The sequence below is a fragment of the Cyrtonyx montezumae genome, unplaced genomic scaffold (genome assembly GCF_038088225.1).
Source record: "Cyrtonyx montezumae isolate F1298 unplaced genomic scaffold, pur_monq_1.0 scaffold_17, whole genome shotgun sequence".
In the NCBI taxonomy this organism is placed as follows: domain Eukaryota; kingdom Metazoa; phylum Chordata; class Aves; order Galliformes; family Odontophoridae; genus Cyrtonyx; species Cyrtonyx montezumae.
Window position 1 is genome coordinate 35,099,791 of NW_027071903.1, and position 120,627 is coordinate 35,220,417.

The 120,627-nt window shown below is 52.3% G+C and overlaps 4 protein-coding genes and 1 long non-coding RNA gene across 9 annotated transcripts; 4 read left to right on the top strand and 1 right to left on the bottom strand.

The window, feature by feature from the left end:
- Window positions 1-7,977: 7,977 nt before the first annotated feature.
- Window positions 7,978-33,125, top strand: CORO2B (coronin 2B). 3 transcript variants are annotated; one of them, XM_065734114.1, is made up of 12 exons: window positions 7,978-8,072; window positions 21,664-21,864; window positions 28,958-29,074; window positions 29,919-30,068; window positions 30,269-30,433; window positions 30,553-30,669; window positions 30,919-31,023; window positions 31,148-31,244; window positions 31,613-31,725; window positions 32,204-32,294; window positions 32,398-32,537; window positions 32,954-33,125. In XM_065734114.1, the coding sequence occupies exons 1-12, from the start codon at window positions 8,058-8,060 to the stop codon at window positions 33,083-33,085; spliced, it is 1,443 nt and encodes a 480-aa protein (XP_065590186.1). In that variant the 5' UTR covers window positions 7,978-8,057; the 3' UTR covers window positions 33,086-33,125. The 3 variants fall into 3 exon arrangements, with proteins under 3 accessions (XP_065590186.1, XP_065590187.1, XP_065590185.1); XM_065734115.1 differs by lacking the exon at window positions 7,978-8,072 and adding an exon at window positions 13,612-13,663; XM_065734113.1 differs by lacking the exon at window positions 7,978-8,072 and adding an exon at window positions 16,026-16,092.
- A 4,594-nt stretch (window positions 33,126-37,719) lies between these two features.
- Window positions 37,720-57,427, bottom strand: ANP32A (acidic nuclear phosphoprotein 32 family member A). Of its 2 annotated transcripts, none has more exons than XM_065734117.1 (8): window positions 57,219-57,427; window positions 44,075-44,224; window positions 43,811-43,933; window positions 42,230-42,428; window positions 41,925-42,011; window positions 40,295-40,392; window positions 39,343-39,403; window positions 37,720-39,152 (listed from the first exon to the last, which is right to left on the bottom strand). In XM_065734117.1, exons 1-8 carry the CDS (start codon window positions 57,270-57,272, stop codon window positions 39,091-39,093), a joined length of 834 nt encoding a protein of 277 aa, XP_065590189.1. In that variant the 5' UTR covers window positions 57,273-57,427; the 3' UTR covers window positions 37,720-39,090. The 2 variants fall into 2 exon arrangements, with proteins under 2 accessions (XP_065590189.1, XP_065590188.1); XM_065734116.1 differs by having other exon boundaries at window positions 41,925-42,023; window positions 57,219-57,423.
- Window positions 57,428-57,612: 185 nt separating this feature from the next.
- LOC136047095 (uncharacterized) lies at window positions 57,613-59,760 on the top strand. The gene is made up of 4 exons (XR_010622053.1): window positions 57,613-57,787; window positions 58,378-58,489; window positions 59,074-59,181; window positions 59,496-59,760. It is a non-coding gene; the product is annotated as an uncharacterized LOC136047095 (long non-coding RNA).
- Window positions 59,761-74,167: 14,407 nt separating this feature from the next.
- On the top strand, window positions 74,168-80,512 carry NOX5 (NADPH oxidase 5). Its single transcript, XM_065734359.1, has 17 exons — window positions 74,168-74,239; window positions 75,087-75,251; window positions 75,460-75,610; window positions 75,934-76,144; window positions 76,549-76,783; window positions 76,882-77,035; window positions 77,391-77,563; window positions 77,669-77,851; window positions 78,127-78,259; window positions 78,516-78,643; window positions 78,851-79,006; window positions 79,257-79,285; window positions 79,378-79,518; window positions 79,740-79,800; window positions 79,930-80,029; window positions 80,125-80,291; window positions 80,362-80,512. Exons 1-17 carry the CDS (start codon window positions 74,168-74,170, stop codon window positions 80,491-80,493), a joined length of 2,391 nt encoding a protein of 796 aa, XP_065590431.1. The 3' UTR covers window positions 80,494-80,512.
- Window positions 80,513-85,358: 4,846 nt separating this feature from the next.
- GLCE (glucuronic acid epimerase) lies at window positions 85,359-115,160 on the top strand. 2 transcript variants are annotated; one of them, XM_065734110.1, is made up of 4 exons: window positions 85,359-85,402; window positions 107,593-108,152; window positions 110,694-110,939; window positions 113,218-115,160. In XM_065734110.1, the coding sequence occupies exons 2-4, from the start codon at window positions 107,606-107,608 to the stop codon at window positions 114,240-114,242; spliced, it is 1,818 nt and encodes a 605-aa protein (XP_065590182.1). In that variant the 5' UTR covers window positions 85,359-85,402; window positions 107,593-107,605; the 3' UTR covers window positions 114,243-115,160. The 2 variants fall into 2 exon arrangements, with proteins under 2 accessions (XP_065590182.1, XP_065590183.1); XM_065734111.1 differs by lacking the exon at window positions 85,359-85,402 and having other exon boundaries at window positions 107,905-107,962; window positions 108,037-108,152.
- The last annotated feature ends 5,467 nt before the right edge of the window (window positions 115,161-120,627 follow it).

The following is a 120,627-nucleotide window of genomic DNA, read 5'->3' on the forward strand; positions in this document are numbered from 1 at the left end:
CTGTCTGCAGCTTCCAAGCTGTGACACATACAGCTCCGTTCGTGAAAGATATTTATACCTAGTGCAGTCAAGGCGAGTTGCTCGGCCCCGAAGCAGGTTTTAAGGTCTTCCTCTCAGTAGAGAAGCACACTTATGTGCCATCTGTGGGCCACATTTGTAGCAGCCATGCGTGGAGCACATACAAAACCATGTTGGGATGGCTGGGAATGGCCACATGGGCCACAGATGGGTACACAGAGGCATCACCTTCTAATAGGAGAACTGCTCTGGCTTGCAGATCAGCAAAGAGCACTTCCACCCCCTGCAAGCACCCCCTGTGTTACAGTAGATTTCCTCCTTTCTCTGCCCCATGTGCAGCACAGCCACCTGCTGAACCCATTGCTTTTCCCCCATGCTCTGAGCAGAACTCATCCTGCTCTTGGCTCTAGTTCACTGTATTTAGCTCTTTAGGGCCCGGTGGGGTGGGGAAGCAAATGCTGTTTTGCAAGCTGCGGTGAGAGGAGCAGTGTTTTGCAGCTGTTCACCACCACTGGGAGAACACGTGCCCCATGCTCTGCAGCAGGTGGGCAGCTTGGGGGGCACACAGCCTTGCTTGCTGTCTAGGGAGGGGAAAAGCACCAGATGACGTCACGAAATCTCTAGACGTTGCACTCACAGTGTTTGAGAAGGGCAGTGGGGACTGCTCAACCCTTTAAAGTCATCTCTCCCCCAACACTGGAGGTCCACAGGACTCCAGGATGGAGACCATAGGAAGTTGGTGCACCCAGGTGCCAATAAATCACTGCCCATATGTGCCACAGCCCAGCCTGCACCTATCAGATGCTGCTGGTGCTGGATCACCCCAGCTCCATGCCATCTCTGGGCTCTCCACACTGAGCCCCTGCTATATCCATCACCACAGGATCTCTCAGGTGTAAAATTACCCCCATCAGCTTCTTTTTCCACAGCCCTATCATATAGGAATCTCACTTTATGCATCCAAGCCTTTATTTCTCTTAAGCACGATGGTTATCCATTTACAGAAGCAAAGCCTTCCCTTTCATCTCACGTTATAGCCCCCATTACACTGCCTACTCACACCTGAAAGCCATTTTGGGGAGCTCTCAATTACCCTGCTGCTGCTGCCATACCAGCCAGGCCTGCTAGAAGCATCAAACCAGAGTGAGGATCGTGGTTTTTCCTCTGCAGCACTTGGCAGCCCATCCCAGGCCCCGTCTCATCGGGGTGCAGTCAGGGAGGAATCTCTCACAGCATTTTTCCCGTTACACTCCCCCCTCCTTCAATAGCTCTTCCAAGCAGTAAATGGATCTGTCCCAACTATGAACACCTTTAGATCCAAGGCAGAGAGGAGCTTCCAAAGTCCCCTGAAGGGAAAATTTGGAGCAAAGCTGGAAGCCCCCCAAAAAGAAGCTCTTCTGCAGCAGTTCCAGACCTCTGAGGAGCTGCTCCTTACTCTGTCATTTCAGCAGCACTCCTCTTACACGTGCACATCTACACAAACAAGTTCGTTATTAAACCTCCCAAGTTTATTCACAGGAAAGTGAATAAGACTTAAAAAATGAGGATGCCAGCTCCCCTGCTGCCTGCAGGCAGCTCTCCCCAGCACGCAGAGGGGGGAGCAGCCACTGGGCCACAGCAGTGCTGCACCTCTTCCCATCTCAAAGGCCCTCTCCTGTCCTCCTCCACCCCCCCCAAGCTCAGACCAGCAGGGCCAGGAGATGCCCTACAACGGGAAAACCACCTCTACAGCACCCAAAGGCAGACCCCCCAAACAACAGACCCCAAGTACTCACCCCCAGGGCAGCACAGCTCCACACTCCCCGAAAGCACTCCCCTTAGACCAGCCCCGCCCTTTTTAAGCAATTAGCAGCCAATTAGCACCTTCCGCCTAACGAGCCCGTTTGCTGTTTCTCTCCCAGCTGGCACTCCCAGCATCGAGATGCTTCCTCTGCAGCCCCGGGGGCAGAAGGGGATGGAGCAGCCCAGGGGCCCTAAGGCAGAGGGGAGTGTGAAACACCCCACGGCGGTGGGCTCTGCACCTCCGCCCCAACAGGACCCCAGTGGGTTTTTCCAGACTGATGAACCCAGTGACCACGCACCTTTGGAGCTGCACGAAGTACGTTTACCACGCGTGGGGGCATTTCTGGCGCAGGAGAGGTGGTCCAGCAGCCCCCAAACCGCGTGCGGGGTACCAGCATCACCTACTGCTGCTGGGGGCTGCAGACCATGGCACCAAACCTTGCCTTTCTCGGGCAGGGGAAGCCTGAATCTCAACAGATCCTTCAGCAGCGATGCTCTGAACGTTGTTTTTATTTTTTTTTCCTGGGGTGAGTGAAGGGGCAGCTGTCGGCGCTAGGGGGCAAACGCGGCCTCGGATGCAGCGGGGATCCGTGCTCGGCGCCGGGATGCAGAGCTCAGCCCCTCCCCAAAGCGCTCACATCCCCCACGTTCAGCCCCCGGAGAACGCTCCAGTGCACCCCGGGCTCGGACCCTAAAGGTGCTGCAGTGCCAAGGGCTGGGACGTGAAAATTGCAAAGCGTGTGGGCTCAGCATCCAAAACGCGATGTTTTCCCCCTGCTCAGCCCCCTGGCAGAGCTCGGCACTGCTGCGTCCCCGGCTCCGAGCACCCCAGGGCAGGAGGGGCCCTCCCCATCTCCCTCCTCCTGCCCCACAGCGCAGGGATCGTAGCTGCAGCGCAAATGGGCCATGCGTTTTGAGTTTCCCTTTATAATGCATATTGGATGCAACTGCCCAACGCATTCACCGAACAACAGAGCTATGGAAAACCCTTCTTCCATTGCCCGGGCTGGCTTCCCGCAGGCAGGACTCGTGCCAGGACTCTCTGCTTAAGATGGAGTCCTGTTTCCACACCCCTTGCTGCAGGGTGAGCTCCCAGGTCCTGCCACTTTCCACTCTGCCACGGGTCCTCTGTCTGTCCAAACGCTGCACACGCCTTTCCCCAGCAGGAAAGAGCTCAGAGCAGCCTTAAATCCATGCTCTGTTCAAACCCAAATCACCGCCAGGCATTTGTCTGCCTCAGCTCAGCCAGGAGGATGCAGATGGATGAAGGGCAGAGAATGAGTTCGTGTGGGTCCTCAGTGGGGACTTTGAATCACATCCACCTCTCAGCATTGTGTGCTGCTCCCAGGGCCGTGTGTCCACCCTACAAGGCAGTATTGAGTCCTGGGAAGCTCTCGATTTGCACCCACAGACGGTGGGTCCCACATCACCCAAGGGTTGGGAGGCTGAGGCTGGAGCTCGGTGTGTGGCTTTAACCTCCCTCTGTTGCTTGCATGCCTTGAGTTTTCTGAATCAGAAGATTTTTTCCTACCAAAAATCTCTTCGTGTCCAAAACTTGGCAGCCCTCTCCTTCCAAAAGGCCAGGAAACCTTGTCCTTCGTCTGAGATCAGTGCTGAAAAGCAGAGGGATGTTCTGTGTGGCATGTGGGAGTGTGATGAGCTGCCAGGTCAACCCAAGGGGTGTGGGGGGGTGTGAAGCAGGTCCTAAGGTGAGGATCAGCATTCCTGGAGCAATCTGTCTCCTTGAGATGCTGCTGAAACTTCACTGCTGATGGGACAAGTTTTCTGGTTTTGCCTCTGTCTCCTTCTGCAAAGTGTTTGCAATTTATCATGTTATCACATTAGCAGCTATGGCAAGAGCTGGCTCTGGGCAGGAGCTGTGTCAGCACCAAGCCACAAGAAGCACTGGAGCTGGCTCCAGGGACTCCCTGTTCCCGAGCAGCACATTCCTTGCACCGAGGAGGTGAGGGCAGCATCTGGATTGAGCAAAGATCCCCCAAACTGCACAGCATCCCTCTGCCAAGGGTCATTGCCACCCACAGCAGTGGTTTCCCATGGCCTGGGATGGCACTGTTCAGCTGGAAGGAGCTCCCAGCTGGAGGAGCTGTGCTGTCTCCCATTGCCCTGTGCCCATTGGAGCCCCTTTCACCTGCAGTTGTGTACCACATTCAATTCAGACTCGGGGTGAGCAGACAAGCTCCAAGCTCCCCCCCTCACTGCCGTGGCAGAGCGGGACCGTATTCAGCCCTAATCCGAACCAGATGATGGTGGTGGAGCAGAGGAGCACTCCGTCAGTAATAGGGAGGTGTTTGTTCTTGCTAACAGTGCTCTTAAAAAGAAACATCTTTGCTTTCAGGCAGAAGGGCCTGGGATTTCCGTGTGTCCAGGCACCAGGGTCTCCCAACTATTGTTATTCCAGACGAACTTTCAGCAGCAGATAAAAGCCCGTCCTTGGACTTCGCCATAAATTATCTGGCCTGAAATCCAAACATTAACCTCCGTATAATTCACAGCTGCTGCAACTCTGGGGATAACGTGGGACAATTTGCCATGCCCGGGCTGTGCGTTGTACCCACGCTATATTAATTTCAATCTAATCTATCCAGTGCAAACGAAGCACTGGGTTTTGGCCTCCCCGGGCAAGCTGTCGTTCATTTCCAACAGCACAAGGAACCGCTCGGGGGATCTGTCCTTGCAGCTCCACCTGCACCTCCTTGCACCTCCACACATCCCCACACGCAGCCTGGTGCCGTGGGGCTGCATCCTTCCGTGGGTTTCATCGTTGGAAGGCTGTGCACAGCCCTGCTGTAACCTCAGCCCCAGCGCAGAGCCTGCCAAGCGCTGAGTAATGGCACGGCAGGGCCTCTCCAGATGTAATTGGGATGGGTTCTGTGCTATTTCTCTGCAGACCTTCCCCTGTGCAAGTGATGCATCGTGCTGGAGGAAGGTGCACGCCTGCAGCGTTGCAGCCACGCTCCTCCTGCAGCTCTGAGCCCCACAGTGCTGTAATTGCTCACATGCACTGAGACAGATCCTCCTTCCAACCGCTCAGCAGCAACGGCAGAGGAAGCCCACAGACACAGAGAGGGGTGGGGAAGCAGTGCAGCAGGGCTCTGTTGGACTCCAGAGGCAGCAGGAGGGGGGCACAGCGCCCAGCTGCTTCCCCAGGGGCTCCTGTTAAATTAGCCCAGCTCCTGAGCACTGGTTGCACGGGGTGACGTTGCTTTGCAATAGCTATGGCTGTGGGTTTGCCCCCCACAAAGGGGAACGCACTCAGGGTCCCCTGGTATCTGGCTGCGTGAGGACCCCCCTTCCCATCCCCACGCCATCTGCCTCGGGACTCCAGCACCTTGGTACACTCACACTGACTTTTTCCCAGCAAGGGATGTGCTGGAGGTTGGGCTGGTGCCTGCATCTCAGGGCTGGAATTGTGGGATTGTGCCTGCATCCTGCTTCACATCTCATTTGGGACCCTGACTGCTTCATGCTCAGTCTGCAGATAACAACACGGCCGATCCAAGGAGGCTTGCAGGTACTGCAGGCTACCACCCTGGTACTGTGCATCACCCCTGGGAACACCCTCCAGTGGGGACACCCTGTGGGTGCAGGATTTAGGCTCCCTCTCAGCAGCATTTTGCAGCAAAGGCCAGGTTTGTGCTGCGTGCTCCAGCCCAGCCCCACACAAGCACCCCAGCACACTCACACTGAGCTGTGCATGTAACCCTCCCCCCGTGGAGGACGTCTGCTGCTGGTTCCCTGCAGGGTGTCCAAGGGGTGTGACCCACACCGTGCCAGCAGGGATGGGCACCGAGCACCCCAGGAGTGCTGCAGTATGTGGTTCAGAACAAGTGCTGTAAAAAACAAAAAAGCAAGAAACATTAAAAAGGATGTAGCAACACCCCTGAAACCCATCACCAGCTCAGTTTCAACCCCAACTGCTGCTCTCTTCTAGTTTGTTCTAAAGCCTGGTGGCTTGGAGCTGCTGTTTTCCTGGCCACAGGGCAGTGCCCTCTGCACACCCATGGGTGCTGTCACTGCTGGGACTCCCACAGACCACGCACGGAGTCCTGCAGCACCACAGGACCCACAGGATCAGATCTGACTCCTTTTGCCCTCCCTTCCCCAGCTGTCCCAGTTTGCTGCACCACGCGGGCTATATCCATCAACTAATTGGTGCTAATTAATCCCAGCAGCTCCAGCTGAGCACTGCTCCATGTGGGAGCGGGGCTACGTACAAGCAGAAGGATTTCCCAATGCCCACCACAGACAGCGAGTTTTCCCCTTAGCATCTCTGCAGCTTTACAGGAACCCATTTGTTCCCCATCTGGACGATTTAGGCCTCCGTGCCCTCTGCCCCAACCCCTTCCCAAATGCTGTTTGGTTTTAAGCACCGTCCATCCACCCTGAGCCTCCCACTTAGGTCACCAATGGGGAAAAATGGGGTTTTTGTTGGGAGAGGTCATTGCTGGGTGGCTCGGGAATTAGGGGGCTTGTTCTGCTGGCTAATGTCATTAGCTCCACGTTAACTGCATTAACCTTTCTCACAGTTCCCAGCTCGCAGTTTATCTCTGCAAACGGAGTTGTTATTTGGAGGGATATCTCAGAACGGCTGTTTTTCACGACTTGATATTCGCTTGTTATCATACCCACTGATATTTCATGGGGAGGCTCAAGGCTGGAATAAAACTCAGTAATCTTTCATCAGACTCTTGGCTGTATAATCTCCTTACGAGAAGGAAATCCTTTGTTTATTGGCGGAGCGCTGTTCTTTAAGGGGAGTTGGAAACGCGTTTGTTTTTGCTCTCAACTATTTCTAATTCGGCAGCAGCAAAACAAGCAGGTGAGAGGCCTGAGCCAAGGGCTGGGGAATTCTGTTTGCAGACAAGGGTTAACACTGAGCTAAAACGCCGAGAAGCAGCTTAAATGCTGCTTTCCTAAATACTGCCTCTCACCTGCGTTGATGGGGAAGTGCAGCAATGGGACACCACGTGTGCAAGGGTGTGCAAGGCCTGGCAACGGAGGCTGCGGTGCTGTGGGGCTCAGCGTGGTCAGATCAGTTTGCTCCATGCTGGGAGCAGTTCATGAGATAAGCTGCGTTTCTCAGGTTTGTGACCTTGTAGCAGGCACTGTTCCCATCCAGGGCACCAGGCCCCGTGGGATTCAATGGGACACCTGCATCCTGAGTGACCCTGAGCATCCCAGTGCCACGCACATGGAAAAGGGGAACAAGAGCTCTGGGACGAAGCGTTGGTGCCTGACACTGACTTGTGCTCAACTGACTTGTGCTCAGGTTCCCTCTGCTTTGAGCTGCTCTGCTTTTAGGGGTTCCCCTGAGCCTTCAGCAGTGCAGTTTGGCAGCCAGGGAGATTTGGCTTTGCATCCAAAGCTTTGGATGCCACAGAACCCCATCAGCTGTCCCCAGCTCAGCCCCACGTGCAGCACCACAGCTTGGCTTTGCAGAGCCCGGCACTTACTGCTTCGGGGAGGGGAAAGCCGCCGCATCCCACCCCACGCCGCATCCCACCCCACGCACACCGCGGGGCTCCGCTTTGTGGCTGTGAGAGGTGTGGGGGGGACCCACGCATCAGAGCCCCCTCCCCCCCCCATCCCAGCACTGTGCGAGGGGTGGGCACGCAGAGAACGCAGCGCTGCCATTGACGCTGCCCACGCGTGGATTTCTGCACACGGAGGGGTGTGTGCGTGTGCGTGTGCGTGTGCGTGTATGTGTGTGTGTGTGCAGCAGGTGCCTGTAGCCAGCGCGGGGCGGTTGGGAGTGCAAAGCGTTAAAACCAAGCGTCACATCGGAACGGCCCCGTCCCCCCGCAGCCGTCGGGGTGTCCCCTCCGTGGGGTGTCCCCACTCGGGGTGCTCGGAGCCGCCCTCGGGGCCGCCGCCGGGCGGAGGAGGAGGAGGAGGAGGAGGAGGAGGAGGAGGAGGAGGAGGGGTTGGCCGGGCCGCCGCCCGCAGCCGCTGACGCCGAGTGCTCTGCGGGGAAAAACAGCCGCGCTTCGCTCAGGCAGGGAAAAAAAATAAAATAATAATAATTAAAAAAAAAAAAGAAAGCAGCCAACCCATCACCTTCCTGCTTTATTTTTTTTTCTCCTCCTCTTTTTTTTTTTTTTAATCTTTCCCCTTTTCTATTTTTTTTTTTTTCGTTATCCCCTCCTTCCCCCCCTCCCCCTCCCCTTCCCCCCCCTCGCCCCCCCCTTTCCCCTCCTCTCCCCGGACAGCTCGCTCACCCTTCCTCTCGGCTCTGCATGACTGTCACAAAGGTAAGGAGCCGCCTTTCCCGCAGCCGCCTCTCCCCGCGGATGCTCCCGCAGCTCCCCGCTCCCAGCTCGGCCCTGCGGGGCCGGGGAGCAGCGGGGCCCGGCCGTTCCCGGCCGCTCCGCTCGGCCCCTGGCGGCGGTGCTGCAGTTTTAACCCTTTGAGCCGCAGCCCGGAGGGAAGGCGGTGGCCGGGGGTGGCCGCGAGCATCCATCCCCCCCGACGCGGCCCCGTTAAGCCGCTTTGCTCGGCAGCTGCTGCCCGGATCTCTACAGGTGGCTGCGGGCTGACGGGGGGTAGAAAGGGGTTGGGGGGGGGGGGGTGTCAGGGAGGGGATGGAGGGGGATGCAGGGGGCTCGGTGATGGTAGAGGGAACCCATCCTGAGCAGAGCTTCCCGGTGCCCAGGGGAGTGATGCAGGGATTCGGTCCCCAAAGCTTCACCGTACCTGCAGCAGCAGCCCCAGGTGCTTCCCCACGCTGCTGCACGGGGGGAAGGGATTTCATTCCCATTATTTCCCCGTGTCCGTGGAGCGGCGGTCGCCACTCGGCCCACCCCATAGTGGGCTCAGGGGGCTGGGCTGGACGCTGCTGCGTGGGGGTCCGGGCAGCTCCCACTGCAGCGCTGTGATTTGTGTGCTGGGGAACGGGGCTGCGTCGCACGGCCGGGAGCAAAGGGGTCCGGGCTGAAGCCTCGGTGCCAGGGCGTGGGCTCCCAGCCCGGCACAGCACCACGGCCCTGGTTTTGGGGCTGGGCTCTGCTTCGGGCCCAGACAAAGCTTTGCCCATGGCCCATTGCCACGGAGAGCGGCGCGGTGCTAACGAACCTCGCGTGGAAGCAAACGGGGTGGGGGTCACCTCATGAGCCCCCATGTGGAACGTGTCTGGGGGAACAAACAGCAGCCGTGCCCTGCTTGCTGCCTGCCACTCCACGTGAGGGCCTCCTGTTGGGGGGGGACGTGGTGGGGGACGCTGGCACAAGTGTGATGGGGACATTGCTCATGGCCAAAGAGCCCAGAGCAGCTCCAGGCTGATGCTGCTGAAGAGAGTACAGGGGAGGAACCCCCCCACCCCACGTCTCCGTGCTTAACAAATAACTTGTGTTTCACTGCTTTGCTTTTGTTGGGTTGGCACCAGCATTTGTTGCTGGCCATTGCCATGCGCACCGCGCCGCTGCCGTCCCGAGCTCTCTGCCAGCTGGACAAAGCCAGCGGCACTTTGTGCTGAAGGAGAAGTGTGTTCCCAGCTCTTCTGGGTGCTGAGAGAGGGACTGAGGGGCTGACCAAAAAGGCTAAAAGAACTACGGACCCGCTGACCTGAGAGCTGTTGATTTGAGGAGTCACACACCCAGGCAGGATGATTAATTTGTAGTGCTTGTTAGCAGGTTTGTTTTTTTTTTTTTTTTAATGTATTCACTAATGGTTTTTTTTTTTTTTCCTTCTTCCTAAGTGCAAGCAGATTCATTCAGAGAAAAGGCCGGGCTGTGAGGAGAGCGTGCTCAGCAGTACAGGGATGTGCTGGTGGTTTTCAGGGAGCAGAGGGGTATGCTGGGAAGATCCACGGTGCACGCACGATGTGTGCTTCCACCGAAGCACCCTAAAGCTCCAGCACACCCCGTGGGTGCTGCTTTCCTGCAGAATGGACAGTCCTGATGCAGGCAGAGAGCCGTGGAGCTGCTGGGACATCAGTGCTGGGGGCTTTCAGCAGGTCAGGGCTCACACCCAGCACTGCAGTGACCTGAAGCCGTGGCTCATCTCAGGGCGTGTGGATGGAGAGAAAGCAAAAGACATCAGCACCCGTGGGAGAGGGGATGCTTGGTGGTGTGATCCGGGCTGCTTGCGGGGAGCTGCCGTCAAGGTGATGTGGGGGATGGCCTGGGGTGTTTGGCGACTGAGAATTGTGTGTGTGTGTCCTTGAGGGGAGGAAAGCAAAGGGCTCCTCGCATCCTGCCCAGTGCAGGTGGCCAGTGGGTCCCTGCAGCTGCTCCTCCCACGCTGGGACCGCTTCCCGGGAGCTGCTGGGAACAGTGGCAATGGGAAACATTGAACCAACTTTGCAGTTCACATCTAGGGGAAAATCTATTTGATGAGCAGGTCCAGCTGCCCGGCGCAGGCAGAGCTATCTCGAAGCCAGCTCGAGGTGTGGGGAGGCACAAAAGGCTCTTCTGGGAGTGGGGGTGGGCAGGGGAAGGCAAGCAGGGAGCAAGGCATGCATTGTCAGGATGTGGAACGAGCTGGTTTCATCCACACCCTGAGCCACCCCCTTCCCTCCCACGGTGAGGAGTGGGAGCGTTCTACCCAGGAGAGTTTAGTCAGGTTATAAATAGGATGGAGAACGATGGGTTGAAACGCAGGAAGAGCCCACACTCCTGCCTGGGGATCTGCCCAGATGCCAGGAATCTTGCCTTGAGACGCATCGAGGTGCGTTGCGCTGTGTTGCACTGCACTGTGTTTTGTTGTGTTGCATTGTGTTGTGTCACATTGCATTGCATGCTGTGCCACGCTCCCTCAGACCACCTCTGCTTTCTCCAGGCTCTGGAGTAAGAACCAGCGATGTGAGAAGTGCTATAGGAACTAGGCAAACTCATCCCTGCTGTAGATGAGCTGTCCTAGAGGAAGTCTGGGGCTTGGGTTTGGGATCTGCTGCGTGCAAGCAGAAAAACATCCAAATGCATTATGCATAAAGGGCAGGGCCCTTGCTAGAGAGCTAACCACGTCTGCTTGCAGAAGGAGCACACAGAGCTCTTCTCCTCAGCCACAGCCCAACGTCTGTCCTCATTTCCTGAGTCCTCCTCTGCCCCCAGGACTCAGCTGGGTGGATGCTACAGCCAACAGCCTCCATCAGATATGGGGCTGCTGGAGCCAGCCCCGCCAGCAGAAAGATGGAGGAGAGAAAGAATTGCGGGGCAGAGATTTTGCCCAACTCCTCTAGAATTGGTCCCAAAGCTGCACGTTCATTCAGTGGGGCTGATAACTGGGATGCACAGCACTGTGAGCACCACGCTCACGAAGGAACAAAGCTCACATACAAAGAAGTGAGACCTTGGCTGGCTGAGCATTGGTTTTGCAGCAAGTGAGGCATTGCTGGAGGGCCGAGCTTGGCTGCAACTTGGTACCCCACACTCTGCGTGGCTGGGGCTGGCTTGGTGTGGTGCTCCCAGCTCCTGCCCTCTGCCAGAAGCTGTTTCAAAAGGCCAGAGTGTAATTAACCATGAATACAAATTAACAAGGGTCTGAGGGAGCGTTAATTCGGGAAAGACAGCTTTAAAATGACTGGAGGTTTTTCTAAAGGGCACAGTTTAAATTGGATGCAGTCTGGGAGGTCCTGTGGCATGCATTAGATGCAGTTATCCTCTGGTCTCCTCTGGCTTTATTATCTATTAATTGGTATTAGTCATCAAGCTATGCTGCTTAGATAACAGCTTATCCTCTTAGTTCATGAGCAGATGAAGCCAAAACCAAAAACCCGGAGAGGAAATTGCATGCACAGTCTGTCGTGGTTCAGGATAGTGAATGAGTGATGCAACCGAACATGGTCAGGTGGTAATTAACACAGAGACCTTGATTGGGAGGCCAGGAGTGAGGCCACTCGTCCTCTGCCCCATCATTAAGGGCAGATTTAGGGCCTGGGGCGAATGCTGATCCCATGGCAAAGCTGATGCTGGTTCAATTGATCCAGCACTTGGTTGCAGGCACCGGGCCGTGCTGTCAGGCAGAGTGGCTGTGTCAGAAATGGGCACTGGGCAGCAAAGCTCGACGTTATTTCTGGAGAAATAGCCAGGAAGTGAAGTGCAGACAGTTCACTAAAAGCCACATTTAATGCGGGACCGTCTGTGCTCTGAGCCTCGAGGAGCAGTGCTGGTGGTGGCACCAACGCTCACCTCAGAGGGAACAGGTACAGGCCAACCACCGTGCCTGGCAGGGAGATCTGTGGGGTTGGTCATCACGTGGGGTTCTGTGCACGGTGTTTGGGGGGCACAGCTCTCCACCTCTCGCTGCCCTGAAAGCAAAGCGGGCGTCCCTTTGTAGGATGCAGCAGTTGGAAAACTCATTTGTGCCCATAAATAAGGGATTGTGCACAGAGGGTGGGGACAGGCGGTGCAGGGCAGGGATGGTGCTGGGGAGTCCTGGATGAAACTGGGGGAAGTCCTATCACTGTGCGTGGGGTCATTGGAAGGAGAGATGGGATGGCACTGCTCCCAGCTGGGGCAGCAGTACCATGTGGGGCACAAAACTCTCCTTTCTCAGTGTTGGGTTCGCCCATCTTCGACGTTGCTGGGACTTGTGGGGGCAGGGAGCACGCATAAGGGGCCGCTTTGAGTCTAAAAATGGCAGCTCCCCATTTCCAAAAGCATGACTCTCATCAAAGACAGTTCCTCTGGCCCACGGTTTTTTTAATGAGTTTTAATTGAGATTCAATGCAGCATTAATGCGGGGCTTTGCCGTGGCCTGGCTGTGGCCAGCAGGCTTGTTGGGGGCTGTAATTCATACCATGCGGAATGCAACGTGGGGTCACAACCCATCCCCTCCCCCCCTTTCTTCTTTTCATGGAAATTTTATCGAATGATGAATAGTTCAATTCATTATCCAGCAAACAGAGAGCACGGAGTAGCCGGATCCTGGATTCCTATCTCCCGAGTCAGTGTGCAATTACTGAAATCTGGCAGCAGGCAGAAGCTCCGTGCTGCAGCCAGCTGCTGGAGCCCCCACCAATCTGCGTCCCGTCGCTCACAGCCTGGAAGGGCCCCAGCTCAACTCTCACAGCTCCTTCCCTCCTTTGTTTGTCACCGGGTGGTGGCAGAGCCACCGAGCACAGAGCATGGCTGGGACCCGAGGGGGTGCTTGCCTTGCAGAGAGAGGGGAGCCCAGATTTGGGTGCCATCGTGGCAGGTGATGAGTGCAGCAGGGCTCCTGCTCGAGGACATCATGAGGACACGTGGTCCCAGCCCCCCGTGTGGGGTTTTCTCCTTGGCACGGGGTGGTTCCTCCCCCCGCCACCCCACTGTGCCAATCCCCAGCCAAGCTGTCAGCCCGTATGGAGTGTCTGGTCCTCTCCCATGCTGAGCTCTGGCTGCTGGCCCCATTAATGTTCGTATTAGAGCGAGTGCTGCTGGTGTTTGCTAATGGGCAGGATCTGAAGGCTGGCTCCCAGGTCAGGGAGCTGCTGGATGGCATGGAGGACTGACATTTGGTCATGAACAAATCCAAAGCCCTTAGGGCTGCACGGATGAGATCCCATTGCAGCCGTGGGGATGTTTGTGCAGAACAGCTCTGCTCTGCTCTGAGCCTCCCTGCGCTCTATGCCTGCAAATTCTCCTCCAGACACCCAGAGTGTCCCTGCAGGTGCACCCCAACATCGGCCCCAGCAGTGCTCACCTCTGCAGAGCTCCCCACGCCCACCCCATCGTGCCCAGGCCACGTGCAGCATTGCCCCGTGCTTTGCAGGGGTTGCAGCAGGGAAGCTGGGAGGGGGCTGGGGGCTGTGGGCACTGCTGCAACTGACATTTCCCTTCCCCCAGACTCGAGGAGCGCCCGCAACCCCCTGAGCCCCACGCCAGCCCCGCGTGGCAGGAGGTGCCCACAGAACCCAGCAGCTCAGGTGAGGAGCTGCGCACCTGCACCTGGAGGAGGGGGAGGGCATCAGGGAGGGTGGAAATAACCAGTGCGTGCAGAACGCCTTGCTGATGGAGCAGGATGCAGCCGGCGCTGAGCATCCCCGTGGGCAGAGCATCCCCGTGGGCAGAGCATCCCCGTGGGCAGAGCATCCCCGTGGGCAGAGCCTGAGGGATGCTGGCTGCAGCCGGCGCCGTTCGGGGGCTGCGCGGCTGCGGATCGATTCAAAGCGCTTTGGCGCTGCCGTGGTTGTATTGATCGCAGCGAAACCCGATGCTGCAGCGTCGTCTGCTCCATAACAATAACGGGCTCCGAGGCTCCGGTGCAAAAAATGCAGGGCGGGGATGCTGCGAGCTCGGCGGTGAGGGCTCCTTGTTCGCCCCGAGCCAGGCAGCTCCGTTCCGCTGCTGGGGACGTCCCCCCCATCCCCACGCACAAGGCCGGGATTGTCCGGTGCAGGCTGGCAGCGTGGGGGGGGGGAGGGGGGGAGGGGAAGGGGCCGTGCTGCCTCGCTGGCACTTCCCTGCACGGCCGGGGACATCTCTGCAGCATGATGCGTTCAGAAGATAGTGTATGTTTTTCTTTCTGTCTATTTGATTTGATTTGATTTCATTTCATTTCATTAACGTTGCCCCTCTGCTGGGAGAAACCTCTGAAGAAGCGGTGCCACAGTGTGGGGACACGGGGAGCTCAGTGCCATGGGGAACACCGTGGGGTCTCTGGGCCTGCACTGCTCACCCCGCTGCACCCTCCTCCTGTAGCAAAACCCCATTTGCAGCATAAATAACCTCCCGGACTCTTTTTCCTCGCAACACTGAAGCTCAGCAAGGAGCCACGAAGGTGCTGATGTCAGAGTCCCTTTGACCCCAGTTTTTCACCTTCATCCCATAACATCTTCCCAAGCAGCCTCTCCAAGCCACCCTTCTCACACCTTCCCACCCATGCAGGTGACTTCCCAGCTCTCCCTAACCAAAAAGCAGTGAGCTGAGCAGGGGCTGGATTTCTGGCTCCCTCCCGCTGGAGGTTTTCTCTTGGCACATCGGTGGCCCCACTCATTCTCCCTGAATCTGGAAGTACTGCTGTAACAGAGGCTCTTGGCTCTGTGTTGGGTGATGTGTGACACGATTTGCTGGTGCTGATGTGAAATCTGTCCTCGTTACATGGAAAGAGCTTTTTGTCTCCTTACATGTCTTAAAAAGCTCTCAGGTTGGGAACGAGCACGCTGTTTTCCCTACTGACTGCAAGGAGCTGCAAGATCAGGGAGAGGAGGGCAAAGTCCCATGGACAGCAGTGACCCGGGGCACTGCCCTCATCCCTGTCCCTTTGTTCTGCATCAAAACATTTCCGCTGCCTTCTCCGGGTGGGAAGGAGTTGGGAAACAGAGTGGGAGGAAAGCTGTGCTTGTTTACAAGTGTGGGGCTGCTGTTCCTTCCCAGCATGGGGCCCGGAGAGCTTCCTGGGGGGGGCACGGCCCCACAGTGATGCTTTGGGGTCTGGGATGTGGGGTGACCCCATGGGGGTGCCCTGAGGTCTGTAGCAGCGTTGCCATCGGCGTGCTTTTGGGTTGGCTCCATTGCATCCTGAGATTGGTGTCCCTTCGCTCTGTCCCTCTGTGGTGGCCCTGGGGTCACCCACGTGATGTGGGGACACAGCCCAGCGTGGGCAGCTCGGGAGCTTTGGCAGCATGCTGAGCTTGAGCCGGGTGCCACGGGGGTGCCAGGATTGTGGCAAATGGATGGACTTCATGGAGCCCCCAGGGGGCTGCGGGCCGGGGCCACAAAGTGAAGGGGGAGGGGTGGGGATGGAGGGGACGGACTTTCCCAGCCGTGCAGAGACCATTCCCATGCAGTCAGTGGTCTCTGGGAAGAAGAACTCGTTGACAAGTTGAGCTCGAGGGAAATCCCAGGCACTTCCTTCCAGACTGGAAAAAAACTCATCTGGCAGATACTGCTCCAGAAACGTTCATTCTGTGCTTTGCTTAGGCTGTGCTCATGGGATAAATCCTTCACGTCCGTAAGATGGGTCTCCCTGGTCTCTCCTCTGCCTGTCCCAGTGCTAACATCATGGTGGCATCACACAGAAATAGCACTGCTGCTGGCTCGGGGTGCTGCTGGGGAGGCTTTGTGGCCGTATCTGCTGGTGCTGGGGGCACTGGCTGAGGCTGAACCCAGACTTTGGTACCCAAAGTGCCCAGGGCATCCCTTGGGGGTGGAGGGTGCTGACCCTGCCGTGCTCTGGGGCTGAGGAGTAGGGGGATGCCCACTCTCAATCCCCCAGGGCGCACAGGGGTTATGTGGGGTTTGCTGGTGGGAGCAAATTGAATGTTTTTGCTTTCCCTCTCTGCACAGAGCTCTTGTCGAGTCAATGAGGGACCTGCACAAGTCTAGCGTGCTGGGGAGCAAGCACGGCAGCCTGGTGAGTGTCCCGCGCGGGGCATTTGGAGGAGGCTGTGACTGAGATGCATCCAGACAGCAGCACACCGAGGGCAGCCCTGCCCCAGCACCAGCAGCTCACAAGGGCACAAAGATGTGCTCCATCTGTGCTCTGTTCCTGGTGCTTCTCCCCACCGGTGGGGATGGGTGTGCTCAGGAATGGGTGACACTGACATGCTCAGGGCTGGGTGACATGTGCGCTGCTTTCCACGTTGGGATTGCCATGAAAATGAGGGACGGATGTGGAGAAATGTTAAATCTGAGCCTCGCTGGCATGAAAGCCATTAACGTGCACAAAAGCCGTTTTCAAGGTTGAGTTGAGAAGCGTCGGAGAACTGAAGAGATTAAAATCAGCATTTGTTTGGCTCTAATCTCATGTGCAAGGAACAATAAGTGTTTGATGAGTAACGCAGGCAGTGCTGGGATCTGATCGACTCAGCGCTGTGTAATTCCGAGCTCTTCTGCACTGAGTTCATTCCAGCACTGCAGAGCCCACCTGAGCACGGAGCAGCTCTGGAGGAGCTGGGGTGGATGCAGCTCAGGGCATGGCACCACCCATCCCACCCATCCCTCCTGCATTTTCCTCTCTAAATAGGGGAAATTCCACTGGCTGATCCTTAGGGCTTGGCCACCTCAATCCGTGGCCAATATGTACTCTTGGGGCTGAGGGGAAGGGGCTTGGGAAGCCCCCTGGGAAGGGCTCAGCTTTCCTTGGCCGTGAGGCTCCGCGTCCTGATGATGCTGATGTGCCCGTGGATGAGAGGTGATGGCTTTAAGTTGCTCCAGGGGAAGGTGAGATTGGCTTTTCTGAAATGCCCCAGCGCAGACCGCCCGGGTTGTGGTGTGGTCACCATCCCTGGAGGAGCTCCAGAACCACGGGGATGTGGCACTGAGGGCCACAGTGGTGGGATGGGATGGGGCTGGGGATCTTGGAGCTCTTTTCCAACCTTAATGGCCCCACTTGTTCTTCGATTGATTTCCCTGAGAGCCCTCATCGTGCAGGCAGCACAGAGGACACTCAGATCTTTAAGGGATGACGGCAGGCTCTGCGTTGTGACTGCCCACTGCAGCATTCGGGCTCTTTGCACGAGCTCTGCTCCTCAGCTGCTGTTGCCAAGACTCCCGATGCCTGAAAAGATGCATTTAAAAATAAACCCGTGGAGACAAGAGCTGGGCTCTGCTGCTGCTGGTAGGCAAAGGCTGGGGCTGCCAGGAGCTCCGAGTGCATCCAGGCAGGGGCTGAGCCTCGCTCCTTGTTCCCATTCCCCAGCAAACTGTTCCCAGGGCGATGGGCCTTTGTGTGCCGTGCTCTGCCAGCTGACGTGGGGCTGCAGGGGAGCCTGGCACAGCAACTCCAGAAGGGCTTTTCATCCTGGAAAACAGAAAAGCCTGGAAAACAGAAAAGTTCTTTGTGCGTCTCTTTGGTTTATTTTTAATGCAGCTGCTTCTAGAGCTGCTCCCTGCGCTCCTTGCTCCTGCAGTGCAGCTCCAGGATAGGTGCAGCTCTGTGAGGCCCCAAAGCATCGACCAGGTGGTGCTGTGGGAGAGGAGGCTGCCTGTCCTTTCCCTGTGATGCTCCTTCTGTGTGCGTGCCCCCGTCCAGCACTGCTGTGTACAGAAAATCCCCCCCCTGCCTGACCTACATTTCGTGCTGCCGTTCATCTGCTGCGCAGTGGGGTGTGGGGTGGGGGGGTGAGATGCTAATGGCAGCTGTGCCATGCTCCTGGGTGTCCTTCCCAACTCTCTGCTCCCAAGGATTGGCACAAAAACGATGCACCAACAAACTCCCCACGGTGGAAGGCAGGGTTTTTCCTAGAGGTGCGTGCTTCAGCCATGTCCTTGTTGCTCACATAGTGCTGTGGGAGCCACCAAAACCTCCCCAGATCTCCTCCAGCTGCACCTGGCTCCTGCTCTAACTGTTCTTGTGAAAGAGGTTCCCCCTCCCAGTGTGGGATTTTGGGACACGCTCTTCCCCTCAAGGGCCTCAAGAAGTAAAACACTGCCATGGTCCAACAAACACTGGAGCAGAGCGGAGAGATTCCCAACCTCCTGCAAGATCTAACGCCGTTGGGAGCAGTGTGGTTGGGGATGGGGTTCGTTTCATCTCTTCAAAGTGCTCTGCAGTGCTTCTCATGGAAGTTCTGCTCAACCTGAAGTGAGGGAGGGGCTCTGCAGTGAAAGGAGGTGTCAGAGTCCAAGAACAGCACGGAGCTGGAGCAAACCTCAGCGGAGACAGCTCCAAAAAAACCCAGGAGCATTCTTGCAGTGCCTCCCAAGAGCGAGGCAATGGGAAAATGAAATGCCCATTCGCCTCAGCAGAATGTATAGAATTACCCCAAGAGCCAGTTCCTTAGCATTACACACCGCTGGGCTGCAGACACTCCAGTAACAGCTCGCAGAAGTGCTCCTGGCTCTGCAGAGCTCTGCATGGGGCTGGGAGCTGCTGCAGGGCTCTGGGGATGCTGTGGCTTAGTGCAGGTGATGGTCAGGGCACGCTGCACGTGGCGGCTAAATTTAGAGGGGTTGTCTGGCTCTGAGCATCAGCTGCTTGAAACAGGATCAAGCCAGGGCTGGAAGTCCGAGGGAAGGAAGGAAATGGCATATTTCAGTGTGAGTTTGGGGGGGATATCCCCAGCACTCACTGCTGCACTGCTGCCAGCACACCCATGACCCGTGGGACATGAGATGCTCTGTGCTCCACCCTGAGCAAAGCTCCCACCGCCCCAGGAGGAAGCAGAGGGGCTGTGGTAGAGCAGCTGTGAGGTTTTCCCAGCATTTCCTGTCCCTTTGTCTCCACTGAGTTGGAATCCTTTGGGGCAGGGGCTGCTTTCCTCCCCGGTTGCATTGTGCAGACCGTGGGGTTGGAGGTTGTCCTCAACCTGGTGGGAAAATTGGACAGGTTGGCAATAGTTTTCTGTAGCAAAATGGGGTTTCTTGTGAAATTGCCTATTTTGTTGGGAAAACATCCCTGCTTGTAACCTCTTGGCAGCCTTGGGGGACTCAGTGCTGGCTGGGGGGACTCACACCGTGGGGCCACCCTCTCATCTTTGTCCCTGCTGCTGCTGCTTCCCCACCCTGGGATGAGCCCGGCAGATGGAAAGAGCAATGGGAAAAGGGCTTTTTTTTTCCTTGGCCAGAAAATCTCTCTGGTTCATTTCTGCAGGAAAATCCTCCTGCCTCCACACGAGGAAGGGCTTCGGGCCCCCACTGGGAGCGCCTCCATTGACCCAGGCCATTGGAGCATGGCAAAGGATGCTGAGATCTTTATTTTCTGATCCAGAAAGCTCCATTGGCATGAGAACCTCCCTCCAGCTGCAATTCCCTGCTGCTCCAGGATACCCCACGTCCCCAAAGCACAGCAGTACGGGGACCTCGGCATCACCCCCATGGCATGAAGATCTATTGCCGCAGCGGGGAAGCCTCGCTGGATGCCAGAACAATAAACGTGCAGGAAGCATTGTGCTGGGCAGCCCCCAGACGTTTCCCGACATTCTGCTGCCGTTTCCGTGCTGTCTGTGGCCCTGGGGCTGCTGGCTGCTGTTTGCAGGAAATACCGGGGGTGAAGGAACGGCGCTCGGGTTGTGGCCAGCAAAGCACCGATTGCTTCCTCCCGGGGTGGGATGGAGGATTGCCCAGATTGGGGAGAAAGAGCAAAGGCAATGAAGAACAACTCAGAAATGTTGAGGTCCTAAAAGATGCATCGCTGCGTGGGGCGGTGCGTCCGTACCTGGAGGGCGGAGATGCACACGGAGGGCACAGAGCACCTCGGGGCTCTGTGGGTGTGATGCTTCGTTTGGCAGCAGCTCGTTGAGCTGAGCTTCATGCAGGACGATCAGGAGCCCCTCTTTCCACAGCCAGAGCATCCTCCCAGGTGGGGAGACACTAAGAAACTGCTGAGTGGGGAAAGAGGGAGCAAATGGCTTTTGGGTGGGATTTGGTTTCCGCTGCAATAGGAATAGAGTGGTATGGATGGCAGGAAGGGGAGCAAAGCCTCACCCAGGGAGGAAGCTGAGAGCTTACAAGCTATTAAAAGACCCTTTGTGTGCTTTTTAAACTTCATAAAGATGTTAACTTTGGCTTCAAAATGGGAACTCACCTATTCAGCAAAAGGAAAAAGTAAAATGTAGTGGGACTCCTGAAAGAAGCAGCCTGGGCTGTGCTGGGGTTCCTCCACTGCTCGGGCAGATCTGGCACAGATTCTCAACACTCCATTGGATGTGAGTCTGCATGTATATATATATATTTTTTTCCCAGTAGAAACATTTCCATCCAGAAATATAAGTCCATCTGCTCTCGCTGTGGGGTAAATCCCTGAGGATCTGCATCCCCTTCCCTAGCAGCACCGCCCCCAACACCGTAGGGTGCAAACCCAACCAACCTGTGTGCCCACCTCCTGATGCTGACTTTGCACAGGTTCAGGGCCGACGCTCAGCCCTGGCCCTGCATCCTCTGAAGGATGCTCCTGGTGCTGCAGGGCTGGGAAATGCAGCTCCCAGTGAGACACTGGGGTGCAGGATTCACCTCTGCATCCCTCCTGCTATTGGCCCTGCCATACATGGGGTATGCAGGTGCAGATTTACTGCCCTGTGCCCCTAGCTGTGAGTTAAGCCTGGTAAGGAGCCCGTTGTATGAGTTAGAGATGGAAACACTGCTGCCTACACTTCTAAACATCCCCCCCTCCTGTTTGGGAGATGCTGCTCTGACCGTGTGTCCCCGGTACTGTGCTTGGGGGAAGGCCCTGCAGGGGTGGGGATGTGTGCTGGTGGTGTCCCTTGCTGAGAGCTGCTCTCTCAGCATTTAAATGTCCACTCACACGCCTTTATGTAGCTATGAGAACGCTGCTCTGAGTCCTCTGGCATGCATTTGCTGGTGCTTGGACAGAGCTGAGTGCTTGTGTTGCTCTGGGCTGGCTTGTGCTCTCCAGCACGCACGAAGTGCCCTAGATCTTTGTGTTGTGCTACCACGAGGATCATGAACCTGAAACATAAAAAAAAAAAAGATCAAAATGGTGAAAGTCGCCTTCTTTTCGCCTACAAAAAGCAAAGTGCTCTGCAAATGCCTCAGTTGCCCTCGTGTCTGTGCACCCACCTTGCTGCAGGGAGCGGGGTGAGTGGGGAGCACAAGGGGAGCGCCGTGCGAAGGAGCGGGGCAGCGCGGTGCAGCCCCACAGCTCTGTGCTGCTCGCTCCTCTCCGTGTGCTCTCCTTCTGCACCGATGCATGCTTTCATGTGCTCCGGCCTAATCCATTTCCAAGTCATCGCATTAAAAGCCTTAATTCCTTTGTCATATGCACACGAAGTGGTCGTGCTGTCTCCCCGATGAGCGGTGCATGCTGAAAAGGCGCTCGGTTCTGCTCCGTGCCCTTCGGGAGCTGCAGCGGGGACCCCCCCCGGTGGTGTTTTCTTTTTGGGGAGCAGTGCTCACAGCTCTGCCCGGCCATGCTTCGTTGAGCAGCAGCCACGCTGCAGCCAGCACTGCCCAACGGGGGCTGGAGAAGAGCAGCACGGGGAGGGCTTTGCTGGCGGCGATGCTGACGGCGCTGTTTGCCCCGCAGATGTCATGGCGCCCGCAGTACCGCAGCTCCAAGTTCCGCAATGTCTATGGGAAGGTGGCGAGCCGGGAGCACTGCTTTGATGGCATCCCCATCACCAAGAACGTGCACGACAATCACTTCTGCGCCGTCAACGCCCGTTTCCTCGCCATCGTCACCGAGAGCGCCGGCGGCGGCTCCTTCCTCGTCATCCCACTCGAGCAGGTGAGTGCCTTGCTCCAGCTCAGAGCATCCCTCCTGCAGCGTGTGCCCGGCTCTGATCTCCTTAGTGGGGTTTCTTCTGTGGCAAAGTAGGGGTTCATGGTTGCTTTAGGGAACTGGTGTTATTCTTTGGGAAGAAAATGCAGCATTTGGACTCCATGGTCTTTGTAGAACTCTTCCGACTAAAAACTTTTCTATTCTTCTATTCTATTCTATTCTATTCTATTCTATTCTATTCTATTCTATTCTATTCTATTCTATTCTATTCTATTCTATTCTATTCTATTCTATTCTATTCTACTCTACTCTACTCTACTCTACTCTACTCTACTCTACTCTACTCTACTCTACTCTACTCTACTCTACACTATCCGTTCCATTCTGTTCCATTCTGTTCCATTCCACTCTCCTCAACTCTACCCTACCCTACTCCACTCTGCTCTAATTTATTCACTCCCATCTCATCCCATCCCATCCCATCCCATCCCATCCCATCCCATCCCATCCCATCCCATCCCATCCCATCCCATCCTACCCTACCCTACCCTATTCCCATCCCATCCCATCCCATCTCACCCCACCCCCATGGGCTCTGCACCCCAGCTTGGTGCTGTGGCAGCCAGAAAAGGGGAGCACAGCTCTGAACCTGGGTTTTCTGCCACAAAATCCCAATGCAAGGCCTGCAGATGAGCTCTGCTTCATCATCTGCCACAGCAGAACCAAGCCTGCGTCTGCCCCTGCCCAGGTCCTGGCTGTGACTCATCTGCAGCAGCAACCTGGCAGTTCCAGAAATGCCATTTTTGACGTCACCTCATTGTTAAGAGCCAGCTAGGGGAGGACGAGGAGGAACAAAAATACACCAATGCATCAGCACTCCTCAGTTCACATTGGCTCTCCAACCTGCCACTGGGCGAGGGCACACTTCTGTGCTACGGGATACAATCGGAGCACGTACTCCTTCCCCCTGCAGTGCTGTGCTTTCACCTTCCCATCTGAATCTTCCATCCGCTCCTTGCATGAGTGCCCACACCAATCTGCACATCCCCCGTTCATGCAATTTTAAACCCTCGGAAATTCAGCTGATTCCCCGGAAATTGCCTTCTGGGATCGTGGTGCAGGATGTGGAGCTGCAGGCAGCGGCTGCTTCTCTCCCAGACATTTCCCCACGTAACATCCACATCTCTCCTTCCTTTTTATTTCATTTCCCGAGTAGCATCGGCTGCAGATGGAAGAAATCATAATCAGCATTTTAATTGCGGCGCACAGCTTGACTCTTATTAATATTCTGCAAACAAGGAGCTTTGGTGGAGCTGCGTCGCTGCCTCCTGCCTGCACCCTGAGCTCAGAGCACGCCCATCCACGCCCCATGTGGCCGTCCCAGATCCTGAGCCTTAACCCTAATTTGCCAGCAAATTACCCTTCCTTTTTTCCTTCTTTTTTATCCTGGGAAATGGAGCACGATTCCAAGTTTCCATTTGCAACCTGGTTGGCCCATGGGGAAACCAGGCAGTCTCACTGGATCACCCGTGGCTCTCCGTGTCAGGCGGCTGCACGCTCCTTTGTACAACCTAATAATTTCATTATTTTTCTTAAATAGGAGCTGATTAGCTCATTAAGAGTAAACTAATTTTCTTTGGAAATCAGCAGCCATCTAATTAATTGGAATCCATATTTAGCCGAACATAATTAAGGTAACCTAGATACTGCGCATCTACTCAGGGTCTGATTTGCTGCCATCTTTCCTTCCTTTTTTTTTTTTTTTTTAATATAATTTTTATTTTTACATTTCTTCCCTCTGTTCTTGACAGAAATCTTCCCCAGAAAAAAAAGCTCTGGTTTGTGCTGTGAGCGCCCATGTGTTTGCATACTCTGGGCCATATGTTCCTCTGCACACAAGAAATCCAGCTCCTTGCAACCAAAAGCCTTTGGGCTCTCAGCAAACCCTCCTCGGGAACAAACAATGTGCAGAGCCCTGGGATATTCCCAAGCAGGAATCTGGGGCTCAGGGAAGCTGCAGGAGAGGAACTGGGAAAGAAATCTCACGTATTTTTTTGGAAGCACCTCCCTCCTTCATCCTGGGAAGAGGGCCATGGGCGATGGGCAAAAGGGATCCACAGAGTCATAGGAAAAAAGGGATTTTGGGGTGTACAAAAATCCCAGGTACACTGCAAATGGCATGTCTACCTTCTTTCCCTCTCCCTCCTTTTCCTTCTTCCTCTCTTCCTTCTTTTTTCCTTCTTCTTCCCTTCCTCCTTCTTCTCCTTCCTCTTCTTTTCCCTCTTTCCCTTCTTCTGGTTGAGAATGTGCTTAACCGTGCTGTTAGAGCTGAGAGCCTTTATGCATCTTCTGGGTTTGGAATCAGAGCTCACACAATAGGAGGAGCCTTTGTCCTTATGCAGGAGCCAGAATCCAGGCTTGCTGCTCACAGCAGGGCTGCTGCTCGCAGCGTTCACTGTGTCCCCACTGTCCATGGGCATCCATCCCTTGTGCTGAGCTCCAAATGGCCCCATAGCACCCCAGGATGCTTCTGCAGTGCCCATAACCCTAACTAAGGAAGAGCTCAGTGCACACAGACTGTCCCCCGGGAGCAGTGCTGCTGTGTCCCCCATTCTGCCCCCCCAATCCCATCCCTATCCTATCCCTGTCTCATGCCCAGCCCATCTCCATCCCATCCCCACCCACAGTGGCAGCTGTTGAGCAGAGCAGCAGGCAGTGTGCCCAGGGCTGCCATCCACCTGCACTCTGCCTTTGTTGGCTTGGGGACCTGGTGGCATCGCAGTGGGGACAGCCACGAGTGGTGACCAGGCAGAGAAGGGAATGCTCGGCACGAGGATGCTCTGCTTGCTCCTTGAGGCATTCTGCAGGGGAAAATACACTGTGTTCTGTACTTCTCTTCAATACAAAGTGATGCTCCGAGGGTGTTTTCTATCGAAGAGCTCAGGACTTCGGGGCTCTCCTCTGGTTTGCACCGTTCTTTGGTTTTCTGTGCATTTTTCCAGACCTGATTTCGGTCTGAAGGAGATGTATCCCCTCGAGATGGGGAAGGAAGGGATGGAGCAGGCCGGCTGAGTGGCCGCGGTGTCCCAGCACTGCTGCACACACTGTCCTGAGCGCGACGGGGCGAGCGGGGCGGGCAGGCAACCTGCACACAACTGCCTGCACCCTCTGCCGGCTGAACCAGAAACCCCGTCCTGGGTGCCCAGCAAACGTGGGTTTGGTTTCAGAGCCCGTCGTCCCCTTTAACGGGAGCATTGCACGGGTTTGGGGCTCTTTAATTAACTAGCTCGATCCCAGCTGCTGCTTTTATGGCTGTGGCTTTGAACCGGTGCAAAGTGCTCCTGTGTGCCCTACTTTGGCCTTTGGGACTCACGAGGTTCTGGGTCTGCTGTGGCTGGAGAAGTAGCTGCTACCCAAAATGTGGCTTATGGATGTGCTGCAGAGAGGCTGGGCAGGAGACGGACACTTACAGCCCATAGAAGTATTTATATCCACAGAGGGGGAGTGACTGATATTTCAGCCTTCATCCTGGCAAAAGTGCTAAGCAGCAGTGCTGGTTTCTTCTCCTGCTGCACTTTGCAAGGCTTGGCTGCAAGCACAAGGAGCCAGCAGCCCTGGGCTGTGCTGGGAATGCTGAGCACCTGGTGACTGCAGTGAGGATGGGGAACGTGGGGGAGATGGGGGAGGATGGAGGAGGACGGACCCCCTGAGAAGTGCTGGTTCCCATGGCCCTGGCCATGCTGGGACCCAGCTGCTGGTGCACGCATGCCTTGGCAGCAGGGAGAAGGGAAAGCCTCAAGGCATCTGTATGCAGTCAACTGTTGGATAGAAACAGAGTGACACCCCTCTGTCCACACATGGGAACGGCCTTTGGGGAAGTGGTCTGTGCAAACAGTCACTGCCTCTCAGTGCAGCTGTCACCAGCAGAGCCCAGTGACCTGTCCTCTCCTCGCCCTGATGACCCCCACTGCAGATGTGCTGCCCTGCAGTACCTGCAGCTCCCTGAGCCCCCAGCTCTTATGCTGGCAGCACACAGCTTCCCGTGGCTGTTCTGGGTCCCTGCCAAGGATTTGTCCCATTTCTGCCTTGCTTGTGCTGGCTCAGGTGGAACTGGTTGCTAATGAAATTCGGGTCAGCTGCGGTGACCTTTGCGTGTACTGAAATCAGCCCCAGGTCAGCAGGATCAGTGTGATTTTCTGCTTTGGTTCTCGAGGAGGAGAGACCTCCTCTAAAGAAGAGAGTAGCAAACGTATTTACTCTTAATCTCAGCCACTAGAGACTTGTGTGTACTCAAGGATTTCCGAGGAAACCCTGCAAATCCCCATGGCTCAGGCAGCCCTCCCCTGATCCCCCAAAGCAGCACGAGAGCGGGGAGCGTGGGGGGGAGGCGATGGAGGGGGGAAAATTCCCCTTGTCCTGGGGCTGGAAGCATGAGCCTCAACAGAGAGGAAGGATTTTCCCATTGGGGTGGTGGTCCCTGTCCTGGGGCTGTGTCCATCCCGGAGCTGTGTGACCATCCTGAGGTTGTGGTCTGGCTGATGGTCCCATCCATCTGAGCCATTCCTGGAAGCAGGAATTATTTATTGCCCATTCTCTCCGTGAGCATCACATGAATGAACGCTTCTCTACTCAAAGCACTCCTGCCCAGTGGCTGCAGCAGCCATGCCATGCTCCTTCCAACCCCTGCTGTGAAAAACACCATCGTGCTGGAGCCCGGAGGCAGAGCCTGGTATTAAGGAGCTGCTATGTGGGTCACTGAGCTTCGGGCAGTGCAGGGCCAGGGATCCATCCAGCCTTGGTGTGGGATTAGGATTCAGTGTGGTTTAGTGCTGACAAGGTGCCTTCAGGAGATGCCGCCCGGGAAGCTCTGCCCTGAATCCCTGATTTTATAATTATTGTTCTCTTTTTTCACTGCTGTTGCTGCTTCCACTCCCCCTGAGGCTCCTTCCCCTCTCTGGGGTGCCCTGGCCATGGGAACGGGCCCACTGCTGCTCCAAGTATTCACTTGGTCTTAATTAAAACTCCTGACTCCTTGCACAGAAACCATCACCAGCAACCAACCCTGCTCTGTCCTCCTGGAAGCTTAATGTACTCTGACAAAAACCCATCAAATCTACTTTGCAAAGGAAATTACTCAGCTGGTTGCTCAGAATTAAAGGGATTGCATATTAACTAAAAGCTCCGTCCTGGAATCCAGCAGCTGCTGCATGCATCCCTGCTCCAGACACTGTGCTAATCACGTCCTGCAAATAGGGAAACGGGGGGGGGGGGGGGGGAAGCTGGATGATGGGAGCTGCACACGGAGGTGATGTCTGCTGCTGTGCTCTGTGTTATAACCCACAGAGCAGTGCTGTGCATCCCATTAATTCCCAGGAGATGGCAGGAGGGAGGGGGCTGCAGGCTCTGCACTAACAGAGCACAGCCACGGCTCTGTGCTCCACCTCTGGGTCCCAGCACAGAGAGCTCAGGAGGTTCCCTGATGTCTGGGGGACCCCAGACTCCCCCCCCCATGCAGGTCTGGTGTGGTGGGCAGCGCTTTTGCCACTGAGTACAACAGAACTCCATAACGTGCAGGTGAAGCCTTTCCGATGGGACGCTGCTGTTGGGATGCAGGCAAAGGGAAGTGGAGGGAGATACAGCGGCAGCAGCTTTGTGGTGAGGAGCAGCCTGGTGCACCCGTGCCCACGTGGACACCTCGAGCTGTTGCTGTCATGTTGCTTTCCTCTTAAAACCTGCGCATTTCAGGGATTTCCATGCCCAGGCCCAGTGGCTGGCACTGTGCTTCCAGCTGAAATGCGTTTTTGTGCATTGCTGAAGCGCACACACTTCATTTTCCCTCGTGTGTCCCTGTGCCTCTTGCAGTGCTTTTCTGCAGCACCGTGCTGCAAGCAGGCAGTTCCAGTGGCTGATGGAAAGCAGGCACAGCCCTGTGAGCAGCTTCGCTTTGCCTTGCAATTAGCAGGCTGCATCTTCCTGGGAGCAAATTAATTCGAATAAATCCTCCTGGCAGCAACAGTGCAAGAACGAGCTGCTGGGCCTGATCCAGCTGCTCAGAGCACTCCTGCCCGTGGCCCTGAGCTGTGGATCCTTAAAATGCAGCATGCTATCCTGCCCACGCTCCTTTGTTCGTGTTAAATGAAGCCAGGAGCTCGATACTCCAAAAGGTCAGAGCTGGGAGGGCTATGAAATATTTAGTGGCTGTGTCGTGCTGACCTACTTATCCTGCACGCTCCGAAGCTCACTACCACCTCCTGGGTGCCAGGGGTGCAGAAAGGACCAGAATGAGATGTGGAGGGGCTGTGGGGCTCTGGGGCAGCTGCAGGAGCACTCGACTCTGTGATTCAGTGCTGCTATGGTCCTTTGGTTCTATGGTTCTGTGATTCTCTGGGTCTAGGACTCACTGCCTCTTTATGACCATTATTCAATGTTTCTGTGATTACGACTATGATCCTTTGGCTCCATGACTCTGTGCTTCTATGACTCCAATTCTGGCAGCGGTGCATGGGGTTTGTGGGATCGGCCTGCGATGGGAGCCAGCATCAGGCTGGACCAGGAGCTGTGTGCTGTTTTCTGCTGCAGCTTCCCTCACCCAGCTGACAACCACCGACCACCCTAAAGGTCTTGAAGGGTTTCCATCCATGTGAAAGGAGCACATCAAATGGCCTGGGACAGCTGTTGCATTATTAGCATAATTGAGCAAGGGAATTAGCATTCCAAAAGTCACAGGGGATTTGATAAGTGGAGTGTGCACACGGACTTTGAGATAGCTTGCAAATTTTTTGGGGAAAATACCACTTTTTTGCTAATTCAGCCCGCTGCTGATCTGCCCAGGGTCGGTGCCCCTCCTGTCCCAGCTGTTTGCCTGTGGTTTCAAGTGGTCATACAGATTTCTTACCGACATCCCCTGTTGGTGTTGCTGGAGCTCAAACACAGCCCTGTGTTTGCAAAAGCCTCTTCCCTTGGGGGGTTTGGCTGAGCCACCTCAGGGAAAAAGCATCCCAGGCTGAGCTAGGGGCTGCCTCCTGCCAGGGCTCCAGCCTTAAGGAAACAGAGCTGTTTTACTAAATCTTACACCTCCACATGCTGTTTTTAATCACAGACGGGCCGCATCGAGCCAAACTACCCCAAAGTCTGTGGCCACCAGGGCAACGTGCTCGACATCAAGTGGAACCCCTTCATCGAGAACATCATCGCGTCGTGCTCCGAGGACACGTCGGTGAGTGGGGCTGGAGGTGGGGAGCGACAAAGACGGCTGCAAGGCAACAGGAAAACTGAACCCACAGCTGTGGGGCAAACCGTGCACGTCTGCAGCTCGGGTGCCACCGGTGCAGGGGCTGCTGCTGGTGACCAACCCCTCCGCTGTCCCCTGTGCTGTGTGGCATCGAGTGCTGCTCTTTCTGTGTCCCCACGCAGCTGTGCACAGCCATGGCTTTTTGCAAGCCCGACAGCAGTGCTATTATTAATCCTTCCTGCTCGTGGAGACCGCAGGGCTGCGACCGCTCGCGTGTCCTGGTGCATGCAGCAGCGTGAGCCAAGGGCAGCACTGCCAGTGGGGGACACTGAATCAGGTCATCTGTAGCAGCTGACATCTGCCTCCCTTTATTTGCTGGATGTGCACAAGTCCATCCCAAAGAGCAGATCGGAAGGGAAAAAGGCTCGACCAGGGAGCTGGGCAGAGCACAGCCCGTTCTGCACGGCAGAAGCCGGGCTTTGGGGTGACCCAGTTTTTGTCAGCTCACAAACCCGCTGTGTTTCACCAAACGCTGTCACCCAATGAGTTGCCCTTTCCTTCAGCTCCGTATATTGGTATTTTTGGCAGCTGCGAGCTTGTCAAGGAAGCTTTTCAATAGGGGAGGAACACAGATCATGGCCACGAATCATGGGAGCCATCTCCCTCCTTCGATGATAACTTCTATACACTGCTATGGGGGAGCAGAGTGCGTTGGAGGGGTGCTGGGAAGGTTCGTGAGCCACCACCATCGGTGACCTGGGAAATCAGGTCCTATGGGGGAGCAGCCCTCCTGCTGGGGACGTGACCCAAGGATCTGTGTGCCATGCAGGTGCGGATATGGGAGATCCCAGACGGAGGGCTGAAGAGGAACATGACGGAGGCGGTGCTGGAGCTGTACGGACACAGCCGGCGTGTTGGCTTGGTCGAGTGGCATCCCACCACCAACAACATCCTCTTAAGCGCCGGCTACGACTACAAAGTGAGTGCAGGGAACCGTGTGCAAGCAGCTCCTGGTGTCCAAAATGCAACCACGCACCGTGCCTTGCACCCTCCTGTAGGTGTTGGTTTGGTTTTGCACAAGAAGGGCGGGCTAAGGGCTCTGCCAGTGATGAGCAAGCGGTTCCAGCCTCCAGATGAATTCTAGGGTGGCCCAAAATGCAGCTTCATCCCCTCCCACAGGTCCTCATCTGGAACCTGGACATCGGGGAACCCGTCAAGATGATCGACTGCCACACGGATGTCATCCTCTGCATGTCTTTCAACACGGACGGCAGCTTGCTGGCCACCTCCTGCAAGGACAAGAAGCTGCGGGTGGTGGAGCCGCGCTCCGGCCGGGTGCTGCAGGTAGGGGGGCTGGGAAGGGTCAGCAAAGAGGAACATGGGGAGGGATCCCCAGAATCGCATCACAGCCCTTTGGGTGGGACGCAATAGAAGCTCAGGGCAGCTCCTGCCCTGTCCTGCAGGAAGCCAGCTGCAAGAACCACCGTGTCAACCGCGTGGTCTTCCTGGGCAGCACGAAGCGGCTGCTCACCACCGGGGTCTCGCGCTGGAACACACGGCAGATCGCGCTCTGGGACCAGGTCAGTGGGCAGGACTCCCTCTCAGCATCTTTCAGGTATCACAGCAAAAGGCAGCCCCAAAATGCCCATAGTGGGGGGCTGGGAGAGCCCTGTCCGTGGCAAACCTCACTGGGGTCACCTGGCTCTGCAGCCCTCAGTGGGAGCCGGGGCATCTCCCACCCGCAGCACCACGTTGGATGGCGGTGGGCTTATCCTGGTGCAACACAAACCCTGTGCAGTGAAAAGCAATTTTTTTTCCCCGTTGTGCAGGAAGATCTCTCCATGCCCCTCATTGAGGAGGAGATCGACGGGCTCTCGGGGCTGCTCTTCCCTTTCTACGATGCGGACACACACATGCTGTACTTGGCTGGCAAGGTTGGTGGGCTCAGCGCCGGCACGGCCCCGCACGGAGCTGGTGCTGCAAACATCCAGGCCATGGGCAGGGATGTTGGCACGGTGTGTGCTCAGCGCAGCACTCATCCGGCTCCTCTCGCTCCAGGGTGATGGCAACATTCGGTACTACGAGATTGGCTCGGAGAAGCCCTACCTGAGCTACCTGATGGAGTTCCGCTCACCAGCCCCGCAGAAAGGACTGGGTAAGGAGGGCAGCTCGCCCCGCACTGCTGAGCCTCCACCTGCAGAAGGTCAACTGTAGGAGTGCTTAAGGATCGGTGCTGCAAAGCGGCCGTGGGGGTGGGTTGGATGCTGTGGGGGTTAATCTGAAGCAGCCCATTCTCTGTCTCCTTCCCCTGATGTGGAGCCTGGTCCCTGCCAGGAGCACTCATTTGTCCCTGGGGTATTTCCTCAATCAAAGCTGCTCATCCCTTTCCCACTTACCCTACAAACATCCCTGTCTGCCCCATAGGGATGCACTGAGCAGCACACGGGTCTTGGGATGGCCACTGCTGGTGTTTGCAGCACTGGGGGTTATGACTGGGGAGATCATCTCACACACCATTCGCAGGGGTGATGCCGAAGCATGGGCTGGATGTGTCTGCCTGCGAGGTCTTCCGCTTCTACAAGCTGGTCACACTGAAGGGGCTCATTGAGCCCATCTCCATGATCGTGCCAAGAAGGGTGAGTGCCCGGGGGGTGGGCATCCCCCACCCAGCGGGTGGGTCTCCTTTGGTCCAGCCTCAAACCTTCCACTGGTAGCATTTCCAGCACCTGCATTTATTTCCAGCAGTTGGGTTTCTACCCCTATCTTTCGATGCTTTGTGCTGCAGTGGATGCTCAGCATCCATCAGTCCTCTGTTGGAAAGCTCCTTTGGGAACTTTCCAGCTCTGTTGTCATCGTGATGGGCGACGATTATTTACTCTGCCAAATCCCTCTGCATTGGGCAGAGACCAAGGTGAAAGTCCCACGCAGCCCCACACAGGATAGCTGCCTTGCAGAGCACCAGCATGCCCCTGGGATGCTTTCTTTCTGGTTTGAACACGGGTTTGTTGTGTTCGGAGGCCGCTGCCACGTGGCTGCATTACTGCACGCTGACAGAGGGAGGGAGCAGCTGCAGGACTCACAGAGCTCGGTGCTTTTGTTCCCCTCGTCCTGCAGTCAGAGACATACCAGGAGGACATCTACCCCATGACCCCCGGCACAGAGCCAGCCCTTACACCGGACGAGTGGCTGAGCGGAGTGAACAGAGGTAAAGCCACACAACCCATAGCCGTGCAGGCACCCATGGCTCCATGGTGGCTGCAGGGGGAGCCCCAAAAGCAGCCCCCGTTCAGCCCCCGCTCTGCCCACAGACCCCATCCTGATGTCGCTGAAGGAGGGTTACAAGAGAACGTCCAAACTCGTCTTCAAGGCACCGGTGAGAGAGAAGAGGAGCGTGGTGGTGAACGGCATCGACCTGCTGGAGAACGTGCCGCCCCGCACCGAGAACGAGGTGGGGAGTGCCGTGCTGTTAGCGTGGGCTCGGGGCGGTCCTGCTGGGTCATCCCGGGCTGTTCTGAGGACTAAGGTTTGTCTGCAGCCCGACTGGTTGCAGTGCTCTGGCTCTTTGCTCTGAGTCCCAAACGACCTGCACTCCCTGCAGCATGGGGCATCCTGCTTTAAAGCCGGTGCCCCCAGTGGAGCAGCGCGATGCTCCTGCTTCTTCCTTCTAATTAAATCCTCCTGGAACAAGGAGCTGGGGAAACACAGAGAGAACTGGCTTTCTCACAGCGAGGGCAAATCCAATCCTAGCAAAGAGAAAGCACACTGCTGCCGTCACACTGGGGCTGCAAAAGCAACAGGGGGGGCAAAGCAGAAGGGTTTAAAAGCAGGAGGTGATGCAGCAGCTCCGCTCCCGTCTCCTTGCAGCTCCTTCGGGTGTTCTTCCGGCAGCAGGACGAGATCCGGCGGCTGAAGGGCGAGCTCTCCCAGAAAGACATTCGGATCCGCCAGCTCCAGCTGGAGCTGAAGAACTTCCGCAACAACCCGAAGAATAATTAACTTCCAGGGACGTTTTATAAATAAACTCTCTTCGTTTATACTCGCTCTTTAATTTTATGGTTATCCACTCACACAGAACACGAGCCAGAAGTGACATGCCAAGAGCCCTCTGCTAACTGGAAGCACGTCCTCAGCAGCTGGTCCTCGTGTGGCACGAAGGGGAGCTGGGTGCACCGGCTGCTCCGGACTCGGCACGAAGGCACCACGACTCCTCGCTATTGATTTGGTTTGGTTTTTGGGGTTGGTTTGTTTTTTTTTTGTCCTATGCAAAATGTGACAGCGATGCTCGAGGCTGCTAAACTGGAACTGGGTGAGCGCAGCCCCACTCAGCATTTCCTTTAAAAGAGATTAAAAAAGAAAAAAAATATATATATTGAGAGCAGTACGACTGGATGTCCTAACCAGAGGGGTCCTCACTGGGACCTGACCTCCTCCTTTCTCCCCCCCCCCGGACAAGTGCGGGTGCCCGGGTAGGGGCGTGAGGGCACAGCACACACGTGTACAATCACAGGTTGTGAATTAGGCCTCTAGTGCACTGAAGGGCACCAAGCAGCCCTGACTCCTCACTGAATCAAGTCACTGAGCTGCCTAGCACCTCCTGTGCAACGGTTCCCCCCTGTTCATTTGCGCCGTGCCCTCCACCCGACGCTTCCCTGTCTTTATGTTCCACGTGCTCTCATTTGTTCTCATATTATTTATGCTATCACGGACTAGTGACGAAATAAAATGTTTTCAAAATAGCAAAACCTGGCTGGCTGGTTTTGAATTACAAGCAACCATCTCTTGGCAGGGATGAGAAATTCAACCCAACCTATCCCCTCCACAGCGCTGTCCTGCTCCTGGACATATCCATGTTCTTATCCCCCTATCTCATTACATCACCTTCTGCAAGGAAAGGGTCATTTCTCCCAAGCCCCTGGAATCCACGGGAAATGAGCCCAATTATGGCTGCAGGTGGGGATGATTAATGAGGCCATCATCAGCATATCCGCACACATCAGCACAAACCCAGCAGGTTTGGTGCCTGCACTGAGGTGGATGCCCGTCCTGTCCCCCCCCGCCAGCTCCCCTCAGCCCCATAAAGCCCTGCAGACAGACAAGCCCCAGTGCTTCAGTTTCTAGGGCAAGCCCTGGGTGAGGCTATCGCTGCTCCTGCACTCGCACCTTTTCCTCCAGCTCCCTCCTCTCGGTGACAGCTTGAGTTCTTCCTGACATCTCCTCTCGCACCATCTGGGCACTATTTAAAGCAGAAAGGCCCAATTTGGGGAGCTCGAGCCATCCAGTTTTAGCACTGAGCTCCCCGTGCAGCTCCAACCTTATGGCTCACCATAAGGACCTGCCCAGTCTCCCCTTGCCCCTGCAAGTTTGGGGCTGTGAGGCCGGATTCTGTGCCAGGCTGCACCCCAGCTGCCTGCTCTACACTGCTTTTGGGGGTGGAGGGATATTTCTGTGCTTCTGGGCAGTCTGCAGTGTTTTATCATGGTCAAAATTAGACCCTTGACTCTAAGCTCCCAGTTATTTCCCCCCCCCCCCCATTTCTCTTGCAAGCACTGCAATTTGCTTAAAGCCTGAAGATGCTCCCTTGTTTCCTGGGATGCGCAGCACCTCCAGGACCTTTTGCATCCTCAGCAGTTTCAGAACACCTGATTTAGCTGCAGGATTTTCCAGGCTGTCCCCATACAAATCCAGGCAGGGGGCTCATCCTCCATTCACACTGCTGATGGCGACCACCTCCCGTGCCTCGGGGACAGTGGGTAGGAAGAAGAAAGGATTAGAGAACTCAGCTGCCAGCAGCAGCACACGGCCCCTTCCCAGAGCAGCCCTAGCCAGGAACATTTCCTTCCTGCTCTGCTTTCCCCCTCCGTGCTCAGCCTTATCACCCTGACCTACTTTTCTGCTTCCTGGAGGTTGTGCTCTGTCGGAGGCAAACGCTTGGCTTGGCAGCGTGGTACTTCCCATCCTCTGCATTATTGGTTCCAGTGTGTTCAGAGCTAGCTGGAAAGGATCTCCAGTGATTAAGCCCTGTTAATGTACAGACAATATAAGAACTGCTTTTTGAAAGCAAAAATGGAGCAGATTAAATAAAGAAGGGGCCCTGTGTTTGTCAGTTAACTGAGTGGAGTTTCCCATCAGTGAGCAGGGGGTGCTGCTGGCCCTCCCTTCCGCACCACCGTGGGGCTCAGGGCTGCCCTTGGGAGCTCAGCTTCCTCATAGCAAAAAAGAAAAAAACAAAAACCCCACACTTTTAAAACGATGCACTGCTGCTTTTTGACCCAAAGCAAGGTCCCCTGCGAGGAGGTTTTCAAACACAGCCAGGGCTCAGCATGGGAACATTCCATCCCCAGCAGCACTGAGCCTCAGAGCACAGCTCGGGCAGCACCGCACGGGATGAGCAGTGACAGCAAAGGTGCTCCAGGGAGATGTTAGAAATAAGGACAGGGGTTTTCTCACGGGTGGATGTTCAGGTTTGAAGTGCACGGCTGGTTCTCCCTCTGCCGATGCTGCTCCCATTCCCTGAGTGTGCTTTGCACTGCTGCAGCATCCAATTGTAACAGGAAAACAGAGGCTCCCAGCAGAAGACGGTCAAAGCCTCGCCAGAAATTCTCCACCGGGTTTTTGTTGGCTCTGGGAAGAAGGAGCAAAACCAGCAGTGTCAACAAACAGCTGAGAGCAGAAAAGGAGCACGGTGCCATTCTCCAGCCCAAACTCTCGGGGGAGAAAGCGGGAATGGAAGAAAACAGGATTACACTCAGTGCACCAGGAGGGGTGGATGGGAGGGCTGCTTTCAGCCCTGCAAGTGCCTCTGCTCAGCGAGGAGGTGCAGGATGGAAAATGAGCACCACAGAGGGGACCTGCACATCCCTGCCTGCCCACAGCCTCACACTGCTGGGCGGGTTTGCTCAGGCACTGTCCAAGCAGACACAGACACCAACAAGCAGCCTGCTGCACGACTAGGGCTCCCGTTACGGCGCAGCTTAAAAGGCAAACCGACAGCAGAAAGAGCTAAGGGACACACAAGTTGCCATTTGAATGAGCTGAACTCTTGCATTATTTATTTCTACCTTTTCTCAGGCTCTCCTGCAGAACTGTTACCAAGTGCCGCGCTCTGGGTGATTTCCTCTCCCCACGAGGAGGCTGCAGGTTGGTATCTTCAGCCCCTTGGGAAAACAAGCCCCTGGTACGCAGCATGCCATTGGCATTCTTTGAGAAATGATTAGGAAATCAGGCACATTAAGCAAACTTCAGTTTTGCTCTCAGTGATGGCAGCGTCCCCTCCCAGCTCCTCCTCTCCAGCAGTGTCAAACCACACAGGGGGCTCAGCTTCAGCAGGCAGCCGCCCTGGGTGGGAGGGGGCTCACAGCTGCAGTTTTCTTCTTTGGGAAACCTCATGGATAATTGAGCTCTGAGACAATCAGCAGCACAAAGGGAAGTGTCACTTCACTGACACCTGGGTCGTTCACTGCTTAGGAAAGGGAAGAGCTTACGGTTGTCTGAGTTTCTCAGATGAGGGGCAGAGCTGCTTTGCAAGCAGCAGCAGCTTGCTGGAGCCCACGGGTGACAAAGGTTAAAACAAATGTCACTTCAGCACTGCCATGTGGAGCCACATCCTCTGCATGCAAAGGGGCAGAGGGATGCAGTGTGCTCATTCCCAAGTCTCCAGCGTGGTCTGGAGGAAGGATCAGGTCCAGCTGCTGCTCAATCCCCTGAATAGCTTGAGTGAAAACTTACATCTTTGGAAAAACACTTAGCAGCCAAGCTTGTCAGTACACAGCTCACCTGAAACCTTTGAATTCTGAGAGGTTCAATGACACAAAGGCTCTGTTTGGGTTGTCTCTGCTACTGGTAGCTGCTGTTTGCTTTGCAGGATGATGACCCTGCCCGGCCAGGCCACGGCTTTGGCTTTGCAGCAGCAGATCCCAGCTGAGACAGGAGCAACAGTATGCCTGGTTCTCATAAACAAACAGCCAAAAAAACCAACAAAACCCCACCCCAACACCAGCACTACCAGCCTGCCCACTGCAATAACAGGATTTTGTCAGAGATCCAATGGAGGGAGGGCAGCATGCCACCCTGCACAGCTCCTCACTCTGCTCTCACACAGCACATAAAGGCATGGTCAAGTGCTCAAGATAGGAGGGCTGCTCTGCCACTCACCTCTCGAACTACTCATTCAAAGAGGAAAAGCAGAGATCCAGCTGAGAACTGCTGTGAGCAACAGCAGGAAGGCTTTGGATAAGAACAGGTGGCCCCAGATGCACTAACCTGGGGCTCACACAGAGCCACAGAACCTCACTCGGATGAAGGAAACCAAGAGTTCATTCTTCTGGGCTGGGATAAACTGGGGTAGGATTGAACAGCAGAAAGGAACACGCCGTGTTAAACACGTTGGTCACACTGCAAAAAACCTGCTCCTTCTGAAAGAAAAATGGCATGCTATTATTTACAGCAAAGTCAGAACCTCTCCCTTGCTTTCACCCAACCATGGCTAACAGTTCTGCAGAGCAAAACATATCATCAAACTACTAAAAATAGCAGGGCATTTACCAGAATAACTTACTGAATGCCTTCTGAAAAAGGTATGCAATTCATTCCCAGTGGCACATTTTACTCAAATAAGCCACAGAAAAAAAAAATTGTATAAAAAGATTTATTGAAATTCATCAATGACAAACAGACATAAAACTCAAAGTTTGGCTCTTCTGGGGAAAAAAAAACACACAAAAAAAAAAACTGTTGCAAATGTATTTATACAGATGAAATATTGACTAGGAAATACAAGTCACCTCTAAAGCTATTTTAAAGAGGGATATGAAAGTAAAACTGTACATTCACTAGGTATTTTCAGTCATTTTACTGACTTCCACTAGGTAAGAAAATACAATTTTGTATTAGTATCTCGTGCTTGAGTGTATGAAAAGAAACTTTCTACCCTACATGCTGTACTGCCTCCTGTATTTAGGTTTGTAAAAATTTTCCAAGTATATAGCACAAGTGGAAGTAGTTTCTCATCACTTAAAATTGACTAGGTGTTATATATTACAGACCAAAATAGTACACACCTTATTTAAAAGGGTTGAAACATTTTTTTTATTACAATTGTCAAAGTCATTTCACTAGTAACTCAGGAATTAGGAACACTTTTTATATATATTTATATATATATATTTAAATGCCTGCCATTTTCAGTGTATTGGCTGTACCCTAGCCAAAAACAAACCAAAACAAAAACCAACCAAATAAAACGGAATGGGGAAAAAATAAAGAACACAACACACAGGGGGAAGGAGGGGACTGCAAATTCACCCCACAAACCAGATCCAAAGAAACACCCCAAAAAACCCCCCAGAAACGTTTGGTCACTATTTACAAACAGCAAAAGAAAGAAAAAAAAAAAAAAGAAAAGAAAGAAGGTACCTACAAATGCAGGGAAAGCAATGGCTGAAAATGGCAGTCATTCACGGACAGGCAACAAAGAAATCACTTTATCAATATGCCATTCTCACACCTGTTGCTGTGGAGGGATGCTTTGCCTAGATTTGTAGCACCCCTCAGAAATGCTTACGATGTATTTTGTGACTGGCAGAGGTGGAAAATTCCAACAACCAAGGATATTCAGCTGTCTCAGAACAGAGCACGTGTATTTGGGGGTATCATCCACTGATCGTTAACTTGTTTTCTTTAAGGATGTCAAACTATCCACTCCAATAATAAGAAACAAATTACCACTTGGTTTATACTTACTATTGCAGTTACAGGGACTGAGAGAGGGACAAAAAGAAAAAAAAATATTAAATGAATAGGAGGAGGAGTGGCAGTAAAAATAGTATTTTATTCCCTTGCCCACCCAGTCTGCTTCTCCCTCTCATTCCCACAGCAACATTACAACCAGGAGAAAAAAAAAAAAAAGAATAAAAGAAAAAAAAAGGTTGGGGGTGTGGGGAGGGGAAATACAGGGTAAAAACAGTCAAATCACAATAGGAAATTTTCAAAATAGGTTATTCAGTTTAGTCATCTTCATCTCCTTCGTCTTCAGGCTCTCGTTTCCTCTTCTGTCCCCGTTCTTCATCTGAAAAATAAAATACAGCTTGAGTGATATCATATCACTTCCCTTCCACGAGCTGCAGAGATGCTGAACAGCTTCAGTGAGTTCTACTTCATTGGCAATTGGACAAAGCAGCAGGAATAAAAACATGAGCCTGCTTTTTAGAAATATATATATATATAAATCTCTAGGAAGAAGTGGATTACTGCCATACCGGGTTCTTCTTCATCTTCGTCATCATCTACGTCGCCGTCGTTATAGCCTTCCTCATCCTCCTGGATTTAGAAAGAGAAACAACAAAAATAGGTAAGAAAGTCGGTTTCAGCTCAGAACCTCTCACAATTTGGCAATATCCAGACAGAGAGTCCTTGAAGCATCTTAAAAAGCAACCAAAAGGCAGACAGTTCCCACACGCTTCTATAAGTGCAGTTGTTGAAAGTTTTTTGCTGCAGCATAACTGGACTCTGGCCCAACTTTTGCAGAAAATCATAGCAGCTTCAACTCTTCAGCAAGTAAGTGGTTTCATACTTCAGCTGATAAGTGGCTGCAAATTTTGTTACGGTGCCCTGAGTTTAGTAAAACTTGATGATTGCTACTGATGATTGATCAGTCGGAGAAGGCACACATTTGATGGGCAAAGAGAGTTTCAACATGGACAGACATCTCTGGATTCTGAGTAGTGGCCTTCTGCAGGCAGATTTTAGCCCCGTTCCCAGTGGTTCTGTTAACAGTAAAGTCTCAGGAGAAAGTGACCAGCTCAACTTGCCCTACACACAGCAGCAGGACTGTGCTGAGGATCCAAGCATCCTGAAGAATCACAAGGCACACATACAGAGAAGAACCTCAGACTAAGCAGAGGGTCAGTAACTCAGGTCCCACTCCTCTCTGTAAACCCAGCCCCTCAGAGGCCCCACATGCTAGCTCTGCAGGCATTCCTGATCCTACTTTTGACATCAGCAAAACCAGAATGATTTCATGTCAGTGGTCACTAGATGGCAGCTGGCTCACAGACAGGCAGTCCTCAAAGACACCCCCACTGTGACACTTCTCAGGTGAAAACAGAAAGCACACAGTTGCTGTACTGAAAAAGCCTGCAAACTTTGGTCCATTTCTTGCCCAGCTGGACTTACTGAACATTCACTTCATACCCATTATTGATTCCTTACCTCTTCCTCTCCACTAACGTCCTCCTCTTCTCCCTCCTCTTCTTCCTCCTCATCTTCTTCATCTTCTACTACCTGAGCATCATCATCATACTCCTCTTCTATACAGAGAAACAAAATAATTACTCAGACACTTAAACTTCAATTTTTCAACCTTGCCGTGAGATATAGGACCTCTAATTGAGGCAAGGAGCAAACAAAGCATTGCTTAAAGGCAATAGAGAACTAAAAGCAGCTCTCCAGCTGCTTGGCTGGGATAGGCACAGTTCCTCTTCAGTCAAGCAACAGGGTAGTGCAGCAGCTGTCTCCATGGATGGAGCTGCTCCAGGGCTGCAGGGCCTCTGACAATAAGTCACAGCAGCCTCAGGACTGCTTCAGCTGCTCCAGTTCCCACTATTCAAATGCATTTTAGAGCTTTGCAGTTTTTTAACTGTGAGTGTCCATCCTTTTCCAACAGGGATGAGACAGAACCATGTACTGGGAAGCCTCCCTAGGGGAAGCACCTTCCCTTCATGCTACAAGAGCAATACAAAAGGTCAACACAAACAACCCACCATATAAATGTGCAATTTGTTTTCAAGAGGAAAGTACTTAAATGCTACTAGCCCAAGCAACAAGCCAGGAATGCTTCTCATGCTGCAGGAATGGTGTTATGGGAGCTTTTTCATGCATTTCAGCACAGGCTCAGACTTGTGTTCTGATGAAGAGAACCTGTCCTTGCTGAACCTTTGTGCTGCTGGATGAATGCACCAGTCTGCCTGGCACTGCTGCAGCACTCACCCCTTTCACCAGGGCTCACATTCAGCACTCAAGGGAAAAGTGCAAGTCCAGCTATTCTGCTTTTGCTGTGCAGCTGGGTTTGAAGAGTCTAGCAAATTCCCCAAAGTCAGCCTGATAGTCGTCCAACCAGCACACTGATGCCTCTGAGTGCAGTCTGCCAGGGAGGCAGAATGGCACCTACAGCACAGTGGAAGCCACGGTTCATTTTCCTATCATTAAAAAGTTGCTTGCTGCTTCATTAGTGCCTTTCACAGTGCTTGCCCCAGGCAAGCTTCAATACATACATTCTCCTCTCCTTTGCCTGATCCCAATCAGTTCAGCTTGTCCTCAAAGATGATCTATACCCTCCTAGCAATGCCTTAGCTTCTTTACTTGATCCCTTGACTCAGCTACTCTTTTCTATGCCCACTCTGGTTTCCTGCTCTACCCTTCTCTGCCAGGATCTACGCAACCACACATACTTCCCTGACTGTATGGTTCCTGGAAAACTGCAGGGTGTGCAGCTCATCTTTTCTCATGTTTCTCCCTCATGTACTCATTCCCTGATGTATCTTGTTCCCTTAACTGTTCTGGTTCCTTACTGGTCGTCTTCCTTCTGGCTCCTTTTGTCCTATACCCTTTCAACTCCCCATCCTTCAGCCGTAACAAGCTTGAGAAAAAGCTCTTTCAGGCCCTGACCACCTCCATTCCCCTCACTCCTTCAAAGAACTGAAGTACTTCTCCCTTACATCAGTCAGCGAGGAGCTGCTGAGAACACCCTTCTCCTGCCAATAAGTCAGAGCTGGAAGCAAAACGTACCACACAGCATATCAATCTTCCAGCTTACATACACCAAGCAGCACAATTCACATACCATCTTCATCTTCCTCCTCGTCGTCTAAGCCCTCCACGTAGCCCTCTGCATCAGAGTCCGGTGCTTCTTTGTCATCCCGATCTTTCACTAGAGATAAGACTGAGAAAGTTGTTCTTTCAGGCCCTGACCATCTCCTTTCCCCTCATTCCTTCAGAGGACACTGAGGTACTTCTCCTTTACATCAGTCAGGAAGAAGCTGCTGAGAACACCCTTCTCTCGCCAACAAGTCAGAGCTGGAAGCAATATGTACTAGGCAGCATATTGCTCTCTTAACTTACACACACTAATTAGCACAATTCACATACCATCTTCATCTTCCTCCTCGTCGTCTAAGCCCTCCACGTAGCCCTCTGCATCAGAGTCTGGTGCTTCTTTGTCATCCCGATCGTAGCCATCGAGGTATGTGAGTTGTGGGAGGAGCTTGAATACATTTTCTCTATAATCATTCAAGTTGGTTACCTCGCAATTGAAAAGATCTAAACTCTTCAGGTTTTCTAACTTTTTCTGCAAGGAAAGAAAAGTCTCTGAAGTTCGGTGTTACAAAGAACCTCTACAGAGAAGACAGCTTAACAAGAGCTGGTTCATGTCCTCAAGAGCTTCTTGTGACAAGAACCTCAGCCTCTGCCTACCAAATTGGGGCAGAACAAATCTGCAGTACCTGGGCAATGCTGCTGCAGTACCTGCAAGTGGAAAAGACTCTTTCTTAAGTTAACCACCTTGTGAGTGGAAAAATGAGATTTGGAAAGAGTTAATGGTACAAAAATCACATGTGATGTGAGGGATTGTATCGAGAATAAAAAGCAGACCAGGGAGTTATCCTGGAAGGACTGCTATTCTCAACGGAAAAGGACACAGACTGTTCTTTAGACACAAGAACTTTACTAGAAGAGATACAGAAAAAATCCTGATGATTGTACTTTTGGTTTTGGAAGAATGAAAAATGATTTAGAAATCCAAAAGAGAAGGTTTTTTTTTTTGTTTTGGTCTGAGGTCTGCACTGCCAGCAGCACTTCAAAGTACAAACAATGAAAGGGCAAGCAGAGCAGTGAAAGATTTGTATCAAGACTTATGAAAAAATGCCTCTTCTGGAGTTTAGCATGTACAGCAATGATGACATCAAGAAAACAAGTCTGAAACTGGGAGTAGTTATAATCCCCTCTTTCATCCACTTGCTACGTGAGTTTACTGTTCTGCTCTCCCCTTCTGCTGGAGGGAAGGAGAGCCAAGGACTCATTTGAAAAAAGCTCAAGATGTTGAGGAGCGAGTACTTGGGAAGCTGGGAAGTAGGCATGAGTTGAAAGCCTTCATTTCTGGACAATAAAGGGCACACAGTACTATTCCCTAGTTTTTAGTTTAAAAAGCACTATTAGGATTGACAGCTGAATGGCTGTTGGAACAGCAACCTGATCAACCTGAACTCTGAAATAAAGAGCATATATCAGCAGTGAGCAGGAGACGATGATGGAAACCAGCAGGAAGGAGCAGGAAATACAGCTCTAAGAGCTAACTCTTGCTCACTCCCTTCCTCTCGAGTTAGCAAGGTGCAGCACTGCTTTGCTCCACAAGGCACCTCCTGGGCAGCACCAGCCCCGGGGCTGCTCCAGGAGGAGGGCTGGCCGCTAGGGGGGAGCAGCGGCTCACGCTCCCCGTGGGGACTCGGCCCGGCTCCGGCTGCTCGGACAGCACCCGCCCCGGTCTGGTGTGGCCCTGCGGGTGTCAGCCCGATAGCAAGGGCCACCAGGCTGCAGAGATAAGCTCCGGGGCTGCAGACATTCAATTGAAAGTGGATTCAGAATGTCAAAACGCAAAGCGTTGTCTCTGCCAGGCCAACACTCTGCCCCTTCTCATCACAACGTTTAGTTTTCAATCTTGCTCTATCCACTTACCAGAGGTTCTATTGTCCCAAGATCTTTTATTTTGTTGCCACTTAGATTTAGATGCGTGAGGTTCGGACACTTTTCTGCCAACACTTCCAGTCCTCCTGAGACTCTGTTGTCACTTAGTTCGAGCTAAAAAGCACAAAAACACCGTGAGTTTCCAGTGCGAACATGCATGGCAAAGCAGCTTGGTCACTCGTAAATGATGTTTTTATGCAAACAACCTTTTTACATTCAGCACATTACAAAGAGGAAGAGAACAGATATATTTACCTTCTTAAGTTTGTTTAACTTTGGTAAGTTTGCAACTGAGGTTAAGCCTACGTTGATTGTACTCAAGAATTCCAGCTCTTCGAACTCATCTGTAAGGCCTTCAATTTTGCCTTCGTATGACCTACAGTTGTCAAGAACAAGTTCTTTAACCTGGAAAAAGAGCAATGCAGAATGCACATAAGCAGCTCTGTATGGAGGATAAAGATCTCACTCACAAGCAAAGGACAACGCAGCTCAGGCAAAAAAATGAAAGCTATTCCATTGGGTTGGCAAGTATGCAAAAGGTTATTTTCTGTACCTGATCCCCAGTTTTGCTAGCATGCCCTTCTCCCTCTGGTTGCTTTGGGGGAAGATCTGCTCCACGGAGGCACTTTAATCCTGTAAGGTGTGCCGCAGGTGATGCTGGAAGGGGAGGTTTGGTGAGCATAGCTACTGCAGCCTCTTTGTCTCTTATCTCCCCTGCCCTGATGCAGCAAGCAGCTCAGTGGGAAGGGTAGAGATAATGTCCCACAGTGCTGAGCAGCACAGGACCTGCCTGGTAAACAGCTGTTGTGTTTGCTTGTCTTTAAAACTGGGCCCCACTCTTTCTGCAGGTGCTATCTCCCAACAGACACTCAGCAGCATTCATGCAGGACAAGCTGAACATGCCCCACCCTGAACAAGGCTGCTGCTTTTCACCCCAGTGCCAGGGCAGCCTTACAGGACTCGAGATCATTAGCTGCAAACATCAAATGGGCTCTCTGCAACTCCACAGGAAGGTCCCACCCACTGGGAGAACATTCATACATATCCACACCAACAAAGAATTTCTGGGGGTTATTTTGTCCCCGCATACAAACCCCCGGAGCAACGCACCTCTCCACGTGCCCTGCAGACCCCTCCTGCACCAGGCAGCCAGAGAAGCCTCCAGCCCTGGGGTTTGGGCAGGGGGTTGTAAAAGGATGAGGGTGCTGCTGTTTGCTAGGAGGATGGGATAAAGGGAAGTTTGCAGAAAGGGTGTATGTGGAAACGTGAAGCAACTATTCAGTTCATACCAAGGACAGTTCATATGCAACTATTTCTTTCTTTCTTTTTTTTTTTTTTAAACTTCTGTAGTCCTGCTGCACTGAGAAGAATCCTATGCAGTTTTATAGCTCCAAATAACATCCCTAGATTTCTAATTAAATCCCAGGCACTGAAGTCAATAGGGAATTCAGCCCAAAGCAACACGAGAGTACAAGTGATTCATTGAGTAGGAGGATCAGTTAGACAGGAAATACGTTTTCCAAGACTCCACAATTTTCCTAGGAGAATGATGATAGGGAATGACTACATAAAACTCTTCCAGAGGAATTTTAGGCTGGCTTGAAGAAACTGAAAATCGAGTCAAATGCTCCAGATCCCCCATACATCTATTCCACACAAAATAAAAATAAAATAAAAATGCAGACAGCGGGAAAGCAGTTTTGAAGACAAATATGCACATCTTCTTCCTGTAACAGTATGTAAGTATCAGGGTCCTACAGTGAGAAGGTCCAGGTGCACACACACTCGGGTGTCTCAGACATCTGCTTCATACGTACACAGAGCTCCCGCCAAAAAGTTTAAAAGAAAAAAAAAAAGAAAGAAAAAAGTGAAGTGAAAGGCTCCAGCCCAACCCCAGCAGCTGCAGCCCATGCCTATCTGCGTGCATCCTCGCTCAGCCGCCCGCAGAGCCCCTCGTCTGCCCCGTTATCTTTGCAGGCCAATGCCCACCCGTGCACAGGAGGAGCAATCCTCCCTCCCCCCTTGAGGCTGCTGCCCATGCATGGTCTTTTTGGTGTTATTCTCTTTGCAAAAGGCCAGAAGAGGAAGTTTGTGAGAGCATAAGGAGGAAGATGAAGCAGAGCAGGAGGGAGCGCATGAGGAATAATCTCACAGCCTGCAGCCAGCACAGCACTGCACTCGGTGTCAGCCACAGCTCTAAGCTATGCAGCACACCAAGGCATGAAATGAAGCAGTACCTGAGCCCCAACGGGGAAAAGCACCATCTGTCCTCACCTCGTAAAGCAGGAACATCCCTACATCCTACCCAAGGGCAGGATGGAGAAAGGGCAAATGGGGAATGGGGCAAAGCTTCCTCGAGTGCAGAGAGATGAGAAAGGGAGCTGGAAATAGCCAGGTATGTAAAAGAGACTCTTTACTATGGTGGCATGAAACCGGTGACCATACCAGTATGTCGACCATCTGGCTTCTGCTTTCAGTCTGCTCCTTCTAGAACAAGACTGCTGTTTCCTGTATTTCAGAAAACTTTGGTTTTGATTCAGAACTGCAACAACCTTGCTTGCTGCAGACAGTATGCAGGAGAGAAGCGAAAGGTGACCTTAGGAGAGCTACATTCCACCTACAATAGCTCACTGCCATGAGAGAAGGATTACAAATCTATTTGCCTTCAGAAGTCTTCAAAATTTTAAATGAAAATTCCAATCCCAGTCACTTTCCAAACATCCACTCAGCCTCCCATGAGCACCCTGACAGTGCACAGCAAGACTGTAATTTTGACCTGTCTCTTTCCTCATTCTGTGTCACCAAAACACAGAATAAGCCCTTGATGAGGTAAGCTCCCTTCCTGAGACCTGCTCTAAGCCTGAGCCAGATGAGTAGGCTTCAACTGGTCTGAACCAATCTGGCTGTGTCACACTGCAGTCTGTGTAATAGCACGGATGTAGATGAACAGTTGGAACTAAGGGCAATAACCAGGTCCTGTTTGGAGGGACAGAAGGTAATAAGTGTAATAAACACCCTGAGCTAGCTTGCGTTTAGCTGCAAGGACAGGAAGACTCAACTTGCAGAAGCTGCACGTGGTCAACCTTACTGCTGTACGCATCACAAACTGCAAACTACTCAAAAAATTGGAGCAAGGACCTACATAGGTGCTGCTATCACAAGCCAGACCTTTGCTCGTCATTTCCTCTCTCTCCCCAGAGTACTGCTACATAGCAAGAAACAGCAGAAGAGCAACATGCCACAGGCAGCAAACCACTGCAGATGATACTTACCTAAACAGCTAAGAAGGCACCCACAGATGAGTGTCTAGCAGAAAACCTGACATGCATGTAGCTACGTTACGTCCTGTAGCAAACAACCATGTCTTCAATAGCACCGTGGTAAGGCACCTTCACCTGCTTGGTTAGGGATGCTCCACAGCTTCATCTGCCCAGAGCTCCTCGGCCAGCCAGCTGCTCTGCCTCGTCCTTGTTGAGCTCACGGGGCCCTGCACCTCCTTGCTCTGTCCAGTGGGTGCCAGCTGCTCAAGCAGGTGCTTCCTGCTCATCTGTGCGTTGCCACTGCAGCGCTGCGTTGTGGTTTGCTGGTACCAGTCCTCGGTTTTCATACGCATGCACAAAAACAGATTGCAGCTCCTCCAACAATTCCTGAGACAGCATGCCTTTGGCCCTCTTCTCCTGCGGCCGTGCCAGTGTCTATTTGCGACAGCCTCAGCGGCTTTCAGAACATGACATCATGCTGCAGTTAACACATGCTGCGCTGCTGCCTGCAGGCTCCAGCATCCCTGCATGGCTGCAGGGCTTCCATGACATCACACTGCACTACCGCCAGCCTGATAACCGTGGACTCTTATCTCTTTCCTAGTATGGTTACCACATTAAGCTGTATGCCCAACTGTACGTTATCTTTAACATAGCCATGGTGAGTACTGCAAGACTCCAACCTCTTCTTAGGCTAAGTACAGGCAGCCACGTGTAAGCAGTGACTGAATTTCATGGCAGCCCTAGCAAGAAGATCCCCAGCTCACTCACTCCTGTTCCTGTGACCATACTCTTCAGTTATCAACACACAGTGGAATATAGCTACAGACAGCTACCATGCAGCACAAGGTATCATCTTAACCCTCAATCTGCATTTCTGCAGGAGCACATAAAAAAGGCTTCCTGAAGTAGAGACTTTGCCTACACAGCCCACGGGGGCAGGGAGACCCAGCAGTGGGACTAAGCTCCCAAATCCAGGTCTGTGATTGAAGGCTTAACAATGCAACAGAAGGACACAGCTGTGAATGTAATTTTTAAAAGATAAAAGGCAAATTTACAAGTACAAGTACCATTCTGCTGGCTTCACAAGCAGAACTGCAAAGACTGTAACATCTCATTTTCAGCACAATGGATCAGATGCTTTTGAAGTGTTTGTTGTATAGGGTGCCCCTAGGATAGGGATATCCCAGTGTGCGGCATTTTAACCCCCCAAAAACAGGAAAAGATGAGGGTGTTAACTTTGTCTTGGTCTGTTCCTAGCCAAATGCTAGGGGAACACTGACAGAAGTCCTTCACACCTATTAACCCAATGGAAACTTCATCTGGAAGAAGGCAGAGCATTGAAAGTAGAGAGGGGAAAGCAAGGGAAGCCTGCTGCAGTAAGTGGAAGCCAAGCACAAATCACTCACGAAAGCAGAGCTTTATTCTCTCCTTGTCATGCAAACATTTCTTCAAGACACTTGGGTTTCTGTCTTTGGACTTTCTGCTCTCAGAAGCACGCACAGTCTGTGCAAAGCCCTGTACCTCTCTGCAGTGAAGACAAAGAGAGACCTTTGCTGGCTGTTGCCAGCCTGACAAAGACTGTGCTCCTTCCAGTTCCCACGCTGTATTCTGGATCTGTACCCACGTAGAGCTGGCAATCCTCAAGCAAAAATTGACCTCTTTGGGTTTCTGTTCCACTCAGTCTGTGCCTCAAAGTTGAAGGGCAACCAGCCCTCCAGTCAGGAAGTTCTCATTTGCTGGGGGCAGAACAGGTCCATCAAGGCTCAAGGTCTTCCACAAGTCCCCACGGAGCTCATAATCTGTGATTAGCTGCACAGGGACGGTATGATGCTTCCCATCAGCAACTTCTACTAGGTTCCTTCAAGGTTACTTCTGGAGGGACTGAAATTCTGCAAAAAACTTCATTTCAGATGCTACCTAGAACATCACTAGGTCAAAAAACGCTTGAACAAAACAGCCTACTCAATACCTTGTGCTAATGAAGTTGCTCTCAATGATCATAAACAGGATGCAACTTCTGCTCCAAGATGGTCACCGAAACATAACCCATGCAAAGAACTAATTTTAAAAATATTAAAAATCATGTCAGCACCACCTGCCATCTGACACTTCCATACACAACAGGTCTTCAGCCACCTCACAGCACCCTGTGATACAACCAAACAGCAAAGCCTGTCTGCACAGAGTTCATCTCCTGATTGAAAACAGCAAGATGGAAGAACACAGAACAACCTCTAGCCCAAGAGAGAGCTGCACAGGACTCCTGTGTGCCAAGTAAGACAAATGAAGAGCTGCTCAGCTCCCCCAGGCTCACTGGATCACAGCAGGCCCTGGCCATGCCCCCTGCCCTGAGTGTGCTGCCCATGCACAGTGAGGCAGAGCAGGAGGCAGCTGGTCCAGCACCCACTGTGCTGGCAGGGATTCCCATGGGCTGCTCCTTCCAGACAGCAGGATGCTCAGGGGTGATGACTGAGCCATAAGTACAATTTTATTTTTTTCCTACCATCAATTTAACAGGGAAGAGAAAATTCCAACAGTGTCAGCAGCTTCCGACCTGCCCACCAACAGACACACACAGAAAGACAGCCAGAATAAAGCTCACAGGCACCAACTGCAGGTGACAGTAGTAAAGTTGTTTTTTCCTTACCAAAACAACTTCTGACTTTAGATTTTTATACGTCCCCTACAGGTTACAATTCAAGCAGCTGAGATGCAATAAATAAGTAAATTTTGCTTACTTGAATTGTCTTAAACTATGAAAGCTAGTTAGCCAACTACCATTTGCCTCTGGTCATTACTGCGTTGAGCAGAAACCTGCAAATCCTGGAACAAGGAGAAAGGCTGCTCAAAAAAGGGCCACAAAACACAGACCACTGCCCTGAGATGGGGCAGGACATACAGCAGGCAGAGCACCTGAAAATCATGCCACCAGAGGCAGTGAGCAACAGTCAGGAAGAGATGGGATGGGATTAACACGTGGCCCTCGTCATTCTGAGCACTGGGTATCATCACAGACAGCAGGTACCCAGTGCAGAGCTCACCCTTGCCAAACACTTGGCACGTGCTGGAGCTGCAGAACAGTTGAAGTTGAAGCTTGCAGAGTTCCCCACAAAACGCTCTCCAAATCCTACCGTGGGTCTCCCAAACCCCAGCTGGCCCTTTCCAAACAACACAGCTCACAGACAGTGAGCAGAACATCTCCAGTGCAGGTTGGTCCAACAGCTACCCACACCACTCCTGCTGATTCCACCTATGCTGAATGTGTTCAGCTGAGCTGGAGCTCCAAAGTCTTGCAACAAGGTCATGTGAAACTACCACAGGGCTCTGAAATTCAGCTAGGCTTTCTCCTAATGATACAACCCCAAACTTTCATACTTGGATCCACCTTCTGCCTCTCTTTTTCATCAGATCATTGTGTAGTTAAACTCTTCAATGGAGGTTTTTAGAAACCAGAAAGAAAATGACAATAAGAGAAGCTTCCAGTAACATGCAGACAGAGCTCCGGGAACTTATTTTTCACTGAAAGCACCAATACACAGTTTTCCACTAGAAGCAACAGTCCACATGGTGAGCACATATCCCAGTACCACCATCCTTGAGCTGTGATGCCATAGCTCTCCTACAGGTTTACTCTGCCTTTGCAGGCCATGCCCCAGCAAACACCCCATGTTTCTGAGTTGCCCTAACCACCACATGATTAATGAACAGTGCAATTCTGCACTGCTTTCAACCCTTAACTATCCAGTGCTGAGCTCTGCAGGCAAAGAGCACCCTGGGGTGCAGGGCTTTTATTTATCCCATGAGGATAAGCACAGGATGACCTCCTCTCACCAGTTGCACTTAGCATTAACAGGACTCAGTACCACCCCTACCTCAGGAAAAGGGAAGGAACAGAAGAGGAGAGAGGAAAATGTTTTAGTTTATTTATTTATCTGTCATTGAAGCTACTCTCTCTTCGGAGACATCACAAGTCTGCCTGCATAGCTCAGAGATCTTTATTTTTCTACACTCTAATGTTTTACATATCACAGTTACAGGGCCTGAGAGCAATACATACAGCTCCATCCAACTTTACACCCCTTCACACAGCCCCTGAGAGGAACCTAATGGTGCAAGGGAAATACATAAGCAGCAGAAGGTTTAAGAGTCTTAATGATCCTGACTATACCTTTGTATCTAATTAAAAAGCATCTTCAGAGCCAAAAAACTTCCAGAAAAAAAATATCCTACTGCTGCTTTTCTCGAGTAACAGCCCCCCCAGCAAGAAACCCCACGGCTCACATAAAGGTACTTCCACACACTTACAAGGTCAACGTAGCCAATATGCACACTAATTAATAAACTGGGAACACACTTTGGGGACACAGAAAGTTGCTTCATTCAAAAGCACAGAGCTAGCTTTCATTTGCATTTCTAGCATTAGCTGCAAAACTCTAAAGACTGAATATTTATTTAGATGGAGACAGATTCAAATCTGTAAGCGATTACATCGCTCAATCTTTGTATTAAACACTTCCTAAAATTCACATTGATATTGCTTTCTTCTTTTTCAACACAGTGTCACCCATTGGCTGAGCGCTCTGCCCTGCTTCAGGCTGGGGCAAGTGACTTCACAGGGGGAACTTCAGCTCCACATCCCAGCTCCCCTGTTCCAGGGCCACAATGCCTGACAGCTCATGTAAGGTGCTCTTCAGTCACTGCCAGCTATTTATTAAATAAAACACTTAATACTAATTGCAAGAGCTGTGTAGCAACACAACAAGTTGTGTAGCAATACATTAGCAAATCACACTTAGAAAAGATAAGCATTTCCTAGCACTTTTATGGCTTTGGAAAGGAAGTGTTCAACAAACAAATACACCCATAGAGAACACAACTTGCACACAGTGCTGTGAGGGAAAACACTGAGGACTCTTATTACAAAACATCCCTACATCTGCAAGGACTCCATAACTGATTTTAGCAGCACAGTGATAAAACCCACAAGCTATGTATTTACTAGTATCTAGTAAGTGCTGGGCGTATTTACTATGTCTGAAGGGTGGCAGAGCAAGTGTAGGGCCAAAAAGTAACACGTTGAAGTCCAGTGGTGTCACAGAAACAGCTGAGAAACACCCACCACTCTGAGCACAACAAACACAACTGCTCCACGCTCCCATATGAGACCTGCAGCAGTCACAGACACAGTGCTGGGTCCATGCAGGTGAGCTGATCAAGGCTGCTGGGAGCTGCCCAGCATGCCATGCTGCCATCCCTGGCTCTCTCTGGGGCACCAGCCCTGCTCCACCTTTCCTTCACTTAGAAGCATTCAATACAAAGCACCTAGTTGCATTTTGCAGGCTTCTCCAAGTGCCTGTACCTTTAGGTCAGGAGGATGGTGGGGAGCAAAGAGCAATCCATAGAAGGAACAAAATGGGAAGAACCACACAACAGCAGCATCCGGACTGGATTTATGACATTGAACGAACAATCCACAGATATATAACAATTTTTGCTGCGAGGACAGATTAAAATAAAATAATTACACTTAATTCGGCCACAGCACCTACATCCCAGAAGATTTATACTCGCCCCCTTGTTTTAACAACCTGTTTTGTTTGGTGGACAGGACAAAAACTCATTTCTTCTTGACACACATTTCCTGCTGTACCATAAAACAATTACACCACTTCAAATTCAGACAGTTCTTAATACACTTTTATCATGCCAGCACCATTTGAAATATGTATTTTTAATAGTGGATGCACTTCAGATGTTGCTGATCAAATTCTCAACAGGAGGTTAAAAAATACTTCAAATCTACTGTTTCTACATTCTAGCAGCATCTCAGAGGCTTGAGAATCACAGCATCAGGTTTATATACCATCAGGTGGTTGTGTTTGTTTTTTTCGTTTATATTCATAGGTCCTCTCACATGCTTAAACTCGGTCTAGGTTAAGAGGATTTGCCAGTCGTCAGCTGAGAAGCTAGCCTACATTTCAGAGAGGACAGCTCACACACATCACACCCGTCCTGCAAGCCTGATTTCTGTGGGCTGCAGCTCCTCTGAGACAAACACCCATCCGTCCACCCTGATTTCAAAGGTTTGCATCCAAAAATTCAGAGCCTTGACAAGCAGCTATTATACAAACCCAGGAAGCTGGCAAAAAAAAAACCTCAGTGACTTCTTTGTTATATTTACACCCTGCTGTCAGCTACATAAGAGGTTAAGTGATTCAAGTCTGCAAAAATCCATGGCAAGCTGTATGTTTAGCAGAGTTCCTGCATGCTGGTTGCACACCACTGCAACTTGTCCCACTGTTTCTAACCTAGAGCACATCCCTGTTCCATCTGTAGGCTATGAGTCAACTTGTGTATCCTGACCCACTTACCAAATACCAAAACTTTTCCAAATGCAGATCTCTGAAGCAGCACATATCACTTCCATGCCTCTACTGTTAACATGAGCATCACACCAAATGACTAGCTTGAGAAAAAAGCTTTTTTATTTATATATTTCATACGAGAGAACACTTTTACATAGATACCACTACTGTAAATCCCTTCAGTGTTAAAACTTTCAGTAATCTAGAGAGAAATCACAATTTAAATAAGTTTTAAAGTGCAATGGGAAAACAGAATAACTGTAAGAAACACCCAGTGTTGCAGGCAGTATTTTATCACTGTCACAAATTTGAACTGCTAAAGCTCCTTTCAAAAGCAGTACTAAATCCTCAGACTAAGTGAACTGACACAGTAGCACCAAGCCACCAAAGGTGAGTTTTGTGTGTAACTCACAAACACTGTCACTCTGCATCCCGTGGCTGAGAAGTCCCTCTTTGTACTGACCACATTTCAGAGCCTTTGTGAACAGATAAGCTGGGTTACAGACAGAAGGAATGAGCAGCAACATCCCCAAACACACCCAGCTGAGCCCCTGTGGTCAGTATTTACACCACTACCAGCTGATGGCCTGGAGAAAAACTATTTAAAATGGTTGGATATCACCAATTTCTAGTAGGCACTTTTATATAATATAAGATGATAGCAATAAGATGAGCAAAGTGTGAAATGCCACAGCAAGTGCACTACCATAAGTGACTGTTAAATATAATGGGCTAAAAGTTGAAATACCTGGAAGGCAGATGCGAGAGCTCAGCTCCAGCCGTACAACAAACACATTTCAGGCACCACAAACAGATTTCTCACCAACACACACACACAAGACCCACCAATTTTCAGGCACTGTAACCCCAGACCTCTCAGCAGCAAGGGCTTTAGTAGCGGGGAAGTCAGAAGAAGAAATAGCTACCATACAATCCACTTCGAGACACTGATATTACATTTTATTGGCTAACATGTAACCTCGCAGGGTTATGTAACTGAGCAGCTGAAGTAGCTAGCTCCGCTGTATGGTATTACAAAGTATTCAACGCAACTGTATTACCTAGCCCAAAGCAGAAAATACTAACAGGGGTTTTCTGAGCTTCAACACCTTACCAACACTCCCTTACCAAAGCTTCATCTACAGAAAGTTTTGATTCTGCAAGCTCTGATAACAGAATATATCAAATGTAAGAAGAGGCACTGCAAACTTTAGCACATATACAGGAACAGCTCCAAGAAAAAGTAAACATGCTTCCACTTGTGTCCTTATTTTCACCAAGATTTATCTATATTAAAGCTTAGTAAATAATGATCCATGAGGTATCATACAAGAAATACTGCCTACCCATCAAAGCAGAGGTTAACACAATGCCCAGAACCACCCTGTCCATGCCCCACATCTCACTGCAATCCCTGAATCAATGACATCTGGCGTTATTTTTGCACTAAAAGTCAGCTTCAAACATTTTCTTGTGAGCATTGGCTGGATTTAGCTGAATTTTCTTCTAACAGGTACTTTAGAGAACCAGGCTTCACACTGCACCTTTAGTTCCCCATAACACAAGAGCACGTGTAAGCATCTGTGATCAATGGTTTTGCAGGAGTGCCTGTAAACAGAGCAGCACTCCCAAAGGGCAGCTCCCTTTTGTATGCAAGGGCAACTGTTTACCTATAGAATGGATTATGATCCCATTTGCTACCTTGTGAAGTGGAGCACAGCGACAGAATGAAAGGCTAACAGGTTAAAAAAAACACAACAAGAGGTGTCAGGTTAAACAAGCATTACTTTACAGCCAAGCAGTGAGGATTTCTGAACTGCTGAGGGGCAACAGAACAGAGGTGAATTGGGGCTCTCTGTGCAATGAAACAGTGCTGAGCTGGGGCTCGAGGAGCACTGAGCCCACCACCAACCCGGGCTCCCTGAACTTCCTTTTGCTTAATTCAGAGCAGAGCTGAAGCAGATATGTAGGTTGGGGAACAGCCCAGCTTGCATCCAGCACGCTCGGGACCGAGGCTGGGAGCTGCAGCTCTCTGCATAAAACGCTGTATTTACGCCTCCAGCAGCACGAGCGACAGAGCAAAAGGCAAAAAATAAAACAAAGGCGAACAAATAAAAAAGGAAAAATACAAGATAGCGATAATAACAATAAAAGAAAAAAGAAAAAAAAACCAAAAAAACCCAAGCCGAGCCGGGCCCTGCACGAGGCCCATTCCCCGCCCACCCCCCCCCCCTCCCAGTGGGATCGGGGTCAACAAATGATCACAACGGGAAAACCGGAGGGGAAAAGGGGCCGGGGGAGAGGAGCAGGCCGCGCTTTACCCTCCGCTCGTCCCGCCGCCGCGTCTCGCCGCCACCAACCTCCTCCTCCTCCTCCTCCCGCCCCGCGCCCGGCGACAGCGGCGACAAAATGGCAGACGGCGGCGGTCCGTCATGGAGGAGCCCCTCCGCGCCCCGGCCGCCCCCGAGGGGAGGGGAGGGCCGCGCTCCGCCATGGCGGGCCCCGATCCGCCCCCACCTCCACCGCCACCACCGAGGGCTCCGAGGCGGCCCCCGCGGAGGGGAACCCCCGCCCGGAGCGGAGCGCGGAGCGGCGGGGAGGGCCCTACCGCCCTCCTCCTCCTCCTCCTCCTCCCTCGGAGCTCGGGAGGGGAAAAAAACATGGCGCCGCGTCCTACTTGCGCTGCCCGCGCCTGGAGACGGCCCCGGGAGCGGCGCGGGGAGCGGTTCGGCTCTCCGCCTGCTTTGTGCCCCCGCAGCGGGGACAATGAGCCCCGCGGGATGGCCGCGCCGCGTGCCCTCCTCCTCCTCCTCCCGGCCCAGGACTTTTTAAAGTTTAAAGAGCAGCTTCCATCCATCCATCCTTCCATCCATCCGCCTCCGCCCTCCTCCTCCTCCCCGAGAGGTACGTTGCATTCAGCCGCGCTCCCCCCCGCCCTCGGCGCGGACCCCACCGCCGCTCTCGGGGCCGCGGGTTCGAAGCCCGCCGCCGCCGCCCTCGGAGCGGTGCTCGGGGTGGGGGCCCGCCCGCCCCGGGGCACCCCACGGACGCCGACTATTTTCGTCCTGACAAAGTTTCTCGACCGCTTTGCTCGGGGAAAAGCCGAACCGCGGTCCCGAGGAACAAGGATGATAGGGGAGGGATTAAAAATAACCCTAAAAAAAGAGGAAAACACGCACACGTCTGTACACACACGCACACCACGCACCCGGGGCGCGCGGGGATGGAGAGGTGCGGAGCGCATTCCCCTCCCCTCGCTCCTTGTTTTTAACCACCGCTCCCCCTCCGATTCCCCGCTCCCCCATCGCCACGCGAACGCTCCCACGAACCCTTCCCCCCCCCCCCCCCCCGACGGCATCGGGAGGGAGAGAGAAAGGGCGCGTTCATGAGCACCACAAAGTTACAAATATGGCTCCCCAGCCTCCGCGCCCGCCCGCCGCGCACACACCCGCCGCGCTCCGGACCCCCCCCGGCACAACTCTCCCCCTCCTCCCCCCCCAGCACCGCAGCTCGGCCGTATCCCCCCCAGCCCCGCGTGGGGGTGCGAGGTGAGGACCCCCCCCCCCCCCCCCATCCCACCGCCCCACGCAGGAGGCAGCGCCCGGCCCGCGGCCCTCTTCTCGGGTACGGAAGCTTTGAAGGCGACCCCCTCCCCCCTCCCCTTTAAAAAAAAAAACAAAATAAAATAAAATAAATAAAAATATATAAATAGATGAGCTGCCTTTTTTTTTTTCTCTCTTTTTTTTTTTTTTTTTTTTTTTTTTTGCTTACATCTGAGGGCGTCCTGTTCCGCAGCTCTAAGTGGATCCTTTTCTTCATGTCCATGGCCGCGGCTGGCGGGAGGCGCTCGCTGTCCCCGGCTCCGCTCCGTGTGCTGACACCGCCGCAGACCCCCCCTCACCCCGCGCGGTAATGAGGGACTTTGAGGGCTCAACCAGCGCCGCTCGGAATCCCGAGCCCCAGCGCCGCGGCGAACACTAACCTGATAACTGCGGAGGTGGGGGCTCCGGATTGATGGACGGCTGATCCAGCCAATCGTCTCGCCTCACCGCGTGGCCGCAGCCAATAGGAGCGAGCGAGGCGCGGTGGGAACCAATGGGGGAGCGGCACAGCCGGCCAGGGGGACAGCCCGGCTGGGAGCGGAGGATCATTCCGTGCTGGTGGCTGATGGGGAAGGAGCGGCGCGGCTCCGCGGTGGGGCTGGGGCGCGCTGTGCTCCCCCCTCAGCGCTCTCCCCCCGCCGCTCTGCCGGATCCTGGGGGAGGCGCCGAGGGGCGGGGAGCGGTGCTTACAGCCGGAGCCGCCCGGGGAAGGGGCGCGCAGCCAGGAGGGAGGGAAAGGTGCGGAGCGGGGCGGCGGAGGGACGGCTGAGGGGAATGGCGCGCGGGCCGACGGCGGGTGTGGGGGGGGGGGGGGAAATGGGCGGGAAGAGCGCGGGGCGGGGCCGGTGGGGGAGGGGGGAGAAGGCGGCGCTGAGGGGGAGCGCTGGGGGCTCCGCGGGTGCGGGTTATGCGGGGTGCTGAGGTGGACGTCCGGCTGGGGGGGAGGCAGCGGTGCTGGGAAGGCGCGGGCCGGTCGGTTTCCTCTGTCGAAAGGCGCTGCGGTGGGCGGAGGCGGCACCTGAAGCCCGGCTCCGTGCGGCCGTCGGGTCCGCGTTGCCGAGCGGAGGTGCGTTGTCCCGTATCTTTGGGCTGGCGGGCTGCTGAAACGAGGTGCTGAAAGCGTGCTGGCACGGCTCGCTGTCTGCGCCGGGTCCGTCCTGCTCCTGCGGGGCTGGAGGCGGAGAGGCGAGCTCCCTGTGTGCCCGGCTGACCTCAGCGGGCACGAGAAGATGCGTGAAGTCTGGGAGAGTGGTTGGAGGCGTTTGGTGTCCGTGAACCGATGGTGAGAGTTGCTGTGAGGCTGGCTGCTGAAGTATTTTCGTTTGTAGGGCGCGTCTGTGTGCATACACCTTGCCTGCATCGGCTGGGTGAGCAGCAGTGGATGGCTCAGTATGGGTTCTGTGCGAGCTGGTGGAAGGACTGAGCTACGTGCAGCGTAAGGTAAAAGAAAATAACCTTAATTCCTCAGCTCTCTTTTTTCTTGCAGCAGCAGCAGGTTCATGTTTTTGTTATGGAGGCTGTGGGGGATCTCACTCTAGCCCTCCAGTACTTGAATGGAACTTATAAGCAGGAGGGGGAGTAACTATTTACACTGTCTGATAGCAAGAGGGTAAGGGGAAATGGCTTTAAATAATTCAGGCCTCCTCTCTTATAAGTTGTTGGGAAGAAATTATTCATTCAGAGAGTGGTGAGGTTCTGGCACAGGCTGCATAGAGAGCTGAGGGTCTGGTGGTGGGCATCAGGGGCTGGAACTGGATGATCTTTAAGGCCCCTTCTAACCTAAACTGTAATATGATTCTGTGAGATGAATCTCTCTATAGTTAAGCTGTTAGAACTGTTGAATTTCTGCTTTCTCTGCAGCACGGATGAATCATTTTATTTACTGCTCCTTAACTTTGTTTTCAGTGTGCTAAAAGTTAGTACAGCACTGTGTCATGGTTTTAGGATGTAAGCTTTGCAAAGCTTTCAAACTTCTGGCTTAAGGTGAACTTTATTTTACCTCTGTTTTAAATTCTCCTTTACAGGTGTGAACAAAGGTGACCCCTGGGTTGAGGTTTCACCAAGGAAGTTTTGGTCTGGAACACAGTTTAATGGCATGGGTGAAGATCTTGGGAAAAGTAGAGCATCTATAGGTATCAACTGAACTGTCACCATGGGGAAAAATAAGTTTCTGATAATCTAGAGATGTTTTTATTTTACAAGAACGTCTTCTTTAAGATTATAAGTTGTCTCCCTTCAAAATATGGGTGGGGAAATTTATGCAGAGTTCAAAACTGAAAAAAGATGTTTAAATGTTGATCCTTCCCCTCTGCCCCTATGCAAGCACATGCTACTCATGTTGTGAGGATGTTAGAAGACCTGAAAATTGTTGGGAGAGGGAAAATCTGTTACATCTTGATGCAGGAATGCCAGGTCTTAATCGGGGAATTTTTATTGTGTGTTTCAGAGAAGGAAGCAGTCGCCTCTATCTGTTCTAGATGTCACTGATTAGAAATACCACGTACTGACAAATGTATGGAATCCTGTCCTGTCAGAGTCCCTGAGAGAGCTGAGCAGCAGCAGTGGTCTGAGCTCAGCTTACCACGGTGGGAAATAGCTGTGAGGATCCATGGTGGAAGATGAAGATACTCTGTTCTTATCTGTATCATCTGGTTTTTAACGGTCGAGTACAAAGAAGTTGCTGTTGTGAGTAATTGTTGCAGTTAATGTTTTATTTTAAATACAGATCACGTATTTGCCCAATCTCTTCAGTGCTGGGAGTAATCTGTTGTTAATTATGTGACCAACAGATTTGAAGTACAGGTTTGCACGTAGAAGCTGATCACGGGTCAGAATCTTTGGCCTGAATCTGAAATACTGAAGGAACTCCCCCTGGAAGATGCTGAAGCTTTGTTGAGTTATGTCTTTATGAGCTTCTTTATGATTATCTTTTAGGTACTTTCTGATCTAGCATTGAAAAGCTATTTATCATAACTGCAATTAAGTGCTTTCATCCCAGATTTTTATATTGCTATGCATGCCTCTCCCCCCCCTTTATTTTTTTTAACACGAAGTGCTACAGCTGTACTTTAACATAAGTTTCATATGAAAATCAGCTGTGCTTTGTGAGAATGTGCATCGTGTAAACCCAGTAGGATTTCCCATGTCTGTAAACTTACTGGGTAGTTGAGCACTTGCTGAAATGAGCTGCCAATTGTTTTCTGTCTCTTATAATACTCCTTTGTAGATCTGCTGGTCTCTGGTTTGTCCCTGCTGCATCTATACAATGCATTCCTTCATGTTTTGTGTAACTTCTTCCCCAGTCATTTCTGTGTATGTAAATACAGAAACTGGAAAGAGAAAGTTCTGTTTGTGAATTGTCCCTCTTCCTCCTGTGCTTACTTCCCTGCCCTCCGGTGTAGCTGGAAGATGATTGGTCATGAGCAGGAATTGAGAACAATACTGATCACCATTATCCAGGAATTGTGGGGGGAAAAAGGGCAAAAATGAGCACTGGGAAACAATCTACACGTTCTGACAACACAGGTTTTTATGCTTTGAGACCCTCAGCATGGGAGTACTGTTGGTAGGAAAAGTAAATGAAGACCAGGAGGTGGTTGCAGGAGCATTGCAGCTAACTGCCATCGTAAGAGGCTTGGGTGTTGGTTTTGTGCCTTCTGTTACTTGCTGAGTTGTTCAGTGGTTAGCAAGATGCAAGCACAGTGAGGTCTAATCCCGGAAGGTTTTTTGTCTGCCATTGCCTGCCTTTCTTTTAACTTGCCCAGCTCAAAGGAGAATAAGGTTAAAGTATCCTTCAGTGCTGACTTCTGTGACTGTAACTCCTCTGGCTATGAGTGGTTCCTATTGATGTTTGCACTTATTTGCAAGTGCTGCATGTTTGTGTCACAAGGTTCTGTTTCTAACAGTGTTTCAAGTAAGACTAAAACTAAAGTAAGAACTAAAAAAAGGTAACCTAAAGTGATGTATTTAATGGGGAGTAGTTGTTTCAAGGTGCCCAACTGAGAAGAGATGAATACTTCTGATATGTCTCAAAACTTATTTTGTTCCACAGGAGTTTAGTGTGGGATGTTATTTCCCTTTTTATTTGCACAATATCTGGCATACCAGCAGAGCCTAGAAATTCATAATGTTTAGCTAAATGAAGAAAGAAATCAAGTTTCACACGTTTCTGCTGTTTGCAGTGATATCCTCTCAATGTTTACACATCAGTCTTCACCTTTTACATGGGCTTTTAAAACTGCTTTCTGCATCCATTTGTCCACAGTTCCTGGTTGACAAATGTGGTTTGTTTGGTTGGGTTTTTTTTTGGTTTGTTTTGTTGGGTTTTTTTTTTTTTACTTCTTACACAAACTAGTTATTGCTGTGCTTATAAGGGAGGGCTTAGATGAGTTTTGGAGCTGTATTTAGCAGCAGATGTATTGCATATTGTCCTTGTGACAGTGCTTAGGAGTATTTAAATGTATTCTTCAGCATTTGCCAGGTGACCAAGCTGCTCCTTCTTTCTTTATTTCCTGAACATTCTGTTACAAAGGTAGGCCCATATTATTACAAATAAATGGTGCTTTTTTATTTCATAGCTTTGATGCTTCACATTACTGTGAGAAAGATCCCTGTGCAGGGTTCCACAAATGGTGGAGAGCAGCAGTTCCAGTTTCTATGCACGTGCTGCCTGTTTTGTAAACAAGCATTCAGCTATTTGTGTGGCTGTCGCTCTTTTAAAAGCAGTCCTGTGCATAACCAACTTCAAAACTCTTTTAAAATCTCAGGAATTAGGTTGATGTTGTAAACCAAAAACATCAGATGTACTTTCCCCTCCCAAATAATTTGGAAAGCCTGTGGATGTGAACTGAAGAAACAGCAAAGCTCTCAGCTGAGTGAGTAGGCTGTGCAGCTTTTCTGAGTGTGGTGGAAAATCAAAATGCAGTAACTTGTTAGACATGCATGAGGAGGAAAAGAGAACAAATATTCTAGACCATCATAGGACTAACTGCATGTGGATTAACTCAGGAGCAGGAGAAGAGCCTCAGAGATCTTGCAAAACTGACAAAACTCCTCTGCAAAACCCAATGAACTCAGCAGTAGTGTGGTGGGATAAAACAAAATCAGATGTAGGAAAAAAACCATGACAACTTGTAGTGCAAAGAGTTTTAAGAAGTTGGAAGTATTAAAATTCAAATCTAAATATGTCTGTATATATGTTTTATAACTTCAGTAGAAAATAAAATGAAACAGTGTATAATGAAGCTTATCCAAGAGTTTACAGGGGTGTTCCTGAAGGTGACAAGAGGTGTGAGAATTCTACTGAAAATAGGAAACCCGGTTTTATTTATTTATTTATTTATCTTACCTAAGCCCATATCTGTGTATTTTTGAATAAATGGAAAGGTTTTGTTGTTTTTTTTCATTTTTAAAGCAGCTGTTTGGGTAACATGGAGCATGAAGGCCACGATGCCAGGTATTTCCAAGGCCTGCACACTGGGGCTGTGACTGCAGCTGAGCTGAAGGAGCCTTGCTGTTCTGCTAGGGTGTAAAGAAAACTTCAGGAGCGTTTGACAAGTTCTACTCTATTCAGTGGGAGGAAAAAAGGAAACGTACTTGTGGTTTTTATGCTTTTCTGAATGATTAGATTTAATTTAGCAGAAGCATCCCAGGCAAACATAGTGTATTTCTTTCTCACACTCAAAATAAGAAGTGCCTATGGTAGAGAGGGAGCACTGTGCAAAGCTTGCTATGCTGGATGTGAGAGCTTTCGAGTCTGACAGTTTAAGCAGTGAAGATGGAAGTGAGGACAGATCTTGGGCAGGGGACTTGAAGAGGAATGTGATTCATGGGGCATAGTGACTGGTGTAATTACCAGTGCAGCTGCCGTAGTAACTCTGCCAGCACTAAAAAAGCCTGCCATGCCCCGTGCTCTGCTGGTCAGAGCGAAAGTGATAACGATGGCAGCAGCAGTGCCAACTTCAGAGCACTGTATGTGAGTGGAGCCCTTTCTGTTAGGTTTCAAATCGACATAAAACCTTCATGGGCCTTCCTCAAGTGTTTAGGCTGAGGAAAAAACTCTGGAATTGGGGGTGGCAAGGTTTAATTTTGTGTTTTCTGTGAGGAATAGTGAAAGAAGCGATACAGAGGGATTGAATTAATCTGATGATGAGCACAACCTGTCAAATTCAGGCAAGGAAAAACCAAAGACTTTAACGCCTTCGATTTTAACGTTTTCAGCACACAAGGTTTTATTTTGATAATGCATTCATTTGTTTCAGTATTGTATTAAGGCTTTTAAACTTTTTTTGCTGTGTTAGAACTTTCCAACTGTCTTTCTGTAACATCTGAAACATCTGACCTGTGGTTCAGTGTTTGTTTCCAGTTAAGCCAAGTGAATTTGGAGTGAGGAGCTCTTGAAGCATTGGGACAGAGGAGTGGGAAGGAATGTTCTGCTAGACCCAGGCTTCGTGTGAATATCTAGACCAAGTGAGGAAAAGCTTTCACTGGAGGGTGAGGGGAATTTTGAAATACAAACCACAAAATGTTATTTTCTGTTACTAATGTGCATCATCAAAACTCACTTCTGTAGCACTTGACAAGTGCAAAATTGCATTTAGAATTGGATTGACAAAAGTCTTGCATCAGTCTCACATCAAAGACAGTAGAATTTCCTAGAATTTGGGGACTGACAGTATCAATCTGTTCAACTGCCCAGCCCCAACATCTGCATTAGCAGGTCATAACATCTCACCTGTGCAGCAGAAATAATCACTCTGTCCTATGTAAGAGAACGCTTCATTTCCTTCCTAGCTGTTTCATGTATAAGTCATAAATACGTACACATGCAATATTCCTAATTTCTTTCAGTCTTCCTTATCTATCCTCTTCAAAGAGTTTCCAGATCTTGCTCTTTTCAACCTTTTATTTCCCTTTCATTTCCATCTCCTGTTTTTAAGATCCTGCCTCCCTCATGTTTGCCATTCTTCAGCGGCGGTGTTTGAGGCTCGATTCAAGACAGAGATTAACGAGGGAATCACGACTTCCTGTATCCAAAGGTATCAGAAGATGGTTAGCTGATTTCTGAGAGCATTCTGTAATTGTTCCTCACTGTTGTTCCTCTTGACTGATGGTACAAGTTCTACAGGCTTAAATCCGGGCACAAGGTGAGTCCTAAAATAACACAGCAGACTTTCTCTTTGTGCTGCAAGAGGCACTCTGTGCTCGTCCCAAGCTCCTGCTGGCTGCAAGCTGGGTGACAGTAAGTCATGTAGTTCTGTGCCTTACGTGTCCAGCATGTATATATGTACACACTGGGGCACAGCCCTAATAAAACAACTTTTTTATGGAAGTTATATTGCTTATTGTCTTTGTCATAGGTGGCTGTTAGCTCATGGACAGTCACGTGGCATTGTGGGAGATACCATTAAGATTCTCATTTCGCTTGAAGGTTATGGTTGTTTTTGTTGTTTGTTTTAATAAGGGAAACCTCAAGCCTGCAAATGATAGTTCAGTTCTTTTCCCATGTCATCTTTGTACCTCTTTCCAATATGGAAAGCAGGGCAAAAGCTGATTGTTGTAAAAACTGAAGTGATCTCCATTTAAAGCCTATGAAGTGAGAACAGTTCTAGTTTTAAAATGAACAATACTATTTTAGATGTTATAAAAGGAGGTGGGTTTACCTCAGAGCTGACGTTTTTCCCTCCTCAACACTTAGGTATTCACAGCCTCCAAAGGAGGTCAACAGATAGAGCAGGATAGTCCAATTGGAAGGGACCTACGAAGGAAATCACGTCCACTTGCACCACCACCTCGGGGCTGACCAGAAGCTACAGCAGGTTTCACAGGCAGTGTTTTGGTTGGTTGGTCTGGTGGAGGTATAGTGTGGTGTGTGCTCACTGCTTTTTTTGCCCAGTTAAATGGCCTCCTCCTGTGGCCAGTCACAAAAATAGATGCAGCTGCTTTTAAGACGTTCAGGGATGAAATGAGAATTTAACATATCGAAGGCTTGTGCTGCAATGTGTGGGCTTTGCCTTTGTTCAGAGGCAGAGTGAAAGGGAAGGAAGCAAATTCTTCAGCCTGGAAGTTATCAAAGCCAAGTTAGCTTTAAAGAAGGGCATTTTTGGAAACTTACAGGGCAGGATTGTGTATCTGCACCATAAATGCCTTTAAGGGGAGAATAAATAGAGTACATTGGTACAGAGGAGGAGGCTGAACGTGTCCTGGGTGTGATGCCTGGCTTGTACTGTGGGTGGAATTGTTGCCATTGGCTTCATGAGCGTTTTGATTTTGGCTTGTAAGCCACTTACAGTCCCACTCTGCAGTGAGGGTAAGGAACAATCAGCAAAATTGCACAAAATCTGCTGGTAGACATCAGCCGTGAGGTGTAGGCTGGCATTTAAATAAAGCTTAATTAAACATATGTCTTTTTCTGGAAACAGCTGAGAGTTTCTGGTGGTCACACTATGGCGTTTCCTTTCTAGGTGCACGTGGAGTTTGTGGGCAGCAAAAGCAGGAGTTTTATGAGTAGTATGTGCTCCATGTCCTCTAAAACTGTGATTCAACTGCGCTTCAAGACTGCTAAAACAGTGGTAGCTGCAGAGGTGTGAGGCAGGACTTGGGCAAGTAGTACAGTTCTTCAGTAGATGCAGGGATGAGGATCCCTACCTCCTTCCCTATGGGAAGATACCCTGACCCAGGGAGCACTTCATGCAGCACTTAAACAGAGGCCTCCACACAATGATAAATCTCAGCACGCTTCTCCAGTGAAATATATTACACGTTTGTTAGTTTTTGGGTAACAGCCAAATCATTTGTTGTCCCTCCCCACTCACGCTTCCATTTCTAAATGAAGTCTTCAGTCTTTTGAATGTCACACAGAACTGTTCAAAACCAGACTTGAGCAATTGAAATTCAGTGAGTTCAATCAGAGCGATTCAATGGACGCAGCTGAGATCTGCGATCTGAACAAAAGATTCTGCTGTAATTGTGTAGGAATATGTAAGTGCTGATATGATTGTCTTGTCCCCACTCCTCCAGAAGGATGTATTGCATTTTAAAACTTGCTGGCATGCACCCCGTTTTCTGCTCAATGCTTTTGTGGTGTCTCAGCCTCTTATAAAACTGGAGGTGAAAACAATCCACTGGAATACAGGGAAGTGTGTTTCCTGTGGGCAAGCCTGCTGAATGATGGCATTAACACGTAACGTAGTGCTATATTTGGTGAACCCATGTGGTCATCCCTTCTGACTTGAGACAGATATCTTGTAATATCCACATGCTGATGATATTTCTGATGAATCATTTGAGGCTGTGATTCACAGCTCGGCTGTAGCGATGTTCAAGTTGAAAAAGAAATGAGCTTTATCTCAGAGCAGGAAGGGTTATGCTGTCTGCTTTTCTTGACTCTCCACCTGTCAGTCTGCAACGTGTGATAGGGTGGAAAGACAGAAAAACACCAGAAACAAAAGGAATCCACTTCTCCTTATGAGAGCCAGGATTCTCCACTAGTTAGAAGCTGAAGTTTCTGTAGTCATCTTGCTTCTGCCACAGCAGCCATGTTCTTAGACCTGTTTTCCCATGGCATTTGTGACTGCTTGCCACACCTTCCTCCATCTTTCTGGACCATGTTGTGTTTGTCCCTCTTTGGGTTTTCAGTAGCTGACAAAGGGCCAGAGTCATTCATCTTGCTTCTCATGTCCTTCGCTTTTGTGCGAGTGTGAAAGCAGTGCTCGTACCAGCAGTTCTGGTGTTGCATAGCTCTGTTTTCTGTCAGAAGTTAAAATCTCACATTGTCTGTGTAAATGAAGCATCAGCTTATGCATCACGTAATTAAAGTGGAGATTCTCGTCTTCCTCTGCCAGTCCTCCTTCATCACTGTCTCAGGCACAGCAGATGAAACAGCCTTATTTGCTTATCATGCAAATTCAAATCAGGCATCTTCTGAAATAAGATTCTCTCTGATCCTTACTGGGGTTGTCTAGACTTCCATATTTCCATGTGAGATTTTAGAGATGAGATCCTTGGCCATCTGCACGTGTAAGACTTCCGCAGCGTTTCACCATCTAATTAATCACTCCTTCCAGTGTTGTTTTCCCTAGTGTGACACGTTTCCCTGTGTGTTGCTCCATTCAGAGTGCTGCTGCAGAGGGTGTTGTACAGGGTGGTGGTGTGGCACTGCAGCCCTTTCTTGTGCTCTGCTCTCTTGCTTCTAATAGGAAGTAGTTTTCCTTACCTTAGATCCTGGATTGCAGTGTGCCAGTCTCCGTTGTCTGCTTGTTGTATCATTATCTTTATATGAGGAAGAATATCACATAAACAGCCTTGTCTCCTGAAAAACCCTTGCTTTTCCTTATTACAAGGATTGCAGAAGTCCTCAGTTTCCTGCTTCCATGCAGCTGGGACACTCAGTGCTATATTACCTGGGTCTCCCTACCTGTCTATTCTGCTGTTATCTCTCGTGCTACATTTTTATGCCTGCTGTGGAATTTCTCTCACATGCTCGTTCTGTCCCAGGACCTGGAGTGAGTCAGAGGTTAGACTTGATGGACATGACAGTAAAACAAACAAATAATGATGGAACATGAAAAAATCAGACCTTGACTTGCAAGTATGGAGGGTGAGCTCGTCTGTAATTCCCTTCAGGGCAGGGGCAGCCACAGCATTCTTAGCAGACATTTGTGTGAGCTGCCCTTTTTGGTACCCAGTAATGGCATTTCTGCTCCCCAGTAATTCGTTCCATTACCTTGCTGTCCTTGCTGGTCATATCATCTGACCTGAATCTTCCATTTCTTTTTGTATGGGCAGTGAATGGAAAAAAGGTAATTCGTTTTGATACTGCTAGTATTTAATTTAAAGCACTCACAGATTTCGTGGTCTCTTTGTCGGGCCAACCACCTCTGTTTCTCCAGTCCCTCCCTGTGTGCTGTTTCCTGAGCAGGTTGCTGCTCTTACTGTCTCTCCGGCTGCAGCCTGTGTGAGACAGACTTTCTCAGGGCACAGCATTCAAAGCTGGGTGCTCTGCTCCAATGAGACCTCGGTTATGTTCCTCTGTGTTCCCCACAAAGTGCAGTGCTGCTGTCAAACTGAAAAAATAACCACTGTTGACTCATGCTCACCTGCAATTTCTCTGCAACCATAGGATTATTTTTCCTCCGATGTTCTTTCTATCTGGTATTTGTGGTGGAGGTGGCAGCAATAGTAAGTAAGTTGTTGCAGATTTTTCTTGATGAGCATCTAAATCTGGATGGTCAATGTGTTGATGCAAAGCTGATCAGCATGAGGAAACTGCATGGCTTTGAACTGGAAGCATAACTGGAGAAGATGCTGAGGCTGTTCACAAGTCTGTGGTGGGATATAAGGAGTCTGATCTATTTTTTTATGATGTTTTGGATTTATCCTAGCAGTAGCAGTATCTGTTATATCAAAAACCATTGCTTCTTTGACACTTATCCCTTAGATAGTGTCATTTATCCCTTAGGTAGTGTGGGTAGGAGGAGGAATTTTATCCTTTTTCAGCTTTCACTTTTGTAAACCTGAGCAAAAGTGAAGTGCCTATGTCCTTGATGACATCCATGACAAAGGTAATCTTAGTTGTTCTTCCTGGGCTTGTTCTTTGCTAGCAAGAATCATTACAAATTTGCTCACTTTCCTTTACTGTCTCGTCCTGGGCCTTGCTCACAGTGTGAGGGATCCTGGTTTCATTGCTGCATCTTGAAATGTAGAGAAGATGTAGACAAGTGTAACTGGATCAGATGCTCTGAAGAGCCTGCAGGCCAAGTGGCTGAAATCTGTCCTCCCCATCCACACAACTCCAAGAGCTGGGACAGGTAAGGAGCACGCTCTGCCACGCCAAGCAAATCCTCACCAGGGTTCTCAGACTGATAAAACAATACCAGAAGAAACGGGGAAGATCTGAACAGAAGAATTTCTTGTTATTAATCACTATCTGTTACTGAGTGCAGAGCTACTATTCTAGGCATTGGAAAAGGAAATGTTATTTTCCTTTCCTACGACAGAAGCAAGACTAGAACTAAGCAGTGGATATTAAATATGGAATATTTCAAAATGATTTTTCACCTGCTAAACATAAGAAGACTCATCTCCAAGAAGAAGCAGGCTGGCTAGGCCATATATGTTTGTTTTTTTCCATCCAGGACGTGTATTCCCACTTCAGCTTAAGCTAGATAAACAACTGAGTAAATGGAAGCACTTCCCCTGAACAGAAATGCTATTACTAAAAGCAGTAAGTGATTTAATCAAACGAGTTTCACAGTATTCACAGTTCACCCTCTTGTGTGCTAGAGTTCAGCACTGTACAAACAGGATCAGAAATTCTTTGCTTACCTAGCAGCAAATGGGCTGCTTAGTCAGATATGCAGGGCACGCTGCTGAGCGCGCCGCGCTGCAATGGAGTTCTGATAATTGAGCTCTCTTTTCCAGCACCATTTGTTGCAGGGTCAGGTTTGTCAGGTGGCAGCTGTGCACAGTGCCTCAGGGTGCTGTGTGTCTCCTGAACGAAGCTCAACACACAGATCTTGACACCAGAATGTATGGCGGAGATGGGTGAGGCAAATCTCAGAGGCTTGTGATGCTATTACTGCTTAAGTGCTGTGTTTCTCTTTTTGAAGTGATGGAACCTTGTTTCTTTTCTTGCATCCATTCCCATTGTTTTCACAGTCATCTTCAAAACATTCTGTTTCTGTCGTTGCTTCTTCGATATTTGCTTTCCTTTCTCAGGTGGTTTGTGAATGGAAACCCGAAGGAAATGAATGTTTGTGTTTATTAACTCTTTAACTTCCAATAGTTAAGAGCTCTGGAAAATAGGGCAGCGTGGAAAACAAGAGTTGCAAAAGTAAAAGTTGTTTTGAAAGGCTGCGTGTGCAGATGCTGTGGCTGCTGTCTGTTTTCTCCACGAGTCAAGTAGGTGTTCAAAACTGACCATTGATTTGAGTGAAAATTAGATTCAAAAAGCTTCTGTTGGCAGCTGTGGGATAACTTAACTGGAGGCACTGGGAAGTATAGTGAGCGTGGGTGAGAATGCGTGTTTGTAAGGGGAGGTGGGTGCTCACCTGGGCAGAATCAGGTTCTGGAATACAAGAAGGCAGAATTAGCATGTGCAGGTATGTGGAACTGCATTCCAGAGTGTGTCCTCACTCACAGTGACCGAGCAAACCCAGCTTGTGTGTGTGCTAGGCTTGTTCTGCTGTGCCAGAACCTAATCCACTCCACGTTCTGGATAAATGATAATACAAGAAGAAAACTAGCCTGTGTGCTTGTGTTCTGTTTGTACTCAGGAGTGTGTCTGTGAGCTTTAAAACTATATGTATCTGGATATATGCAGTTAGGTTTCAGAGGACACGTTGCTGCATACAGGTTACTGAAGGTAAGGTCTGGTATGTGGGAAAAGTCAGTGCAAGGAAGGTGCTAGTGTGATAGAAATCAGACACTGTTTATTCTGTGAGGTTGAAGAAAAAACAAAAGGGGGATTCTAGCATGGCAGATTCTAGTATGGCATTTGCTACCCTGGGTGAATACTAGAGGGGGATCTTTGTTCCTTTCAAATGAAGACAGTGGCTCAGCAACTGCTGGCTTTCACAAACACCAACAAAAGCTTTTCCCGTTGATTTAATCTTCAGCTCGTGCCAGCCTTCCCCCTTCCTTCTGTGAATACTCATGTCTCTCTCTTCATCTCTGGCTGTGAAAGGAAGCATGAGCACGACTTACAGCTGGAGTAGGAAATGAATTTAAGCAAAGGGAGGTGCTGCGTGGATAATATGTGCAATTCTGCAAAGGGCTTCCATCACAAATCCATCTTACCATCGTAGAGTATCGTATATGAATATATGAACTCCAACAAAGAGGAAAGGTGCTAAAGGAGCTACAGAAGGATTTGAGTTAACTAGGGAATCCTATTCAGAATCTCAAACAGCAGTGAAAGGCCTGTGCTACTGAACAGGCAAAGTGAAATAATCCAAGTACAGCTGCAGTCCTATAGGATCGTGGTGCTCCAAATGGGCTGAGCGGGGTCCTGCCATCCTATTGCACTGCTGCCTGCTCTCCCCAGTCTGTTGTTTGCTCAAACCAAAGCCAAGGTTAGGAAAACACATGCTGCTGTAGTGAGGTAAATGCTGGGCAAGCAGTCAAACGAGGGAGGCAGATCCAACCACCTGCTGCTTACTGAGGCCCCTGGACTTTCTGTTTCGTTGCTGGGACTGCAGGCAGTGCCTTGGAGTAGTGGAGCAGAAGCTGGTAGCTTGGCTGGTGGAACGGATGGGGAGAACCACTTTGGGGTTAACCCCACACTGCCTGGTGTTGTAGAGCATTTTTGATTTTGTTGTAGTGATAATCCTACCTGCTGCTTAGTTCATGCTCTAATAGGGACGAGTGCACGTTTTGTCCTTTCTTTTAAGGTATAATAGTGAACACTCATTAGTTCAGTCATTGAGTGCCACACTGTTTTATCCTTACTTCTGTCTCAAGGTAAGATATGTGACTCAGCCATTAGTGTGGCTGTAACTGAGCCCTCAAATGGAGCTGTTGCCTAACGTGCATCATCACAGTCCAAAACCAACAGCAGAGCACTCTTGTCTTTGTGTAGACGACAAAATGTCACTGATGTTAAAGTGCTTTTAACTTGTTGCCCAACAAAGTGTTGTGGGGGAGCTTTGTTAGCATATCCTCTGCTGTTTCCATGATCTTATCTTATGTTTCTGGCTCTGGAATTCTGCATCTCTGGATTTCTAGAAACCAGATTTGTTGGTCTTCCATGAATTTAGTAAAGATATCCTGCAAACAGACTTGGTTTTGTGTTTTCCCTGGGGGCTCTGCGTATAGAGTACAGTGTAAGCTTTGCTAGCTGTGCTTGCTTTTAACAAGATGGGGTGATTGAAAATAAGGTTAAAATCCTCAGTGTATACCAGGAGCTATGGGGATGCTGTGAAGTTTGGATGGAAGAAGGGCTTTTCAGTCTGTCACATAGCATTATTTTATATCAGTGTGTTCCTAGGATTTTCGCTCTGAAGTTCTCTTCACCAACACACTGTGGTTTGCATGTCTGTTTGCAGGAGCAGCTGGCTTTCTGCTTTGTAATGCTGCTGTTAAAAGCTGCAGAGGTAGCATTAGGTAGCAGTGACAGCACTTTCTACACATTTAACACCCCACTGATACCCATCTTTGACACATGCTGGATGCCAACAAAGAGGCACTGACCAGCTCCTGGGCCCCTCAGCAGGCTGTGACATCCTTTCGAGAACGTTCTGCCAACGAATATGCCAATGACAAAGTGATTTTTACCTTCCATCTCACTGGGGAAGTGTGTTGTCAATCATTACCTCGCTGGGCAAGTTTAATGGGGTGGAGTTTCTGGGAAAACTGGTGGGACTGGAACCAAGTTGTACTCCTTCAGTATTAAAATTGAGCTAGGCTTCTGAATTAAAAGTGGTGATTTGCCTAATTTCCTTTCAGATGATGTAGTACACACAGGGAAGCGAGGTTAATTCTCTGTTGCATTGCTTTTGGCTGCAGACCTCAGAGTGGGAGGAGAGCAAGCAGTGACCTGTGGGTGGCAGATCAGGTACGTATGAGACTTTGGGATTCTGCAATCACTTCCTCCTAAAATAAAGGAATGGGTTTGTAATATTTTCTTTGAGTAGTTTTGTGCATCTGATATCTGTTCTGTTGGGCTGCTTGCATCACCCAAAGATTCCTATATCTTCTGTAAGCCTAACGTGCTGCTGAGGACAACTTTGTCTTCCCATTAGCCACGTGCTGGCGGCCATTGCCATCCTCCTTTTTGTTCCTTATGTCCATTCCTCATCCAAGAGCAAGTTTTGTACCTTGGATGTGGATGGACCAGGGTGGCAGAGCACACCACTTGGGAGAGTAGAGGGCTAAGCACCCCCTGTGCTGCTACCTGGATCAGGCCTCATTCAGTGCTGGCTGCTACTTGTCTCAAAGGAACAGCTAGCTGCTGTCAGTGCAGTGCCAGGCTCTGCTCCCAGCTCTGGCCATGAGCTGGGCCACTCTGGTTGTCCCCAGTTTTGAAACACACACATCAAAGTGGAAAGTACTGTAGGAAATCTGTTCTGTAGTTCTAAAGCAAAACTTTCCCTTCCCCATATGGTTTCCGTTTTGTTCTGCACTTATCCCCCTTACATCCCCATGGTTTGCCCAGATCTCCAAAAATCTCTTGTCAAGGGAAAATATCCTATTCTGAAGTCCCTCCAAGAGGCAGATTCCCACTTGCTCTGCAGTTCCCTGCTCCAGCTCCTGCCTTGCTGTGCGTGTTTGCCTCGAGCTTGCTGCCCCAACTGTCCTCTCTCCCTCATTCAATGAAGCAAAGTTCTTTAATTACTGTTTTTTCTTTGTGCAGTGCCTCACGGTCCCTTGGCCTTTCGGTGCTATCAGACTGAAAGGGAGAAGAAAATCCTTTAAACAATTTTCTGACTCCCTCTAGAGGGTTTCCTTCCTTGCCCAGCAATGGCTGCGCAGTGGGAGCAGCAGTGTTGGCTCGCCACGCCTGCGCAGTTGGATTTCAGCACAGACTGCATCTTCTCCACTGCCCACAGACTGCTCTTCTTTCCCTGTCAGACTTTCTTCTGTCCCTCCTGCTAACATCTCCCTGATTTTATTCCCAGTGTTCTTTACATCTAATGCTCATGTGCTCGCCTTGATACGGGCTGTGGCCATCCCTCATTTCCTAAAGGAACTGTTAACCATTGCAATCATAAGAGCAGGTGAGTGCCAGTATCACTGGAGGGAGGAGATCTTCCCCTCTGCTCTGCCCTGATGAGGCCACGTTTGAATACTGTGCCCAATTCTGGGTTCAAAACAGCACTCTCCTGCAGGGAGTCCACAGGAGACACACAAAGATAAACGGGACCTGGAGCATCTCCCTCGTGAGCAGAGTGACCTGGCTCTGTTCAGCCTGCAGAAAAGAGGGCCGAGGGAGATCTGCTCAGCATCTGCAAATACTTAAAGGCAGAATAACAGGTGCACAGTAATAACTCTGTACTAACTCTGAGCCTCTTTGAACGTGCTCGGGAGGTTCCTCGGCTTTACTCTCAAACGAGTGAGATCATTTCCCATATGTTATTGACTCGTGACATAAAAGCCTGTGGAAAGCTGACAGCCTGGGATATGTTCTGGATGGAGTTTGAAGTTGGCAGCCTGCGTTCCTGCAGTGGGTCACCGAGGCTGCAGGGCAGGAAGGTGAGGAGCAGTGAATGCGTTTGGAGTGCAGAACCACAGCTCAGTGCCGCGGGGGCACGGCTGCATCGCTGCCCCCACAGAACCAACAGTGCCCTTTTCCTTCACGGAGTATTTTGATGGGGATCTGTGTGGTGGTGTCCAGAACAGCAGTGTAATTATGGCACTGTCACAACCAGGTGCTCCTTAACGGTTCCATCGAAATCAGTTTTCGTTTTAATTTGACGTGAGCAGCTTCAGCAGGACTGAATTAATTAAACCTTTAAAAGGGTGTGGAGGGTCCACCCCTCCTCGGGGCCGAGCACACGGCTGCTGGGGAGCGTTGGGTCCGAGGGCAGCGGGGAGGAGAGCTGCATCCAACACCCGCTGCAAGGTGAGCTGCTGTGTGCGAGCGTGCCACGCTCCGAAGAGAAGGCCGTGCTGGTTTTGCCTCTTCTTGAATGTCTTACACACCTTTAACTGCTTTGGAGGCTCACGTGGGTAAAGCCTGAACAGATTTATGGCGAAGGATCGGTAGAGACAGTTTGTTAATGTATGCAAGCATCCACAGTTCCTTGCCTGAGTGCAAGATTGTGATAGCTGATAGATAGAAAACGGATGTTTCTGAATGAGGAGGCGATGTTTTTGTGGGTGGTGCTTTAGGTCGCTGTGTAACTGCACCGGGCACTGCAGAGCTCCCAGCACGCAGCTCCGTGTGCTCCCAGCCTGCAGCAGCAGCGGTCTGTAGCTCTGCAGAACGAGGTGTGTTGACAGCAAAGCGACTCAGCTGGAGGACAGGTGGGCAGGCTGCGATGCTTGGCAGTGCTGGGTGCCATCCCCTGCACACTGAGGCTCGACGGGAGCTCCCCAGGCACCCCAGCCCTCCCCGTCCCACTGCTCTTCCCGCAGGCTCCCGGTGCTCATGGCTGAGGACGCAGCGTGGCTGCGTTGGGTGATGGAGCAGTTCCGGAGCATCGCAGGGCAGGACGAGGAGATCAGCCTGGAGGAGTTCAAGGCGGCCCTCCAGGTGAAGGAGGTGAGTGCTGGACCCGGTGCTGCCGGGGTCACTTCCCACTCTGTGATGCTGTGATTGCATCTCAGCGTGAGAGGGAAAAACCCAGAAGCTCTGCAGCAGCCAGCAGCAGTGGCAGCCGTGGGCTGAGCACTGCTGGCAGTGGCAGCTCGCTTTGCAGCACGGTGTCTGGAGCATCCCACAGCCACCCCAGTGCATCCCTCCCCCGCAGTCCTTCTTCGCTGAGCGCTTCTTTGCGCTGTTTGACACGGATGGCAGTGGCACCATCAGCCTGGGGGAGCTGCACAGTGCCCTGCTCCTGCTGCTGCACGGCACTGCTGCCGACAAGCTGCGCTTCCTCTTCCAGGTCTACGACGTCGATGGTGAGAGATCCCATCTCTTTCTGGGATGGGAGTGGCACCCGTCTGTAAGGCAGCAAATGCGCCCGCCGTGTGTCCCTTGAGGCCTTTGCTTGCAGACAGACAGCCGTGCACTGTGCTCCCCGGTGCTGTGGGGAGGGGCCCCGTGGCAGCATTGCAGTGGGAATGAGTTTTAGATCAGAATTCTCTCCCAATTCCCCCAAACCCACGCACCGCTGAAGGAGGGATGGTGCTGGTGGGCACAGCTCCCCCTCCAGGCAGGAGGGGATGGTGCTGCAGCGTTGGGTTTGAGGTCGGGCTGTGATGCAGGGCTGCTCTCCGTGCAGGCAGTGGCTCCATCGACGTGGCTGAGCTGCACGTGGTGCTGCAGGCCTGCCTGCGTGAGAGCGCGATCTCACTGCCACCGCAGCGCCTGCACGACATGGCCCGGGCACTGCTGGAGGCAGCTGACAAGGATGGCAGTGGCTCCATCACCTTCCAGGAGCTGCAGCAGGAGCTGGAGGCCTTCCCAGGGCTGATGGAGAACCTGACCATCAGGTAGCGGCAGCCGGCTCTGCGGGGCACCCTTCCTCCTGGGAGGGCCTCTTCCCTCCCGCTGTGCTGTGGGGTTTGTGCCCCCTGGAGGCTCTCGGGGCACTGCCCCTGGGCTGGCCTGCAGAGCAGGGTGCCCTGCGGTGGTGCTGAGGGCTCCTCAGTCACCCCAGGGGTGTGCTGGGGTGGGTGTGGGACTTGGGCACGAGGTGGGTGGAGGGCTGGGATGCAGGGATGACTTCTGGGACGGATACGATGGTTTGGGTTGGAAGGGACCTTGAAGATGATGTAATTCCAACTCCCCCCTGCCCCAGGCAGGGACATGGGTGCTAGGGCAGTGCTAGGATGGGTGAAGGACTTGCACGCAGGGATGTGTGCAGGGCTGGATGCAGGATGTGATGCCTTGGCAGCGCTGCCAGCTGGCTCAAGCCCCCAGCAGTGGCACAGCAGAGCCGGCGGCCGCGCTGCCTGACGGCACAGTACTGGCACAACCACCGCGGCCAGCTCACCTTCCTGGGGGGCTACATCGGCCTCAACCTGCTGCTCTTCGCCCTGGCTGCCCAGCAGCACGTCGGACACAGCGGGTGGGTGGCAGTGGCCAGGGGCTGCGGGCAGTGCCTCAACTTCAACTGCGCCTTCATCGCCGTGAGTGCGGGCGTTGGGCCGCGGGGAGGAGGGGACGAGATGGCTGCGTGATGCCGCCGGGGGTCCCCATTGCCCTCGCTCCCCTCTCTGCCCCGCAGGTGCCGATGCTGCGGCGGTGCCTGACCCGGCTGCGTGCCACCCCCGCGGGCAGAGCGCTGCCGCTGGAGCACTGCGTGGAGCTGCACCAGCTGCTGGGGAGCGCGGTGCTGGCTCTGGCCGCGCTGCACACCGGAGCGCACGTGGCCAATTTCGGTGAGCGGAGACCCGGGGATGCGCGGCCACGACCCCGAGGGGGGATGGGGAGGGGTGGGCAGGGATGCTCGCGGCGTGCTCTGCCTGTAAAAAAAAAAGGAGCAGAAACGCGTCTTCCGAGCCAACGTCAACTCAAGTGCTTTAATTGCGGGAGCGCGCAAAGCCACGTTCCCAAAAGCCGCTTTCCAGGCGAAGCTTTGCGCCCTCGGGTGGAGCACCGGGTGCTCTCGGTGGCCCTCGCGCGGTGTTTTGCACGCCGACAAACGTTTCATTCGCAATAGATCCGAGCAAAGCTCGGGGCTGCGCCTTCTCACAAAGCCGCTCAGAGCCCTCTCGCTGTCGGGCTGCTTTGCAGGCAGGCTGGCACGGGGCGGGCACGCTGCCCTCGCCGAGCTCCTGCTGACGGCACGGCCCGGCGGGGGGGGGCTCAGCGGCACGGCCCCGCAGACGGGGCTGGCCCTGCAGGCACTGCTACTTGCCATGCTCGCCTTCTCCAGCCCCTGCGTCCGCCGCGGTGGGCACTTCGAGGTGTGTAAATGCACGGGAACACCCCAAAGATGCCCCATCCCGTGGCACAGGGGGCACTGAGCCCCGTGCCACCCACCTTTGCTCACCCGTGTCCTCTGCCCGCAGCTCTTCTACTGGAGCCACCTCTCCTACGTCGCCGTCTGGGCCCTGCTCTTCTTCCATGCCCCCAACTTCTGGAAGTGGTTTTTGGTTCCTGGGGGCCTCTTTGTGCTGGAGAAGGTGGTGAGCACGGCCGTGTCGCGTGCCATGGGGCTGCGCATCGTGGAGGTCCACCTGCTGCCCTCCCAGGTGCCCGCCCCTCCACCACGGTGCGCACAGAGGGCCCTGGGGTTGGGGTAACGCTCCTCCATCCCCTCCCCTGCGTCACAGCAGTGCTCCTTCCTTTGGCTTCAGTGGGGTTGGGTAAAATCTTCAGTCGAGCCGTTCGTACAGAGATGCGTTTTGGGGCCGCTTGATGGCGCTCAGGAACCTGCAGCTCTTTGCTGAACGATCGCAGCAGAAGGTGAGAGCAGCATTTCTTTGGTTAATCACTGTCCGGATGCTTCCTGCTCCTCCCACCTCAGGTTACCCACCTGGTGATCCAGCGGCCCCGCTCCTTCCACTACGAACCCGGGGATTACATCTACCTGAACATCCCCACCATTGCTGCCTACGAGTGGCACCCGTTCAGCATCAGCAGTGCTCCTGAGCAGCAAGGTGTGTGGGACACCCAAAACTGGGGCTCCTCTTTGGCACTGCCAGGATGTCCTGCGCCCCACAAGCATCCCATCACCTTCCCATGAGCATCCCATGAACACCCTGCCTCGCCATCCCACCACCATCCCATGAGCATCCCACCAGCACCCCGTGAGCATCCCAGCACCATCCCATCAGCATCCCAATGATGCTCGGGTGCAGGAGTGCTGCTGCCTGGGCTGTGCTGTGCTCCAGCCCTTGTGTCCCCGTCCTGCAGACACCATCTGGCTGCACATCCGCTCGCTGGGGCAGTGGACCACACGGCTCTATGAGTTCTTCAGGCAGCCCGAGCCCACCTGGCTGCATGGGAACCTGGAAAAGAAGAAGTGGTGGCAGTGGCTGCAGGTCGGTGGGCGCAGGGAAGGTTAAACCCTGTGATGTGCCATCTGCATGGTGGGGTGAGGGCAGCCCTTGTGGGTCAGATGGTCCTTTTTCCTTCCTCATCTCCCCCTCTTTTTCTCCCTTTCTTCCCCTTTTCTCTCTTCCCTTCCCCCTTTTTTTCCCCTCCCACCCCTTCCCCCCTCTCTTCCCCTTTTTCCCCATCCCTTGCAGGCCCCTCCCTGCACTACCCAGAGCACACTGCGGGGCTCTGTGCCCAGCACCGGGGACGCAGCCGTCGAGCTGACATCGTACCGACGCAGTGGGACACCCACCACCGCCAGAGGGACCGAGGATGGGGACGGGGTCTGGGACGCACCCCTACAGACGGTCGGTGCCAGCACAGCCTCTCCAACAGCACCAAACCCCGGATGGCTTTGGGATTGAGGTTGTGATCCATCAGCCATCGCTCCCACTGAGCTCAGCTCTGGGAACCAATGGGCACAGCTGGGAAAAACCAACCCCAAAGCAGCCAGGAAGCAGGCTGCTGCAGTGGTGGTGGGGAATGCTGGAAGCAGAGCTGTGGGAGCTGGGAGGAAGCCATCGCCTGCTGCTGCTGATGGGCACTCTCTGTCTGCAGGTTTCTGTGGGGCTGGGGGAGAGCCGGCAGCTCAAGGTGAGCTCCAGGTGGGAGCTGGGAGGGGACTCCATGCGTGTGCCCCGTTGGCACTGGGTTTGTTGCCCTGTTCCTGGGTGCTCAGCCTCTGTCTCTCCCAGTGCTACATCGATGGCCCCTATGGGACCCCAACGCGCCGGATCTTCACCTCGGAGCACGCCGTGCTCATCGGGGCTGGCATTGGCATCACGCCCTTTGCTTCCATCCTGCAGAGCATCATGTACAGGTCGGGGCAGTGCCACGCACTCAGGGCTGCAGTTCCTCACTGCTAAGCACGGGACACGTGGACACAGGACCTTACACTGTGTTACTTTTGGGGTTAACCTCCAGCCGGGGGATTTCAGGCAGGGTTCTCGCTGTGGGGATGGTGGGGAAGGAGGCTTGGGGTTTCTGTATGGATGCTCAGGGTGTGAGGGGTACAGGTGAGGGCTGCATCCACCCATGCAGGTACCGTCGGAGGAAGCAGAGCTGTGAGACCCCAGGGGATGAGGACATGACCCTCAGAAAGGTGGGATCAGGCTGTGGGCTTTGCAGGGGTATGTGGGGTGCAGGCTTCCATCCAGGATGCAGGCTCCCCATGCATCTCACCCCATGGGATATGTCCCACTGCCCTGACGCAGAGGCTGCATCCTTCCAGGTTGACTTCATCTGGATCAACCGGGACCAGAAGCACTTCGAGTGGTTCCTTGACCTGCTGGCAGCGCTGGAGCTGCAGCAGGAGGAGCAGGAGCCGGGAGGTGAGCGGGACCCGGAGCATCCCAAAAACCCCAAATCAGCCCAGGGTATCCCAAATCCATCCCGAGGCACAGCTGGCTCCCCCTGCCGTGCCCAGGGCGCTTCCTGGAGCTGCACCTCTACATGACATCAGCGCTGGGCAGGAGCGATGTGAAGGCAGTGGGGCTGCAGCTGGCCCTGGACCTGCTGGCTGCCAAGGAGCAGAGGGACTCCATCACGGGGCTGCGCACCCGCACACAGCCCGGGCACCCCGACTGGAGCCAGGTGAGGGCCGGGGCCGTGCAGGGCACCAGCAGCAGCACCGCAGACCCGGCACCTTCCCCTTCCCCTGCAGGTGTTGGGCAGGGTGGCAGAGGAGAGGAAGGGCGAGGTGCAGGTGTTCTTCTGTGGCTCTCCGGCGTTGGCCAAAGCGGTCAGAGCGCAGTGCGAGCGCTTCGGCTTCCGCTTCTTCAAGGAGAACTTCTAAAGACCATCGCCATCCTCGTCGCCCCTGAGAAGGGGCTGAGCTCGGGGCTGATGGCCCCGGTGCCACCCCCGTGTGCCCCGCTCCTCCAGTGTAGTGTCACAGTGGGGAGCTGGGGGGGATGGGGGGTCCTGCGGCCGTCCGCGCGTCCTGGAGCATCCATGTAGGGCTGTGTGGGGTACGGAGGGTTTGGGGGCAGGGGAGGTGGGTGTCTCGGAGCATCCTCACGGGGTTTTGGGGGGGCAGGGAGCGGTGTCGCGGAGCATTTGGGGACGCACGGAGGTGCCGCGTGCTGTCGGGGCGGCGGGTGGAGGAGCGGTGCCACATGAGGGCACTGCAGCCTCGGGAACGGGAACGGACATCCTCCGGTCCGGGCTGCAAGCGGCAGGGAAACGGGAACGATGAGTGGGGGGGTCGGCCCGCCGGCCCCAAGCACCCCGACCCTGCTGCTGTGTGCCCTTTGGGTGGAAAAATGAGATTTTGGGGGCGTCGGAGAAACCCAGCGCAGCCTTCTCGTGGTCCTTTTCATCCAGAAGAGCATCACGTTAGCTCTCGCAGCAGCAAGGCAGCTCTCACTGAGACCCCAAAACCCAGAGTGCTCCTCGCACTGTGCTTCTCACGTCCGTGGGTGTCACACTGCATCACCGGCTCCAGCCCACGGCCACGTCCCCTCTGTCCCCTCTGTCCCCTCTGTCCCGTCGTGCAGTGCATCTCATTTGCGTGGGGCTGAACCTCTTTCAGTCAGCGTGCTAATTAGGCTGCCTAACGAGTGCCATCCCAAGCCAGGGGCAAGGAAATCAATCACAGCTGATGCTGGCACCCAGCACGCGTCCCAGTGAGGAGCTGATGGCGTTTGGGATAAGGTCACATCCATCCTTGTTTTGGGAGCACAGTCCTCATTCCGGGTGCCCAATCCGCTGCTGCTTTTTCTGCACTTGGACCGTAGCTGAGGGCTTTTCAGTGTCTGAGGGGGGATTAGGGTTGGGAGGGGTTTAGTGGGAGCTGACAGCATCATTTTTGGGGGTGTGCGTGGCCCTGCTGGCTGGGGGGCGTGGATCCCCACGCCCCCCAGCCAGCAGGGCCACGCACACCCCCAAAAATGATGCTTACAGGTGCTGCCGAGCCGATGCTTTGGGACATTCCCCAAATCCAGAGCCCGGAATCTGCATTATTTTACATCTCTTTGTCACCTGAAAGCAACAGGAGGCTCCGGCTGGGGCGCGAGGTGAGCTCATCACACCGCCCTCCCTCGGCTGCCTTCATTATCGCGATGACGCTCCGACCGTAGCGTAGCAACCGCTAATTGCCGGTCGGATGCATCCAAGCATCATTGCCCGGATCCAGTTCTTTCATTGAGATGTCACTGTGGCGTGGAGGATGCTCCGGAGAGGGGGGGAAATGTTGAGTCGGGCTCTGTTTCGGAGCAGGGAACACGGATTTCTCAGCAGCATTCCATCACTGAGCAGCCCCGGTACATAGATATTATTCATTTAAGTAATCAATCACTGCCAACAAATTACAGGATACGGGGAATGAAATTAGCAAAACGAGCTATGGATGTAAAATTCATTTGAAATTCAATTTAGGAGCAACGTTAGCTTTCAATTAGTCTGCCCAACTGTTTGAGCATCGTTCTGTCTATCAGATTTTTGTATAAATGTAATTAACCTTTGCTGTTAAATTGTTGTTGATTTCATTGATGTAATTATTATGCAGCTCCTAATACTTGGCTCGTTAGCTGGTGGCTTCCAATTAGGGGAATTGTGGTCATTTGTGAACTCTCTGGTTCATTTCCTGGTGGGGTGGGGATGGGGACATGTTGTGGGCCAGGGTGTCACACAGCAGCACAGGGCCTGCAGCCTTCATCCCCAGGCACAGCCAAGGCATAGACATGAGGAAGAGGAGGCTCAAAGCATGGAGTGAAGGCTTATTTGGGGACTGGGGCAGCAGCTCGCTGGTGGTGGGGAGCTAGAGGGACTGGTACCAGCCTGATCCCAGTCACCTGCACTGGGGAGCGGTGGTGGTGGTGTAAGGGATGATTACTATGACAGTTTGGGTGGTGATGCTGATGGTGGTGGCAGTGATGATGACAGTTTTGGCGATGATGGTGATGATGCTCGTGACATTTTTGGTGATGGTGGTGGTGACATTGATAACGATGATGGTTTCGGTGATGGTGATGGTTTTGGTGATGGAGATTATGGAAGGACATTGCTGCTTTTTGTGCTTTCTCTCACCATTTCCAATTTTCACTGCCAGAGGCAGTGAGCAGCTCTGGGCTCTCAGCAGCACCCGTGCCTAAGCTCTGCCATGAGAAGAGGACACCTGGGGCTTTTCTTCCTCCTTCCTCCCCATTCCATTGATGCAACAATAAGTTGTCCTTGGTGGGCAGCATGGCAGGGTGCCTGCTGTGTGTGTCCCTCCCAGCCTGGCCCCACGTGTCCTAGGCATGGTGCCACAGGGCTCCCTGCATGCAGAGTCTCTGGCAGCAGATCCCACCCCACTGTACCTCCAGGCACATGCAGAGGGGACGCTGGACCCAGAGTTGTGCCATGAGCATCACTGCAGTTAGCATCACCATTTGCCCAGTGGGCAGCTCAGCACCCTTCTGTCCCCACGAAACTGAAACATCATTGACTGTCGCTTAATTCCCATGAGCTATTTTTAACAGACACAACTTTCCCCCTTCAGCTCTGTGGATGTTTGCAGGGCAGTAAATCAGGTGGATGGCTGATATATACAGCTAATTCTGCTCCTATTGAGGCTGATGGAAATTTTCCCATTGACGTCAGCAGGAGCAGGATTGATCTCCGAGCGTGTACCATTTGTTCCTGGGGTTTTAAGAATTCATTTCCTTCCTCCATTGCCAAAGACAGATAGCAGCCGTGGAGGTAGAGGAGTCATCTAATAACCACATATTAATACATGAATCATCAGCTCAGGGCCCCATCTGGGAGAAGACTGAGGGGGAATAACGGCCCGACGTGGGGCTGTCTGAAATAAAGGATTTTGCTGGCACAGCAGCTAATCTGCAACGAGATAATAATTGCAATGTAAATTTTTTACACTAGCGTCGGGACCACGGCTTTTAAGCTCTATTTCAATGCATTACAGTGTATGAGTCCTCAGCTGAAATCCTTTACCCTGCCCTGGAATGACAGCATCCACGCTTTGAGGACACTGGTTACTTTCAGACACAGCACCATTACAATCCGGGGTGGTTCCTGGAGGAAGGCTGTGACATGTGGCAGTGTCTGGCTGCTGGCTCCCATGGCACGAGGCCCCTGTGCAGAAAGAAGGGAAGCCAGGAGCAAGAAGCCTCATTATCTCCAAACCTCCTTGTGTTTCACCCTCTGATTTTGTTTTCACAGCATGCGACAAACAGGACTAATGGATAACTTAGACAAAAGAGCGGTGTGTGCACGTGTGCATCTTTGTGTCACCATGGGAACACTCTCTGGGCCAATTCCAGAGGACAGATCCTGCCCTGCAGAGCTGCAGCATCGGAGGGTTCTGTGCAGTGCATCCCCACCATCGCTCTGTGCCATGCTGCACAAGTTCAGCTTCTGCTGCTGCCCCTTTTCTCAACGTCTGCTTTCACAGCAGCAGCGATGCACAGGGCGATGCTGCCCAGGCCAGGGGGTGGCTGTGCTGTGCAGCAGTGCTGGGCCTTCCTTGCATTTATCCTGGAGAATGCAAGGCTAAAAGATGTGCCTTGCAACCGTGGAGGTCTCATGGCAGCGCTGGGCCTGTTGTAATTACCTTCCCAGGTCTGCTAATGAGTAATGAAGATGATCCTCTAATTAAGGCACTGCTGAGCATCTTCTTACTCTGCTAATGTAAAATCAGTGAAAGGTCACTCCTCCATTTCCAGCTGGAGCTCAGTGAGCCTGTCTTCCAGCCCCTGTGCAGGAGCAGCCAGTCTGGAACAAGACAGTAACTGCAACGTGCGTATTTACACGGATGTCACGACCACATCTTTTAAGCTCAATTTATATGCATTGCAGTGCATTATCCTCCTTTGCAAGAAGCAGTGTGCAACGTCGTGCAGGAGGGCAGACCTGGGCAGGATCCGGCCTTTGGACAGCCAGGTGCTATTGCACAGAGCAAAGCAGCTCAGCAGCTGCGCCCTCAGTAGGGGTGGGGAATGTGGGGTCTGGAGCACTGAACAGGAGGAGGTGACGTTCAGATCATGAAGTGAGGATTCTTATTAAAAGAGAAAAGTATGGTAGAACCGGCAAAAGGTCAAAATGGCAGCAAGTGGGGGCTGTGCAAACACGGGCAGGTCTGAACAGGAGTGCACGCAGCAAACGGAGCCCGGGACAGGAGGGGGATTCCCACAGCACAATACGAATAGAAAGCGCCCATGGCACAGCTGGAAAATCAACGTCCTATTCCTGAGAAACGTGGGTTTGGGGTTTTGGTTGGGTTTTGTTGTTGGCTTTTTTTTTTTTTTGGGGGGGGGGATTGTTAAGAAAAAGAAAATGCAATTAGTTTAATGATTAAAAAAAACCCAGCCGGTATCTCCACGTGACCATCCCCCGCGCCGCCACGTGCACGCACCAGGGGGCGTGGCGCCGCGCAGCCAATCGGCCGCGCCCTCAGCCCGCCCGCTCTCCCATTGGCCGGCGGAGAGCCCCGCCCCCTCGCCGTGCTCTCGCGGGAAGTGCCGGCGTGGCCGCGCCAGCCCCCTCCCCGGCGCTGGGATTCCGCCAGGCCGCGTTCTGCCATTGGTCGAAGCCCTCTCCACGCCCCTCCTCCTTCCCGCGCGGCCAATAGGAGCGAGGAGAACCAAGAGGGCGGAGCTCCCATTGGCCGCGCGGGGACGAGGCGGGGCGCGGCGCTTTCCGCTCCGTGCGCCCCCGCCTCCCCGGCGCTGGGGTTCCGCCGGCAGCCAGGGCCCGGCCCGCAGGTACGAGCGGCACTGGGCCTCCCCCGGGCGGGATTGCTTTGTTAATTGGGGTTAATTGGGGTTAATTGCGTGCCGCGGTGCGGTGGGGGGCTGCGGCTCGGGGGTCCCCGTGTTGGAGGTGGGGGCATTTGCGCCGCTCCGGTGCTGTTGTGCCTCGTGGGTTAAACCCGTCCGGGAGGGGAGGATCTGTCCGCGTGTTCGCTGGGAACGGGGAACCGGAGCCGCGGTGCTCGTAGGGGTGTCCCGGGTGCGGGCGAGTGCGTGGAAGTGGGAGCTCCGTGTGCCGCCTGCGCCGTGTCCGTGCACGTAGGGGTGGTCCGGGCCCTGCGCGTGGGTTCGTGGAGGGTCTGTGGTGCGGGCCCTCTGTTGTAAGGGGCAGTCCAAATACAAGTGCATCCAAATAGGGTGTGTTGTGTTCTGAGTGTCCTTGGGCTGCCCCGAGGATCGCTGGATGGTTGCGGGGTGGTTTTGTTATGCTTTGAGGTGTTAGCAAATGAGCTCTGCCTCTGAGCACAACGGAATGTGGTGAAGGAAATGTCCCATAGGTGGTGGGGGAGGATCGCTGCGCTGAGTGAGATTTTCCAGTTCTTCCACGTGGTGTTGGGCTCAGCAGAGCCTCAGAGGCACAAGGAGTGGGTTTCTTTGCTCTGGGGGGACGTGGGGCTTTTGGCTCGTTGATTAAAAGCTCATCAAGTACTGCTGGTTGGAACTGGCGAGGCAGGAAGGTTTCTAGGGACGTGACGTGCTGTTCTCGGCTGGTTATAACACACCTTAACAACGTTCACTGTGTCTGCAGAGGCTGCTTGCCCCGCTGGGACAGCGGTGGGCGATGGGGGAGGGGAATGCTGTGCTCCATGTGCATCTAAAGGCACCGTTGTGCTTCGGTGAAGGGCTGAGTTCTGATCCAGGTGGTGATCAGTGCATGCAGCTGTGGCTGAAGGCTCCGTGGTTACTCAGGAGCTCTCCGTACCCGCTAGGAAAAGCGGCTCCTTTGTTTCTAAGCTGGAGGGTAACTGCCACAGCTGTGTCATGCTGCCCTTCTCAGATCTCTTGCGTGAATCTCCGTGTCAGGGAGTGTCGCTCATGTAACAATGCTTTGGGCACGCTTTTTCCTCATTAAAAAACTGAAATCAACACAAGCTCAGGTGGGGGCTGTGTCCTTTGCCTGGCCTGGCCCAGGCAGTGCAGCGCCTTTGGGTGTGGGGCCCAGCAGGCGGGTCCCTTTGGTACAGGAATGCTGGCACGCAGCCCTCTGGGGGCCCAGGGGAAGTTCTTCCCCTTCTCAGCAGATGATAGTGTCACTGTCTGCATTAGGGTGGCAGCAGTTCCCTTTTTCACACAGTCAATAAAAGTATCCTTCAGCACTGGCCGGCCCACGCTGCCCCTTTGTGCCACACAGCTGAAAATGAGAAGGGACCCGAAATGATTGGAGAGCTGGGGCTGGCAGCACTTGGCAGCAACCGTCTGTAAGACATGTGTCCTCAGTGCTTTCATTGTGCAATTGATTCCTTAACAGTAGCACTGCACCTGCAGCTGCTCCAGCAGGAAGGCAGGGATGGGCTGGGCACTGCTCCTCAGCAGCTCTGGGGTCACTGCTGTGCAGGAATGCACTACGTGGGGAAAAGTGGGTGCACCTCTGGAGTGGGAGCACTGCTGGAAGGTGAGCAGGAGGCAGGCAGAGGTGGAGCTGCTCCTGGGGACAGCTCTGCCCAATGCCCCTTGGTGGTTTTCTTTTTTTTTTTTTCCCCTCCCCCCACAGCCTTGGATTTCACTGAAGTTAAATGTTGAGAGAATGAGAGCTACTTTACATTTAATTGAGGCAGAAGATGAAAAGGCAGCTGCTGCTGGTGATGGTTCTGAACCGGGTAACTTTACTGCTGGGGAATGTTTTTGATGAGCTCGCTTTCATGTCTGAGCAGCAGCCCAAACTTCAGGATCTCGTTTCTGCTGGCTTTCCAAGCAAGTTGAGTCATCCGTCTGATCCTGCCCTGCAGCCCTAAGACGTTGGAAGTTGGTCCCATTTTTGCAGTGTTTTTATCTCGTGGTGTTAATGCTGAAATCCTTCTGCACCCCTGTAAGATCTGGGGAGGAAGCGCTCCCGTTATGTGCCTGTCTCTGGTGTAGGGGTGCAGAGCAGCTTCTCCGTCCTCTCCCATCCTGCAGCTGTTGCAGCACTGTGCTGCACACCGCTCTCCCTCGTGCAGTTTGACCCCAACCTGAGCCAAATCCTTCCTGACCCTCTCCCTCTGCTTTTCCTTCTGCCTCTTGTGTCCTTTCTGCTTCCTCCTCCTTGGCTGAGCACTCAGAAGGAGTGACCTTGCTGTGTGATGTGCTCTGCCCCATGCCCACCTGCAGCCCCCCCCAGCCCTGAGCCCGGGCAGCAGCTGCAGAGTGCAGCCCATGGTCAGGACAGCGTGGCTTTGTAACACTCGAGCTAATATTTACCGAAGTGTGTGGTCGCTCCTGAGCTCCGTTTCAAATGTTAAATATTGAATTAGAAATATTGGAAGGGACAGATAAAATGCACGGTAATGAGAACCTTCCGAAGGAAGCTCGCTGCTAACTCCAAAGAAAACGATGAGCTTTTAATTAGTGTCTTATCTCGAGTTTGCCACCTTCTCTTTTTTTTTTTTTCCCTCATTTATATTGCTCGTATTATTAAAGATCAGCTGGTGCCCCTGGTATGGTGTCACCTCACAGGATCTGATTTACAGGTCCTCAGCCACAGGTACCTCACTGATCACGGAGCTGATTGATGTGGCAGTGCTGGAGTTTGCTGTTGTCTGAAGTTGCCCTTGCTGTACCCAGCTGGGATTGGGGGGATCCAACTGGAAAGGGGTTGGGGAGCACTGGTGTTTGGCTCTTTCTGGGGAGGTACAGTCCCTGTTCTGTTCTAACAAAAACCCAAATGTGGGAGCAAGCAACGTTACCTGCTCTGAAAAAGGGAATGCATCCCCTGGTGGCTGTGCTGGGTTGGGCAGCAGGGAGGCGTCTGTCCTGGCTCCTTCCCATATGGGCTCAGGGGCATTCTGAGGTTTTGTGGCAGGAATTTCACCGTGGATTTTATGCTGAGCATTCAAGAAACTCAAAGGAAAAAATGAGGTAATGTGATGGGAATCGGTTGTGCATCTGGAGTTGCTTTTTTGGGGGGTCGAGAAGGGAGCGTTGCAAAGGGCAGTGTGTGTCTGCTGGGGTGCACTTCTCCATCCTGCTGCTGCTCCCTGTGCTGTGCTGGGGCTCCCACATGTGCTCGCTGAGCAAGCATGCCTGCCCATGGAGGGGTAACTGGGAGAGCTGAAGTGGGGTTGCAATGAGTGTGGCCTGAGATCTTCCCACAAGTGGGTGTTAGCTGGGGAGGGCAGAGCTGTCTGAGCTTCTCGAGGGGCTTTGTTTGAGCTGTTTCCTATTCTGCTTCTCGCCATGGAGGATGAAGGCTGTTACGTGGGATTAGAGGCCGTTTGTGTCCCTTACGGTGCTCAAGAGTTTGTGTGCTTTGGTGATAAGTGTTCTGAAAAGGTGGATTTGTGAAGAGAGTCCCTGCGCTGTTCCTGCACAGGAAATGTGGCTGTTGTGCATTTATTTTGGTCTTTTTAATTGCGTAAAGGTATGGCAGGAAAAGACCCAAAACAAAAGATTTCTTGCAGATGATTTCCATTGAGGTGTTGGTGGGGGTGGAGCAGCACTGTGATGCTGCCGTGCTTTCATTCCCCATATCTCTTAGAAGAACCTGAAGGGTTTTGATTGGGGGGGGGGAAAGAAAATCTACATACAAACAGGATGAATTAATTCCACTTATGTAATGAATATTGGAAATTCACACAGGAAACCTCAACAATACTGAGAGGTGTGTTGAATTCATTCCCACAAAACACATGCAAGGAAATAAACTGGCTGAGAGAAACCAGCTTCAAGACTTTCATCCCTAATTTGTTAACAGCGTGTTAACAGGTTACAGCCTTTGTTAATTCCTGGGTAAATCCAGCATACCCGTGGTGCCCTATAGCTGCTCCTGTGCTGCCCTGATGTGTAGGAACTGTAGGATCATGGCCTGAACCACTCATTGATCACCTGAGGGGAGCACTGAATCAGCCATGGGAGCACAGGTGAAGGCAATGCACCTGTGTGACCAGAAGGGGTGGAGCCTGGCTCCATCTATCCTAGACTCAATCACCTGTATGACCAGAAGGGCTGGATTCTGGCTTCACCTCTCCTGCACCTCATTCCCCTGTGTGACCAGTGCTGCTCTGGCTGGCCCAGAAGTGATCGGTGACAGTTGGCTTCATGTTTTCTACTGGATTGTTTTGAGCAGAGTTGCAGTGCACGTGAGGATTAGTTGCTAAATGCCTTATGGGGCTCTGTCCCTAAAAGCATGGTTTGCATTTGCAGCTGGTTGTCGTAAAGGAACGGAGCATAACGAGCTGGCCTGGCTGTGCTTAATTGCTGAGATCTGTACAACTTCAGAGATGCCACACATCACTACAGAAGCATTTCTCAAGCTAGCAGACTTGCCTGAAAATGGGACTTCAGTGGTTTGGATGGAGGTGTGTGTGTGGGGGGGGGAATTGGCTTTGAATTTATTTACTGGCATTGTCGGTTTGATTAATGCTTCTGCTTTCTGATAGTCAGAAAGATTTCCTTCAGCATCTGCTGTTGCAGATGTCAGCTTTGGATTTTTGAGACGTTGATGCGTAGATAAAGGTCTTGAAGCTGCAAGGTGTGTGGATACAGCGCGTGCAGCTCCGTAGGTTATCTCACCCTCTCCTTTTCTGGATCACTCTTCGCTTTGTGAAGTGTTAACTGCTCCGTGCACCTCGAGCCAAAGGACTCATCAGCTCTTGCTGTCCCCGCTGCTTAATGCTTTCTTAAAGCCTCTAAGAAGCTTTGCTGTCCTCGTGGGGCTTTTGGGTTTCTCTCCTCCTGATGATAAACATCAACAAATGAGATCAGAGTGTCTTCTGCAGTGGTAAAGGAGAAGCAGTGTTGTGTGTGTTTTCTGGCCGCCTGCTTCTCCGTGTGGCTGAGGAGCACAGAGAGGGCACGTGGTTTGTGCTGCAGGGGAGCTGAGCCTCCTGGGACCCACCTGGGTGGGCTGCAAGGGAGCATCTGCTGGCAGGGCTGTCTCTGTGGGCATTGCAGGGCTCATTGGTGCTGGGGATTTGGTGATGGGATCGTAATGAGCAGCGCTGCGGTTGTTCTGCAGGCGATGATGATGATGAAGGAGGAAGAGGAGGCATCACTCATGTGGCCATGATGCTTTTGAAGTCTGTTTTTAAATTGGGCTGAACGCCTCTGTTCTGTTCATTCCTGTGGCTGCTTTGCAGGGTGGGTTTTGTTGCTTTTGTTCTTTTTCCCCCTCGAGGTTTTCCCCATAGCTGCCATACAGAAGGTGAATTGAGAGGAATGAGAACTTGGATGATGCGCCGGGCCCAGAACGGAGGTGTTGAGCTGGCAGCATGGCAGCCAAACTCCCGCACCTATTGGTGGTCCCTCGCTCAGTTCCTCCTCACACGGTCGGCATTCTTCCAGGATTAAAAACCACCCAAATTTTGGAGGAAGCTGAACTGCTGGTGATGCTCCTCACTTTGGTGGGCGTAGGAAACGCTCTGCTGTGCTCGGCCATATGGTAGCACCGACTTAAAGCTGGTGGGGTTTGGGGATTAGAGAGCTGTGATCTGCACTGTGTGCTGCCATCAGCTCATCACCTGCCCCCAGGGTGGCCCTGGGGCTCTCCTTGAGCTGCTGCGTTGGTGGGTTCAGCCCCGGGGCTGTGTTCATCTCTTGGAGCTGTTCTGGTTGTAAAGGAGTGGTGGCATCTCACTGTGAGCATAAAAAGGTCGTAAAACTATGGGAGAGCATCAGAAGGGGGGATACAGGATTAGGGGTGGGCATGAAGGGCGCGGTGTGGGAGCAGCAGTGGAGGTCTCCATGTCTGTTCGGCTTGGAGGAGGCTGAGGGGAGGCCCTGTGGCTCTGTCATAGGATCATAGAACTGCTCGGGTTGGAAGAGACCTTTGAGATCATAAAATCCAACCTCAACCAAACCACGCTACCCTGTCTCTAACAACCCACTGCTACATCATGTCCCTGAGCACCACAAAACCCATTCAGGGATGGTAACTCACCCACCTCCATCACGGTGGCCCTGGGGCTCCTCATGGAGGAGCAGGGGGATAGTCCGGACCTGAGGGCACAGTGTGGAGCTGTTGGGTTAGGGGAAGGCTCAGCCCCAGAGGTGCATGAAGCAGCTCCCTAGGGCAGCAGGCACAGCCTGGAGCTCAGGCAGCACTGCATGCTGCTTGGGCTGGGTGCTGCTGTGTGGGGCTGGGGGTTGGGCTCCATAGTCCCAGACATCCCCCCCACACTGGGATGCTCAGGGATGCTTTCCTGCCCATCCCTCCACATGGGGATGCTCAGGGGTTCTCTCCCAGCCCTTGCTTGTCGCTCGCTCCCAACTTGGCCACCACGCACAGCGAGTCCTCGTCGGCTGCAGAAAGTAGGGCAGTTATTTCTGAGCATTATGATTAATTGATAATCGTTGTGCAGGGATGGGGTGGATCTGATCTCCATCTCCAGCGACGCGTGGCTGTCGGTAACGGGAGCACCAAGCCCTTGGCAGGGGAGATCCAGAAGTGAGCAGGGAGGGCTGTTTGTCAGCTCTAAGCTTTGCATGTCTGGAGGTTTTCCTTTTATTTTTATTTTTTCTTGAACGTTAAATAGATTTAGAACAGGAAACCTTGCCTGCACGTATTGCTTCCAAAACCCTCGCAGATGGGTGACTCTGTTTCCAAACATCAACTGTTTCAGCTGCTTAATGCGTGTTTTTAAGCACCAACAGCCCTCTTGGAGAATGTTCACATTAAGCCTGCTGAGAATTGGGCTTTTAGAGGAAATGTTTTTAATATTTCATCACAAAAAAAAAAAAAAAAAATAGGTGGGGGGGGGGGGGGGGGGGGAAGAGTTATGGAAAACAATGTGGAGTCCTTCACATCACCCGGTGCAGTGTCGTGGTGGATGAGGAAGGGAGGGATGCACGTGCCCCAGTGCACAGCGTGGTGTGTGTGATGTCCTGGGTGCAGCTGCTTTGTGTGCCTGCATGCCAGCAGCTGCGTGCTGTGTGCTGCCCCTGTGTGTGTCAGCACAGCAGGATGGGTGCCTTGCAGAGGGGTGGGGATGGGCAGATGAAGATTTCCTATCTGATGGCTGTCATTTCTCCTGTAGCTGTGGGTCTTGTTTGCAGCTGGTGCCCCACAGCAGGGCTCCTCTGCCCCTCTGTGTGCAGCTGACTGGGACAGGAGGTTGCGTGTCCCTGTTGGTGCAAGGCAGGGAGCATTGCTTGCAGCACACAGCTGGTTGCTGAACCTGTCCTGGGCCTTTGAACTCTATCTGGATGCAAATATTTGGTGCTGACGTCCTGTGTACACAGAAGGTGTGTGAATTCCAGCTTTGAGTCTGTGTTGCTGATGGAGAAACAATCGGATCAAAGCTTTCTTTGCAAAAATATTGCTGGATGAAACACACCTGAGGTGGTGCTTGGCTTGATTTCTGCCATTGCTCCCTTCCTCTCTGTTCAGCTCTCGTGTCTGCCAGAAGAGCACTGTAAGCATCTCCCAAAGGGGAAAGGTTCCTTGGAGTCAGTGTGGGGTTTCTTATTCTCTGGTTTTTGTTTTAAAGGTGTGGGACTGTAGGGAGCACACCATGGGAATGATTGGGGAGCACGAGGAATGGCCAGCAGTGAAGCTGAGTGTTGAACCCAGCTCCCTCCAGGATGCTGCTGCCCTGCTGGCTCCGGGCTTCTCTCCCTGCATCCGAGTGCCCTCTGCTGGAGCTCCCTCCTCTTCCCCATGAGGAAGGTTTGGCTGCTAATTGCAGCAGTCCCTGATGGTGTCTGATGCAACTTCTGCCTTCCTTGCTGCTCATCGCCCCTCGGTATCTATGTGTGGTTTAATCTCCTGCTGTCTGCAGGCATTGGGATGCTTTAAAAGAGGCTGCTTCTGCTGTGTTGCAAGCAGTTTGTGAAGCTGAAGTCAGTGCTGCTGGGTTTCCATGCCCACGTGTGGGCAGGTTTGTCTGTGTTTCACCAGCTTGCGGGGGAGCTGCCTCCAGAATCGCTCTGTCTGACCCCGTTTCTTGTGACCCTCTCAAGTGAGATTGCCCTGAAACAGGCACTGTTTTTGCTTGCTCTAAATAGCAGCTTTGCACTGCAGTGCAGACAGGAGGAGCACACACGATGGGGCTGAACAATGGTGATGCCAGTGCCTGGAGATGGGTTTGCGTCGAGGGGCTCTGCAGCTGCTCAGCGTGGGTGCACGGGCTGCTTCCTCCTATAGAGCCCCCAAACCTTCGTTGATGGCTTTTTGTTGATGCGCGTTGATCTGTATGGCGTTAACGTGGCTTTGTCGCGTGTGGGTTCAGACAGCCCAGAATTGTTTGATGAATACAAACGCTGGCCTCACACCGAGCAGTTAATTAAATGCTATGGCTCTAACCACCTCATTTAAATTGAGAAGTGCTCTTAACAAATGACCTAAGTGGGGTTCTGCACGCTGAGGACACCAGGGCACCCCCTGCAATCCCCGGCCCTGGGTAGCATCCCTGACCTGGCCCTGGGTAGCACCCTATAGCCCAGCATGGGGTTGCTGTGCTGTCCTATTGTCCCTGTGCTCTCAGCAGAGGGATGTGTGTGTGTTCAGAGCAGGAGCAGTGCTGGTGAGGTGCGTAGGAAGGGCAGGAGTTCTCATCGTGGGCTCTGTGGCTCTTTCAAGCGTTGGGACTGAACTGTGGGACTCAAACACATTGGGATCTTGGCTCAGATGGGGAAATGAGGAAGTGCAGCTGGGAGAAGGAATTGCACTCTGTGTCTGTAGGCATGGTGCGGTGTCAGGAATGCACGACAGCTGGGAGAGGAGTGGGATTTCTTTTTTCCTCTTGATGATCTTGGCCTTTGCAAGCAGCTCAGAGCTCTGTCCTGTAGGTAGGAAGAACAGCATTCAGACAGCTGTCCCGTGTGCCCGTTCTGCCCCTGGCCCTGTTTGTGGTGGTCCTGGTGGAGCTGGCAGCGCCCGGCGCTCGGTCCCTGTGCCGGATGCACCGCGAGGATTTCTCAGTGCTGGAGCTGTGCCCTCCTCCTGCTGTGTGCTGTGAGCTCTGCCAGGCTCATCTCGCCTTCCTGCCAAGGGAACTGGGGGTGCACCTGCTTGGCTGCTCCTTTAGGCGCTCTCTTGGGTGTATTTCCAGGCTCTGCAGCTGTTGTTCCCACAAGCCAGGGGCGGATGGGAGCAGGGCTTGGCTGCAGCTGTGCTGCTGGGGATGCTTCCTGCCCAGCCCTGGGTACGGTGTGGGGATGGGGTCTGCCCCACGTGCTGTGGGGTTTTAGCTGTGTTTTAGAGAGGAGTTGTTGCAGATGCGTAGATAGGGAAATAGCAGGTGTGCATGCACAAAGAGCAAACCACCTTTGTGTCACCTCCAGTGGACACATTGCATGCTTGGATTTCTTTCAAAGGCAAAGATACAGAACCCTTAGAGTCGGGAGGGACCTCTGAGGGCCACCTAGTCCTGATGCACGGGGGTAAGGGCAGAATCTTCTGAATGGGTTTGGCTTGGGCAGAGCTCAACCTGTGCAGTGCTGGAGCCCGCTGTGCTCGGGGGATGTCTACGGGACAGCCCCAGACCCGCGCCCGAGGAGCTCAGGAGGAGGAATCTGCAGGTGCAGAAGGATACCGGGATGAGAGGAGGGCAGGGTGGTGAAGGAGCAGCCCCAGGAGGCAGCCAGCCCCTCCGTTTCTTGCCTGGATGTTGTTCCCATACGGGGAGAGTGCAAAGCCTGGGAGATGTCTCCTTAAAGACAGCGTGCTGAAGGATTGAATAACGAAAGCGTGTCTCCTGGGGAAGCCGAGCGCAGCTTCGTGCTGGGTGCAGCGTGGAAACGCTGCTCAGTATTTAAAAATAGATGTTGTGTGCACAGTGGGTCTCCTCCTCTGGAGCCTGGCTGTACGGGAAAGGCACGCAGGGCTTTGTTGGTCGGGATTTTTGCCTTTGTTTGCTTCCATTTGGAAGTAAGTGGCAAGAAAATGAGCGTTTCGTCACAAAGGTGTTTTTTGAGGCTGAGCATTTATATTTTATTCGTTTTCGGGTTCGGAGAGGAGATGGTTGCTTTTCGGTCCAGGTGTGTATCAGATGCTTTTTCTAATCAGGAAGAAAAGACTTCGGGGGCCCGGAGCGAGTGGGGCTCGCTTATAGAGGAGGGTAATCCTTTTAGAGCAGCGCTGCTTCGAGGCTGACTCCAACAGAAGAGTTCTTGTTGGATTTCAGGCTGGGGTTGGGGCGGGAGCTCAGAGGAGCGTAATTCAACACGTTTGCCATCTCCAAGTTGAGGAAGGGCAGAGCTCATGGGAGTGCCGCTGTAGGAGTTAATGACACGGCATTTCTGCCGTCCTGATTCCCACTTAATCCGCCCGCGTTTGGGATGCTGTGTCCGTGACATCCCAGTGGTGATTTACAGCAAGTTTTGGCCACGTTCCGGAGTGCCGTGCAAAGCCTTCCAGCCTCAGTGGCACTGCACCCATCGGCTCCGGCTGGGAAATACACAGAAGTAATAAAGAGGATGTGAGGGGGGGGAGGGGGGGGGAAACCTTTGCAAATATTTTTGGGGCCGGTGTGTGCCAGAAATAAAGCACCATGTCACAGCTTGGTTGGTTGCATCTCCCGTGGATGGCCCTTCAGGATCGCAGAGCTGCTCGGATGCTGCCAGCTGCGGTCCTGCAAGGTTGGGCTCTGACTTGTGCTGTGTTGTCAGCTGCTCCGTTCGTGTTCTTCCACCTGTGAGGTTTCTCAAGGGACAGCAGATAAACCCGGGCTCCTTCAGCGTGGGCTTTGGCTTGGGATGGTTCTGCTGAAGGAGCTGCAGGGATTTGCTGTCTGATCGGGGCGGGTTGAGAGCAGCTGAGGTCCTGTGCTGCTGCCTGGGGGAAGTGACAGTGCTGCTCTCGATCCTTCAGTGATTCTGCATGTCAAGAGCTGAGCCTTGAGATGCAGAGCAGGCAGGGCTGAGTAAGAGGATTTCTGCGGATAGAGGAGGAAATTCAGCTCCAGCAGCTGGTGCAGATCCTGAAGTGCTTCCATTTTTCCTCTTTTTTTTTTTGTTTTGTTTTTCGTTTTCTTTTCCCCTCCACATCTCCCCCCATGGGAGATCAGAGAAGGAAATCCCTTTAAATCACCAATCCCTCCTTTTTTTTTTTTTATTTTTTATTTTTTTGAAGTCAAAAACAAACCTGAGCTGCGTTGGAAGTCGGAGATTTCCCTTTGCTGAAGGTAAGCAAGGAGCCCACCCGTGCTCCGTGGCCGCGTGTGTCTGCTGCCTGCTGGTTAAGCTCTCCTTGCAGCCGTGGGAGGCACGAGCTGTGCTGGCTGCAGGCACTCAGCCCACCCCGAGCTCTGCTACGCTGCTGCTGGGCTCCAGGGCACCTCAGTGCAGCTTCTCTCCTCTCCATCTGGACGGTGAGTGTGCTTGGGACCTCATGTGGGGCTCAGAACCCTTGGGGCAGCTCTGGGTGCTGGAAGGGGAAATGTAGGCAGCCCTGGGGCTGTTGCCATGGGATGCATCAGTGACTGAGTGGCAGCGTGCGTAAACACCGCTGTAAATGATGGAGGGGAAGGTGGTGCGTGAGAGCGGGGCTGCACTGCCAGCCTGACCACTTGCTTTATGTGAGAAATATGCTAATTGCCTGCTTTGCTGTGCTGTGCAATTAGCCACGCTGCACGGGCTCTGAGAGCGCCGGCTCTGAGAGCAGGAGAGCGGGTTTTAACCTGTTGTGCAGACCTGGATGTTTGGGATGCCGCACAAAACTCAGATGTTGAGCTGAAGCTGGACTGTCCCTGACTTTTCAGAAGCAGAAGTTTCTCCCGGAGTTGAATTTGAGCGATTTGTTTATCTATTTGGATAATGTGTTCATTTATTTGGACAGCTTCTTCGTTGGTTATGATACATCTCAGCGTGCGCAACCGTAGGAGACCCAGTTCAAAAGAAACAAATTGGGGCTGGGAAACCTTCCTGGGATTTCCCCCCTCCGTGTCACAGCTGAGAGATAAAAGCTCCTTTGCAGCTGAGAAGTGATTTCAAAGCATTTTGCAATGATTAAAAGGAACTTGAGGCTTCTGCCCAGTAATTAATCCATGCTGGTGAGGTGCGTGTCAGCAGTGCTGGGCCTGCTCTGCACTGGGTCCCTCGAGGAGTTTTCAAGCTGTTCCTTGCAATGTTTGTCAGCCCGTGCTGCAGCACTGCCCTGGGATGGTCTGACTTGTCCAGCTCATCACCTCGCCAGCCCTTCTCCAGCTTAACTGATTGCAGAGCATGCTTTTTATTAACGTCGAGGCAGTAGAATCAGAGAGCATGCTCCTGGTTAGGAGGGGAATAAAGTTTTGCTGCCAGCTTTTAAATCTATATCCTCCTAAATGGGCTTAGCAATCTGCTGATGCGAGCATCACGAGTTGAGAATTGAGTAAATATATATTTAAAGTGAATTTTTATTATTATTTTTTTTTTAGGATGAAAGTAGTTAAAGATGTGAATGGTGAGGGGTGGATGAAATTAAGCAGGAGAAGCACTGATGGCAATCTGCAAAGCTTTAATGTGTTAATGGAGCTGGGCATTATGCATATTTAGCAGCAGCCTGGTTTGGATCCTGGGGAAGGAGCAGAGGTATTGTGACTGCTGTCGTGATGCTGTTCTCCTGTAAGTGATGGCTGGGATGGCACAGGGCTTTGAAGGAGATGCTGACAGTTGTTTTGCTGCTGCTGGAACTGCATCAGCTGTAATTGCCCCCAAGTTTGGTATTGGTTCAGAAAAAACCAGGGTGGGCTAAAGAACAATGTTTGTAACATCTCCCAGCTTCACATTGGCCTTATTTTGCCTTTGTGAATTATTCAGTTATTCAAGGCTGCTGTGGTGCTGTATTTAATATGTTTTAAATGACATTGAATCCGTTAATATGATGGAGGAGAAGAGCTGGGTGGACTAATAATTAATCCGCGGGGGGAAGAGCAGGAGAAAAGCTATTGCTGTGGATGCAACAGCTTGTTTGGTGTAAGCAGGCAGCATCCAGCATCCCCTGAGCACGGCTGTGGCCCACCTGGCCCAGGAGCTGTGCCCTGACCCAGCTGGAATGGGAATGCATGGGCTCTCAGTGTGCTGTGAGTGAGTGATCCAGGTTTTATGGCTTATTATTTCTGCCTTGTCTTAATTAAGACCCCAGCTAATTCCTAACAAGCAGCGTGTGGACAGGCTCTTGTTTCAGAAGGTTCTCCATAATGCAGGTCTGAATGGGGCACACCATCCCACGAGCATCGTGGAGCTGCTGAGCCTGGAGCTGCTTACCTGGTGGCATGAGAGTTGGCTGCTAGCTGTTAATTGCCTCTTACATTAATTCCCTTGCTGGAAATAGAAGCTGCAGCTTTCCCTTCTCCTCCTTACTGCATGAACATGGTGGTACATGGCTGCCTGGTGGTTTCCCAGTGGTTATCCCATGGAGGTGACGTGGGCAGTGCCCCAGGGGCTGTGTCCAAGCACACGGTTCTGCAGCTGCTGTGGAAGTGCCACATCCCCATATTTTATTACCCTGATGTAGGGGTTGGTTTCTCCAAGCAGAGGGCAAGAAGGCAGTTTGTTTGATTTGTGTTGGGGTCTCTGAGCACGTCTCGATGGCAAGGCTTAGCATTAATGGAGCAAAAGGACCACATAGGAACAGCACAGGGGAGAAGAGGATGCCTTCTCCTGGGTGTTCCTGGTGCTGGGGAGAAGGGAGGGCATCCATCTGTCTTCTCCCTGGCCAGGCACACACGAGACCTGACAGGAGTGGCAGCCTGCCTTGCTGGCACTGCGAGGACATCTTGACACAAGGTACCTTAGTAATTTGTTTCATTACGAGGCTTCCATTAGCACCAGCTAATTACGTGGGCCACGTTGGGTTTGAGTTGCAATTACACTGACCGATGGACAATAATCAGCCTTAACACACTTCTTCTGCGTGTAGGAAATGCTTAATTGCTCGCTGCTATTTTTTGTTTTGATGAAGATGTTGCCACTTTCCCTAATTGGGTTTCCCATCTTCTGCAAGTGCCTCCGTGGAGCCCACAGCTGCTCCAGCCGCAGGGTGCAGCCTCTCTCCTCTTCATGCACTGACTTCGTGCCATTGCTAATGGCATCTTGCTCTCAAGCAAGTACTCTTCAACAGTGGCAAATGCTCACGGTGCGCGATGTGCTGACACAAATGTCTGATATTTGAGTATTGCTTTTGTTCACGTGTGCATCGAAGCTGCTCGCAGTGAACGGAGCTGTGCTGTCTGTGCAGGCTGCTGTGCAGCACACACTGCTGAATGTGTTGGGCGTGAAAAGGTATCATCAGCAGAACTATTGTTGGTGCCCATGCTCACTGAATGGCTGTGTGTCTGGGAATCGTTGGCAGCACCATCTCTGGTTGCTCATTGGAGAACCACTTGTGAGGGGATGATGCTGGCAACGCTGTGTTTGGGAATGGTGGGGCTGGGATTAATAGCACTGAGGTTTTAAAGCAGCTCCAACGCAGCCATAAATCCCCTGCCAGCACTGAGTGCTGTACAGTTAACAGGTGTATGGTTAACAGAATGAGCAGTTCACATAGTACGGTAGTCAGGATGCGTACCAAGAAAGATTATTGCAGTGGAAGGGAATAATTGAAAATAGATGGAAAGTTTACCTGTGTCCTAAGCTCACTCCAAAGGGAATGATCTCCAGAAAGAGATCCTTCCCCAGTGGTGGTCAGCCCTTAAATGAGGTCTAGGAGAGGTGGAGGCAGGCTCCACCCTTTCTGGTCACACAGGTGCATTGCCTGCAGATGCTCAGTGAGGCTTCAAGGCCAGCTCAGGCTGGCTTTCCTCGTGTTGGAGCTCAATCCAACATCTGAACTGCAAAGCTGTCTGTGATTTCTCAATACGTGAACCCTCTGAGTGAGCATTCATCAAGCAGAGGTTTCCTTAGGCTTCTTCAAGGGAGGTTTCATTCTGAGTGTGTTTCCCAGGAGTGAACGATAGCATTTCCTTGTAGGCTTTGTCTGTGGTAGTGTGGGATGCAGCTGGTGGTGCTGGTCGGGCCAAGGCCTGCAAATATTCTGCTCTTAGTTTAAAACCCAAAGCCTACATATGCTCGTGTAAGGTTGTGGGGGTTTGTGTTGAGGTGAGAAGATAAGGAATTGCTTCTGCAAAATGTGCTCCTCCTTGATTCAACTATACGATGTTTCCAGAGGAATCCCAGTCAAAATATTCCGGATCAGAAGGTTTAGTTTGGGTTAGGGATTAATTTCTCTATTTGTGTGTGCAGAACAGAGTTGGGGGTGGGGGGGAGGGAGGGCAGAGCTCCTTGGGTGACCCATAGCGTGCTCTGTTCAGCTCAGCTGAACAGCTCTTGTTTGGGACTTGAGCTCTTTCTGTGCAAGTGGATGAGAGTCACGCAGAGCTGATGGAGAACGGCCTCTGCGTGGGCTGCCTTGGTGCCCCAGGGCCCCGGACAGCACTTCTTGCCATTGGAAAACACGTGGTCTTGGAAGAAGAAAGCGTGGGTTGAGTCATATCCAATCTGCTGCAAGTCATGCTCGAAAGGTCAAGTGTGCTGGTCTGTAGCTAAGCATCGGAGTGTCCTTGGGATTGAGTTCATGTTCAGAGTGATCGTGAAAGGCTTTTGGTTTTTGTGGTCTTCTTGCTTGCATTGTTTTGGAGCTGCTTTGTAATGAAGGAGTTCTGAATTGTATTGGGCTCTGAAAGCTTCGAGTTTGCTTTGCTTCTCCCAAGAATAGCAAACTTGATTGCATCCTTCCTGTTTGTTCCTTCGTACTCTGGGAAGAGCTCCTTGCGTTGCTACCACAGGCCCCATCGCTGCGTACCTTTGTGGGGGAGGAAGAATTGGACTTGTTGATGTTTCACTTAAAATAGGAAAAAAAACAAAGCCAACAAAACCCAACTCCTACTTCTGCAGAGCAGAAGCTGCTTTGGAAAAAAAAAACAGGTAAACAGCAACAGGAACAAATGTACAAAGTGGTGATGGCTTAACCTGCGTTGGAAGAGAGTGTGTGTGTGTGTGCCAGCACAGATCCATCCATTCCTCAGTGTGAGGGGGAGGGATGCTGATACGAGGTGGGTTTGCTGAGTAGAAGAGCAGAGAGGTGATGTCGAGAGCATTAAGGTTGGGCTGCAGCTTTCTGCTCCGTAGGCTTGAAGGAGCTTGGGAGAAAGGCTGAGCGTCCTGTTGGAGGATGTGAATCCAACGTGGCACAGCAGGAAGAGCAGCCAGTGCCTGTTTTGCTGGTGCAGCAGGTCTGTGGATGGCTCCTCTGGGTCGGCATCGACTGCAGATCCACTTTTGGAGCAGAATGCTGTGTCTTCATAAAGCCTGTCCTTGCTTGGGTGTAAGAAATTGTGGTCAGGATGTCTTCAGTCCCATGGTTCGTTCCAAAGGTTGAGCAGTCTCATCAGCAAGACTTGTGGTCTTGGGATGTCTTGGGATATCTGTGTAACTTGTGATTTCTGGGCTTTAAGAGCCACATTTATTGCTGTAACTCAGCCGGTCCAGTACTTGTTACTGCACAGAGCGATGCTGTGATGCGAGAACGGCGAGTGGGGCTCTGAGTGCAGGCACAGAGCTGCCCCTCGTCCTGAACTTCAGCACAAGCCTCTCACTGCACGTGCAAGTTGCACAGCCCTTGTTCCTGTCCCTGTGGGGGTGACTTCACCCCTTCCACAAGGGATGCCACAACCCAATGCAATGGGATGGGTGCAGCTGCTGGAACCCATGCTGGGAGCTCGGGGGTCTGCAGGAGAGCAGAATCCCGGAGGGACATGGGCAGTCTCAGCAGTTGCTCTGACCTTTCTCTTTGCTGCTGATTTCTGTGTGTGTGTGGTGGCTGTTGGACAGCAATCACCTTCAGTATTAAATAATGCAAATAAACCCGTGGCTGTCAGTGCTGTGCAGGATGACTCGCAGCTGGAGCACTTCGCTACCGAGCTCCTTTCAGCTTGCTTTTACATCATTTCTAATTTTACTCTGCCCTCCTTTTTCATCGGCTCTTCTAAGGAGCTGAAGTAGAAAGGATTTTTTTTAATTTTTTTTTAAGTAACTAAAAGGATCTCTCTCTCCTATGCCTTATTACATGCTATCTGCATTCATGAGCTGCGTTTCGGAAACCAGAACTGAAGTTACCGTGGTGCAGTACGTAGAAGCTGGCTCTGCCTTTGCTGTGAGCTTCAATGAAAGCAGCATCTGGGTGTTAACTATGGCTCCCTGTACCAGCGCTGGGCCAGGTCTGAATAGGAAAAACAGGAGAAAACCTGGAGCCAGAAGGTTTGCAAGCACGTGGGATGGGGTTAATGGCAGTCTGAATGCAAGCTGTGGGGTCAGAGGGATAGTGATAGGAGGATGGTTGGACTAGATGATCTTGTAGGTCCTTTCCAACCTTATGAACCTATGAACCTAGAGTTCAGAGCTATGGGCTGGAGTTCTGCGGCCCCAAGTGTGGTATCTTTCTGGGGGGCTGGGCCCAGAACAAAGGACCTGTGCTTGCTCCTATGGGACAGCATGGGAGCACTCAGGAGGGGCCAGGAAGCAGTTGAAGCTTCTGAAGCTCAGATTGCCTGTGAGCATCTCCTTGTTGAAGTTTTCCGGTGCGTTTTGTTGCGTAGCTCATTTCTTTTGGAAGTAGTTAATTTTCTGCAGCCTTCAATTCAGCAGCTTCCCTCTGTAGCTCTGCCTGAGGATCCATCTGTGTGGTGCTGGCGTTTGCAGTGCAATGAAAACGGGGCACTTTCAGCCAGCTTCTGTAATTTAGCAGATAAATAAAAGATGTTCTGTAAAGCACTGTGCTCCTTAACCTCTGCTTTTTGCATGGGGAAAGAAGTAGCTTTGAAATATGTAGGAGTGTGAATGTGAATGCTTGGTGCTGATAGCAAACAGTGCAGCAAAGCAGCGGGTTTGGAGTTTGCAGGAGCCTGGAGAGCTCCTCAGAGCCATGCATGGGGATGCTGCGTGCAAGCAAGCGTGCCAGATCCTTGCCAGATGTCTGAGCTGTTGTTTGGAGCATGCTCTATGCTGAATTCTTGTAGGCATTGTCACGAGCTGGCAGCAGAAGTGCCTGCATCTCTCTGCTCTGTGGCTCTGTTGTTTGTGCAGTGCTGGTGGGAAAGGAAATGTGGGTCCCTGTGGTACTTCCAGCTGGAGCATCCCAGAAAGATGTCGTGTGGGACAACTGGAGCTGCAGGACGTACTGCTGGTGTTTGTGGAGTTGTGTGGCATTGCAACGTTCCTGATGAGGCAGGAGCAGCCCTGGGAAGATGTGAAATGCTGCTGAGAAGACTCATTGTGATCCTAACTCCTGTGTTTCGCTGATGGGAGCAGCAGCAGTGCAGCCAGGCTGCTCCTCAGGGCTGTCAGAGGTTCTCATGGTTCTGATGTTGCCCTCATTTCTCAAAAGCAAGGAGAGCGATGCTTGGGGCTTTGTATTTTAGTTCCCTCCTCGTGGCTTTGCAATAGAAACAGGTAAATGTGTGAGGGGTCTGGGTGAGTTCCCACCCAGCTGAGGGCAGCTGACACCGGGCCAGGCTTGTGTGCTCCTGTCCCCTGCTGCTGTGACATCCCTGCGTTCAGCTCAGATTGTAGCTGTGCTGCCCTTCCTTTTCTACTATGGAAGTAGAAATCCTTTTCTATCTATCCCTTTCTACTCTTTTTCTTCTACTTTTCTATACTATGGAAGCTGGTTTGGGGGACAAAATCGTGTTAATCAAGGCAGGGTTGGTACTCTGGTAAAACCACGTGGCTTATTAATGTTATAAACGAGAGGTGGAACTATGCTCTGAGGCTCTTGCATTATTCAGGTGGCTGAGTGCAGCGCACAGCTTGGCACCAGGGCTGGGGCATCCATCCCACCCTTGCACCAGGCAGCACTGCCCCTTACAGTGGGGCTGGTGGAAGGAGAGGACCTCACCTGCGTGCTTTGGTGTTGGATCTCACATTGCTCCCAGTGCCTGAATGGAAGGGGACTGATGAAACAGCTCTATCGTGAGCTTCATTAACCTGTGTGCTAAAGGTGCAATACTTAATAGCTCAGAAAGAGGTGTTACAATGCGTGGCACACACCAGTCACTCCACTGGAGTTTTCAGCAGTGCCCTGTGGCACATTTACTGGAAGAACAAAGCCTTGGTTGCTTTGGTGGGACTGACCCGTGCAACACACGCAGAGCACTTGTGCAAAGAAACGCCGCCGAGCACGACCACCACCAACAGAGCCCTAACGTGAGTGCACCTGGTGCTGAAATGAGATGCAAATCTCAGTTTCTGCCAAACGGTCCCGTGGGTTTCTGTTGGTGCTGTGCCTTTGTGAAGCACTGCTGCACAGCAGTAGGCATTTCTCCTGCTGCTTCGTGGCTGTGCTGGTACAAAAGGAGCTCCGTTAGGCTCTGGTTGCACTGGGAAGATGTGGGGTGGACCTCTGGCCTGCAGTTTCTTCTCTCTGTATGCAGGATCCTTCCTGCCCAGCAATCCAGGGAGGATTAGACAGCAAATCTGTGCTGAAGAGCCAGTGGAGGGGCTGTTAAGCTGCACTCAGCTCATTTGTTTGCACGGTGCTGTGATTTTTCTCACGCTTAAGGGAAAAAAAGCCATCCTGACAGCGCATCCAAACGCTAACTGAAGATGTGCTCTGTCCAAAAAGCATAAAGGAAGTATCAGGAGCAAGGCTTGCCTATTCCAACCAGTTGCCCGGGCTAATACTGAGATAAATGGTGCAATCAGAACATCTGCAGGGGGCTTCCTTGGTGTGTGGCACCTTTGGGTCCCATGCTTTGCAGCAGCAGCCGATGGGAGATGCAGCTCTGGGCAATGCAGAGCTGTCTCCAGTTGGAGCCTTTCATCGGTGTCTCCCTTGGAGGCAGAAGAAAGCTTTGGCAAAGGGGCAGAAGTTTTGATAGAATGGTTTTCTGCCTTTTTTTTTTTTGTTGTTTTGTTATATAACACCAATGACAAAACTCGATGGCATTTCATTCCAGGAAACGTGGGGAAAAACAGGCTGAGCCTCGCACGCGGCCGGGTGTGCTTTTAGATCAGGGTGTGCATTGAAGTTGTGCTCTCTCTTCTTTGAACACCAGGTTGAACGTGGTGCAGATTGGCAGCTCTGTCGGCGTTTTTTCTCTCTGTACTCAGCAGCTCCCAGGCTTCAAAGCCAAGAGGTGGCTTATCACGGAGGAGCAGGATCCCTGCTCCTTGCTGGGAGCAGTGCTGCGTGTCCCATTCGTCTGCAGCTCAGTCCCTTCTGATCCTTGTTTAAGCACAGAGAATTTCCATGGGAGTGCCCTAAACTGCTGCCAGCAGCGTGGGCTGGGGAAGTTGCTGCAGGGTTTGTTTTTCTGAGTCTTCCTCAGCTCCTCTGGGGCTGGGCTGTTGGCTTGTGGCTTGCTGGTCCTGTTTGTTAAATGCTGTCTGTACAGCGTGAGCAGAAATAGAAGTGAGGGCTGCATGCCTACCTGCCCTTGGCACACCTGACCTTCCCATAGCAGCTTAATGCAGGAGGAGGAATTGCGTTGTGCAGCATGGGGCAGTGGGAAGGAGGGCTTCCTGCTAGAAATAATAAGCGAGCTATTTTGTCTCTCTTTGGAAAGTAGTTCATAAAGGCTCAGTATCACTGCAGCTCGTGCTGTGCTGGAGCTGAGCATCAGCATCTCCCATTTGGGGTCTGCAAAGCTGCATGCCCCATCCCTCTTCCTCTCTGCAGCTGGGGTTTTGCGTGTGTGCTCGCAGAGCAGGACCATGCTGAGCTAAAAGTGCTTTGAGGCAGCACAGCCAGGGCCTGTGCACAGCTGGGGGATCACACGTGGGTCTGTCTGAAAACAAGTCGTGCCCATGGGGTAATGGGTGTGGGAGAAACATGGTGGTGATGTTCCCCTTCCCTCTGTCCATCCCCTGCTAATCCAGATGGGTTAATTAATGTGAAGTATTATAGGTAGGGGTCAGAAGTGTCATTCTCCGTTCAAAAGTGAATTATCCCTGTGTGTAAAGAGAGCAGAGTGTGTTTGTTGAGGTCATCCTGAAAGCATCGTCACTAAAAACCATCTGCTGATGCAGAAAATTGGATTTATTCTTATGCTAGCGATTCCATAAAAATACAATGAGATATAAATTTATGCCCTCTAAAAGCTCACAGCAAACTGGGCTTTTGGTAGATAAGACACTTATCTTTTAAAGTCCAGCTTTAACTGACCAGATGGTGCTTACAGTGTAGGAGCATAGAACTGGTGAGATGTGATTGATTATTTCCATATGAAAATAAAAATAAATAAATAAATAAAAGGCAATTTCGGCTGGTTGGAACTATTGCCAGGCTCCAGGCTTTGGTTGTGGGGCTGTTGCATTGGGAATCCTCTCTCGTCGCTCTGGTCGTGGTAGTGGTTTTCTGCTGTGGGTTTTCCCATCTGGATGGGAATGCAATGTGGGGGACAAGAGGAAAGCCTCCTGTCCCTGGTGACTTTCAAGAGGAGGCTGGATCAGGCCCTGGGCAGTCCGGGCTGGCTGTGCTGTCCCTGTGCATTGCAGGGAGTTGGGCTGGATGGCCTTCGGAGATCTCTTCCAGCTCTAAGGAGTCTGTGATTCCAAGTGGCTGAGTGATGCCCTCAGAGAGGGGTCTGGGGGTTTCTATGGGGGTAAACTCAACAGGGAGGGGGGCAGGTGGGTTTGGGAAAGGTTCTGCACCCGAGGACGGTGCCCCAAGCTGCTGGAGCTTGGGGAGCATTGGGGGACTGCTCTCGTTTTAGCTGAGTTTACCTTGGTTTAACTCTTAAGTTGCCCTACATGGAGTCAGGATTTGGGCTTGGCATTCCTCATGGGTCCGTCCCAACCCAGGATATTCTGTGATTGTTAATTTGATCAAGCGTTACTGCTTAGGGAAGTGCTGGAGTCCCCATCCCTGGCAATATTTAAGAGCCATGGCACCAAGGGTTGGGTGACTGGACTCAGAACATCCAATTATGCATCAAGCTCAGAAATAAATCCCACATTATCCATCACACAGGCACACAAAAGCAAGAAGTCCATTGGTTGGAGCTGAGGACCTCGAAGGTCTTTCCCCACCACGCGGTTCTATCGACAGTCCCAATTCAGCTCGGCTGAACAGCTCTCCCTTTGTTTTGCAGGTATGGTGTGAATATGCGTTGCTTGGCAGCCCGGGTCAACTACAAGACTCTGATCATCATCTGTGCTCTCTTCACACTGGTGACGGTGCTGCTGTGGAACAGATGCTCCTCGGATGGGGCCGACCCATTCCCACGAGGTCCAGGTGGCCCCGAGCGCCGCGCGGCCGCCGCCAGCAATGGCCCCGCACGTGATGTGGCCAAGCAGAGCGAGGAGGCATCCCCCCAGGAGCAGCAGAAGGCTCCCCCCATCGTGGGGGGCTTCAACAAAGCCCCCGGGCTGAAGTATGAGGAGATTGACTGTCTGATCAACGACGAGCACACCATCAAAGGGAGGAGGGAAGGCAGCGAGGTCTTCCTGCCGTTCAGCTGGGTAGAGAAATACTTTGAGGTTTATGGGAAAATTGCTCAGTACGATGGTTATGACAGGTTTGAATTCTCTCATAGCTACTCCAAAGTATACACACAGAGAGCACCTTACCACCCGGATGGGGTCTTTATGTCCTTCGAGGGCTACAACGTAGAGGTTCGAGACAGAGTGAAGTGCATAAGTGGCGTTGAAGGTTTGTGCTCCGCGTTTTCCTTTTGAGTTGAAATGCTTCTTAACGTCTGCTGTTGTCATTTGAGATGCAGAGTGCTCCTGATTTTGTCAGGACAGCGTGGGTAGCAGTCCAATGACTCTGAGAAATCCGGTGCCATCTGCAGCATCTACCAGCTCCACTGGTTGCAGCCATCTCCTGGGGCTGGGATGGGGTACTCCACTGCAGGTGTTGGCTCGGCCACTGCCACTTGCTGTGTCTGTCATGGAGCCAAATTCTCCATCAAACAAGCCAACAAAGCTGCAAACCCATGGGGCTGGCAGAGGAAGACTCTGCTTCCCCGTGTGCAGCACCAGGCTCTGTCTCTGAGCCCAGTGGTGCGAGTGGCAGCTGCTTGGGTTTTTGTCTTTGTGCTCCCCGTGCTTTAACAACATCCTCTTTCCTCATGTGGCCGGGGCAGTGCTCCAGTTCCACCAGTTGAGCCATCCCTTTGTGCTGCTCCAAAAAGCTGACTGTGTTTGGCTCAGCACAGGGTTAGCTCTTGTCCGGGTCCATCCCTGTGCAGACTCTGAGGGTTAGAGGTATGGGAGCTGCCCGTAGGCAGCACTGCATGTGGGTCAGAAAACACAGACAGTGCCCTCTCCTCTGCCCCCACATCCCATTGTGAGAGCTTCTCCCTAACCCACGCAGGTGGGAGGTGAGGTCTTCCCATGTCTTGGCCAAGGTTGGATCCTTTGTGTCTTCTACTGACATCTTTGTTACTGAAGGTGTGAGCACATCCCCGTAGCAGCTACGCATCCTCTGGGTGTGTGCAGGAGGCTGGGAGAGGCTTTCCTTTCCTCTCTCTCCAGCTGACGTACAGCTCAGGAAACAGGCACGTTTTGCACCTGACTCTCTGGTTGTTCCTCTATTGGCCTTGTTTGGTTTTTTGTTTGCAGCAAGTGATTTAAGAGCCGTCCTTGCAAAATGCAGTGCCAGAGCCTGGCTGCTGTAAAGGCAGTGGTTACCAGCAGCCAGCCAGCAGGGCTGAGCAATGCTTGCAGGGGAGGGGTTTGATATTAAAACGCTCTCAGCCAGGTTTAGCTCTCGTCTCGTGTGGTTCCAGCCCTGCAAACACTCACGTTGCTGCATGCTGAAAACCTCGTGCGGTATTTTCACCTTCTCCCTTCCTGCAAGGTTAATGCGTTGTTACATCCTGTGACCTGGAGAACTGAGTCTTGTCATCTCGTATCAATTTCAAGTCCAGCTCTTCCAGCGCATTTCTTTTTCTGCACCTCCCAGTCTCAACGAGTGTGCCCTTTAACTGCAAATGCTTAGCACTAATGAGGGAGCTGCCTTCCAGGAGCAGAGGCAGCACACGAGATTCAAACATTTCCTCTGATGGTTTTCAGGCAGCAGTAAACCATTGCATCCCCATCGCTGATATTTATTAGCAGCGCGGAGCGCAGAAATATGTATGAAAATTTCTCTTTTCCCATCAAGTTTAAGCAATATTTTCACTGTGCCACGTTTCAGGCAAAATTAGTTTCTGAGCTTGACGTGGCCGAAGGGGAGAGCGGTGTGAATGCCAACTTGTTTATTTGCATCTTCCTTCTCACGTGTACACAAAAGCTTGCAGAGCTAAATATGCTGCAAGAGGGTCACGGTGATGTATTCCCACTTTGGATTCTTATTGCAATTGGGAATTTGCTCCAACCAAAGCACAGTTTGGGGGGATCCTGCTTTTCTCCATTCTGTCCTAAGCCTCATGTGTTTGCCTTGTGCTGGAGGTGTGTGTGTGGCAGTTGGGGCAGCTCAGGGTTGGGAGGCTCCTCCCTTAGCACCACAGTGCAGCAATCACACAGCACTTGATTTGAAAAGATATAATGGTGTTAAAGGGATCGTGTGATATGGAATGTCATCCGGGAGCTGAGCAGTGTGGTGAACAGAATGAATAATGCCAAACAGGACTGTAGTTGAGATAATGTACAAATGGTATAGTTAGATTATTGTGATGGAAAGAGGCAATCAAAATAAAGGGAAATACTCACCTGCGTCCTAGGCTTGCAGCAGGAAACAGTCTCCAACAAGAGATCCTTGGTGGTCAGCCCTTAAATGGGGTCTGAGAGAGGTGGAGTCAGACTCCACCCCTCCTGCTCACACAGGTGCATTGCCTTCACCTCTTCTCCTGTGGCTGACTCAGTGCTCACCTCAGGTGATCCATCAGTGGTTCAGGCTGTGATCCTACAGTTCCCATACAAGCAGTCTCTGGGGTTGGGGGGTAGATCTGTTAGGGCATTTTAAATGCACATTCAAATAAGTGTGGTGCGTCAGGAGACAGATGGGAACGTGCAGAGGAGCGTGGTAAGGACTGCTCTGCCCTTCCCCTCTGCTCAGCTCTGACACATGGCGGATCCCAGCATCAATGGGGACAGTTCATTCTGAACGGGACTTCCCTTGAGCCCAGCTGATGGTGAAGCACACTGACACCATCTGCTGGGAGTACATGGAGGGGTGAGGAAGGAGTGGGGGGAGGGGGAGCGTGAACCACGCCCGTGTAACACTGACGTTGTCCCTCTCTCCTAGGTGTGCCCTTATCCACGCAGTGGGGACCTCAGGGCTACTTCTATCCCATCCAGATTGCACAGTACGGGTTGAGTCACTACAGCAAAAACCTGACAGAGAAGCCCCCGCACGTCGAGGTGTACGAAACGGCCGAGGACAAGGACAGGGCCGGGCGGGCCGCCGAGTGGACGGTGCCCAAGGGCTGCTCCCTTTCCACAGTGCTCGATAAAGCCAAGTTCACCAGTGTTAAGCAGTTTGTTGCTCCAGGTGGGTTATCGCAGACAAACAACAGCTAGACTATGGCTGTTCGCTCGCTCAGCTGGTGGCAGGGGGCTCTCCTTCTCCTGGTTCCCCTGGTTTTGTCTGTACGGAGCAGCTTTCCATCCTTAGGTCCTCACCTGAGAATGTCATTGAGTTCCTCTGTGCCTTTTTTCCTGCTGTTTTCTCTCAGTCGCTGCTCTTTGAAACATCCTCATTGTAATGACAAAACACGTGGTTGTATTCAGGGAGGGCAGTGCAGCTCAGCAGAGCGGCAGCACTCCTGTTTCCTGAGCCCGTTTGCTGTCCCAAAGTGGAAGAAAAGCACTTCAGTCCTTTGTGGAGCTGGGAAGGGTCTGGGATGGCAGAGGGGCAGCTTTCAGTTGGAGCAAACTGCTGCTGAGACACTGCATCTCTCTTCGTTGGGATGCTGCTGTTTTTTGCAGCTTTGGAGGGCTGTGCAGACCTCGTTCTGCTTTAATGGGGTTGCCTTAATGAGGCAGTGGGGGGGAGTGCTGCGTGGCCATGTGTAGTTAGTCAGGGGTGGTTTCTTATCCTCTCTACCCCCTCAGGATAACTAAATCAGCTTCTATGTTAGAGTGACTGTATATAGGTGATGAATGTTGTAGTAAGGGAGGAAAAGAAAGCCCCCTATGGGCGGATGGGCAGCAGGAGCTCCCCCAGCAGCTCCTGGTGTTGGTGGCATTGCCACTGAGCCCACGGAGGTGGCCCCACCACGTCCCCATGGCCCTGGCTTTGTAGGGCAGTGTGTGGGCTCTCACTGCCCATTGCACACCACGTCCCTTCTGTTGCCCGCTCTTGACTTTCCCGTGTTCTGCTTCATCCTTATCAGAGGTTTATTTTGAGAAGTGGATTATTTCATGCAGGAGTTTCCTTTGTGCTCAGGCAGGCTCATTAATAAGGACGTAATGTATTTTCCTTCAATCAATACCCATTAGAATTAATGAGTCCATTACTTAAAAAGACGATGAAGTAATTTTCGGTTGGCACCTCGGGCCCAGGTCCCCGGGGACAAGCTGCTGAACACTCTCATGTCTTTGTAGTAAAGAAATACAGGGAGAGGGGAGGCTGAAAGATCTGCTGTGCGTTCCCTCCTCATCCTTTATTGATGGCAGAGTGATGTGCAGGGCTGAAGGCCGCGTTCTGCACCTCATCTGAGATGGCTGTAAGTAATGGATTTATGGGCGCTTGCGGCTGTAGAAAGAGCCATCAGCCTTTAGGTTTCCTTCACTTCTTAAAGCTCCTTTTCCCCTCTTTTCATTCGCTTTGTTACTCCACCAGCAGTTATTGACGTGGAGCTGTGCACGTGTTCAGGGCACAGTGCAGTGGCAGCTGCAATGCACGCGATGCGAAGCGCAGTGGGAGTGGTTGGGAGATGAGGAAGCCCCATTTCATTACAATAATCAAAGCATTGTTTTTTGGTACACGTTGGGAAAGGAAGAAGCACAGATTTAAGGGACAGCTCCTGCAGGGGCCATAGCAGCCTGTCTGTCAGCACTGACAGCTCTGCTCAGAAGCGTCCAGCTTCTGCTTTTGTTTCCACCAAATGAAATCTCCAGTTAGGGAGGGAAGGATGGTTGCTTGTCTGTGTTTTGAACTACTGAGGAGGAGCAGCAACGCAAATGTCGGGTGTTCAGTGTGGTCGGAGGGGAGGCTGGTTCTCCTCTTGTCTTTCTGTGGAAAGCTTGAGGGAAATTTCAGGTTGGATAGGAGGAAAAATGTCTTCTCCAAAAGAGCAGTGCTGCACCAACGCAGGCAGTGGTGGTGGGGGGTCACCATCCCTGGGGAGGTGGCACTGAGGGACGTGGGCTGTGGGGTGGGTTGGGGATCTCAGAGGCCTCTTCCTTGTGATTCTGTGAAACGTTAAGCTCTGTTACCGACCATATTTTTAAGACCATACCCTACCCTACCCCATGTTCCTGCGTGGTGTCCTCCCACCTGAAGGTGCAGTGGGATCCCCCCACGACTTGCTGTGCCTCAGCTTTCCTCTGCCCAAATCCTGCAGTGCTGGCTGGGCCACATGCCCAGCCACACTCAGTGCAGGGCAGCAGTGCGTTGCTGCAGGTGCTCCCCGCCTCGTGGCTTTACTTTTATGCTTAATTAAATAATACATGTACAGAAAGAAGAGGCTGTTTGAATTATTGATCAGCTTGCCTAAAAGCATTTGGGTTTTGCTTGGTTACCTCTGCCTGCTGCGCTCTGTAGATGCCTTAAAAGAAACGAGAGCTTTCCCCACTGAAAAAATGGTTGTGTGTTTGTTTTGCAGAGCACACCGACGGGGTCTCCCTGCAGCTCGGGAACGCCAGAGATTTCATTATTTCTTTCGATCTCAAGTTCGTGACCAATGGGAGCGTTTCCGTGGTGCTGGAGACCACGGAGAAGAACCAGCTGTTCACCGTGCACTACGTCTCCAACACACAGCTCATCGCCTTCAGGGAGCGCGACATCTACTACGGCATCGGGGCCCGCACCGGCTGGAGCACGGTCACGCGGGACCTGGTGACCGACCTGCGCAAGGGCGTGGGGCTGTCCAACACCAAGGCTGTCAAACAGACCAAAATAATGCCCAAGAAGGTGGTGAGGCTGATCGTGAAGGGGAAGGGCTTCCTCGACAACGTCACGATATCGGCCACCGCGCACATGGCGGCTTTCTTCGCGGCCAGCAACTGGCTGCTGAAGAACCAAGACGAGCGGGGCGGCTGGCCCATCATGGTGACCAGGAAGCTGGGGGAAGGCTTCAGGTCCTTGGATCCGGGCTGGTACTCGGCCATGGCGCAGGGCCAGGCCATCTCCACGCTGGTGCGAGCCTACCTGCTGACCAAGGAGCACGCCTTCCTCAGCGCCGCGCTGCGGGCCACCGCGCCCTACAAGCTGCCATCGGAGCAGCACGGGGTGAAGGCCGTGTTCATGAACAGGCACGACTGGTACGAGGAGTACCCCACCTCGCCCAGCTCCTTCGTGCTCAACGGCTTCATGTACTCGCTCATCGGGCTCTACGACCTGAAGGAGACCGCCGGGGAGAAGCTGGGCAAGGAGGCACGGCTGCTGTATGAGCGTGGCATGGAGTCCCTGAAGGCCATGCTGCCGCTCTACGACACCGGCTCCGGAACCATCTACGACCTGCGGCACTTCATGCTGGGCACCGCTCCCAACCTGGCGCGCTGGGACTACCACACCACCCACATCAACCAGCTCCAGCTGCTCAGCACCATCGACGAGGCGCCGATTTTCAAAGAGTTTGTCAGGAGGTGGAAGAGCTACCTGCGGGGCGGCAGGGCGAAGCACAACTAGAGCTGACAACCAAAGCCCTCGTGCCTGCTGGCGGCGAAGGTTCGGGCTCCAGGAGCTCGGCGAGGGGACACCTGCAAAGGTTGCATCCCAAATTTGTACGGACCGTTTCAAAGAAGTGATCCTTAAAACTGCTCTCCTGAAATAATTGCATTCCAGTGTGAAAATCTTCGGGTCTGATGGGCAGGAATGGAGGAACTCCAGCTCGCTCGCTGTCCGTCGCTCTCCACGGTGACGTTACCTGCGCCAAGCAAAACCCACCTGTGATCTGAGCTGGGGGACGATTTTGTTTTTTCCTTTTTGCAGAAAGAATATCTACGGAAGCCATACAGGTCTCTGAAGTGCAGCACTTGCCTGAAAAGCTAGTACGTGGCCTCTTTTAACATGGAGCTATTTGTGTATATGTCGGAGCAGCGTCGCAGGTGGTGTGGTGTAATGCTGTTAACGTGTTATTTCCCTTGTAGCCTGGGTAGTGGACAGCGTAGCTTTTTCGAGGTGTTCCTTTCTGTATGGATTTCTTTCCTTGGGGTGACACGGTCTCTTTAGTTCTCTGTCTGGAGATCCTGTGGCCGTATGGCTTTGCGTCGCACCACGTAAGCACAAGTCGATGGCTGGCGGCCACACCAACCCTCTCCTGGGAGCCAGGCGGACACGGTGTGCCGGCAGCACGGCCCCCCCAGCAGCTGGAGTCCCTTCTCATGGAGCCCGACGTTGTGTTCTGCACTTCTTCATCACATCTGAGAGGTTTCTGGAAGCGTCGGCGACGTCGTTCAGCCGGAGAGCTGGGTTAAACTCGTTTTGAGTGGCGCGTGGGAGCTCTAATTGGAAACGGTGGCCGTTGTCCTATGGGGGTTTTCATTTTTAACCTGCTTCCGAAGAGCCGGCACTTGAAAAAGGGCAGTCAGCCCACAGGGCTCTCCAGCTCTGTGCTTTAACAGGGCTCGGCCTCTGCTGCCCGACACCGCGGTGGTGTGTGGTCACCAAACAGAGCCCAAACGCTTCCACTGTGCTGGCAGAGGTGGTCTGCACATTGTTGTCGTGAGCCCACCCCCACCCCGTTGGTCTGCCTTCACAGCGTGGAGGTTTCTGGTGGATCCAGAAGGGTAAAAGCGACTGAGTGCATCACCAGATGGCAGTGCTTTGGTTTGGTAGCACAGCTCGTCAGCTCTGCGCAGGCGTCGTGGGCTCTGCTCTGCCATCCCAGGCACGAAAGCTGCTGATGTGTCCCGGTGTGATGGGGTCACATAGCACTGTGGGGCTGCCCTATGGCGGGCAGAGCTGGTTCAGACTGCAGGGAGGGCACCAGCATGGTGTGCCTCTTGCTTTACGTTTCCCCCTTTTTTCCCCCTCTTTGCTTTTTTCTTCTTTTCCTTTTTCTTTCCTTTTTTTTCCCCTTTCACCTTTATCCTTCTTTTCCTTTGTTTTTCCTTCCTTTTTCCTTTTCCCCTCCCCCTTCTTCCCTTTTTTCTTTCTCCCTTTCAGTGCTTTCTCTCTTCCTCACAGACATCTGAAGCGACTTTGTATTTACTTGATCCCTGCCGACACGTGCTGTGCGATCATATCAGATAACACCAAGAACAGACGTCGCAGGAGAAATCTCAATACCAAAGTTAGCAGAGGTGATTTTTATTTTTTAGGGTGATATTTCTATTTTTGGTTTTATTATTTTTTTTTTACACACTTGTGCACAGAGAGAACGACCCAAACAGCGTGCTTCCTTCCAGCACCCGGTGCTCGCTGCAAGCAGAAGCACCTCCCCCTGCACACCCCCTCTGTCTTTGCCCATTTTGGATTTGGGGGAACCAAGAGAGATGTTCGGGGCGCAGCTCGGTGCCGGTGCCTTTCCGAGCCCACCGTGTCCTATTTTATTATTTTTTGTAATTATTTTTCTTCTTGTTTTCAATATCGGGTTGAAAATGGCAGTGATGGTGGTGTTCGGGTGGGTCAGCCCCGGGGTGTTGGTGGTGATGGCACCGTGCTCAGCACACCGCATCCTAAATCCCCTCCCCCTGCATTTCTGTTCACACCCCCGGGGGCTGTGGGGCCGATGGCAGTTGGTGTGAGGGTTCCTCCGGGGGTCGGACTCGATGATCTCTAGATCCCTTCCAACCCTTTCCATTCTGTGATCCTATGTCCTCCAAACATGCACTGGGGGAGCGTGGTCGGGCATCAGTGCCCATCGCTCAGCTGAAGTCACTTCACTTTTATTCCTGCGCTTTTTCAGTGGTCCACACGACCGAAGTCATAGGGAAGATGCTCAGTTCAAGCTTCCTGTGGGGCTCCTGTGGGGCGTGGTGTACACACAAGCACAACTGTCCACGTGTGGCCGTGCTGTTTTCTCAGCCATTGTGCAAGACATTCACCGAAAGCTGCTATTTTCCTCCACCTTGTAATTGTACTTTTATTTTTTCTACATTCTTACATGTGGGGTATACACCATGTGTTAAATATGCAATAAATTGTTTACAGGATGCTCTTGTAAAGGGTGGTCCTTTGTAAAGCTGTACAGACTTTGCAGTTTAAGCACAATGTGCACATGTTAGTTTTATATACGGCGAGACGTGACTTTTTGCAGAGGGAAAGGTTCTACTATGTTTATATACGAAGTACATGGATCAATGTTTGTGCTCAATGTAAAGCTGCTTTATAAGATTGTAAAATAAATTTTTTTTTTTTTTAATCTTAAGGTAAACATCGAGTGCTCGTGTTATTTCGGGATTCCCTTTGCAGTTGGTTTGAACTGGGGAATGGAGGAGGACTTAAAGACGTTGTCTTGGTGATGGTTCTGAATGTTTGCTGCTCAGTTTGTGTTGGAAGGAGATGCGTTTACCATCTGCCCAGGGTGACTGATGGCTCCCGTGTATGTGCTGCACTTCCTGAATGCTGAGCAGCAGTGTCTGCACTCTGCTGAAGCCCTCCGTGGGAAGGGGCAGTCCAGGTGCCAAGCTCTGTGTGGCAGCGTGTCACACGTGGCTCACGTTTGCTGTGGCAAAGTGTGAAGGATGAGAGCCATCCTGGTGCGCTCACCATCAGGGCAGGGAGTGTCTGAACAGCTCCTCTCGTGGGATGGCCTTGAAGCATTTTGCTGAATGGCTCTGGGGTGGTTTAGCTGAGGGATGAGCACAGTGTGGTGCTGATAATAGCCACAGGAGTGGGAAAGCATCCTGTGTGCAGCCCCGCTTCTGGGTGCAGCCCAGAAGTGCTTTCCTCATGCCCTGGAGTGATGCAGGGCTGGCTTTCCTGCACCCATGCAATGCTTCTCCATCGCCTTCCCCAGTGCCAGGGCTTCACCCTGCAGGGCCGGAGCACGGTGGGTAGAGCACCTTGGGCTTTTTAATGGGAGAGTCGCAGCTGCTCTCCAAAGTTGACATGTCCTAGCAGCCTGCAGAGTTGGGATCTGTGCAATCCAAGGCCCTGGGGATGCTCCTGGCTCCAGCACTGCCCCCGCTGCCTTCCAACCCAGGAACTGAGGGCACGTGTGTGCAGGGAGCACCTAAACAGATTTGCTTCTGCAAAGCCCATTACCAGAGGGAAAATAACACAAAATCCATATGGCATTGCTTGGGTGGGGAACGCTAACCCATTAATTTCAGCATAAAGAGGCCTCCTTATGGAAATCCTCTCTTTATCCCATGTGCCACTGCGGATTGGTGCGATCCCATTAACCCCGTGCTGTGCTGCTGGATCTTCATGTTCTCCCTCTGATGGAGGTGCTGTCAGCAGGGGCAGCTGGTGGGGAGCTGCCACCTCCCCCTGCCCAGGGGCTGAGCTGCTCACAGCGCATTAACTGTGGATGTGGAGCCCTGAGCTCTGTAATACTCTGAGCCCTCTGTGCGTGGCAGGGCCGAGCCAGATGTACTGGGCACAATGGCCCATGGGATGGGTTTTTATGCCAGCACATCCCCAACTTTTGCTCCCATCGTTTTGCCCCATCCCTGGGCAGGATCCAGGGTTTGCAGGGTGCAACTCAAGGCACACCACGGCGATGAGTTAAATGTGATGAAACTTGCAGGCTTGGGGCTGCATTAAATATTAACCACTTCTGTCTCGGTGGCTCCACAAGCAGCAGGGCTGCACTGCCTGGGAGTGGCTGCTGGGGGCTGTGCACGTCTGCAAGGGGGCTGGGGCACTTCTGGAGGGGCTGCACAGCTGTGGGGGTGTGCACAGCTGGGAGGTGTTGGTGCACGCCGGGGTTGTGCACAGCTGGGGTGGGTGCACATCCCCACAGATGTGTGTGTCACCAAGTGCCCTGTCCTTGTCCCTTGCTTTGTGACCTTTATCCTGCAGCCTCTATCTTTCCCACTGCAAATGCCTTCTCCTGCTGGTTTAACTCCAGGGATAAGGGGCAGCAGCAGCCCATGGCCGACCCACTCGGAGCTCTTTCCAGATCCCCGTGCTGTCCTGTGTGCGTGGCTGTGTGTCAGCTCCATTCCTATTTAGCTGCAAACAATGTCACGGGGGTTGTGCCTGAGCTCGTTAAACACCTTTTAGAGCTGGGGAGCTTCCACTGGTTTCCAACTGACCGCACCGGTTGCTGCTGGGAGGTTTTGCTGTGCTGTGGGTGTGGGGCCGGCACCATAAGGAGAACTGTCGGGTTATAGTGCTGGCAGGAAGGAGCTGCCGTGCAGGAGAGTGGTGAGTAGGAGATGTCTGCATCCCCATCTTTGCAGGGCACAACGGTGTCACCTCAGGGACAGCGACTCTGTGTGCCTGGAGCACTGCGGGGTGAGGGCATCGCCCTTCTGAGCAGTCCCAAAAGGTGACAGGGGCACGGGGGACACCTCGGAGCAGCAACCGGGAGACGGTGCAGGGGAAAAAAAGAAGCAGGAGTGCCTCTTTTCATGGTCCAAAGTGCACACTGAGTGCCAGCAGTGCGTTGGGAACGGTGGCACACCAGGCAGTGGGGTCAGCAAGGAGTGTGAGCACCCACAGCTGGATGCAGGTGTGAGCACCCGGCCCAGCCACCTCTGCACCCGCCCTGTGCTCCCAAAGCAAACCCAACCGTGGGGTTTGGAGCGTTGGGATGGCTCACCCGGTGCTGGCTGGGCTGAACGGGTTTGAGATGAGCATTAGTTCTCCCCGCCCTGTGTGAACGGTGCTTTAGGTCTGGATGCGGTGCTGAGGGGAATGGCTGTGGGTACGTCCGCATGCCATTCCTTTGTCTCTTTACAGTAATGGCCACACAGTGCTCTCCAGTGGCTCCCAGTCCTCCAAAAACGCTGTGAGCCCCGCAGAGCCGCGTAGGGAGCAGGGGGAACGCGCGGGGTCCCGGAGCGGCCCCGGGAGAGCGATGCGAGGACACCTCTGGGCAGCGGCACCTCCCTCCCTACACTGCGCTTTGCACTTTTGCAGTCTCCTTGGAGACAGTTGAGCAACTTTCTGCTCTTTTCCGGTGTTGGAGCTGCAGGGAGAAGCCTGGCAGCTCGCATTTTTCCTGCTTCCTCCCCAGCCTGGCTGAAGCCGATCGGAGAGTTCGGCTGCGGCGATTTCCGGTGGTGTGTGTTGGGGTTTTTGTTCTTGTTGTTGTCGTAGGGTTTTATTTTGTTTCCCATTCCCCTCGCACCCGGCCAGCGCTCCTTGGCTCCGACCCAACCGAGCTCGCTGACCTCCCCGCGTCCTTCCCGAGCCCAGCGGGGACCGTCCCCAGGCGGCCCCGTCCCGTCCCACCATCCCCTCCCTCGCAGCTCCATCGCTGGGCCATGCGGGCTCTGTTTGTACACAGATGAGCATCAGCTCGGCACCAGCACGGCATCGCCCAGCCCCGCGCCCGGCCGCTGTGTAAGTACGGCACTCTCGCTTCGCCCTGCTCCGCTGCTGCGCTTTGTGCTGCCGTCCCAAGGGCTGCTGTGCTGCTGTGCTGCTGCTGTGCGAGGCTGGGAGACGTGGGGGTACGTGCACGGGGATGTTGGGACTCCTCTCTCGGTGAAGAGCTGTGGGTACCCAGCTCAGCTCGGGTGTGCGCAGCAGCCCCTGCACAGCCCCGGCTCCACGCCGCAGCCGGTCCTGCTCTAAGCAAGCCGTCCAAGTTAACGATTAACAGCTAAAATACCTCCCCCTCCACTGACACACGCGGGTCCTGAGCCCACGCACCGATGGGGGAACGCGTTGGGGCCGCGCGCGGCCGTGGCGATGGGGAGGAAGAGGAGGAGGAGGAATAGGGAGAGGAGGAGGAGGAGGAGGAGGAGGAGGGTGTGTTCGCAGCACGCCTCCGGGCTTTGCAGCCTGCTGCCACAGAGGTCGCAGCTCAACACGTGTCCGCGCTTCCCACCAGGGTGATGTCCCCCATCCCTGCCCCGCTGCCTTCGTCTCACCGAACGTGCCCTTGGAGCAGGAAGGCTGCAGGGTGTGCCTGCTGCTCCTGCGGCCTCAGCCCAGTGACTCATTTCGC

What these genes read in the sequence shown, in the direction of transcription:
- ANP32A (XM_065734116.1), bottom strand. Translation starts at nt 57,272, where the DNA reads ATGGACATGAAGAAAAGGATCCACTTAGAGCTGCGGAACAGGACGCCC. An exon ending in CGAGGAGGAAGATGAAGATG is followed by an intron (nt 42,024 to 42,229) that starts GTATGTGAATTG and finishes CAACTTTCTCAG; the next exon opens with TCTTATCTCTAGTGAAAGAT. An exon ending in CGAGGAGGAAGATGAAGATG is followed by an intron (nt 40,393 to 41,924) that starts GTATGTGAATTG and finishes TTCTCTGTATAG; the next exon opens with AAGAGGAGTATGATGATGAT.
- GLCE (XM_065734110.1), top strand. Translation starts at nt 107,606, where the DNA reads ATGCGTTGCTTGGCAGCCCGGGTCAACTACAAGACTCTGATCATCATC. An exon ending in GTGCATAAGTGGCGTTGAAG is followed by an intron (nt 108,153 to 110,693) that starts GTTTGTGCTCCG and finishes CCTCTCTCCTAG; the next exon opens with GTGTGCCCTTATCCACGCAG. An exon ending in TAAGCAGTTTGTTGCTCCAG is followed by an intron (nt 110,940 to 113,217) that starts GTGGGTTATCGC and finishes TTTGTTTTGCAG; the next exon opens with AGCACACCGACGGGGTCTCC.
- NOX5 (XM_065734359.1), top strand. Translation starts at nt 74,168, where the DNA reads ATGTTCTGGATGGAGTTTGAAGTTGGCAGCCTGCGTTCCTGCAGTGGG. An exon ending in GCCGCGGTGGGCACTTCGAG is followed by an intron (nt 77,564 to 77,668) that starts GTGTGTAAATGC and finishes CTCTGCCCGCAG; the next exon opens with CTCTTCTACTGGAGCCACCT. An exon ending in GGGCTGGGGGAGAGCCGGCA is followed by an intron (nt 79,286 to 79,377) that starts GCTCAAGGTGAG and finishes CTGGGTGCTCAG; the next exon opens with CCTCTGTCTCTCCCAGTGCT.
- CORO2B (XM_065734113.1), top strand. Translation starts at nt 16,042, where the DNA reads ATGAGGGACCTGCACAAGTCTAGCGTGCTGGGGAGCAAGCACGGCAGC. An exon ending in AGCCCCGCAGAAAGGACTGG is followed by an intron (nt 31,245 to 31,612) that starts GTAAGGAGGGCA and finishes CACCATTCGCAG; the next exon opens with GGGTGATGCCGAAGCATGGG. An exon ending in CGCCCCGCACCGAGAACGAG is followed by an intron (nt 32,538 to 32,953) that starts GTGGGGAGTGCC and finishes GTCTCCTTGCAG; the next exon opens with CTCCTTCGGGTGTTCTTCCG.